A 108,872-nucleotide genomic window follows, 5' to 3' on the forward strand; every position below is an offset into this window, starting at 1 on the left:
GATGAGTCTTAATCCAATTTACATTTTTAAGAAGTTTACTTATAGACCACAGGCTATGAGTTTATTAGGCTTCATTCTCCAGAGGTGTACAGTCTCCAGTGGTACTTTGTTTGTTTCTGATTGGCAGGCAAGAAAGCGATAGAAAAAAGGGACTGATTAAGATGACAAGAATTATAATTAGATAATTGTGGTGCTCTGTGGTTGTTTACCGTTTAATCCCAAAGGTTAAAAATACCAAATACAGCACATCACCGCAGCAAGGATGTGCGGTATATTTTACATTATCGCCATCTAGTGGACAGTTATGTTACTCGGCGGAAGTGACGTCTTTTCATATTTCTACCAATCAGCAGTCGCGACTCTCAATTCGAACAGCGACTCCCGAAGAGCGGATTAGCTTCGAAAATGGGTTGTTTTGCTGCCTAATGTATGTCGTTTATATATGTTTTGAAGTGAAAAGGTAAAACCCACATAACCTCCCGATACACATTTTTCTGGTAGGTTTAAATTTGCGCACCCTTTGTATACAGTGTCATTCTTGAATGATTGAACATATTCTAATGCTTTGATCGAGTGTAACGTTTACTAGCGTGCTAACATAGCTAAAGAGCTAGCAGCACTTTTGCGTCGTAATTTTGTCTTGCGTTGCATGTTTATGCCACGTTGCTGAACACCAAACAATGGAATATTCTTTGAAAATGAACAGATCATAAACCATGGTGAGAGAACGGGCCCAGAAAAAGTCCTTCCAGCAAAGTCTGGAGGACATCAAGGAGAAAATGAAGGAAAAGAGGAATAAACGGCTGGCCAGTGCTGCAGCTCCCAGCATGGGGCGAGGCAGGATGATAAACAAAAGCAGTGGTAAGTGGTTTAACTTTAATTAACTAATATATTTACATTCTGAACTTCAGATGTTAATCTGCTCTGTGTATATTGATGATGCATGGACAGATGCAAATGAGTACATGATAGTGTGTTGTTAAAGTCTCAAAACAAGTCATATCCCTACGATCTTTTTCCCAGGGACTATTTCTACCCACACCATCCTTAAGGGTGTACAGCTAAACAATAAGTCACTGGCTGTGGCCCTGGAGGCTGAGAAGGAGAAAGTAAGGCAGGCTAATGCTGTGATCCTGCAGCTGAAAGGGGAGCAGCAAGTTTTGTTCCTTCACCTGCTTCTGCTCAAGAGGAAGCTGAAAGAGCAGGAGGCTCTGGTAGCTAGAGCTTCAGAGGTACAGTCTGAGATGTGTTCCTGTCTATGTCCAATCCATGTGTATTAAATCAGGGATGCCAAGTTGCCTAGATAAACATGCCTTTTCAGTGTTTTATTTGTTTTTATACTGATCCTTATCTAGACTAAACCTGCAGACATCTTTGCGGAATCCCAGCATAATTTGGATTCAGAAAGGTAAGTTTTTAAAAGAGAAAAAAAATCTGAAAATGGTATTTTATACTTTTTTTTTTTAGAGTTAACTGCCAGGTTGTTGCCTTTCAATTCACAGAAAAAAGTGGAGCAGCCCGGAACATGATGAGCGCATGCTGTGTGAAGCTTCGCCAATTTGTGCAGGTATGAGCGAAATAATCAAATCAGTGTTTTATTGAGTGTATTTATTTTTAATATAATGTTCACCTTGGCCTTTAGCACCAAATGACATGCTGACATTTTGATATGATTTTAGTTTATTTTAATTATTTTATTTAAATATATATGCATATTTTTTATATTTATTTGAATAGTTTTAATGTTACGTGCACATTGTGACACTTTGTACAACTAACTTTATAAAGTTGCAGCTGCAGTATAACTCTGTAGAAAGCTCAGAAAAGTCCAAATAGCCCCTTTAATGTCTGCGTTTGTTATTCGATTAAGTCCTTCAGTAAAATACATTTAAATAAAAAAATATGTAGATTTTTGGGACAAATGTTGTTATGTGATTAAAATGCAATTAATCAAGATTAATTAATTATTAATAATTATTTAGACACATTTTTAATAGAGTCCCACCCTTATATATATTATTTTTATTTATTTAGCCTGTTGATCTGAACTTTTGATTGTTCCTTGACCGTAGTTTTGTAATGTTTGTAGCATAGCCAAAAATTAAGCTATCATATCTTTTTTTTTTTGTTGTTGATTGTTTCCCAACATAGACCTCTCACCCTCTAAAAAGAGTAAACAACTTCATTGTGACAAAGAGGTTACATTGCCATCCACGGTGGGCGTAAGGCGTCGGCACACAGACAGAAGAAGCGGGAGGAGGTCTCAGCGTGTTCGAGAACAGAAGCTGATGAGTGAGGGAGAACCAGTTGCTGAATTTGGGGCTGAAATACCAAGTCCTATTCTCAGTGACAGAACTGAATCAGAGGTGGCTGATCATATTGACACTGAGGAATTGCATCACTCTACTCCTGAATTGGCCCCTCCCAAAAAAAAACAGCAGCAAAGCAAAAAACAAGCTCAGCAGCAGCTCCGCTCCAAACCTGAACCAGTTTCACGGAAACCCGAGAGAGGCCGCAAACCAGAACGTGCCCCATTAAAGAAACCATGGGAGAATCCAAAACCCAGAGCCCGCTCAAAGAGTCGGGACCGTTCAGCCACACGGGCCAAAACAGCACCTCAACCACAAGGCAACAAGCTCAACACGTCACTGGGATTTAATGACACATTTGACTTTGAATGTGAAGAGACGGTCCACATCACGCCTTTCAAGGCCAAGGCGGAAGAAAATCAGCCAGCCACACCCATCAGTGAAGAGACCCAAACTGAAGCAATATCTGCCGGATCCAAACAGACAGAATCCAGCTTGTCATCACCGTCTTCTGAATCAGAGGACAGCCTATACGTCCCTCAGAAGACTCGGCGGAAACAGGCTTCTCCTGACAACATCAAAGTCTTCACGACTCGAAGAGGCCGGGCCTCAAAAGTAGTCGGACAAAAAGAAAACGTCCCTCCAAAACGGCAGCTCTCTGGTGAGCATTTAGATTAGTGTTTCTTGGCTTTAATTTGTATCTACCACCTCTTGTTCTTTTTTATTGAATTATTTTGTATTTGTGTAGTTTTCAGAGATGAGTCGATCCCCAAAGTTGCAAAGACTGAAAAGTGTAAAGTTATTCTTCATAACTCGCCTGATTCGAGCCCTGAATCTGCTAGGCTGGAACAGGAAAATCCACAAGGTCAGTAAATTGTAGATTATGTTTAATAATGAATATGTTCTAATCCTAATGTCATGAGGAAAACTAGTAAAAAAAACAAAAAACAAACATGGAACCTACATACTGTATCTCTCCTTCAAATGAGCATTTAGACAGAGTAACTAACAGGTTCCTTCATAAAAGGAAAAAATTACCCTCATACACAACATGGACCTTTGCATTTACTGTATATATAATTTCCATGATGCATCCAGAGCACAATGGAAATGTACTTATTCTGATTAAATGTAGAAAACCAAAACATATTACTAACCTTTACTGTCAACTTGTGTATGAGGTGTTTAAGTGCTTGTTGACAAACCCATACATTTCTTTTTTAAATTGTACTCATTACTTTCAGATTTTATGTGACCAATAACAAAGACTGTGGATTAATTGTTTTTACATTTGATGATCTGATCTGTTTTTGGGAGGGGGGCCATAACTTGTGGATGCAGCGCAGTTAAAGTTGATTTCATGTTTGTTTCAGAGCCTAACATGGAGGAGGACTACTTGCTTCCTGTCAGCCCTCTGGTTGAGGCTGAGATGAAGAGAATAGACAACATCCTGTCCAGTCTTGGAGATGCTTCCTGTGAAGCCTCATCTCTTTTAACCCCCCAAAAGCCACAGAGGCCCAAAACATACAAACAACGTAAGTCTTTGATTCTGCTCAAAACTGCATTTAAGGATAAACTGTCAAAGCAATAATATCTCTGATAAAAGTCTCTTGACCCCATCATGCATGAGCACGTGTGATGGTCGTGTTACCGTTTCATTGTCACCTCACTAATATCTTTAATGCACTCTGGGCCTTGGCTGTTGGTGTATGTACATATATACACATGATTCTTGTTTCCTCTTTTCCTTTCTTTGCATCACATCTTTCCTCGAATTTCTACAGGTGGGCTTGGTATAAGGACAGCAGGGCGGGGCTTGAGTCTGTGTGATGTGACCAATCTGTCCCCTGCAGCCTATCGCAACTTCTCCTGTGGCGGCTCTCGCCCCTCAGATACCCGATGTTCCACGCCTGTTCCTGCTCGTAAGCGGCGCTGCACCATGGCGGTTGACTATAAGGAGCCCTCCTTACACGCGTAGGTTAAAACGCTAGGGTTGCTGTATATTGTTCTTACTGGAAAAATGCTCAACATTTGTATCCCCTCCTCACCCTCCAACAGGAAACTTCGGCGTGGAGACAAGCACACAGACTTGCAGTTTCTCCGTTCTCCGATTTTCAAGCAGAAATCCGGGAGGAGATCGGTGCAGAAATCAAGGACGTCCATGAGCAACCAGCAGCCATTTGAGAAGTACAATGAGTCTTTTGTTGGATGTCGCTGAAAGCAGCTATTTTGCTTATATGTGTGTGTATGGCAAAATGTTCTCTCGATTTTATTTCTGTAAGATTATGAGCAACTGTGATCAGTTTTAGATCGTTTTTATGTTTGTTTTATGCTCATGCAGCTTCTTTTCTCCATTTCTGTTTTTTTGGTAACTGTAATAATCAGTATTCCACAAATGTAGTCACATTCCTCAGTATTTTCTTTGAGGCGTGTATACACGGTGTGATCTGATGCATTCTGTGTAATTTTAAATGTTTGTGACAATAAACTTTTTATCCCTATCGGGTCTCAAAGAATAATGCAGCTGAGCCAAAAAATAAGACAAATTTAACCTCAGGTTTGTTTTATTCAGTCTACAAAATAAGCTAATTCTATGTCATTAAAACCAATTGTACAAAGAGCATGAAATAAATTTTCCAGATATATTACAAAAGTACCCCCCCCTCCTAACGTTTAGAAAGTATAAACACCTTTTTACAAAACAGCAAAACTACATACTATTGCACAATCTTCATTTATCTCCTAAGTATAAAGTTATCAATCTCCAGGACAAAAATAAAAATAAATTAAGACCTTGTCTTAAGCAGAATTCTTCTAAATTACAGCACATAAATAAGAATAAACTCTAGATAATTAAATTAGTCCTTAGCTGACTGTAATTTATATGTAAAGTTAAAGAAAAGAGCCTCTAATTTATGCTAACCAATACTTGGAAAAATAAAAGTGCATTTGGATAGTCAAACTGCCTTTTGTGGCTTGGAGAGAAAAAAAAATCTTTAGTTCTGAGAGAGAAAATATATGTATACACATTTAAAATATACAACAGGCATAAGTGCTATAAAATCATTAAATTCTGTACAAATTTAAAGTACGTATTCCTCTTTTGGCAGGTTGAACTCATGACAGACTAACTTTGACCTCAGTGGCGTACATGCTCACAAGCACAGATGGGGAAACTTTCCTCACAGCTAACACTTTCTTTTTTTTTTAAAGACTCAGTCCACTGAAGATGTGGTTCCTTCATGTGATGTCTCTCCCTGAGTCAACTGGGAGGAAAAGGCAGATACTTAAGAGGCAGTGTGAAAACAAAGGAGATGAAGTCAAACAGAGAGATACTCATCAGTCTGTGATGCCTTCAGCGGCTAACACAATAACTTTTCTCACTGTTTAATATGTATTACTCACACATTCCACTGTCCTTTCTTTTAGGGGGCTTCTGGGATATGTGATGAAATACAACAATACTTTGCGGTCTCTGTTCTGCTCGGAGGCGCTTCCTTCTGTCCCATCTTTCAGAGTGAACCTAAGGTACTGATCTAATACGGGATCTGGGCCAGTGTCTGTCAAATCAAAGTGCTGATCTGAGACCAGTTTGCATTTTTAACATAAAATATGTCTCTGAAACCCTGCCCACTCCGTCATCAGTAGTCCTACTCTTTGCTTGCCTCTTGCATACCCTAACTTGAGTTTTCCACACAAGGAAAATCTCTATTATCTACTTCTCGATGAGGCCTGCTTCTTTAATCTTGGTGTAGAAGAATTTCTCAAGCAAGTTGGCACACTTGTAGTACTCGCTCTCTGGAGGGTTGTATTCACGACAGTTGGTGAAGATGCGCTGCATGTCGGCCATGAAGAGTTTGCGTGTTGTGTAGTACTTGCTCTTCAGACGCTCACTCATTGTCTTGAGGTCTGTAAGTGAAAACAGCTGTAAATGTGAAACATAATCCACAGAACTTGCATATTTTCTTCAATCAAGTCCCTCTCATGTTTTTTTTTAATACTAAACATAATTTAGTAAAAAATCAAGCTGTCAACAACAAACTTATGCAACCAAACTTGTGGGGTCAGTCAGAGCTGCTCATTAGAAACATGGTTTACTGTTTGATTTAGAATTAAAGTTAAAGAATCAGATGTTTATGTTTCTAGCCCTAGTTTATGTAATTTAAAGGTGATGTGCTTTCACTTGATCCAAGAGTAAAAACACTGAAAATTTTGCTTCACAATTCTAAACACATTCTGGTTATAAAGGATGGGGACACATGTACAGTGCATGGTACTCCAAGTTGAGTTAAGCCTGTTCAAAACTTGTCACTAAACAATGTTACAGCAGCTCCACCCATTTCTTATATATTCTATGGCTAGAAAAGACTTGACAATGAGCAGATGTGGTTAGACAAGCAGTGAAGATAGAAGCTGGGCTAATTTCCATTTATACAGTCTCATGCCTATTTAATGATGCAAATTTATAAAGGTACATCAACAGTATGTCATCTGAAGCATGAATATTTACAATGGAAAAGAACCCATTAAGACCTCTAAACATGGGAAGTGGCATTTAATTCTTATTTTTGTTTGTGTTATTCACAACTACTTGAACTCAGACTGTGGAATGTGCATGCATACCCATGGGGAAGCGAATGACTTGGTAGTAACCAGGCGCCTCCGTTTTCTTCACAGGCTCCATGAAAGGCCAGGCGTTCTGGTGACTCTAAAATAAACAAACCAGTCAGTGAGAATAGGTGTGTGATAGATGGAGGTTGTGTGCACATGTGTCTGTCCCTCACCTTAACATGCTGCAGGATGGTTTTTAGGGTGCTGTACAGTTGGTCTGGGTCCTTCAGTTCCTTCCTAAAGTTTCCAAATAAATCAGAGACACCCAACTTAGAAGACTGATAATGCAACTGAAGTCTGTTTGGTATCCATGACATAAATAAGTAATAAAGACCAAATAAAAAGGTTATATTATATGCTTGTATTACAAAGGAAGAATCAAACTTATGTCACATTCTTAATTCTTGGAAGTGCAGAGAATCCGTTAAAATCCTAACTGAGTGGAGTAATATAATGGGAAACTTTCCACACTCACCCTTTGCCCACAGGCTTCCAGCCAGTTTCACCTGTTAATGCAATCAAACTCAACTTACACTCAAATATCATCAAAACACACATTAAAAAATAATTATGATAACTTGTTCTTTACAGTATGTTGCATAAACGTACGTATGCCAGGAATGCTCTCAATGGGAATCTGTCGGACTCCATCCTTAAAACAGGACAGCCCTGGATAGACTTTTCTGATCTGAGCCTGCTTCCTTTCTATCAGCTTCTTGATGATCTTAAAGGACACAGACAGGATTGGGTTTTAAAAGATAGCGAGTGCACAGAGAGAGAGAGAAAGAGGAAAGATTTCATTTAAAACCCACATACCTCTTTCTGCTTCTTGATGATAACAGAGAACTCTGTGTAGGGGATGCTAGGGTTGAGTTCACAGCCCATGAGTGTGGCTCCCTCATAGTCCTTGATGTAGCCCACATACTTGGACTTTGGAACCTTGATGTCCTTTGAGAAACCCTAAGAGGAAGATTGGAGATGGCTGTTTTCTTCCAGCTATTGCAGTGCCACAAATATCAAATATTTTATCTTAATTTTCATTTACAATTTCACCAACAAATGGAAAGTAAAACTAATTAAAAAAAGAATTTATCTGTAAAAACACACAAAGGGAAGGGATTTTCATTACATGACCAAAGCTACTAGCATGTGCACATCTTCAGCGACAAAGCCTCTTACCTGTTTCTTGAAGTAACCAATGGCGTACTCATCTGCATAAGTAAGGAAGTTGAGGATTTCGTGCTTTATATGATATTCCTTTAAGTGGTTCATCAAATGGGTTCCATAACCCTGAAGCCAAACAGCCAAATATTAGCCTTGACCAGTGTTACTAAATGCACATCAAGTTAAGAAATAAAGCAGGCATTGCTCTCACCTTGACCTGTTCGTTGGATGTGACCGCACAAAAGACAATCTCTGTGAAGCCTTGTGACGGAAACATCCGGAAGCAGATCCCTCCGATGACTCGGCCGTCCTTGATGAGTGACAGCGTTTTATGCTTTCTGCCAGGAAACAGAACCCTTTTTTTTATTGTTCCTCTGCTACATTCCTGAGCACGAGTGCTAATCAAGTGCATATGTACTCACGGATCAAAGACCAGCCGTGTTATGTACTCCTTGGGCATGCGGGGAAGCTGGTGAGAGAACACGTTCTGAAGGCCAACGAGCCACATCAGGATCCTCTTGTTGGGCTTCTGGTTAAGGGAGTTTCCAATGACGTGGAATTCAATCACACCTCTCCTCTCCTCGAGGCGGGCAGCTTCATCACGTGCAGAATGAGCCGACAGCAGGCTGGTCTGATGAAGAAGGGAAGGTTAAAATTATGATGATAACCTAGTTCCCATCAGAAAAAGAACATAGTGAAGGTCTTGTATTGGTTGTCTCATTGCTGTAGACTCGCATGTCATGTCTTATACTTTTTTTTCCAAATATTGGCTAGCTCAGGCCATTTTCCAGGAACATGAACATTATAGAACTTGGTATGAGTTCCAAAAACTACAGAAGGAACAACAAACATATTCAGTAAAGGCTAATTTAAATATAATTGTTAAACTTAATCTTAAATTAATCTTAAGTTTAAGATCTTTTTAAACTGAGGCAACAAAGGTTCGTGGAGGGAAGTTATCTGATTAAATTCTTATACATCTCCGCACTACTGTCTGTGTACAGCTGTGCCCTCTACAAGGAGGTATTTTCAATTTTAGGCATAACAAGCAGCCAATGAGACATAAAAAAGTATTGTTCATAAGAGCATTGTAAGCACTTGGGAAAAGTTTGTGAAAAGCAGCTGTAAACTCATAAATCTCTGAAACCTCAACTCCTTTTTTAGTGACCTAATTTCTGTCACTTTTGTCAAACCTGTTATTGAGAGTGCCTTAACATTTTCTTGTATTGCCTGTTAGGTTTTCTGCCAGTGGGGGACAAACTTTACGAACATTACTGATAAGATCTGTAAAGATCTCAGAAATAATCGGAGTTCTTTTTGTGAAAATTTCCGTTGTTTCCTTCCGAATAAACAGAAAGTGTCAGTGCTTCAGCTACTAACTCTGCCAGTATCCGTTCAGATCTGGGTACTAAACTACAGAAATTATTACATTTATATTGCAACATATTGATAGTACATAATCAGTGTTTTGCCAATTTAAGAAGCCATATTTGTACACAGTCGTGTGTGTATATATATATATATATATATATATATATATATATATATACACACACACATATATATATATATGTATATATATATATATAGACAGAATTACAGGTTACCTCTGGAATGGCAGCAGGGTCAGTGATGGTTGCCATGACTTCATTGATGAGGTCCATGGGGATGTCACCTACCACCTTGGGTCTTTTGTTTTCTTCGTGGTGAAGGGGCTCTGAGGGTTTACGCTTTTCTCCAACTAGAACAAGTTATGGGCAAAGTGAAAGTGCTAATCAAATTCATCTGTTTTAACAGTTATTTAAACAGGCTGACTGTGAGCTAATCTTCACAAGCCACTTCATTATGATAAGACTGTTAGGAGGTTTTCTTTGCTGCAGTTTTGTGTGATGAGACAGCTGTGAAACCATCCTTCGAATGAGTTTCAGGATTTGACTTAGTAACCCATTTCAGGAAATCCATTTAAAGTCTTGTTATGCTTAATCTGTAATCTTGTTATAAAGTTGTGAGATGGAGAGAGAGAGATAAAACTGCTGATGGCTGTGCTTACTCCATCATGGTAACTTTATGAGTAATTACAGATTTGTAGGTAATACCTGGGTTTGACTCCAATACAGAGGCAGGTTTTCTGGCAGGACTGAGATTACCACAGGTGGACGGGTCCACTGACACTGGACTGGTGCTGTAGTACAATGGCCTGGCTACTGGGGGAGCACTGATCACTACAGAGAAAGGTAGGACATTGACACCATTAATACATTGATATACATTTTTTTTTTTTTTTTTATCAAAAGCTTAAAAAATATCAGGAGTCAACCACACAGGGGTGTTTGCAGGGACGTGCTACCTGTGTGGATGGGAATCTGCCCTCCTGTAGCTCCTGCTAAGAAGTCCTGACTCCATATAGGAGAGCTCTGACTGTACACCTCCTCCTCCAGCATAGACAAGAACCTGGACAGAGAAAACACAACCACTACTTTACTATGTTAGTGTCTTTTCTCCATGGACGAGTCTGGTCAGGCCTGATTAGAGATAACCATGAAAGAAGAAGCAGGACCCTTGGCTCATAGCATACCTTCCAGCTTCCTGTTGAAGTATTTTTTTTGCAGACTACCTGTCTAGTTTCTTATTATGTTTCTTTAGATTTTTAGTGATGGCACCAGTTTTTGCTTTGTTTGGCCCAGATGATGTTAGTTTAGGCAAGATGAAGGACACCAGATCCTATGGTCCTTTGTGGGCTGGTCTGAATGGCCTTTCTTCTTTTGGTAAAGTTTGATCTACCCATCGGTGTTCATAGTTTGATTTATTGAATGGAACAGATCTGGTGTGAATGAAATGGCCTTTTAAATTATTCCTGGACCTCCTCTATAGTGAGGGAGGTAGTAGGGGATCTTAACAACTATATTAAAATGGTAATTAAACTATGCAAATCCCATGTTATATCATTTATTAGGGTAAAAAACAACAAAAAAAACAAAACAAGGTAGAATAAACTACTGAGCATGTAAATACTCTGTAGCTGCAGAACCACACTAAAGTACATAATAACACAACAAACCAAGTGCAAATTAAAGAAAAACTAGAGCAATGTTTTCCCTGCTGAAAGGATACTGCATTATTCATTTTTGTCAACTCTTGCAGTGTTTGCTTGCAAAATCATTTCAAGTGTTATTCTTCTGTGTTAACTCTGATGTATTTTTGTGTCTCTTACTTGGGAAAGTGTGTTAGAATGAGTGTGCGTTTCTCAGGGGGAAGCTTGTCCTTTTCCTGTCTGGCTTGCTCCAGCAGCTGCTTCCTCATCACAGTGAACACAGAACGCAACAGTGTCCGGCCGAAGATCTGAGTGGTCTCATACCGGGGTAGACTGTCACAGAACTGAGGCACATTGCAGTAGCAAAGCCATCTGCAAAGAACACAGAAACACTTTTAAAAACTGAACAGATTCCATTAATTGAAGGAAAGTTGAAGGGATATCTGCTTAGTGCTGCTACCTGGTGTAGTTGGCTTTGTATCCAGCTGCGTCATCATTGGGCACCCTTTGGCGTCGCTGAGAGGGTGTTTCCAACTGCCAGTAGTTAATCTGATTGAGAAACATCTTAGCTAGCTCCATGATGGTTTGACGTTCCTTTGATGGTAGGTGGCTGAATTTGTACTGGACAAAATTGTTTACTCCCTTATTGCAAAACAGATGAAAAGAGAAAAATGAGGACATACAACTTGGAGATAAGGGTTATCTTTCTATTAGACATGTAATTTACCTGTTCAATGCTGGGTTTTTCAAATGGAGGACTCTCTTGTGCTTCCAACACTGGTTTACCCATTTGTAGAATGGATTTCCTTAATAGCTGTCGGGGAAAACAGGTCATTAGAAAGTTTACTCAGATGCATTACAAAGAAAAAAATAAATGAAAAGAAGATACTAAATACATAAAATTACTTTGAAGAGGGAAAAGTAGACTTGTTTAGTGTCAGCATCCTCCTCTTTGTGAACACATGTGTACAGATACTCCACATCCAGGACAATTCCAAGAAGTCTGTTCATTTCCTCTTCGGATACATTTTCTAGATGGGTCACATGATCACCTGGGAAAACGTAAACAATTAGCACTTTTCTTTTTCACCCCTCAGTAGCATCTTTCATGAAAAGCTGACATACCTAAAGTATGAGAGCAGCTCCGACAGGGCTCCTGCAGGTTGACTGTGTTGGACTGCTGATCAGTTTGAGGGGGTGTCGGAGGTGGGTTCTGACTCTTCCAGCCGTTACACTTACAAGCTCCCTCAGCCTATAAAAAACATACAGCTGAAATAAGTATGAGCAGGAAAAACACAAGTATAATATATATATATATATATATATATATATATATATATAGTCAACTTGAATAGTATAATGATTTTAAATAAATAAATAAAACAAGTATTTACCCAACTGTTAACATTATTTCCTTAGAAATAGGTTGAATCGGCAAACATACATGGCCACACTTAATAGAAAGTTGTAATAAGTCTTAAGTCTTATAAGACAGAAACCAAGAGTGGAGGGAGTAGGTTGTCACCAGTCAGCTGGCAGTGATGTTCTGCGCATGCGCATTGAAATAACAACAAACTCCGCCCACCCCAGCAGCTGTCACCCTGTCAAAACAAAGACCCCGTCCCTCTCTGCGGATCATAGGCTGCATAAGCCCAGCAAACTCTACTGTATTAACCACCGTGCTCTTACAGATTGCCCGGAGACATTGTGAAATTTCCTGTTAAAAGCTTGAGACCGTGCACGAACACATACTGGGATACAGCCCCTGTGCGCACAGCCAGCTACTCCCAAGAACCAGCGCCAAGCCAGTGTTTACGCTCACCACCCCCCCACCTTGACAGAAAGATAGTAACATGGTAAAAACACTGGGAAGCTTGCAGCTGGAAGGACCTTAGAAGTCCTACAGCTGTGATAACATTCTAATCATCCTGAAAAACTTAGCATAGCCGCTTTAGTAAACTAGCTCGTGCATGCAAAATGAAAAGAAAAAAAGTGCGGCAATGGCTTCCTTTGCTGCGCTTGCATTTAGAAAACTATTGCAACCAAGCGTAGAGAAAACCCGTCAAAAATAATAAGCCTTAAAACTCTAAAATTTCAAGTCTACCATCTACAAATTGCGCATACTTTGCATGATGAATAGACTCCGAGTTTTTCCAGTTTCTTCGGCCGTGGTGACGAGCGGAGTTGCGCCTTCTTCACGGCAATACGTGCGGATCCTCCAGCGGCGCCGGAGCCCTCCGTTCCCCCGGCTCCAGGAGCGGCAGGAACCAGGCCCGCGGCTCCGATGGCCGGCGAACCTTGCTGAATCCCTGCGCTGTCGGCCATGATTCGCACCGAAACCCGAAGGGACCGCAGGCCCCGGGAAATGTTCGCTCCGCCGTCCGCTCTATTCCACAAGCGGAGGATCAGACATGGCGCTCATCCTTATTTTCAATTTTCTCGCTGTAGGCCCATTTTCCTCCGCTAGGGGACTCAGGTTGGATGGGCCGACTCGACAAGAATTCAGAGGAGAGGTCACAAATCGCAACCAATTGGAGCAAAATTTCAAGGTCAAATGTAGAGGGAAAAATTGTTGTGAGAAGCCATATTTTGGCACACTACGCGAATATGTCACTTCATGCATCAAACAGGATTTACAAAAATAAACACAGATAAATTCTATGCAATATTAAATCATCTGAACTTTAGATCCTGTTAAAATAATGAAATACTCATTTCAACAGTTTGAAATACTAAGATTAAAAAGCTTCCACTGTTGTCAAGAGGTGTTAAACATAAAACTGAGTCAAAATCTGCAAAGGACAGAATAAAATCAAAAGATAAATACATAAGGTAGATTTGTGCAAAGTCCTTAAAACTGCTATTCAGTTCATACACACAGCCTGCTTACAATGATAGATGATCAAATTTATTTCAGTATTTATTTGGTCATTACATAACAGTACTGTAAAATGCTTGCATTTAAATGTTTCCTGATGCAAATAAGTGCTGACAAAAAAAAGGGAAAATACAATTTACATCCCTACTAATAGTAATTTCATTTTAAATCACTGCTGTGCCAACTAACAGCTGCTATACTGTTTCTACATGTGAGGTGTTATAGAGAAACGGGTAGGTGGATCCTCTGATAATTTTTTTTATAATGTCTGACTCCTCTGAAACTTTAACAACTAGTGTTTTTGAAGGTTAAAGTTCAGGTTTACTTACACAGAGGAGCACTAGTACAAGGCATCATCGTCTAAATTAAAAAAAAAAAAAAATCTATAACAAGTTTTCTTTTTGAGAAAAGTTACAAGACAGATCTCTAAATAAATGCAATTTAATTTTTTGTTAATTACACTACATACATTTATAAAGACCACCACTGATTATAATTTAACCATATGTGTGAAAAAGGGAACAGCAACAAAATTCCAAACCCAGATTGTAGCCGTTTACCTGCTAACTGTACAGTTTCTTTCCTAAATGATTATCTAGACAGCTCCCTAGCAAGCATTAGTCCTGTCACAAGTAAATCGAAAAAAGGTAGACTACACTGCAACACCATATTTACAGTATATTATTTATATATTTATATTATGTATATATTTATATCACACTGGCTGAAATTATGACAAGATAAATTCATGAGCATCATTAGTGCAAGGCATGAGTTAGACAGACCTGTAAAAAAAAGGTTATTGACCAGGAGGATTCTATGTGAATGTGTGTGTGTGTGTGTGTGTGAATGTATCTAAACGTAACAATATACAGTGAGAATAAGAAAAAACACAAATGTTTGTGCAATGTAGGCGTGGGCGACGAGTAACAGACTGTGTGTGCTGATCTAGAATGATGTTTAAGTCAGAAAGGAGTTCAGGTGTTGTGTGTCGTTGTGCAAACATGTGTTTGCACATGCACGTACTTATTTGAATGTGACTGTGTCAACAGGTTAAATTAATAACCAGCCAGCCCAGGCCCAAATTGAATATACTGACACACAAGTGTATCTAAAGCACTTTCTATTCAAGAGAAGAAGTCAAATATAATCATGTAGAACCCTTACATATTGCAACACCCCACTCACTAATATCACCTTTGCTTTTTACATGGTGCAAACCCAGCAGTGGTCCAGCAACACTGACTGGGTGGTAAAGGTGGTTTTCTAAACTAAATCATCCAATGTAGAAACCCAAGAAACCCCAGTTTGACCTATAGGAGGGGGTCTACACAAGATTTATGAAAGGATGAAACACTACACACATCAGGGATGGACATATGGTCACTGATGTGTACCTCAGAGGCCTCTGCGCCTTACTGTGGAGAAAGCTGGGTGGAGAGGGGGTATTTTGCTGTGCTGCACTGGTCCTTGCAGACACTCAACTCAAAGAGCAAATACTGCAAAACATTGCACAATGCCACTATGGACAGCTACAAGCAGGCATAGCCCCAGAATGGAGCCCACAGGTAGAAAAAGAGAATTTACACTAATGCTAATTTGAGTTTAATGTGGAAGGGAAAGGGCATGATAGTAGAGGGCAGGCAGACAGGGAGTTTAAAAGGACTTTAGTCTATATTTTTTATATTAAACTTTAAGATAAAAGGGTCCCAGTGACAGAGGGATGCAGAGTTTGTGATTCCGCTCTCTCTCTCTCTCTACCTTCCGCCTTTCCTCTTTCTCAGATTTACAAGAGTCCTCATCTTAGACTTTTTGTGCTAATGGAGACATAAGATGAAATGATTTTTGATTCTCTATTCAGGCCCATGTACTGCAAGTATACGGGTATGTGCATCCATATTTCAACAAAATTATAGTAAACAATAATCAATAAAGTTATCAAAACAGGAAAAAAAAGAAGACTGGTATTTAAAAAAAAAAAAAGTAGTAAAGTCTTAAGCTATTCCAGAAAAGGGAAGCAATCACTTCCTCAGAACAGACCTCTATATCAACATCTTGGTGCAAAGATGATAGAAGGGAGGTTGTATTTATGTATCAATAATCTGAACTACCAATAACAACTGATAGATGGATTAAGCTAGATGGCAGAAAGTAAGACAGAGTGGTTAAGAGGCTTCACCAGGTAGCAGCAGAACCACAATGGAGGAAACAAGGCAGAGCCACGAAGAAAATCAGTGTGATGGCACTGACTTTGCTACTGGAAGAAAAAGGATGGATGGGGGCATCTTTTTTGTTTCAAACAATAGGTGACACATTAAATTAGTAGCTGCAGTGGCATCTGGGGCATTGGCCACATTAGTTACTAGTATATAGGTCTGGGAAGAGTGTGTTCTTTATGTTAGTTAGCGCAGCATGGAGCCTTGGCTGGCTGGGCAGCTTCTGTCAGGTCCACGCCCCGATTTCGCCCACTGTTGGCTCCTGGAGCTTGAGGCTCATTTTTTGGCAATCTCTTTGCTGAAAGGAAAAAAGGAAGAATCAAAACAAACAAAAACAAGAGAAACTGCAAGTTTTCATTTTTTTAAGGGAGTGGAAGCTACAATTAAAATAACAATCAAAATCATCTCAATAATTTTAAGTGCTTCATACAAAAACAAACACTACCAATAAAAAGTTGCCTGATTATTAATATGTAAAAAAAAAAAAACACGTCAAAAGTTACTCACCAATAGCCATAAATATCTCATTCACATTCATAGAGGTCTTGGCTGATGTCTCCATGAAAAGTAAGCTGTTGTCATCTGCATAGGACTGGGCGTCCTGTTAGAGCAAACAGCATGAATATTCAATACATCCATGCATATGCATGCAGGTACAGGACAAAGGCAATTAGAGGTTATAAGAAGAATGAATTTCATGGCAGCTGAGACTCAAATATTTCTAAAGTTTGTTCCAGATATAATCGCATTAAACAAAAACAGAGGAATGCAAAAAAAAAAAAAAAAAAAAAAAAAAAACCAACACTGACCTGAAAGTCGACAGCTCTCTTGCTGGCTAGGTCAGCTTTGTTGCCTGACAGAGCGATGACTATATTAGGGCTAGCTTGTCTTTGTAGCTCCTTCACCCAGTTCTTCGCCCGTGCAAAGGATTCCTACACACAAACACAGAAAAGTGCCACTCACATCATACTTCATGCTGTAACTTGTTCATCTATTCTAGTTAAATCCTGCAGGCCTGAATACATGCCAGTATCATCAATCCAACTTGAAGTTAGACATTTGTTTTAAAAACAGCATTAACAACTTAGTGACTGATAAACATGCCTCGTTTGTGATGTCGTAGACCACAATGGCAGCTTGTGCTCCTCTGTAATACATGGGAGCCAAACTGTGGTAACGCTCTTGACCGGCAGTGTCCCAGATTTCAAACTTCACCGTTGTGTCATCTAGACACACTGTCTGGGTGAGAAAAGCCGCTGGGGATAGGATGAAGTGAGGGGGTGAGTCAGCAACACATGATTAGTAGCCACACCAAACCATACTCTTTCCATTGCCATGTAAACAAAACAAGTCAAAAATAAACCAAAAAGGTTTTGTGTCAATATCCTTACTTAAATATTTACATATTTTCTTAATAATAAAGTCAGATCCAAATAGGCTTTTGCAATCAAAACACAAAACCCGCTTTCATCCATGAAAAAGTGACAGCTTTTAGAAACAGACGATAGTGCTTACCTCCTATTGTGCTTTCCTGGAATTCATGGAACTGGCCCTTGACGAAGCGAAGCACTAAGCTGGACTTCCCAACAGCTGACTCTCCTAACAGCACCAGCTTAAACTGACAGATCTTATTCCCTGAGTTGGGTCCATTGGGTCTTGTAGCTCCTCCTCGATTGGCCATGACCTGATCAGATCCTCTGGTATCCTGTATGCCAAACTTCACTATCTGGACTCCTGCTGCAGAAAGGAAGAGGACAAAGATGTTTTTTTTGAAACGTAATAAACACATCATTACTTCTCAAGATTTTTAAAGCTTAGGGAGATCCAAACAAAACATTTCCCCAAACTTTTCAAAGCAGTATACCAAAATACCAGCAACAACCATTTGTTAAAATGAAGAGTTTACCAAGATTTAGTCTTATTTTTACATAAAGAGTGACTCTACACAGATCAAAAAAAGAGCAATGGGTTGTTTTTCTAACATGACACACTTCTCTCACAAGCAGCAAGAAATCTGCTGACAATAATCATTTTGCGTGGGCAGTTACAGATAAAGTCATTTCAAAGATATTTCAAAGGCCATGAAAGATAAAGCATAACAGCTTAACACTGCAGAACATGCTACATTATTCTAGATAAAATCTAATATCTGTATGTGCATTTTAAGAATTTTAAAGAACTGTTACAAAGCTTTGCTCTTCAGATTCTGTTTAAAAATAAGTGCATGGTTTGTCTGCAGATGCAAGTAAAATGTAATTTCAGTCCAATGCCAGGGGAAGCAGAATAAGAAAAATCCTTCCAAAACATAAAAATGTAACTCATTAAAACTGAATTGAGACTGAAAAAATAAACGGCCTTTACAACTGAAAAAAGGAATACAAAATAGTGTCCTCATTCTGTTAGTATTAAATTCTGTCCTTTTTGCTGCTGAAACCAACCTTAACGAGCTGCTAATACCAGCCAAGTGCATTCAAAGCAGGCACAAAATGATCCATCTCACACATGAAAAACAAACCCTGTAGTATAATTGCTCTACATTGTGTATTTGAAAAGGTGACTACAGCCACAGAAATATCTTTCGTTAGTTTGTAAGTGATTTTATTTTTATTCAGCCATTTGCTGTTTGGATATTGTTTTTGGAGCCAGAAACTAACAAAACTGGAGAAGAAGGTGGAGCTCAGGTGACACATGAAACCTGTCTGGATTAAAATACTTCCCTGTCAAAAGTCTGATATGCATCTACTTGTGAACATGTAATGCTCTAATCATAAGAAGTGAATTAAGCTACGACGTGAAGCAGTTGTCAGCGGTGTTGTACTTTGAGGTACTTTTCCCATCAACTTCACCTTTAACAACTTAATCTATCTTTGCAGTCGATGAGCTCCACTTTCTGTGATTGTGTATTAATAAACAAGGTAAAAACAAGCAAACAGAAGTGTCTCTGCACATTAACAGACTTAGGGATTAGATGCACCACACCAGTGTGAAGAACGAACTGTGTCTGTATGTGCTGTCAGTCTTTGGCTTTAAAAAAAAAAAAAAAAAAAAAAAATATATATATATATATATATATATATATATATATATATATATATATATACATACATATATATTATCTTTAACACACCACAAACATTGTCACTGTGTCCATGTCCAACTGAGAGGTAGGATGCACAATCTGCATCTGTGCATGAGAACATAACTCCAGTACTGAGGGTGGTAAATAAAGCAGTGTTTGCTTTGTTATTACTGGTGATGCCATACAGAGCGACTCTGATGGTTATTACGGTCGTCATTCAAACCGAATGTTTTTCACCTCACGAAGACATGCTGTAGTGATAAGTGCTGCTTGTTGTGAAAAGATGATGATAGATCAGAGAAGTGTGTGCGGGAGTTGTTTACTTTATTGGTATGTTCCTTCTTGTACGCTCATTTGCTAAATGCTGGACAGCCACCCAGAACACACACACCTACTGACTCTGCAGTAACTGATATAACATGCTGAAAAAAATCATTGACTAGGTTCAATTGTGCCAGTGATCCAATGATGGATGCCCATCAGTGCTCCAGACAGGGCCCTAACACAAACATGTTTAGGTGTTGGTATGGTGCTGCATTTCTACAAATACTTTGTATAGTACCCCTTTATATTAATGTAAAATTATTTTGTTAGAAGGTATTGATGATTTGTTTTGTATATAATGACAGAGTTTCTTATCTGATGATCTAAATTTTCCATTGCTACAATAAATAACAGCTTGCCAAGGGTTTAGTACAGACCCCCCACCCCCCCCCCCCCCCCCCCCCCCCCCCCACCCCCAATTCATATCCACAGTAACAGAAAGCAAAAGTTGTCTTTTAGTGATCCACAAAGAGAGAAGAAGAAAAGATCCACCCACATTACTCAAGTTTGTTTCTACAGCAAGAGCTGCTGTATGAATGCATACCAGTCATTGCTTACTAACTACTTATTTAGGATTGCATTGTGAACTATAAAACAGATGCCTGTTGTCAGGAAATAACAATAGTCTGTGTGACTTTACAGGGAGAATGTGGTCCGGAGAACAAGTTGTGGAATCCCATCACTGAATACAAGCACAACTTTGATTGTGCACTTCCCTCCGAACTCCTTACCTATGCTAATGCAATCAAGTGTAATAAGTACCTTTGTTAACTACATTCCTGTTTTAATAATATTGTCCTCTGAGAAGTGTTGCTCTATGGAGATTATAATCTCCAAGGTAAATTCTATGGCAGGTTTCTTATATAATGATTACAGCAAAATCCACAATCACAGTAATCTGGGACAATATTTAGAGCACAATTATTTTCAACTGAAAACAGCAACAACACAAAGAAATCTCTGGGGTTTGTTGGTGGAGGTGGTGGTTGAAAATGAGAAGCACTCTGGGGCAAGTGTTTTTGACCATGTTCCAACACCTGGTCCTGTTTGACCACAGCCGCTGCCTGGGGAGGGTCACAGAGGACCCAGGAAGGGGCCGGGAAAGAGTCCTTCACAATCCCGATAAAAGGATGAGGAGAGGGGAAACTTATGAATATATACACATGAAAAGAGTAAGGAAAAGGAGAGCTAGTTGGTGTTATCTTTAAACATGATAAAACCGGTTCAGAATTTATTAACAGAAGGTAAGGAGCCCTGTTTGTTTTTTTCCCAGTGTGTGCGAAAGAAAAACTAAGCGAAATAAAAACAGCATTCCCTGAGTTGACAACAAATCATTATATTACCACAAGTGCAATAAATGCCTCTCCATGAGTGTTAATCCATCTAAAACAATGATGGGTTGAATTCCGTGCAGAACACATTAAAGTCAGACCAAAACATATTTTGTTTTTAACTCACTATACCAAAGCCTGGCGACAGTTGTTTAACACGTAAGAAGCTCCGCTGAAAATACTTTTATTTCAAAGGCAACTTAATTGTCACTGTTCTAAACAAACCACACAGCTTTCATTTTTACAGAAACAACATACAGTTTATAATTTACAGCTCTGTTCAGTATGTTGTACTTGTCTATCTTTTAATCCTCCCCACTTCTTCAAATTCAGGTTCTTGGGAACCAGGAGCCTATCCCAGTGAGAGGCAGGGTACACCCTGGACAGTTTGCCAGTCCACTGAAGGGCTAAATCATTTTATGAAAATTTATACTGTATTACAGCAAAGTTTTTTCTTTTTTTTTTTCCGTTCATATTCTTAGTTGCTATCTCAGGGCTTTATCTATAACCAGAGAACTGTTACCCTGATTTGTACTTTTCAATCTGATAGTTTTGGGGATCATGAGTGGTGAATTAAATGTTAGGTTAGTCTTTATTACATCACACCACTGATTTATCAACTTTTAAAAATCAGAGATCACGCTAATACATTGTGCACAACTTTAGCTATACAAATAAAAACAAACTTAAGTGATAAAATATTACCTTAAGTGTGTAACCTGACGATGTGTGTATAGACTCTTCATTTACGTTATAAACTATTAAAATTATTACCAATAAGCAGTGGTACAGACAGTCACATCACAAGGACGTGTAACAGCTAGTTGTTATGAAAGCTTTTCACTGTTAAGGAAAGAAAAATTTTGCTTTTTTTCTGGCACTTTGGGTATTCATGCTCATCAAATGTTTATATTACAAGAACCAACATAACAGACTGGATCAGCTGCAAAGGACATGAATGATTGTTGGACTGCATTTGTTTCGAGTTACTCACAGACAAACCTGCAAAAAGTTTTATTAAAACACAAATGATATTCATTTTCTCCCAATAGCAGCACAGGAAGGAAACAAAACATGAAACCCAGCTGAGCATGATAACTAACATGGGTCTATGTCTTTTTTGCTAGATAAAGTTAGTTATTCTATAGTTTCTTTCCAGTTTAATTGTATTTTTAGAGATTGTGCTCAGTAACCAGTCGGGCTTTATTTTATCTACTTTAATGAGAGCAAGTCCTTCTGGCATATGTTATTAGTTATTCTATTTTCACAGTTTTGTTGTAACCAGGCAGTTTTATTTTAAGTAATGATAAATTATAAAATGATGGTAAATTCTGCCACTTGTACATCTTTATTCGACACGCAAAGCTCATAAATGCCAGCTTCATTTTGAAGCATCACTAAAAAAATTATTTTACAAAAATGTATAAGGAACAGTAGCGAGTACAGTCGGTGTTGGCAAAGAGTTTTCACACGGACTGTCTATAAACACTGCACGACTGTGATGCTCACGTGTTACTTGGATTTTAATTTCATCAGTTGACGATAAACATAATTGCACGTGTTAGCAGTAGCCATGAGTCTGTTTTAATTTGAGGGAGACGCCATTTCCCAATTTATTTTTATTCAGTAGCTCGTTAGCTGAGATGCTAACAACTAACCTTTGCTTTATAACTCACCAGTAAAATTAGCTCCCAGTCACAACAAGAAAAACACAAGGACAATGACTAGATTAAGTAAATGTAACTGCTTTTAAAACAAATTGGCCAAAAAATAAAGTCTGGTTGCTAGTTCTACTTCGCCTGTTACTTAAAAGGGAGTAGCCAAAGCCTAAATTCACTAACATTAGCTTGTTAGCACTTGCTAGCATTCCACCCACCCATTTAGCTGGCAACCAAACAAGTACGCCTGTCGTTCTACTTGCTAAACCAGATTCATTAGCCGCTTGCTGATGGCACAACATCACCACATAAGAGAAGCAGTTAAACTCGGCAGGATGTGACAAAGGCCTTTATCTATATTCCCCTAGTTATCATCACAGACATTAGCTGGAGTCAGCTAGCGACACCACTGGCTAACGAAGTCACTGATGACATCTGAACAAACGTTAGCGTTAGTCACTCAGGTAGATGAAAACAACTTGCTAAGTACCCTACCTGAAAGCCTGACGATGTGGTGACCTTTCAATACCACAGAGGCGGTATTTTACTACGAAACCCGGGGCACTGTGATGGGGTGGTTGAAGGGTCAAGAAAATAATTTCAACAATCCCGTCACGTCTCCTCCTTTCTTTCTTCTCGCAACTTCCCCTTAGAACCAAAACACAAACAAGCTCTTCCGCTCTCCGTGCCACGTCATTCAGCACGTCGATCCCGCGAGATTAGCTCCGCTCACCACAGTGACACCCATATTTACATTTATAGATACAATCGGTCACCTTTGGACACTCACATTTGTCAAGTTGTTTAATCAAATACGTTTTAGTTAAAATAATCATTTTATTGTAAAATGTTTTTATTTTAAACCCGTTATCCCCCTCATCCTCAAATTCAAGTTTAAAATGAACACATATGTTACATGGATTTATTAAACAACTAAAATAACAAACAAATAACAAAAAGTCACGTTCAGATATTTTTTAGCCTATCTCAAGCTTTTCTATGGCATAACACACACAGATGCTTTGTATTAAAATATTATTTTAATTTTTATCTGTTCTCTTCAGGGGTTGCCACCATCTAAACAAATCCTCTTAAAAAAGAGAGAAAGTAAGAACCAATAAAACAAAAAACTTCACATCCCCTTTCATTACATTCACAAACCTTTTTGGTCTTCTTTTATCCCCGCTGTGTGGTAGTTCAAGCCTCAGGATCCTTCTACCAATATTCACTATCCCTGCTCCTCATTCATTCACTCATTCTTGATCCTATTCATCCTTGTCAAATCCAAAGAAAATCTTAGCATTTTATTCTCTGATATCCCCTGTTCTACTTCCTGTCTTCTCCTGTGGACCACTACCATACATCACTGGTCTAACCACTGTATTGTACATTTTCCTTTTATTGTTGCTGACACCCTTTTGTCACATATCAGACCTGGCACTTTTCTCCACATGGCCTAACCTGCTTGTACGTTGTTTTTACCACTTTTCCACGCTCTCTGTTGCTCTGCACTGTTGACCCTAAGTACTTAAAATCCAGTCCTCCACCCTCTTTATCTCTGCTTCCTGTAACCCCGTAGATCTTGATTCTCACATATTTACACACATACATTCTGTTTGCTGCAGCTAATCTTCACCCCTCTCCTTTCCAGGACATACCCCCACCTCTCTAGATTTTCCTTCGTCTGCTTCATGTTTTTACTATAGATTACAATATCATGTTTGGTATAGAAACTATAAGATAGCATTTTGCTCTGTGTCCATAAATAGACATCAACATGTATTTTGACCTTACAGTGAGGACAAGCTTTTCTTGGCATGGTTGTTGAAAGTAACATTTTTTTTAATTTCTTACAAACACTTTCTTGACTTGAATCTGATTAAACTTAAATCCAGTTTTGATCCCCATTACAGATGTCCACATTAGCTGCCCTTTTAATCATATGGGCTGAGGAAATGTTTATTCAGGTGAAAGTACACTTGTGGGCGTCGTGAGAATTGACATGTAGTACACAAATTCGCCAACAGGGGTCGATGTAGCTTCACATTTGGTTTTCAGCCTGACGAGGAAGAAGTCGTCCACCTCTCGTTTCTTCCGGACGGCCATTGCACCACGTTTTATTCTAAACTTTTGCAATTTACTGGTTGCGATGTTTCATATTTTACAAGAGTGACATCGTGTAACATATATAGTCAGATTAATGTAGCTCATAGAGACTCACTGAGCAAACTAAGCGGCAGCATTCAGTCATGGAGGAGGTGGAGACACCAGAGGAGCTACTGATAAAGCAGCACCGCAAAGAGAAGAAGGACCTGCAGGGTAGCTACTTTTACCTGCTCCCATTTGCGTGTGTCATTGCAGTTTAACCTAAAGCGTCAGCAAACTTGCATTGTCACATTTTATTTGATATTTGGTGGTGCTAGCCAGCTGTAGCTGCGAACAGTCCAGGTAGTGCTATTTCAAAGAGGTCGAGAAATTGTTTCCCATCAAAGATGAAAGTGTGTAGCATCTCTCTCTGGCTTAAAACTGTCAGGGATTTAGTTGTTAATCCCACAGTGTTGTATGTAATAAAATAAGCTACAGCTTGTTTAAAGAGAAACACTTTGTGGCCAATGCCTTTTCCACAAACTATTTGTGCATTCAAATGTTATCTAACACATTAAACAGGTGCATACAATTCATGGGAGGATTAGAGGCCCAGAAACCCAGTGTATCAGAAGGGACATGGTCCAGGCCCTCTCTTTACAATAGTTATTAACATTATTTTTGGTAATTAAACTACTAAAAACAAATGCAAAAAATAAAACTATTACAAAATGACAATAACAGCTGCCAACTAGGTGCCAAGACAATAACAAATAAAATTATACAAAGCTGACTAAAATAGAACCACAAAATGCTCTCAAAGAGATGTAAATTACTAACAAAGTGACGGAATGGTCACAAAATGGTAGTGCAAGCTAAGACTTGAAACAACTGAAAATATAGAAACGCAACACACACACCACCACCAACAACCCTGCCATCAGAATGAGAGGGGCATAGAAAGATAGATTTATTTTTTACACCATTTTACTTAAATATTTACAGTTTTCGATCTGATGCCCAGGGCCATGTGCTGTATACTGTATTGTTTGCTGGTTTTGTTTTGTCACTCAGTCTGCTTCTGTGCTGTACCATCAGCTAAAATCCAGAGTATGAAGAATGCTGTCCCCAAAAATGACAAGAAAAGAAGGAAACAGTTGACAGAAGAGATTACAAAGCTGGAGGCAGACCTCACTCAGAAACACGATGAGGAATTACAGCAGCTCAAATCTACTACTGACACAAAGGTAACAGCTTGTCAAGTGGCCTGAATGTTCAGATATAACTAAGTCATGGCTCCTTCATAAGCTGTGAGTGTGATCATCTGAAACATGATTCAACATGATTGGATTCTGTCTTTGCACAACAGTATCCTGGTTGTATCACACAAAGTATTAGCACTGAGGCAGAGATTTGAATGTGTTGAAAAGGTGATTTGTAATACATTATGACACAGAGCCACCTGTGCTTTCATCTGATATTTTGTGTTATAATGTATGCTTACAGTTCATGACCTCAAGTCACTGTATCATACCAAGTTAACCATTGCTGCTGTTACTCCATCATGCAAGGTGGAGGAGGTGGTAAATGGAGTGGAGACAATGAAGGTGGATGGTAGAGAAGAAGAAGAAGAAGAGGTCAAGCAACCACGAGTAACCAAAGCACAGAAGAGAAGGGTGAGATACAGTTTAAAAATGCATAGTCATTAACATCAGTTCAACTGTCATATAATTCATGTACAATGATGCACAGAACATGTAAAAAATCCAGCAGCCTTATTTTATTATGATATAAAAACTTCACCACTTGAGATAACATTGCAAATTTTCCACTTGTCTGTCAGTTATAATTGTTATTGATATTTTTTATTTGAATGATGTTCTGCAGGACAAGAAAGCTGCTCAGGAGAAGGAGAGAGAGGTCCGGATAGCAGAGGCTGAAGTGTTAAACTTGCAGGGCGTCAGGCACCAGGAGGGTTTGAAGCTGGCTCAGAAACTCGCCCAGCAAAAGCTGCAAATTAAGGAGATCCCATCTGACGGTCACTGCATGTACCGTGCTGTTGAAGATCAGCTGGCACAGAGATCAAAGGTGCATATTTTACTAGAGTATAGTTATAATTTGAATTACTAAACAGTGATGTGATAAGTAAAAGAGAACTTGCAACACTCCTTTGTACTTCCACTATTTGGAATTACTGCAGCTGGTTTTGCAAGAAATGAAACACCTCTGACTCATTTTTAAGCAAATTTATAATATTTATGCACAGAGAATACACAAACTATTCCGTTCTATTTCAGTCTGGGTTAACCATGACTGTGAAGGAACTGAGGTCCCGCATTGCTGAACACATGAGAAGCCATGCCGATGACTTCCTGCCTTTCCTCACCAACTCTACCACTGGTGAAATGTTCACATCAGGTGAAACTCTTTGTTGTTGTCATACCTGCAAATATTCTTAAAAACAGAAAGGTTACCATGCACAGTTTGATGGAGATTGCAGGTGTTTACTGTGGGGTTTTCTTAACTTCCAGATGAGTTTGAGAAATACTGCAGGGATGTGGAGCACACAGCAGCTTGGGGAGGACAGCTGGAAGTGAGTTTATATGAAATAGTTACGGTATGCATTTTCACTTTGATGCATTTGCTAATACGTTTCAACATTTCTTTGTTTTCGTCTCATAGCTTCAAGCTTTGACCCAGGTCCTCCATTTGCCAATAGAAGTGATCCAGGCTGAATCTCCTACTATAAAAATAGGCGTGGAACATGACAGTGAACCTATCACTCTTGTGTAAGAACATTTCTTTAAACTTAAAGTTTCTGTAGCTGTACAGTATCAAAGAACAACTGATAAATTTATATCCAGACAAGGTAATATGACTGATGGTCAGCAAAAGGGTTTATGATATAAGGTGTAGATGTTTCTTTTTTATGTAAATGAAGCCTTTAAAACAGTCTGAACAAGAGACTCTTCTCTTAGAGCATATCTTGCACCAGTTAGGCATCAGGAAACTGATATTCAAACAGTGAACTGTTTTCATTCATATGTGACAGTAAGGATTCGTTTTACATTTAAATACATGCAAATTAATAGAACCTTTATCTGTTAATCAACTGTGTAACCAATTTCTCAGTTCCCTTGGGTAATACAACTTTGTTTTGTTATTGTTGCAGATATATGCGTCATGCCTATGGTCTAGGAGAGCACTACAATAGTGTGGAGCAGCTCAAGGATCCAGTCAGTGTTGACGACAGCTGAGAGAGACTGTGCAGCTTTTATGTGACATAAATAAATGTGTTCTTAGCTCCAACATAAAGCACTATTAAAGATCAGCTCATATGGAGGGAGACATTGTTAAGCCTGGGGGTGCAGTAAATATTTTTAAAACTAAACCACATGTGTAGGAGAGACCTGCAAGTTGGTTAATAATGCTGATTACTTATGTCATCCAGAATTACAGCATGGTTAATTAAAATTTGATGTGTTCTTAGAACCAATCAAGAATTTGTTTGACTTGTAAATCATATCAGTTTTACATAATGCATATATGATGTATAATGGCTTACATATGGGCTTTATTCAGACCTGAAACCTCAGAGATGTGAAGTCCTGTTGTCTGTTAGGATTTTTTGTCTTTTTCTTTTTGTTTTCCTTAAATAAAAAAAGAAACCAAAAGCACAACTTTTTTTTTAGTTTAAAGGTGCTCAAAACTGTTTGTATCCCCAGATGTGTTTGACACGAGTTGCATCCAGAACTACACATAAAACAGCTCTTAAACCATCAGCCCTACAATAAATTAGGTATTTAGATTTACCAAGGAATTTTTATTTAAACTGGAAAATTAACCGGGGTGACTTTATTTTTCAAAGAACCACCCAAAAACCTTCTGAATGTTAAGTTACCAGAATTTTTTTTATCTTTTCGATTCAGTGGTGTTTCTACTGAGAATTTGACGAAGCAGTCTTAAACTGCCAATTGATTTAACTTGAATGTTTATAGACTTTATTCTTAGTGCAATACCATTTTATTTCTATATCACTTTAAAAACGACATGAATCTGATCAAAGTGCTGTACAATAAAAGTAAGGACAAAAGAAGTGAAGACATAAAGGTCATGACTTTCAGGCCATGTAACAGACAGAGATGAGAAACATGAGGAAAAAAAGACAAAAAGATGAATCAAAACAAAAAAATAAAAATAAAGATGTGCAATGAAGCCTTACTTTTCTTGTTTTTAAAAATTTTACATGATAAATAATCACATGGTGAGATTAAAATATAAAAACGGCTTTATATACAAATGGGTCATTAACTACGGCTGAACTTACACAGACTGCAGTTTGGTCCCATGAGCGCTTCAAGATGCGTATCCTGGCTGTGCCGTGGATAAAGGTGGAGATGATACGCTGTAGAATAAAATTGTATTTGCATAACTCCCAATAGAGTTTGTAAAGCAAATTTCCACCTGCTGTGGCATCATATAAAAATACGTTACACCTACAGAGCGAGTGATACATTGGGTGAATTGGCCAGGTGAGTCTGATGTGTTATTAACCAAAATATAACCTTGATTTTTTAAAAAAAATACAAGTAATTATTATATTACAAAAAAAAGAGTAAATTTAGCTGTAGTAAATTTTCATTATTAAAGACCATATTTAGCAGGTTGATCTGGAAATCACAAGTGACTCGGACATTTATTGGAGTGATTCTTGTTGGGAAGACCAGGAATAGAATTAGATGTCTTGACTACGACTTGTTCTTAAATTATTGAAATGGTTGAAAAATGGTTTAATTTTCCCTTGAGGGAAATGATAACATTTAAATCTTTATTAGGTATTTAACTTAAATCACGAAACGCTTTATACTTCACCAAAAGTCATTTAAAAATCTGACAAAAACATTACTGTAGTTTTATTATTGTATCTTAATAAACAGAACAGCAGAAAACAATACATCCTGATTTTTGTTTGGATGTGTTGGCTTTCAGATGTTCGTAAGAGTACTCCTGAGTGTTCAAAGGATTTGTTCTTAGCTAACGACAAATCCAAGATATGAAGATTTTATATTATATTTTTATATATTTTATATGAAAGTAATTCAAAATATTGTTTTATGTATTTGTCTATGTATTTCCTCATTTGTTATCCTTATTCTTTTCCAGATTTTTTTTTTTTTTTTGGCACTCTTATCATTCCATATGAGTGATAACACTCAGTGAAGCCAGGAGCTAATTTAACGCTACTTGCAGCTTTCAGGCAAAAAATGTCAACAGCAAGTCATGCTGCATCCACTGTACCTCAGAAATGGAAACTTATAGTTCTTCAAGCCATGGTAACCAAAAAGGAACCCTGTCTCTCTCTAGCTATATCCATCTCTTTAGATTTGCTTTCTCTTTCTGGCTCTCGCACTTTAAATACCCTAGGCCTGTATGGACAGGTAATCAGCTGATCCCAGTTTTACTGTTAATCAACCAGAGGCAGTGTAGGTCAGGTGTTTGTGAAATTCAGGATGGGGGACTATAGCATTAATTATCAAAGTTATGCTGATGATTCACAACTTTATGTGTCTCTGTCACCAGACGACTGCAGTCCAATAGACTTATTGTGTCAGTGTCTGGAGCAAATAAACACCTGGATGAAGGAGAATTTTCTAAAATTAAATGGAGACAAAACTGAGATTATTCTGTTTGGTAGCAAAGAGAAGAGGGTCAGCATTGGCAAACACCTGGAGACTCGGGCTCTTAAAATCACCGACCAAGTTCGTAACCTTGGAGTGTTGATAGACTCAGACCTGACTTTCAGCAGCCACATCAAAGCTTTTTACCAACTCAGAAACATCAACAGAATTAAAAGTTTAGTTTCCCAGAAAGACCAAGAGAAACTCATCCATGCATTCATCTCCAGTAGGCTGGATTACTGTAATGGTCTTTTAACAGGACTTTCTAAAAAGAGCATTAAACATCTGCAGCTCATCCAAAACACTGCTGCTAGAGTTTTAAGAGCTCTTAGATCCAAAGACTTTGGTCAACTTGTCCAAACCAGAGTCCAGACTAAACATGGAGAAGCAGCATTTAGCTGTTTTGCTGCAAACAAGTGGAACAAACTGCCAGTGGAGATTAAACTTTCACCAAATGTAGACATTTTTAAATCCAGGTTAAAAACGTTTCTTTTCTCATGCACCTATGCATGAAATCTGCATGTTAACCTTTTTTTTTAAAACTTGTCTTTCTTTTAATCATTTTAATGTAATTTATTATTTTATTGTGATTATGTGTTGATGCCTTTTACTATTTCTAAATATCTGTAATGCCTTTGTTTTATGTAAAGCACTTTGAATTTTCCTGTACATGAAATGTGTTATACAAATAAACTGCCTTGCCTTGTATTGCTGCGTTTCTTTAGTTACACTGGCACTGACAGATTTATTGATTATTCGAGACAGTCAAAGTAGTGATATGATAAGTGTTTTTTTTGTTTTGTTTTTTTTTTTGTTACTTTTTTACCAGAATGAGTGGCGGGAGCACAGGATTCTACCAGGTTGAACTTTCTTTTGGGAGTCTGTATCAGACCTTTGAGACACAGCTAAGCTAAGCTTGAACGTTAGCCTGCCCCCGAGCAGGCTAGTTCTGGTACATAAGTAACCATGGTTACTCAGCATTCACATAAGCCACGTTGATGGAACAGAACTCTGGCTTAAATGGGCAAGATTTATCAAGATAAGCCCGGCTTTCTCTTAATCCAGCTTCGTGGAATACCTCCCAGGTCTTTCTGAGAACAGTGATGGTAAATTTTCTTTATGTTCACCAAGATGATCACCTGAGTCAGGTAATCAGGAGGGAACTAAGGTTTAGATGGCTCCCTGGATGGCCTCATTTCATCTTCCAGGATCTTCAGGCAGGTCATCTTGGACCATCAGAACATGCTTCCCCTCAGTTTCTGAAACATTTCTTTCATAATATTCCTTTAACAGAGTGGCAAGTGGGGAAGAGTGAGAGAGAGCCAGAGGAAGACCTTTGAATGTCTGACAACACCCCTTCAGGAGTTTCACCCAAGGAAACCTTAAATCTCTGCGGACAATTTACAAAGCACTCAGACTTCAGACTTGTTGCATCAAAATATGTTTATTGGATGAATTTAAATGTAAAAAAAGAGGATTTAAAATATTAAAAGAAAAGCCAAAACCAAGTTAAAATGCAGCTTAGACTCACCAGTTGTGGGGCAGGCTAATAAAACAACGCGTCTCAAGAATCAGCCCACAACAACGTGCGAATTGGAAGCTAACTTCAGCAATGGTCACCTAAAACCAAGGTCAGAGTGGAAGCTCTACCACTTTTTTCTAGTTTAGATTTACCTTGAGAGGTTCAACACGGTGTAACTTTACCTTACTCTAAATTTGCTTCTGGGGTGTTCCAGATTGTAGGAACTGTGTTCTTGACGACATGAAGAACATGATGGTCTTCACTCAGCTGTGTCTGACCCTGTGCTGGATGCTCTCTGTGGACTCCATGAGGGTGAGTGCAATGATTCATCCTTCATTCCATGTTTGAACCTGTGACTGAGGAAGAGAAAACAGAGATATCGTATGGTTGTTATTATAAAGTTAACATCCAGTAAGTGCACTAGTAAGTGGTCACCTCCATTTGCATCTACATGTGATAACTGGAATATGGCGACACAAAGTGTTTCCACAGACATTTCTTTACAATTTTCATCAATTTTGATTTATTCTTTAATAATGTTTCTAAACAGACGTCAGCAACACCAAACAGCAATAACTGTCTCTCTTCTTTTTTTTAAAATTTTGTTTATAGATCCCTCATAGTCCCGGGCTCCCATTAGACATGGCTGACCAATCACTTGATGACATGTACGATGGCTGCTACAACAAAGCATCAGTGGACAAGATAAAAAGGCAGTACTCTAAAGAGCTGACAAGTGGAGTATATGCACAGGCCTGGAAAAAAGCTAAAAAGTGTGCTGTTCAGAAGTTTAACATAAGGAGCAAGGAGGACATGGCTCTTACCAAAGATCACATGCAAGCAATCTGTGTGTACACAGCTAATGATGTGTATTCAGAGTTTAATACAGCAGTCAGAGAACAAAGGAAAAATTATACTAAGTCATTCCAGTTCCATATTTTACATTTCCTGTTGACAACAGCCATTAGAATCTTGAATCCTAAACGCCGCTGTCACATCACCTACAGACGAACTAAAGCTGCATTTAATGGAAAACTCAACCAAAAAATTCGTTTAGGTTCCTTTGCATCCAGCTCTTACAGAACAGACCTGACCCTCTTTGGTAGAGAAACCTGCTTTAGGATTACCACCTGCTATGGTGGATATTTGAAAAGATATTCAGTCTTAAATGACAACGAGCAAGAAGTGCTCATCCCACCGTATGAGATTTTCACTATTAAAGACATAGTTAGACCACCACGTGTAATTAAAGGGCTGGAAGACTGTAAAACTGTCTATGTGTTGGCGAGTGCAGGACGTAAAAGTAATCTGAACTGCAGCTTATTTCAACAGCATCCAGAAAAAGTTCCGGAAAAAAAATGGTAAAAACATTTTCAGCTGTTGTTTCAAGGGATGAAATTGCTTGTCACCACAGTCAAGATAATATCAAATGCAAGCAATAATAAATAAATAAAAAAAACAGTGGCTATGGTTTCCAGCTTTATGCTTAGTCTTCATTGGATTTCTTGTAATCTCATGTTGTTGATACAGGATAGTTGAAGAATTTAATGGAAAATTGATATATATATATCTTGTCTTTCTTTTCTGTTCCTCCTCATATGCAACTCACTCAACTTCTTTGTGCCTTTTTTTCTACATTCATGTGTAGAAATGACTCCCAGCAGCTGTAATGTTTGTCTTGACGGAGCTGCTGGGCTGCTTTCTGTAATGGACCATTTATTGCAAGAAATAAACGTGTAAAAAGGCATCTTTGCTGTTTCTCTGTTATTCTGGATTTACTGCAGAATGTGATTTTTCTTCAGTCGAACTAAAAAAAGCCAGATGTCAACTTTATGGATTCTTGACAGCTGTGTCACTCCCAATACACAAAGACCCGACCCACAACCCACAGGGCCCAAAGACCTATTACCATGTCATTAATGACAGGTTAGAGTGGTATGAGTAGGATTAAAAAGCTTGCAGGACAGATTGATGAACTAAGCATGTTTTTCAATAGGTTTAAATATCCCACTCTCATAGGAAAACACACACACACAAAAACAATTACAAAACTTTAGTGTATTGATTTGTGTCCTCATTTTTAATGTTTTTTTTTCAGTGAAAACAAAGCCTCATTGCATTTGGTCATACAGCTAAAAAACAACAGTGTTATTACATTTTAAAAAATGAAATATTGACTTTTACAGGCCAGTGGAGCTACAACATGACTGAAAATGAAGAGTTGAGTCTCCATCTAGACCACTTCTGTTTTCAATAACTTTAAAATTTCATTATGTAATAAATCTGCTGTTTTCTTTTTCTTTTTTTTTTGCTTTCACCTGCTGTTTTACACATAAAAAGGTTGGGAATTAAAACATATATTATTTATATTAGTTAAAATATGCTAGATGTGCAAACTAAATATTGTTTATTGTTGGTGGTACAAAAAAACATAAATGTTTTGTTCTCATCAGCACAAATTCCAATTTTTCTGTTTCATGACTATTTTAATGCTGTGTTGTTAAACCAGGCAGGCTCAGTTCAGGATGATACTCAACAGAACCAAACAGGAAGATGTGGAAGAGTTAAATGGTGAAGATGAGAGAATATAGGACCTCCAAGATGAAAGAATTGTAGAGGGAGATCAAACTTTTTCAAGGCCTTTGGTCATGTACAATCATGACTGCAGCAATGACACACCAGACATGATTATATTCAAGTCCATGTACTTGAATTACTGAAATACATATAAGCAGAAAGATCGGTGGTGATGGAAGAAAAGGAAATGTTAAGTTTTTGTTTATAGAAGTGTGATATTGAAGTCAAATCTTAACCTAATTTGGTTGGATCTCTGATCTGTTTGACCAGGAAGTCATTTATCAGATAAGTGAGGCTGACATCCAGAAGAAAGCTGGACGTTTTTCCAAGAAGCCATGACAGCATGTGCTGATGACACTGCTGAAGCAGCATGATGATCAGCTGAATCGGGTTTAGTTGTAGGAACTGCAGAGAGAGCTTCCACACACCTCAGGTTTCATGATATACAGGTCCAGAGCACTGGTTCTGCTCATCATCAATTTTACCATCTTCTGATATTAACTATGTTATTCAGGCCTTGTAGACACACCACTGTCTACAATTAACACACTAATAAAGCACATAAAGTGTGTACTACTGAGACACATGCAGCAAAGCTCAAAACAAAAGGAGGCAGTGATCAGTGATCAGGGGATGGACAGCAGCAGCAGTTTGGCAGCAAGCATGAGGCAAAAAGCAAGAAGTGTGCGACTCAAACAGACTGCCAAGATTACGTATGTTTGATAAGTAGCATGAAATGTTTGAGGCAGATCACATGAAATGTAGCTACAGCAACTCGAGTTGTCTGTTTGAACTAACTCACAGGTCTTGCATCACTAATGAGGAGCTGATCATACTTGCAGCTTTAAAGGTATCTGGTTCAGGTAAAACATGTCAACCTCAGTCATGTTGTGTTTGGAAATAAAATAAAAGTAGAAACTCTTGCTTCTTCACTTTTGCTTTATTATTAACAGCAATTGTCATCAGTAGATGTGTAGTTAATTTGAGAAAGAAATAAGCTAATAATGTTAATCATTTACCTCAGTATATCATATATCTAGTGTGGTATTTGCTTATGAAAGTTTAAAAACTTTATGACTTTCTTTTAACCTCGGTAACTAAATTTGTGATTAAACGTTTACATCTGAAAATCATACTTCAAATCTCATAACCAAACTGCAGAGATAAACACCAGCAGATTGTCATGTAGGAAACACATCATGCTTTCATATGAGCTGAAGAAAAGCAGTTTGATGCTCTTTTGTTGATTCCTAGATTTCGGTGACAAGTTACTGCCTCTACTGTAAATGCTTAACAAGACATTATATCATTTCTCCCTCAGAGTCATTACTGGAGATACTTATGAGATTCACTTTTGTGCTCTTATCTGAGGATTAGTGCACACAAACTGTGAAAAAGGCCCCCTCTAGTGACCATGCTGTGTAACAAAGGCAGCCTAACTTCTCTCTCCCCACTTTCTTTTCACCTAACAGCCAGCCAATCAGAGCACGCAAGCGTTGAACGCCTCTTAATTAGTCCAGACTTTGCCAAGTTGCTCCTTGAACGCTGTAACTTTTGCGAGACAATCTGTTTCATATTGGCTGTCAAAAGAATTTGGGGGGAAAAAAAATGAAGAAATATAAACACAAATACATAAACCAAATTAAAATGTTTTCACTTTTTTCATTTATGAATTTTCACATAATTTCATTCTTTTATTTATTTATTTTTGCAAGATTTTTCATTTTAAAGTGCATTTTACAAACATCAGAGAAAAAGAAAAAGAAAACACCAATACTGTTCACCTCCCTTGTTCACACAGGAGAGAGAGAAAAAAACTTCAGTTACCATGTTTTAGTACAGAGATACCACACATAGTACAGATACACATTATGGGCCAGTTGCTATACAAAGTCCTACCTACATAGGACTTACATAGGGTTGCCAAATTTTGACAAAGATTTTGTATAACTTTCTAAGACTGTATGTTATATTTTAAAGGCACACAACTGTTCATTTCTGTATACCATTTGGTCAGAGACGGGGGAGAATCAGACTTCCATGTAACAGCAATACATTTTTTAGCCACTGCCAGAACTATTTCAAGGATTTTTTTGGTATTTGTCTAAATGTACACAAATTTTCACAAAATTTCCCATTAGACAGAGTTCTGGATCTAGAGGTATTGAAATCTTGGTAATTTTCAACAGAATATCACACAAGTCCAGCCAAGAAGCTCTGTCTCTAACACATGACCAAGTACATACTTGGTCATGTGTTAAAGACAGAGCTTCTATACCACATGGAAAACACACATCAGACACTTCAGGTTTATACTTGTAAATATTTTCTGGTGTCAGATACAGCTGATGAACCGGTTTAGGACAATGTCTCATCAACAAAGAATACGCTTTTGAAATAAATGTATGTGGCTCGCCATCATGCAGCGATTCTTCCAGCTTGGTGAGACTGGGTAACGCTGTATCCGTCCATAATATGATGCTTAGATATGATCACAATTGATGATAACAAAAGAAGGTTTTGTTTGACCGATTATATTTGCCTTTTAGTTGTTCAGAAGTCATCAAGGACCCTTTCTCAAAGCAGTCTTTCAAAATATGTATCCCGCTTTGATAGCAGTTTTCTAGAATCTTCTTGTTTACAGTTCATGGAACGAGCTGGTTTTGTTTCAGAGGTGACTTTGGTGACCAAGTCTTTCTTTTTTATGTGTGTTATGCCATAAGTTAATAAGGTGTAATAGAATTGGGTTGTCTGTTAATTTAGACAAGATTTTTAGGTTATATTTATAAATAAAATCACAAAAACATTATATCTCAATAAATGAAATGCAATGTTCAGCCAAGATGGAGTTGTTTCACCCTCGAACACGGACTACATAAATTGCATTTGAGCTGCAAAATAATATTTCTTAAAATTTGGTAGTTGAAGCCCTCCTGATTTGTAATCCATGTCAGTATTTCTTAAGCTCTTCTGGCCACTTTACCATTCCAAATGAATTGCCTCACAGCTTTGTTAAGAGACTCAAAGAAAACCTGTGGCAGAGATGCAGGAAGTGACTGAAAAAGATCCGGAAATCTCGGTAAGATGTTCATTTTAATGCAATCAATTCTTCTGAGCAAAGTGATGGGTAAGCTAGACCATTTCTGTAGGTCATCTTCAATCTATTTAATAAGTGGGTCATAATTTAATGTAAGAGATGTTGTTAGCAGTTATACCAAGATATTTTACACCCATCGGAGACCATTCAAATGCAGAGATACCTTGACACTCAGAGTGATTGAACGTTGTAAGTGGGTAAATTTAGCTTCTATATTAGTTTGCTTTATAACCTGAGACAGCACCATACAAATCAAGCAGGTTTTGTAGTCGAATAAGGGATTGAGATGGGTCTGTCATATAATGTATACACAACATAATGTCATCAGCTAGTAAGTTAATTTTGTGGACTGTCTGACCAACCTCAAAAACCTTGATGTTAGAAACCTGTCTAGTTGCCTCTGCCCAAGGTTCAGTAGCCAGTACAAACACACCTGGCGATGATAGACACCCCTGATGGGACAATCTAGTCAAAGGAAATCTGGAGGATCTGTCCATTAGTAGTAATCTTTGCTTTAGGTTTATAGTATAGAGTTTTCACCCAATCAATAAAACTTTGTCCAAAGCCAAATTTTGTTAATACTGTAAACAAGTACGACCATTCCAGCTTATCAAAGGCCTTTTCAGCATCTAGCGCCACTGTCACAGTTGGATCAGGTCTTGATTTTGCCAAATGAATTATGTTAAACAGTCTAAACAAATTATTGGCAGATGTGTGCTTCTGAATAAAGCCACTTTGGTCTGGGTTGATTATTTTTGGTAAAATATCACCAAGTCTGTTTGCTAACAATTTTGAAATCAATTTAGAATCAGTTCATTCTTTTATTTTTATTAATTTATTTTCCCCTATGCTTTACATTATAATGCTCCCTATATATTTCAAATTCTTTTCCATGTTTATTTACTTATTCTTTCCTCTATTCTACTCCCAATTTTTTTCCTTATTCTTTTCTCTATTTAGTTAATCTCCAAGCTGTCAATCATCTGCTTTGGGTGTTTCTTGTCCACACAGAGAAGTCAATCACTGCACAAATGATGACAGCTCACTGCGCTCTGAGCCAACAGGATGAGAAGACTGAACCTTTCTTTATCTAACTCTATATCACCTGTTTCTGGAACTATTTTAATCGAAAAGTGAGCTTTTTCACTGTTTAAGAGTAATTGACATTAGACCGATAACGCCTGGTTTAAGATTTTAATAGAATGTTGTAAGATGGCACTCTGTTAAACTTCAGGTTATCGTGACGTTGCTCAGCTGATGATTGCGGTCATGAAAGTCATTTTGATCTCACCTATGCAGCCTGTTCATGTAGGCTGCAGTAAAATGAATATTGTTTTATGTATTTCTCTATATATTTACTTATTTGTTTCCTTATTCTTTTACAGATTTATTCTTTTTTGTGGCACTCCTATCACTCCATATGAGTGGTATCACTCAACTTAAACAATAAGACCATTGGCTAATTTAAAGATACTTACAGCTTTAAATGTTCTGTTTCAGGGGAAAAAATGTTAACAGCAAGTCATGCTGCATCCACTGTACCCCAGATATGAAAACTAAACTCTCGCTTCTGTATTTTGTTTTTTTTTTCATTAGTAGTTGTATATATACAACTACTAATGAAAAAAAAAATAGAAGATTTTATTTTTTAAAAATTGTGTAACATCCTGCTATGCTAGTCTTTGACCACTGGAGGTCGCCCCTGTTCAGAGCAAATCTTTGAGGAGCCAGAAAGTGTTTAGAAACTCAACAGTAGTCTCCTGATTATTCCCTTCACAAAATGGCTAAAGGGTTTTCTCCACTGATAGGGACAGTGGTTACATCTTTATAGAAAAGAGCAATGTCTTTAAATTTAAACTGGAATAAATTCAACAATGTCACCAAGTGTGTGTGCAGATTAACAAACCGATCAGTTCTCTCATTGAGCAACAACTTCATCACTAGCCTCTCTGCTCTCTTTACAACAAGTGAATCTTCTATGTTTATTTGCTCATCTATGTGCACGAAAACTGCCAAAGTAGTGCTTGAAACACACCATGTAGATCATGTAGATATGTTTTAAAAGGCTATTTTAACTTTGTTGCTGATTGATAAACTTGGTGGGTCAGATATGTCATAATCACATTTGTCATTTGGTTTATTGTTTTAGCTTAAGCACCTTCAACATGTCAGTCTGCTGGACAGTAACCTGGAAGAAGGTTCTGAGCCTCCATTTAAATAATTATTTGCATTTATTTATGGGAAGCCAATCAAACTATTACAAGGAAATAACAAAAATGAATGATTATGGGGGGCTACTAAAAATCTAAATGACCAATAATAGGTAACTAATAGCCACTAAGAGAACCAAATGAAAAAGAGAAACAAAATAAACCAAAATAAAACCACAAAATACTAATGAGGTGCAACTTCCTTTCTTGGTCAAACAGTTTCTTGCTCAAGAAGAGGCTGAGGCCAACACAACTGAATCTTAGCTAGGACAAATTTTAGATGCAGTGTAGGAAAACAATGCAATGAGACAGGCCCATTCCTGGATCTGAAATGCTGTATTGTTTGAAAAAGGCATCAAAGTGCACTTGCCACTAACCTTTATGCATGTTGGATCTAAAGTTATGATATTCCTGTCCTGCCGTTACTACTACTCTCTATGAGGAATGTATGCAACTGTTTAAAGTGTTTAGTCGTGTGATTTCTCTTGATGTGACACTATTCTGAGGACATTTTTCCACTCAAAGAACAGTGTGTTTATTTTGGACTTTTTAATTGCTCCTCTTATTGCATTAATATGAAAACATGAATGTAGATTGTATTGAATTTCCGGTATGTGCACATAAGCCTGGATCAGTTCCCTGCAAGTACAATGTTAAAATATATTTGTGACTTTGTGTGGCAAGCAGTGTTGTTTAAACAATTAGTGATTTGTAAGCATTTCCTACTGGGCTGCGCTCCCAAGTAAAACATTATTTTCTTCTTTACATATTTTTTACAGTTTTTTGCTTCAGACAATTGCACTTGTTGCAATGACAAATAAAGTTCTATCCTAATTGTCTGTTTTGGCTCAAGATAAATCTGGAAAACATTTACATTAGATCGTACATTACATTGAACAATTGTGAAAACCCATTTGATAGCTTCTTTACATAAAAAAATGAATGAAATGTTTCAGAGAAATACAAGCTTGTGGAGCCTGTAGATGTTACATGTTTAATATGATACAAGGAGAAATAAACAAACAGGCATTTATGATAAAGTCCCAGTCTAAGACACCTTAGTTTACATTCCAATAATAAAAACAAGTTTTTGCACAGCAATTCTGACAAACTGCAAGGAGAAATGCCTTCATCTTGAAAAATCAATCTATAAGTGAGGTTGTGTGGTGGAAGTTACTGTACGCCACATCAATTGTTCCTCAAATAACCAACCTGTTACAGTTCAGTTGCACTGAAATGACCTTGAAACCGCAAACACTGTGGTCTTAACTCAGTGTCCAAAAAGCAAGTGCTCTCATTTTTGTTCTCAGAAATCTGCCATCAAAATTTAACTGTGCTTAAAGTTAAATGTCCGTAAATAAGACATTAAAATACATGTTTAAGATCCTGATCTACAGCCACTGATAAATGATATCAAGATACTGGAGTGCCACGCCCTTAACTTGTTACTGAAAAAGTCCACAGCGCTATTTGACAGATAACTGTGGACAACCTGGGAACGCACACAATTCTAGGTTTCACAGTTTAAGCCTATGTTACAGTTTGTTCTTCATGTTTGATTGAAAAAGATTAGTCAGAAACATTTATAATGACCACAAGGTAATTTAGCTTTAAAAAGATGATTATGAAATGCATTGTAGTGTGTTTTTAGTCAGATCCACATAAGTTATCTGTTTCAAACTCCAACTACACTTTATTTATACAGCATTTTATAAACAACACAGCTGACCAAAGTGCCTTACACCAAGATTCTACAATATAGATTATATAAAAACACGTGTTCAAGTGGTAAAAGCTAATAAAAGAGTAATAAAACAGTCATAAAGAAAAGGACACAAAAGAAAAGCTACAGTGTGGCTACAAGGGTGTGCAGAGCCTGTTAGGCTATTTTGCTTCGTTTCTTTATGTCTTTCTGGTCTGCATTTCTTTCTCTTGCTCTGCATCAAGTCAACATAACACGCACACACACCTGACATTATGTCCATGTTAACAGAGGAAGTATGTTGTGGTGCTTTAACGGATTAATTACTGGTGTAGACGAAGAGGTTTGCTGTAATTCATGTTGCTGCTTTACCGTAATAGGCTCGTAAAAACAACACTGTTGACCAAAGTGCTGTACACAGCAAAAGTAAAACACACCAGGGATCCTCAAGATATATTTTCATCACATCAGCGTCAAGCCAGATGTTTACTTCTATTAATATTTTTACACCAACATGAAGTTAAGAGACAGAAATTAGGGGATAGGGTTCATGTTTGTGTATAATAGGGACAGAGAGAGAGAGAGACTGAATCGCTTCAGCGAGAACTGAAGATCGCGACCTGATGAAGCCAACAGAACCACATCATCCGCAAAGAGCAGAGACTCAGTCCTGAGGCAATAAAAGTTATTAATAGAATTGGTGGGACAGGGTAACCTTGGCAGAGTCCAACCCTCACTAGAAGTGATTCGGATTTACGCAATGCGAACCAGGCTTTGGCACTGGTCGTACTGGGACCGGACAGCCCGTACAAGGGGTTCACACTCCATACTCCCGGAGCACCCCCCACAGGAGGCCTCGGGGGACATGGTCGAACACCTTCTCCATGTCCACAAAGTCTTGCCTTGCCTAGTGCCAAATTTAGATTTTTAATACGGTATAAATAATAACTTTGTTTCTGGACACCCAAAAATTTAAACTGTAAGGCTCTAAATGTAATCTCCAAGAGGACCGAGCCCATGGGTGCTTTTTAATGGGATGCCTGGCTACAGCAATACCAGCTGCTCACTGAAAAGACTGAAAGATACATGCTCTCATGTCTGCCACTTACAGAATTAATATCTAACTCGGTACTGAACTTTGGTAAAGATTAGTACCTGAGATTTTTTGACAACCCTAGTGTGTGTGCATTATGATAGCTGCTGGTTGTGAAGGTCAGTGCTCATATTCATTGTCTTCATACAGACTCAAGACTGATATTAATGTATAGTTATTAGTTCTGAAACGTATTCCAGTGGTGCCCCGTTGTTAATGTTTTTCATTTACACTTTTACTGAATATTAAAAATAGTCTTTGGAATATTATTAATAATGACTAATACCTAGCTCCTATTTAACACCAACACCTTGTTAGTATTCCAATTTCGGAATTTGAACTGTGCAACAGGTGTGTTTCTCCCTTCTGGTTGTTTTTAAATTACCAATAAGTTAATGAAAAGTTATATAGTAATGTTCAACACCACATATAGTTAGACTTCATAACTTGTCATGAACTAAAAGAGGTGTGAGAAAGTGAGGAAACCAGCTGTTGATAAGATGATATGGATGATAAGATATTTTAGAGAAGTCTTTTATGCAATTCATGTTGTTTAGAAACTAAACACACAGGTTTTAGAGAAGTTGTTTGAGATAACATGCTGATTAGAAATTAAGCAAAAGGAACTGTCAGGGTGAACTGCCACACAAACATGTACAAATAATTGTTTACCTCGTTTCCCGTTGTGTGGTGAAACCAAAAGTTGTTGGGTTCACATTGCCAGCAACTCCCTCAACAAAATATTAGTATGTGAATAAAATCCAAAAGTGATTCGTAAGTTTGAAAACAGAATCATCAGCAAACTTGTGGAAAAGTTCCAAAGCAGGAAGGGAAAGACTGTTTATGCCACAGAGCCTAAAGAGGAATATAATGCAAATTAACAAGAGCCTCAGATTGTTCGTCTGCGGAAGAGAGCTGTTGTATGTCAACTGTGAAATGATAAAAACTCCGAGACTGAATTAGAAAACTGCTGATGTTTCATCTTTGTTTTTTTTTTATTGAACAAAGAATATTTGAACTACATGGTGACCCCAGACATTTGATTTGTTTGCTAGCAAATACATTGTGTTCAAAGAGACAGAGAATTGATATCCATTTTATTTATTATTTAGGAAGGGTGTGTTTAGAGATGTATGGGTGATTTGGTTGTGAGTGGTGTGTGTTTGTGTGTCTTCTGCTGTGGGCACTGTTTTAAAGTTGAAAGAGTATTGCTAGTAAGATGATGGTTGATGGATCTTGTAGTTTAGTGAGTGCGGGTGTTCGTATGATCGATGGTGGGATTTAAATTTGAGTGTGTAGTGACAGTGTAAAGCTGGGCTGAATGATTAAATTAGTTTAAACAAAATAGGTAAATAATCAATCAATCAATCAATCAATAATTTTATTTAGCATTTAACCCAGGTGTCTGTGGTGTAAGAGCATGAAATGAAGTAAGGTTGAGTTCTTGAGATTTAACATTGTAACTGAGATGTATTTTGTGAAGCAAGGCAAGTTAATTTGTTTAGCACATTTAATATACAAGACAATTCAAAGTACTTTACATAGAACATTAAAAGAATTACAGATGATCCAAAGGAAGCATTAAAAGGTAGTAAAAGGTGGCAACAAATAGAATAAAATAATAATAAAATCATAAATTAAATTATTTCCATTTTAATTTTAAAGGGTAGTTATTAGTTAGAATACATGAATGTGAATGTTTGACTTAACAACAGTTAGAAAGAGAATATTAGGAGTCTTGGTAAAGTTGTCTAGCTGGTTGCAGTTATGAGTTAAAATCCCACTGCTGAACTTTGGCAGATTTTCTCAGCAAAACACCCCAAACAATGGCTAACTCAGCATCCATCTAACATCCTACCTCTATTCTGAGCTCTCTAGACAGTGTTTGTCAACCCAGGTCCTGAGGACCCACTGCCCTGCATGTTTTAGATGTGTTCCTACTCCAACACACCTGAATCAGGTTGATGAACTTCTTTATCAACCTGATAACAACCCATTCATTTCATTCAGGTGTGTTAAAGTAGAGTTACATCCAGGGCAGTGGGTCCTGAGGAACAGGATTGCTCTAGACAGCAAAGACAGTCTGATTTAAAATATTTTCTTTTCTTTTGCCCTGTTACATTCTCTCTTTCTTTTCCTCTCTTCCTTCGATAATGTCCTCTTGGATTTCTTGGCTGAATCAGCCACAGTATGCGTTCAAAATGTCTAGTGTGTTGATATCACACATAACATGGTGCTGTAAAGTAAAATGCTGCAGTACAGGTGATGCGTCAGGACAGAAAAAAAGTTGTGATGTGCACTTTTTCAACCTTAGATGCTGCTGTGCAATGTCCAGGAAAGTACATAATAAATGTCTCTGTGCCATCAAAACAAGTCAAAAGCACAGAATAATAAAGTTGTAAAGATATGCAGCACTACTTTAAGATGTGAACATTGCTTGGGTGTTGTGTTTGGTTGTGTTGATGGGGATTTGGGTTATTTTCTGTTATGTGTGCAAAAACAGGGTTTTTAAGTTTTTACCTTTTTACTTATGTCCAAACCTTTTAAATTTTGGACACACTTTCACATTCGATTTAATGGGAAATTGTGGCCTTATAATTTAACAAATTACTTAACAGCTTTTATTCCAGCAAAATGATTAGTGCTTATTAGTGCACTACCCATTCCTATACTTGTTAATAACACTGTTTTGCTAACTATCTTATGATTTTGACACTTTTTTTTATACTTTGTGGCTATTGGTTTACTAAACACCCTAATGAATTTTGAAACATAGTTTCATAGTTGTTTTATTTGCCATACTATAAACCAGGGCTACTTGATCTGGTCCTACGAGGGCTGTAATCCAGCAGGTTTTCCATGTATCCCTGCTCCAACACACCTCACTCAAATCAATGAGTCATTCTATAGAACTTGATAGGTTGTTAGAATAATTTAATTTGATAGGGGTATAATAATAATGTAGAATAAAAACAATAGATCTCAGTTGTGGTCTCTCCCATCTCTGGGGCTGAGGTCGTTGAGGTGATTAAAAAGCTACTCAGTGGCAGGGCCCCGGGGATGGATGAGGTCTGCCTGGAGTTCCTTAAGGCTCTGAATACTGTAGGGCAAGGCTACTCAATTCTGTCCTACGAGGGCCGCAATCCAGCAGGTTTTCCATGTATCCCTGCACCAACACACCTGAGTCAAATTACACAATTCTACACAATCTACACAATAACTCATTAATTTGACTCAGGTGTGTTGGTGCAGGGATACATGGAAAACCTGCTGGATTGCGGCCCTCATAGGACCAAATTGCGTAGCCCTGCTGTAGGGTTTTCTTCGTTGACACACCTCTGCAGCATTGCATGGACAGTTACCCTGGACTGGCAGACAGGGGTGGAGGGACTGGAGGGTGTGCTCCAACTACAGGGGGAATCACACTGCTCAGCCTCCCTGGTAAGGTCTATTCAGGGGTCCTGGAGAGGAGGGTCCGTCAGCTAGTCAAACCTCAGATTGAGGTAGAGCAGTATGCTTTTCGTCCTCATCAGGGAACAGTGGACCAGCTTTAAACCCTCTTCAGTGTCTTGGAGGGGGCATGGGAGTTTGCTCAAGCAGTCTACATGTGCTTTGTGGACTTGGAGAAGGCCCTGGTGAGGTGTTCCAGGTATGTCCCACCGGGAGGAGCCACTTTATTCTCCTTATTTATGAAGATTCTAACAGTGTTTTCTGGCCTTACATTTAGAGGATGCTGCAAGATAACCCATTTGAAAGATCACACAAGTGACAAGTCTTTGGGTGGGAGTTGGTATCGCCAACACCAACATATGTTATCTTGGGGGTCGTGGCTCAAAAAGTTTAAGAACCACTGATTTAGGTTCTTAATTATACAATTCCAGTAGCTCCTCTTTGTCCTTTACCTGTTGTGGAAGAACACTTTTGCCAAAGACCAAACAGGGAATGAATACTTCCTTACCATCACGGATAACTTTACTAGGCTTCCTGAAGCTGTACCATTACGGTCAACTAAGACCAAGGTCAGAGTGGAAGCTTTACCACTTTCTTTTCTAGGATAGGTTTACCTTGAGAAGTTCAACACGGTGTAATATTCTATTCTATTCTGTTCTATTCTATTCTATTCTAAAAAAAGCCTTGAGTTACAAAGAAGAATGAACTTCTCATAAACTAAGAGAGACATGACAAAAATGAAAAAACTATCTCAGACTTTGGCTGAGCAAAAGTAAATTTTTGAGAAGTCTTCATGCAGTTCATGTTTGTAAGAAACTAGCACAAGAGTTTTAGAGAAGTCGTGAGTGGAAAAACATCTTTAGAGTTTAGAAATTAAGCATAAGGTTTATAGGGAAGTCTAAGGGAAGAACAAGTTGAACTGTTTTTTTATTTAAACAACGGAGAGCCAGGATATATACAAAGAAAAATAGAAATGGCTAATTAAAGCAAATTACAGTACAGGAATCACAGAAATGAAATAGTAAAAGGTGCAATACACAGACCTCACTGGGTAACAGAAGGTTTGTATTTGTGACGATTACATGTTTCTTTGAGGTTTGTTTTCATTTTGTTTAAACAAAGAATATTTTATGCAATACTATGTTCACCACACTAGTCCTTTACTGATGGCATTAAACTAGGTTATGTGCTGGTTATACAAATAGCCAAAATACTTGGGTATTTCTTTTAAATTTATTATGGAAAACCCCTTGAGATGTAACATCTTGTTTGCAAGGGGGGACCAAAAGAAACATAAAGACATTGACATAACAATAGACAAAACAGTATTACTATATACCATACTGTGTATATATAAATAAAGGACAATACACGATACGACGACTAGCACTTGCTTGCTTACACAACCCAACTTCTACCAAAACTATATAGAAATGACATTAACACAGAGTTTGTGTCAGTGTCAAATTAACAGATCAACACATAAACACATAAGGAGCGCAATGAAACAGCATTGCAAACACTGACACTAACTGTTTGGAGGTGAGTATTGAGTAGAATTCTGAAATGACAATGGGATGTTATTGACCTTAAAGATGGGGGTAAATGGTTCCAGTCACAGGGGCCTTATAAAAGAAGGACTTCCGACCTGCCTCCTTCCTCACGAATGGAACAATAAAATAGATATTTTCAGAGTTTCTTAAATAGTAGGAGGATGACAAAGGAATTAAGAAACATTTTAGATATGGAGGTGAGTCAAAATAGGCACATTTAAAAATAAATTGAAACCAATGGCACCGTCTTCTCCCGTTTTTCATATAGGGTATAGATACTTTTCTACCCAAGTATCCCCCCAAGAATAAAAAAAGGGGGTCTCACACAGAAATATGCAAAATGTAGAACAAACAACACACAGCAAAACAGACAGAAAACAGGACACAGTGATGTATGGACAGTTGGACATTTCTTTTGAAATATTTGGTATTTCAAAAGAAATGGGAGGAGATAAAATGTGTACTTATTACCATATTTCATGACTCATTTGAAGTATATAAAATCCACGTTTTGGATGACAGCTTTGCTCATACCTTGAGAAGCTCTTCAGATTGTAGGAACTGTGTTCTTGACAACATGAAGAACATGATGATCTTCACTCCGCTGTGTCTGACCCTGTGCTGGATGCTCTCTGTGGACTCCATGAGGGTGAGTTCAACTTCAGTCATTCCAAAACTTCACCAATAAAGTTATGTTTGAGCAACTTTATGTTTTCTTGGTAGAGTCCAGGAGTGGCTGTAAATGGCAAATTAAAACAAACTGAAGCCAAATTTTTCTTGGCTGGATTTTAGAATAGACGTGTTTTATATTATATTGTTGTATACAGCATACTGAATTCTTGCTTTTGCACTTGTTATAGTTAACTGGTCCAAGATTTATAAATTTTTTTCTACATTTCTCTGCACTGCATTAAGCTGCAGTCAGACTTTGTGTCAGTAATAAAGTAATATCTGTAATATCTGATCTCTCAACAGCAGCCGTTCCTTAAAGTTCACAAAGTCGCCAATGACATCGCCAAAAAAGTCCTAAAGTTTTCCATGTATGTCTGTTGTTTTTGGCATGAAAATTAGGTCTTCAAATGTGATGAGAAACATAGTTCATAGCATTATTTCCTCTTATAATGGAAAACATCATCACCAAGCTCTCATTCAGGAGATTGTGTCTTCTAATTGTCCACAGAAAAAATCGTGTTGATGTACAATTATCAAGAGAGCAAATAAGACATGAACGATTCCTCCTTGATTCTCTGTTTGAGTCAATGACTGAGGAAGAGAAAACAGAGATATCATATGGTTGTTATTATAAAGTTAACATCCAGTAAGTGCACTAGTAAGTGGTCACCTCCATTTGCATCTACATGTGATAACTGGAATATTGTAACACAAAGTGTTTCCACAGACATTTCTTTACATGAAAAAAAAAAAACATCTGAATCTGATATCAATTTAAATTTATTCTTCAATCATGTTTTTAAATAGATTAAATAAATGCCAGCAACACCAAACAGCAATAACTGTCTCTCTTCTTTTCTATTTTATTTTGTTTAAAGTACCGGGTTCCCATTAGACATGGCTGACCAGTCGGTTGATGACATGTACGATGGCTGCAACGACAAAGCATCAATGGACAAGATCAAAAGCCAGTTTTCTAAAGAGCTGACAAGTGGAGTATATGCACAGGCCTGGAAAAATGCTCAAACGTGTGCTGTTCAGAAGTTTAACATAAGGAGTAGTCAGGACATGGCTCTGACCAAAGATCACATGCAAGCAATCTGTGTGTACACAGCTAATGATGTGTATTCAAAGTTAAATACAGCTGTCAGAGAACAAAGAAAAAATTATCTTAAGTCATTCCCGTTCCATATTTTACATTCCCTGTTGACAACAGCCATTAGAATCTTGAATCCTAATCACCACTGTCACACCACCTACAGACGAACTCAAGTTGCATTTACTGGAACACTCAACCAAAAAATTCGTTTGAGTTCCTTTGCATCCAGCTCTTACAGAACAGACATGACCCACTTTGGTAGAGAAACCTGCTTTAAGATTAACACCTGCTATGGTGGATATTTGAAAAGTTATTCAGTCTTCAATGACAGCGAGCAAGAAGTGCTCATCCCACCGTATGAGATGTTCGCTATTAAAGACATAGTTAGACCACCACATGTAATCAAAGGGCTGGAAGACTGTAAAATTGTCTATGTGTTGGCAAGTGCAGGACGTCAAAGTAATCTGAACTGCAAATTATCTCAACAGCACCCAGACAAACAGCTTCCACTGGTTTGTTCTGGGCAGAAGGTTAAAAAGTTATTCAAGTCTTGCTTGAACTGTTGAAATTACATGCCACCAAAGCCAAAGTAATATCTAGTGCAAAACAATAAAAAAACAAATAAAAAAAATGTAAATAGTGGCTATTGTTTCCAACTTTATGCTTACTCTTCATTGGATTCCTTGTAATCTCATGTTGTTCATACAGGATAGTTGAAGAGTTTAATGGAAACTTCATATATCTACATCTTGTCTTTCTGTTCTGTTCCTCCTCATATGCAACTCAATCAACTTCTTTGTGCCTTTTTTTTCTACATCCATGTGTAGAAATGACTCCCAGCAGCTGTAATGTTTGTCTTGACGGAGCTGCTGGGCTGCTTTCTGTAATGGACCATTTATTGCAAGAAATAAACGTATAAAAAGGCATCTTTGTTGTTTCTCTGTTATTCTGGATTTACTGCAGAATGTGATTTTTTTCAGTTGAACTAAAAAAAAGTAGCCAGATGTCAACTTTATGTAATCTTGACAGCTGTGTCACTCCCAATCCACAAAGACCCGACCCACAACCCACAGGGCCTAAAGGCCTATTACCATGTCATTAATGACAGGTTAGAGTGGTATGAGTAGGATTAAAAAGCTTGCAGGATTTAATACAAAGAAGGATCAGGTGAATGGAGGCCTGGACAGATTGATGAACTAAACATGTTTTTCAATAAGCTCAAATATCCCAGTGTCATAGCTGAAAAGAAACACATACAAAACACAAAAAACAATTACAAAACTTTAGTCTATTGATTTGTGACCTCATTTTTATTGTTTCTTTTTAAAAGAAAACAAAGTCTTGTTGAACTTTCAAATAGCCAAGAAACAACAGCGTAGTCACATTTTACAAAGTAGTTTACTTTTACAGGCCAGAGCTACAACATGACTGAAAATAAGGAGTTGAGTCTCCATCCAGACCACTTTTGTTTTCATTTAACTTTAAAATTTCATTATGCAATAATTTGTCGTTTTTTTTTTTTTTTTTTTTTATTTGTTTATTTATTTATTTTGCATTCACCTGCTGTTTTACACAAGAAAGGTCAAGAATTAAAAGTACATTATTTATATCAGGTAAAATATGCTAGATGCTTAAACTAGATACTGTTTGATGCTGGTGGTATAAAAACATCCAAGTTGTGTTCTCATCAGTCTCAGTCCTCTCTCTTCTAACATCACCCCCTCTGCCAGAAACCTAGGTGTCATATTTGATTCCAATCTTAATTTTCCTTTTTACATCAAAAAAGTCACCCAGTCCTGTTTCCTTCAGCTCCGCACCATCAGTAAAATCAAACCTGTCCTCCCCCGGCCTGATTTAGAAAAAGTTATCAATGCACTCATTTTCTCCAGACTCGACTACTGCAACTCCCTCCTCTCCGGTCTTGACAATAAATCCCTCTCTTGCCTCCAACTTGTTCAAAACGCAGCAGCCAGGCTTCTCACTGGTTTTAGCAGAAGACAACATATTACACCTGTTTTAGCCTCGCTGCACTGGCTCCCTGTACGTTTTAGAATTGATTTTAAAGTTTTACTGATTACTTTTAAAGCTCGTTTAGGTCTGGCACCTGGCTACATTACAGATTTACTGACACCCTACAAGCCTCCCTGCAGCCTTAGATCCTCAGGCAGGTCCCTTTTAGCTGTGCCAGGGTCGAAACTCAAGACCAGAGGTGACCAAGCTCTTTCAGTCCAAGCCCCTCGACTCTGGAACGATCTGCCTGAGGAGATAAGGCTGGCACCATCAGTATCATCTTTTAAGCCACTTCTTAAAACACACTTTTATCAACTAGCTTTTTAATAACATTTTTATTTACTTTATTTATTTTCAAAATGTACTCGTGCATATAACTTTTCATTGTTGATTTTATTACCTTACTTTGCTGTGTGCTGTTCAGCACTTTGTAAACCTGTTTTTTTAAAAGTGCTATACAAATAAAGATTTATTATTATTATTATCAGCACAAATTCAAATTTTTCTGTTTCATGACTATTTCATGCTGTTACGAATGGACTCCTTGGAGACAAAGGAATGATTAACACAGTTTCTTGTACAGCAGGAACAGGAGAAATGATTGTACGATTGGCTGACAAGGAGGAGATAACAGATAATCCTGCATAATAAGCAGATACTTATGATACTCACTTTTGTGCTCTTTTTTGAGGATTGATGCACACAAACTGTGAAAAAGGCCCCCTCTAGCGACCATACTGTGTATCAAAAGCAGCCTAACTTTCTCTCTGCTTACTTGCGCTTCACCCAACAACCAGTCAATCAGAGCACGCCAGCCTCTTAAGAGTGGAATATTCATTTATACATATCTTGTCTTTCTGCTCTGCTCCTCCTCATATGCAATTCAGTCAACTAAACTTCTTTGTGCCTTTTTTTTAAAATGCATGTGTATAAATGACTCCCAGCAACTGTAATGTTTGTCATAAAACTGCAGCTGGTATCAGGGGTGGACTGGGACAAAAATGTCGCCCTGGTATTTTGGTGCACACCAGTCCCACATAAAGCACAGCACCCAAGATTGCCCTCCCTCAAATGTGTATGAACTGTGCAGCTCTTTAAAATCTCTTAAGTCATGCAGTGAGGTCATACAAAAACAAAAAAAGAGAATAAATCTGGAAAAGAATAAGGGTAAAAATGAGGAAATATAAAGACAATTACATAAACCAAATTAAAATGTTTTTACATTAATTTATTTTCACATTTCATTCTTTTATTATTATTATAATTTTTTTTGCAATATTTTATGTTTAATTTTAAAGTGCATTTTACAAACATCAGAGAAAAAAAACACACGCCACCATCACTATTCCCCTCCCTTGCGCACCCAGGAGAGACAGAAAAGAAAGCTCCCGTTACTATGTGTCTAAGATACCAAACATAGTACAGATACACATTAGGGCCAGTTGCTTTACAAAGTATGTATGCCTTTCCAAGACTTTGTTATTTTTTTAAAGGCACACAACTGTTCATTTCTGTATACCATTTGGTCAGAGACAGGGGATAATCAGACTTCCATGTAACAGCAATACATTTTTTAGCCACTGCCAGAGCTATTTCAAGGATTGTTTTTGGTATTTGTCTAAATGTACACCAATGTTCATAAAATTTCCCATTAGACAGAGTTCTGGATCTAGAGGTATTGAAATCTTGGTATTGTTTGACAGAATATCATACAAGTCCAGCCAAGAAGCTCTGACTTTGACACATGACCAAGTACAAACTTCTATCCCACATGGGAAACACACGTCAGATAGTTGAGGTTGAGATAATCAAGCCTATCTCTTGAGTTAATGGTGGCTGTCAACTGATCACCACTTGGTGGTGAGCTGGCTCAGATGGTGGGGGAGGATCCCGGTCAGGACTGGCAGACCCAAGCGTGTTGTGAGGATCTGCTGGGAACGTCTGACAGAGTCCCCTGTTAGAAAGAGTTTCAACTTCCATCTCCGGCAGAGCTTCAACCATGTCCCGGGTGAGGCGGGTGACACTGAGTCTGATTGGGCTGTATTCTATGCCTCTATTGTTGAGGCAGCTGTGGCTGAGAGGTCGTTGGTGCCTGTAGTGGTTGGTGGACACCAGCAGTAAGGGATGCCGTCAAGCTGAAGAAGGAGTCCTATCAGGATTTTCTGGCCTGTGGGACTCCAGAGGCAGCTGATGGGTATCGGTGGGCTAAGCGGAGCACAGCTTCTGTGGTCACTAAGACAAAAACTCAGGGAAGGGAGGAGTTTGGAGAGGCCATGGAGCATGACTTCTGGAAGGCTTCGAGGAGATTCTGGTCCACCATCCGGTGTCTCAGGAGGGAAAGAAGTGCTCCATCAACACTGTGTACAGTGGGGATGGGGGGCTGCTGACCTTGACTCGGGATGTTGTGAGGTGGTGGAGGGAATACTTCGATGACCTCCTCAATCCCACCAACACGTCTTCTGATGAGGAAGCAGAGTCTGGGGACCCTGGTGTTGGCTCTCCCATCTCTGGGGCTGAGGTCACGGAGGTGGTTAAAAAGCTCTTCGGTGGCAGGGCCCTGGGGGTGGATGAGGTCTGCCCAGAGTTCCTTAAGGCTCTGGATGCTGTAGGGCTGTCTTGGCTGACACGCCTCTGCAAGCCTCAGCCTCCCTGGTAAGGTCTATTCAGGGGTGCTGGAGAGGAGGGTCCATCAGATTCGTCAGATAGTCGAACCTCGGATTGAGGAGAAGCAGTGTGGTTTTCGTCACGGTCGTGGGACAGTGGACCAGCTCTACACCCTCTTCGGGGTCTTTGAGGGGGCATGGGAGTTTGCTCAACCAGTCTACATGTGCTTTGTGGTCTTGATACAATTTAAAAAAACTGTATCAGGAGGAAACATGAACAGCCATCGACAAATCAAATACAACAGCCCAAAAGATAGCAGCCTTAAGTAAAACAATGTGTGCAATGCTGCTTCTGAGATAGTGTGCTAGGTAAAAATCAGCATAACCAACATACTAAAGACACACATCAACATAACATGAATCCACTAAAGAGACAGTTCACAGTCCCTGGCAGCCAGGAGTCTAAAAGAGCTCAATCTAACTAATCATGAACAACCTCAGTCAACAACCCAACAAACTCTAGATGAAACAATTCATAATTAACTACATAAAGAATTGTGCTAGAGTTGCAGCAACTTTAGTACAAATCACTGCAGCTGATTAACAGTACAGAACCTCACGTTATACTGGATATGATAAAGCAGTGAATATTTTAGAAAATGAAAGAGCATGTGTCTGGTAGAACACAGAGCCAGCAGCTGGTTAAGATACTGATCTATCTCAGCTGGATGCTGATGTGCTTTTCTTTTCTTTTCAGAATTAAAAGTTTAGTCCCCCGGAAAGACCAGGAGAAAATCATCCATGAATCCATCTCCAGTAGGCTGGATTACTGTAATGGTCTTTTAGCAGGACTTCCTAAAAATAGCATTAAACATCTACAGCTCATCCAAAATGCTGCTGCTGGAGTTTTAACAAGGACTAACTCAAAGGGGTACGCTGGGGTTTTCCTCTTTCGATTGCAGTTCTGATTTGAAACACTAGGTGTCAATGCTACCTTTTTTGCCTTTAACTTTCATCCCTTTAAAATCCCTGGGGGCAGCTCGACACGCATACCTGAGGCCTTGTTGGTTTGGTCATATGACTTTTGCCATGCTTAATCAACCTACTGGAACAATGCTTGCAACACTTCCATGTCACATGCTTGACACATGTTCGAGCAGATGGGCTTCAGCAACATCACTAGCTACAGCCTGGTAACTTCTGCTTTATTTCTTTGGCTTTCACAGTTTTTGAACTTTAGACTGTTATACCGGATCGAATTTGGATTCTGGACCAAACTTATTTCCTGGTTGGATGGATGGAAGGAAACACTGGACCTCTTGGAGATCCCTGTCTGGATCTGAGTAACCGAGCCCCGTTAACCCTCTAGTTCTCATTCAAGTAATCACCTGTTCACCTGCTGCTCGCAGCTCTCTGGAGAAGATACCAGATAAGGTTTCCATCACTTCTGTTGGTGTGTTCTTTCACAGAGTCTTTCTACTAACAGTCGTTCAATTTCTCACCTCAGTTCTCTTACCAAGGACCAGATATAACTTTCTAGAGAGACCTACCTGAGCACAATACATTTTTTTAATCCAATCCTAAGGTCACATTCTACTGTCATGATGCTGGACAGGACAGGCTTCCAGCAGTTTGGACCAACATGTCAGAGGTGATTGTGGTTAATTGTGTGATTTCACATGGTTCATCCTGAGGTCATCCTCTATATGTAAGGCTTGAACACTGTCATGATCTTCATAGATAAGGAGGATAAAGTGATTTTTGGTTGCTTTGGTTCACTGCTGTGACAAGGCACCTACATGCCCAAAATTAGCATCTCCCACACACCAAGGTACCATCTTGGGGCCTCTTCTGTTTAACATCTACATGCTCCCACTGGCACAGGTCATAAAGAATAACTGTCACGGATTGGGTGTATGGATCCAAGGAGAGGAGCGCTCGGAGAATGATCAAAGACACTTTATTTGAATTGTGCAGTGCAGTATGCAGGGTTTGCTGGAAGGACGGGCTGGAGCGGGCAGACAGGATTCTCCGTGGTGTGGACGAGGTTCAGGTACGGTTCTTGGAAGAGAGAGGGTACAAGTTAGGTTGGTTCAGATACAATACGATTTAGATCATGTGCACGACTGGTTACCACGATGAGTAGTATAGTCCAGCAATGACTGGAGGTCCGGGTGAGGTTTATATGGCGATGAGAATGATGACTTGATGTTCTCCAGCTGTGCCGTCCAAACAGCGGTGATGATTGGCAAGCCAAATATGGTCAGCAGGAAGCAGGGAGTGGTAATGAGCATGGACCATGACAGTGCCCCCCCCTCAAGGGGAGCCCCCGGGCGACCCAGCAGCCTGACGGCGACGAAAATCCCGGATGAGGTCAGCGTCCAGGATGAAGGAGCGAGGGACCCAAGACCGTTCCTCTGGGCCATAGCCCTCCCAGTCCACAAGGTACTGCAGACCACGACCCCGGTGGCGGACATCCAGGAGGCGACGGACGGAAAAGGCCGGATCACCGTCAATGACCCGGGCGGGTGGAGGGGGCCTGGAAGGAGGGACCAATGGACTGAAGGAGACCGGCTTGAGCTGGGAGACATGGAAAACAGGGTGGATGCGCATGGAGCGCGGCAGCCGCAGCTTCACGACCACAGGGCTCCGTATCTCCAGGACTTCAAAGGGGCCGAGGAACCGGGGAGACAGCTTGCGTGAGTCCGTGTGTAGGGGCACGTACCTGGAGGACAGCCAGACCTGCTGCCCAACACGGTACGGAGGTGCGGGGATCCTGCGCCTATCCGCACCCCGGCGGTTCCTGACCGAGGTCCGCACCAGGGCTGCCCTGGTAGCCCGCCACAGCCGGCGACATCGACCCAGGTGATGCTGGACGGAGGGAACAGCGAGCTCAGCCTCCTGGTCCGGGAAGAGAGGTGGTTGATACCCCAGGGAGGCCTCGAAAGGGGAGAGACCTGTGGCGGAGGAGACATGTGAATTGTGGGCATACTCCACCCAGCACAGGTGGCTGCTCCAGGCGGAGGGGTCGTCGGCAGCCACGCAGCGCAGGGCGGACTCCAACTCTTGGTTAAGGCGTTCTGCTTGACCGTTGGTCTGAGGGTGGAACCCCGAACTCAGGCTGACAGTCGCCCCAAGCTCGGAGCAGAATGCCTTCCAGACCCGTGACACGAACTGGGGCCCTCGGTCAGAAACGATGTCCACAGGGATGCCATGGAGACGGAAGACATGAACAGACATGATGTCTGCGGTTTCCAAAGCAGTGGGCAATTTGGGCAGCGCCACGAAATGAGCTGCTTTGGAAAAGCGGTCAGTGATGGTCAAGATGGTAGTGTTACCTCGGGACGGAGGGAGGCCAGTAACGAAATCCAGTGCTATGTGGGACCAGGGTCGTCGGGGAATGGGGAGAGGCCGAAGAAGACCCGCTGGAGCCTGGGAGGACATCTTTCCCCGGGCACAGACAGGACAAGCGGCCACGAACTCCCGGACGTCTTTTTCCAGGGTTGGCCACCAGAACCGCCGTCTGATGAGGACCGCTGTGCGTGCGCGGCCAGAGTGGCAGGCAACCCGGGATGAATGTCCCCATTGAAGAACCTGAGAGCGGACTTGGTCAGGAACAAAGAGTCTGTTAGGCGGACCGGTACCTGGGTCTGGATGCGCTCGCTGGGCTTCCCGGACGTTTTGTTCCACCTCCCATGTTACGGCAGCCACAACACAGGACGCAGGCAGGATGGTGTCTGGATCTGAGGACGGGCCACCGGAGCTGAACTGGCGTGACAGGGCGTCGGGTTTGACGTTCTTGGATCCCGGCCTGTAGGTCAAAGAGAAGTTAAATCGGCCGAAGAATAAAGCCCACCTGGCCTGACGGGAATTCAGCCGCTTGGCCGACTGGATGTACTCAAGGTTGCGGTGATCCGTCCACACGATGAAGGGTTGAGCTGCACCCTCCAGCCAGTGGCGCCACTCCTCCAACGCAAACTTAACAGCCAGAAGCTCGCGTTCCCCCACGTCATAGTTGCGTTCGGCTGGGGTGAGGCGCCGGGAAAAAAAGGCACATGGGTGTAATTCGCCCGTCTGTTCCGAGCGCTGGGATAGTACCGCCCCCACCCCGGAATCAGAGGCGTCCACCTCGACCACGAACTGTCGTGAAGGGTCTGGCTGAGTGAGGACCGGAGCTGAGGCGAAACGCGCCTTAAGGTCCTGAAAAGCGGACTTCGCACTGTCTGACCAATGGAACGGAGTCTTGGGAGAAGTCAGTTTCGTAAGGGGGGCTGCCACCAGGCTGAAGTTTTTAATGAAGCGGCGGTAGAAATTTGCAAAACCCAAGAAGCGCTGCAGAGATTTAACAGAGTCCGGTGTGGGCCAGTCCAATACCGCCTGAACCTTTGCCTGGTCTGCCTTCATCTGCCCGCTCGCGAAGACGTAGCCCAAGAAGCCGACGGTGTCTGAGTGAAACTGACACTTCTCCGCCTTCACATACAGTTTATTTTCGAGGAGTCTCTGGAGAACCAAACGGACGTGCTTCTTGTGTTCGGACTGGGTCTGTGAGTAGATCAGAATGTCATCGAGATAGACGAAAACAAAACGGTTGAGAAAGTCCCGGAGCACGTCATTGACTAGGGCTTGGAATACTGCCGGGGCGTTGGTTAGGCCAAAGGGCATGACTAGATATTCGAAATGACCCAGAGGGGTCTTGAAGGCGGTCTTCCACTCATCACCTTCCCTTACGCGGACCAGATAATAGGCGTTACGGAGGTCGAGTTTGGTGAAGATCGTGGAACCTAGTAACGCCTCAAAGGCGGAGTCAATTAGGGGGAGAGGATACTTGTTACGTACGGTGATTTTGTTCAGGGCCCGGTAATCGATGCAGGGACGCAGGGTTTTATCCTTTTTTGTGACAAAGAAAAACCCAGCGGCCAACGGGGAGGAGGAATGTCGGATTATGCCGGCATCGAGAGACTCCTGGATGTACGTCTCCATGGTTTCCCGCTCTGGCCTGGAGATGTTATACAGCCTACTGTTTGGAAGCGGGGAACCGGGCAGGAGCTCTATGGCGCAGTCATAGGGTCTGTGGGGAGGCAGAGAGGACGCTTTGAGTTTACTGAATACCTCGGCCAGGTCATGGTACTCGGTCGGGACTGAGGTCAGATCCGGGGCTTCTGCTTTGCTGGAGTCTATGGCGGCTGGGAGTATGGCTGATCGAAGGCAGGACTGGTGACATTCCTCACTCCAACCCATGATGGTTCGGGAGGCCCAGTTGATGTGAGGGTTGTGGAGAGACAACCAGGGATGACCGAGCACCAGCGGGGATTCGGGGGCTGAAATCAACTTGAACTCGATTACTTCAGTGTGGTTTCCAGAGAGTTTTAATTTTATGGGTGCAGTGGTGTGCGTTACCTGGGCAAGGGTGCGACCATCCAAGGCCTTGGCTGTTATGGGTTGAACTAGCGGTACCTGAGGGATCTTGGCTTCCTCAGCCAGGCGGATGTCCAGAAAACTGTCCTCTGCTCCTGAGTCGATTAAGGCCTGCACTGTGAGGGACTGATCAGAAAAGGTTAGTGTTGCCGGGATCTGGGTCTTTGTCTGGGTCTGGCCCGTCAGAATCCCGACCTGAACTGACGGGCCTGGTCTTTTGGCCGAACAGGACAGGTAGCCCGGAAATGCCCTTCTTCACCACAATACAGACACGCTCCTGCCTGTAGCCGTCTCTGCCTCTCCGTCGGGGTCAGGTGTGTGCGACCCACCTGCATGGGTTCGGTGGCCGAAACAGGGAGGAAGTCCGGAGATGGTTCAGGTGAAGAAGATGGAAACCACCTATGAGACAGACCCGGGCGAGGACTACGGCGTTCTCGGGTCCTTTCCCGGAGGCGATTATCCAGACGGGTGGCTAGGTCTATCAGGGAATCCAGAGTAGCTGGAAGGTCCAGAGTTGCCAGTTCATCCTTCAGGGTATCTGTTAAACAATGTAAAAAATGGTCCATTAATGCAGCAGAGTTCCACCCAGAGTCGGCAGCCAACGTCCTGAACTCCACCGAAAATTCAGCCACACTCTGGTTCCCTTGATGAATTGACATCAGGCGCTTGGCCGTCTCACGGCCCCGAACTGGACCATCAAAAACTTTTAATAAGTCGGCTGTGAAAGCCCGCAGTGAAAGAGTGTGGAGGGGCGTGGTCTCAAGGTATGCCTCTGCCCATGTAAGTGCCCGGGAAGTAAGCAGACCAATTATATATGATACCTTCGAGCGGTCCGAGGAGTAAGTGAGTGGTTTCTGGTCGAAGATAAGAGTACACTGGAGAAGGAATCCTCTGCATTTCCCCAACTCGCCGGAAAACGGTCTGGGATCCGGAATGTGTACGTCCCGCACCGGAGTGGGCGGAGTCGGCACGGGGACAGGCTGAGGAGCTGCGGGGATTGAAAGCTGAGCAGGTTGATTAAACAGGGCTGACAAAGATCTGGAGATATCGTCTAATTGTTTTTGCAAAGCGTGTTGTCCTTCTCCTAGAGACCGGAGTACCTGCGAGTGTTGACCAAGGAGATTTCCATGTGCAGACACGGCCTGATGCAGATCGCTTCCGGGTTCGGCTTTCCTGGCGGCTTGCTCCGTAGGATCCATATTGTTTGGCTGGATTATTCTGTCACGGATTGGGTGTATGGATCCAAGGAGAGGAGCGCTCGGAGAATGATCAAAGACACTTTATTTGAATTGTGCAGTGCAGTATGCAGGGTTTGCTGGAAGGACGGGCTGGAGCGGGCAGACAGGATTCTCCGTGGTGTGGACGAGGTTCAGGTACGGTTCTTGGAAGAGAGAGGGTACAAGTTAGGTTGGTTCAGATACAATACGATTTAGATCATGTGCACGACTGGTTACCACGATGAGTAGTATAATCCAGCGATGACTGGAGGTCCGGGTGAGGTTTATATGGCGATGAGAATGATGACTTGATGTTCTCCAGCTGTGCCGTCCAAACAGCGGTGATGATTGGCAAGCCAAATATGGTCAGCAGGAAGCAGGGAGTGGTAATGAGCATGGACCATGACAATAACAGAATGAGTCACCATAGCTATGCAGATGACACACAGATATATATTACATTCTCATCAGGAGACCATGACCCCATATAGGCTCTTGGTAAATGCATTGAGGAGATTAATGACTGGATGTACCTGAACTTTCTTCAGTTAAACAAAAACAAAGCTGAGGTGATCTTTGGAGTCAAAGAGAAATGATTAAAGGTCACCACAGAGCTTCAGTCTACACACCTAAAAACCACCAACCAGGCCAGAAATCTGGGTGTATTGATGGACTCAAACTTAAAACTTGAAAAACACATTAAGGGAATTAAAAAGTCAGCCTGCTATCACCTTAAGAATATATCAAGGGTAAAAAATATGATGTCACAGCAGGACCTGAAAAAACTAGTCCATGCTTTTATCTTTAGTCGGCTTGATTATTGTAACAGTGTTTTTACAGGTTCTACCTAAAAAATCAATTAGACACCTGCAGCTTATTCAGAACTCAGCTGCTCGAGTCCTTACTAAGACCAAGAAAGTGGACCACATCAGTCCAGCTCTGAGGTCTTTACACAGGCTGCCTGTTTGTCAGAGAATAGACTTTAAAGTTCTGATGCTCATCTATAAAGCTCTGAATGGTTTAGGACTAAAATACATCAATGACCTCTTGACCCAGTATGAACCTGCCAGAACCCTCAGGTCATCTGGATCCAGTTTCTTATCAGTTCCCAGAGTCAGAACCAGACATGGAGAAGCTGCATTCAGCTTCTATGCACCACATGTCTGGAACAAACTCCCAGAAAGCCTCAGACCATCCTAAAACACTCAGATTATTTAAATCCAGTTTTAAGACCCTCCTGTTCTCTGCTGCATTTAAATATTTTTTTTTAAAGTCCAGATCTGCTCTGTTTCTTTTAAGCTTGAATTTTTCAACTTGATCATATTATAATACTGTTTTTATCTAATGTTCCCTCTTTTTCCTTTCTCTTTTATTTTTAATTTTAAATTAAACTTCTTCTTTTCTGGTGTTTCAATGTTTCTGTTAAACACTCTAAATTACCATGTCACTGAATTGTGATATACAAATCAATTTGCCTTACATTGCCTAGTGCCAAGTTTAGATTTTTAATATGGTATAATTAATAACTTTGCTTCTGGATCCCCTATAATATAAATTCTAAATGTTAGGATCAGAATCTCCATGAGGACTGAGCCTATGAGTGTGTTTCTCCCTTCTGGTTGTTTGTAAATGATTAATAAGTAAATTTAAAAAAGGTATATGGTGATGTCCAACACTACATCTAACTGTAAAAATTCAAGAACTTATCATGAACTAAGACATGTAAGATGTGAGGAAATGGTGAAACCAGTTCAGACGGAGAGTGATTTAGAGAAGTCTTTTATGCAATTTATGTTCGTTGGAAACTAAGCAACAAGGAAGTCCTTTGACATGTTGATTAGAAATTAAGAAAAAGCAAATGTATGGCTGAACTGACACACAAGTCTTTACAAATAATTGTTTGACTAGTTTCCCACCAACATTGTGGTTGGACAGTTGTGTGTTGCAACCAAACTTTGTCGGGTTGACATTGTCAGCAACTCCGTCAACAAAACGAAAAGTCCAAAAGTGAATCGGAAGTTTGAAAACAGAATCATCAGCAAACTTACTGAAAACTCCCAGGGCAGGAAGGGAACGACTGTTTATGTCACAGAGTCGATAAAGGAGTAAAACGCAAATTAACAAGAGCCTCAGATTGTTTGTCCGTGGAAGAGAGCTGTTGTCTGCCGGCTGTGAAATAATAAAAAAAAGAAACTCCACGACTGAATTAGAAAACTGCTGATGTTCCATCTTCTCTTTTTGATTGAACAAAGAATATTTTATACTACCTTTGGTGACCCCAGACGTTTGACTCGTTTGCTAACAAATAAATTTTGTTCAAAGATTGATTGATATCCACTTTATTTATTATTTAGGAAGTGTGTATTTAGAGATGTATGGGTGGTTTGGTTGTGAGTGGTGTGTATTTGTGTATTTTCTGAGGTGGGCAATTTTTTAGTTGTAAGAGGATTGCTAGTAAGGGGGGTTGATGGATGTTGTAGTTTAGGGAGTGCGGGTGTTCGTGTGATTGATGGTGGGATTTAAATTTGAGTGTGTGGTAACAGTGTAAAGCTAGGATGAATGAAATTCAAGAAAAAAAAAAGTAATTTTATTTAGCATTTAACCCAGGTGTCTGTGGTTTAAATGAGGTGAGGGCGAGCGCTTGAGATTTAATATTGCAACTGGTATGTGTTTTGCAAGGCTGGGCGAGTTTATTTTTTAGCACATTTTATATACAAGACAATTCTCCGAATAAGCAGCAGATAATGGATGAATGGTATTTAAATGTGCAGATCATCATCAGGATTGGTACATGGGTAATTGACAAGTTTGTTTCATAAATGATCTAATACTTTATTGACCATTCCTACTTCTTGTTTAATGTTTTATAACATATGTCCATCCATCCATTTTCTTCTGCTTATCTGGATTCGGGTTGCGGGGGCAGCTGCCTAAGCAGAGAAACCCAGACTTCCCTCTCCCCGGCCACATTCACCAGCTCATCCGGAGGGATCCCGAGGTGTTCCCAGGCCAGCCGAGAGATGTAGTCCGTCTAGCGTGTCCTAGGTCTTCCCCGGGGCCTCTTTCCAGTGGGACGTGCCCGGAACACCTCACCAGGGAGGCGTCCAGGAGGCATCCTAACCAGATGCCCGAGCCATCTCATCTGGCTCCTCTCGATGTGGAGGAGCAGCGGCTCGACTCCACATCGAGAGCCCCTCCCGGATCACCAAGCTTTTCACCCTATCTCTAAGGGAGAGCCCGGCCACCCTGCGGAGAAAACTCATTTTGGCCGCTTGTATTTGCGATCTTGTTCTTTCGGTCACTACCCACAGCTCATGACCATAGGTGAGGGTAGGAACGTAGATTGACTGTTAAATAGAGAGCTTTGCCTTTTGGCTCAGCTTCTTCTTCACCACAACAGACCGATGCAGAGTCCGCATCACTGCAGACGCTGCACCGATCCGCCTGTCGATCTCCCGCTCCATCTCTCCCTCACTCATGAACAAGACCCCGAGATACTCCACCCTTTTCCGGCTGAGGACCATGGTCTCGGACTTGGAGGTGCCGATTCTCATCCCAGCTGCTTTACACTCGGCTGCGAATCCCTCTAGTGAGAGCTGAAGATCATGGCCCGACGAAGCCGACAGAACCACATCATCCACAAAGAGCAGAGACCCAATCCTGAGGCCACCAAACTGGATTCCCTCATCACCTCGGCTGCGCCTAGAAATTCTGTCTATAAAAGTTATGAACAGAATCAGTGACAAAGGGCAGCCTTGGCGGAGTCCAACCCGTTATAACATTTGTGTTTTATTTTATTGTGTTTGAAGAGTTGGTCAATGTTTAATTACAATGTGCATCAATTTATTGTTTAAACAGTGACATCATTAAAGACCTTAACATCTTATAATGTACAGAGATATTCACAAATGTTTATCTGATACTTTTATAAGAAATTAGAAAGGTAACACTAAACTAGCTCATGTAGATTATCTGATCTACAGCCAAGCCTCATTGGCTGTAGAGCCTGCTCATTGGTGGAGATAGTAAGCCCCACTTTCTTGTGGGCCTGGACTGCCTCAATCTTAAAACAAAGAAACCAGAACTTAGAGAGTTCTGCAGATGCTTCAGAATTTCTTCTGTGTGATGCTTCTGGGGTTGAGTCTAGAGAGCTCTCTTCAGTCTTCTTTCTTTTACTTTTCCCTCCGGCCACACCTTTCAGAGAGGTGGAGGAACTGGAAAAAAAATGGAGTTTCCAGAAGAATTAAGTTTTGTCATGATACATAAAGATGCATCTAAAGCTTGAGCCTGCATTATAATGTGCACGAAGGATGTAGAGAGAGGAAATTCACCATGTTCGGTTTTAAGTCTACATTTCTTTGTTTTTTTAACTAGTTAAACTAGTTTATGTTTTTCCCTTTTAACTTTTGTAACTGCTTAAATCAAGCTTGTGTGCTTCAGCGCCAGTTTACACAAGTTTTTTCCTATTTTGGCTCATCAAAGCTGGACTTTTGACCTTTTTGCCAGAACACGGCAGACAATTTCAATATCTACCATCTGTTGACACCACCAATCCAGAAGCATATTGAGACGAGACTGAAGGAGCAGACAGAATTCTTCAGACCCAAACCTGCGGACCACCACGAGTAAAAGATCATTTGGGCCTTCACAGCAGCTTAGCCGGGATCCAAACCACCCAGCCAAGTTTCTCTTCTGTGTCGTAAGTGGGTCGACTTGATCCAAAAGAACTGGATGAGTCCTACCCTCTATCTTCTCTATTTGCCTGCAAAGAAGAATTGATTGGTTGTCTGAGAGAATTGGTTATAGTGAAATAATTTGTCTTTGAGTAAAACTTCCGGCTTAAACAGATAAAACTCTTTTCAGCTTTATAGGATTTTTTTTCTTTTTTTTTTTTTTTTGCTCAACACCTTACATGACCTTTCAATAAGATTCTGGTTTGAACCTCACACTTGCATTTACAATTGTTTGGTTTATGTTTATCCTGTTTTTTTTTTTTTTCTTTTGTAAATATTCCTCAGACATTATGCATATTTACTGTAGTTTAATAAATCTTAAATTTTATTTTAACTAGTTGTGATTTGTAATTTCGTTTTATGAATCATGTTTTGGTCCCTTCCAATGGGAACTTGCATCATTAGCATCTTGAGACTGATTTGATTTGACTAGCTTAAATTTATTAGTTTATTCAATTAATTAATCTAAGACTTTAATGCTTTCCATGCTGCTATTAGAACTAGTGTGGTGGTTCCCAGAGTTTATAAATATTATTATTATTATTATTATTATTATTATTATTATTATTATTATTAATAATAATAATAATAATAATAAATCAGCATTGTAATGCGTCATTAATATGTGCTCAATGTTCAGCATACAAATGCGGTTGACCAAGAAATTTTGTCTTTCACTCTCATCTGATTCTTTCTCTCTACTAATCGGACCGTTGACAACCCAACAAAGTGATGTCTTCACAGCACTTGGTCTGTTGTTCTGGCTACTGATAATCTCCCATGGTTCCATAGCTTTGTATGCGTTGGCACCGATGAGAAGGCCACTATCTGCATCGAATTTTGGGAGATGGACTAGGCTCAGATAAGACCACTTCACCAAATCTTCTTCTGTGGAATGTTGGCTTTCTTTGCAGGTATGTCTGGTTAAGTGTAAACATTTGGCAACTGTACGTATTGTTGTTCCTCTAAGCCATACACTTCCAAATCGGTAAGTACACTACCATTCAAAAGTTTAGGGTCACTTTGCCATGGGATTCAATAGGGAAGTCATTGTGCTAAGAATGAACTCTGTCTTTCTGCCTCTGATGTTCAACTTGTTTGGTTTTTTGGTTTTCATACGGGGTGCCAAATCTTTTATATTGCTTCAAATTTTAATTCAGATTTTAATAATTTCTTAAGAAAAAATATCCAATAGCTTCTAAACCAAATGATCCAGTCATCTCAATCCAGAGCTGAATTGAGGCAGATGAACATCCAAAAACAACACAACTATTCCTGACTTTCTTCATATTTTGTCATATTTTATATTAATATTATTAGTAAAATAATCAATAATCTCTTTTGGAAACCTATTTTCTTCAATAGCTTCTAAACAAGTGACCCAGTCACTTCAGCCAAAGCTGACTTGAAGCAGATGACCATCCAAACAAGACACAAGTCTTCCTGATTTTTTAAAGTTGAGTCACAGTCAATTCAATACACTCATAGAAAAAATGGCTACAACATCCGGAGAAGAGTTCACAGAAACGGTCCAGGGCCTTGTCTTTGCCGAGCTATCCACTGTTGTTGTGAACTAGCAGATTGCGTGTTCTGCAAATACATCTGTAAGCTGCTTTCGAAAGAGGTGGTGTTGTAAGCTGGAGGTTGACCGAAAAAATTTTACAATGCTCATGACAGTGTTCATAGTATTTTTAAGATCTCCACTGGGCTTTGCACATAATATGGACTGATGGAAGATGCAATGTAAAAACTGCATATGCAGGGCAATGGCTGAAAGCCTGGCTACCAGACCTTGCAGTCTACCCATCGTAGCCGGAGTGCCATCAGTAACCAAAAGGCAAACTTTATGTAAATCTAGATTTTGTGCCTTAAAAAATGACACAATACTTCCAAAAATCTCCTCAGCTGTGGTGTGTCCCTCAAGTGGAATAAGTCCCAAAAGTTCCTTCCAAAAGCAAAGGAACCAAACCTCACATCAAAGGACATCAAAGGATGGGTGTAGCAATGGGTAGGGACGATATGGACTTGTCCCTATGAATATCCAGAGGCTCCTTGTTTGCCCCTACCATTTTCTATGGCACAGGTCAGCTGTGAGTTACTCCGCTCTCTCAGAGTCATACTGCTTTATGTCCCACCTTTTAAAGAAGTTAGACTGTTCTGACTGGCTGATTGGAAATCAGGGGTTATTTAAAAGTTAATGTAAAAGTTTAAGTCACAAATAAATTATTTTCCAACTGCCACTGTGTCATGAATAATGGTGATAATAGCAGCCATTAAAGCCTGGTACACACATAATAATTTTTTTGGCTGTAATTGTGACTCTTCCCGAACTCGGACAGTAAACACCTGATCATCGTGAGATTTCCCTGTCCAATCATTATTTGATTTGTGGTGTGTTACGAGCAGATTTTTCCTGATAATCTGCTCCGAAAACGAGTTGTAGCCGACAATTGGAAATATTTAACATGTTCAGTATTTTCATGCTGTGTGTTATGTTTTCCGGTTGTAACTATGTTTCTTCTTCTTCGTTTTTTGCTGGTTGTTGCTATGACAGCATCATCATGCGTGTGTTGTTCTGTCATTACATTTTCGGAGCTCACCACACACAATATGATCAAAACTGATTTTTTTTTATCTTCACATGTTAGGTCTCGACCAGATAAAAAATCTCATAAGATTAAAAAAGTCATTATGTGTGTACCAGGCTTAAGCCAGAAACTTGATGGATGAAATGAAACTTAACTTTTTCATCAATGACCACTTCATCGATGACAGCAGGCATACAATGTCTCACAGTCTCTGCCTCAACAAAAGGCATCTTCTATCTGGTTAACATTCAAGCTACTCCATGTTGTCATGGATCAGTTCCATGTTCAGTGCAAATGCGACTGATGCCAACTTGACTCCTTTGAAAAGATGAAAACAGCGCCTGTACTTTTCTTCTTTGTTCCTCAGATCCCCTCTGGAAATCTTTGAAAAAACAAAGCATGTTTTTCACAGCAGTGCGTTCCTTGCAGAGAAGGCACACAGGTTTTGTTCTTGTGGTTGTGTGTCATGGGTGTGTGTGTGTGTGTGTGTGTGAGTGTGTGTATACATGCTTGTGTGTGTGGACCTGAGCCATGCCCCTCCTGCCATGTGATAATCAACAGGTGAGAATCACCTTTGTGGAAAGACATAAGAGGGACTGGCTTGTGTGTTCGGTGCCTTTTTCTTTGGAGGTGGATTCAGGTGGAGGGCCCGGGTGGTAGATGACAGGCAGAGGGACAAAGATGGGGAGAGACCAGAATAGAAGACTGTCGAGGCGCAGCCGCACTGAAGCAACGAGTGGACGCTACAGAGTTGCAGGCGATGCACCAGCCCTCATCGAGCTGAAGCACGGCGAACATCCAGCTGTGGGACCGGAGGGAGCGTGGTGAAGGGACGCAACTGGTGAACACAAGAGGGAGCAGTAGGTAAGGAGGGAACTGTGGCAAGAAAAATACGAGAGAGGATGCCCAACTAGATACGTGAGGAGGTGAAGTACACTTTGTCTCTCTGTACAGCTAAATAACCTCTCTCCTGCTCATATTATCCGGTCCATGATTTACTGATTTATCAGCTGCCCTAGCTGGATTTTATTTGTTTTTTCTCTTTTAGCTTGGTTTGTTGATAGCTTTTCTTTTTTTATTGTTTGTAGTGGATTTTAGCCGAGGCAGCAGAAACCATTGGTCGGGACGATGGAGACTGGCTGGCAACAATACCGCCAGCAGTGATATTCTTCTTCTTACTGGTCCCGAGGACGCATCTGGGAAGACTGCACCCTCTCTGGTCGGCGCTGAGGATTATAAAAGACTTGTTTTGGTTTTAGCTTGGATTTTTATTTAAGTGGGAATACACTGTACATATTTTACTTTAACCTGGCCTGTTGACTGACTGCTGCTCCTCGGTAAAAGTAATTATCCAGCACCAACGAGGGCTGACAATAGTTCAACCCTTGTCACAATGTGGGCAATGTAAATAAATAATTTTCATTCCATTTACTCTGAAATTGGCAATTTTCACAATCTGGGCATACTGTTGCAGCCACTGGATCACTATAATTACACATCTTTATAGGCAACTCTAGGTATGAGATAAGTTCAAGCAAACTGTCATTACAGACAATGCACCCACTTTCCCAACCAAGTCTTCTTCACACCAAACTTTTTGTGTTTTGCCATTTCTTGTACGTCCTTATCTGCTGCAGTTGCAAATTTAGCACAGTTTCATCTACACTGATGTCGTGTAGTTGGGCAATGGCCTCTTTTAATTTTGCAAGGATAGGTCTGCAAGAAGACAAAACAAGGATTTTTTGACCTTTTATATATTTAGAGCATATTGTTGTAACAACAAATACAAAATATTTTAAATTCAACAAATGAGATGCACACTGTTGACAAAGATGAGAAATAAAAAAATCCTTATCTGAACTGTCCCCATCATCTGCTGAACTGTCGCAACCTGGATCTTAACAGCATCCATCAATCTCATTATTGATGAACATAAATGTCAAAGACTAAACCAACATTTCAATGGGGGGGGGGGGGGGGGGGGGGGTAACAGAACAAAACAAAAAAGTTCACTTACATACAGAAAAAAACGGTAAAAATCAAAATGATATACAATAGCTAAAAAGTGAATGATAGTCTGAAGTGAGAGGACTTTTTTTCAGGATAGGAAACTTGCTTTACTCACATATAGTTATAGCTGCTAACCGACATAAACAGATTTAGTCAAATAATTACAGTAAGATAAAAGAATAAAAAGCTGAACTAGAATATAAGAGGTCTTTGTATGATATAGGCACAAATAAGTATCCAGCATGCAACATATTAACAAAGCATTTAATCATGAAAAACATACCCAGACCCTTCTGTTACATTTGGTGAAGTTGTTGGTGATGCTAGTTTTACACCTCTCTTGTTGGGAGTAAAGGCCACTTGATGGGTTTGATAGCTGAAAAATAAATCTCAGCTTTTGATGGATTAGTTTTAACTAACATTGTAAACAGCCTAAATATTATTGAAGCTAGCGGGGTGAGCTAGTAAAGAAAAAAAGTAGTTTTCATCTATTTTCTACTCCTGTTTATTCCAATATGGGATTACAGGATTACAGAGCCAATCCCAGCAGTTGGCAATATGTAGCCTACACTCTAGAAACACTTAGTCAAAGGCAGAGCTAACGCAGACACAAACATTCAGGCTCACATTGTTACACATAGACTCCAGGGAGACAAGGGCAAGTTAACAAGGCTTATTCACAGACTGGTATTCTGAAGATAAACATACTGTTACCGATACAGGGTTGAGGAATCTGGGAACGGAGAGGGAGTGAGTCCATTAGGTGTGAGGTTTAAGGTCCAACAAGGAGTAACTGAGAAGGTGAAGTATATAAGGGCTGGAGAGTCAATGGGGAACAGGTGTGACAGGTTGGGTTAATGCTGATGAGTGGATCAGGAACTGGTGTGAAGGATCAAGGAAGTGAGGAGTGAATGGAGTGACTGTCTAGGAGTGTCATGACTGATGAGTGGCTGTAACACACATGCATTCCTAGGGAGAATTTAGAGTGAACAGTTCACCTAACATAAATATGGATGGTGGTGGGAAGTCAGAGTAGAAAGAGCCAACACATGCATGGGGAAAACATGCATAAAGCTAAACAAACAAGCTAGCTATCAAAACAAGCTAGCTAATCGTCTTTTACTTACATTTCCAATAGCAACAGGCCTAATTTGGCATCCGTCTTGCATTCCGTCCTCTCTCTGAGATCTCTCCAGCGAGTAAAGACCAGACCAATGTTAACTCTTGTTTTGTCTCTGGCTCTTTTGCTTTATCATTTTCTTTTCCTTGCTTGTTCTGATAATGTTATCTTGTTTTTTTTTTTTTTTGCTGGATTGGCCATGGTGCGCATCGTTGCGTTGCCGCTGGTGTGCTTATACAATTGCTAGCATGTTTCATAATGCTGTAAAGTGAAATTCAGCTCCAACGCTATGCGGCATCCCGGATGAGAAAGCTGTATAGTATAGCTTTTCAGCTGCTGGATGCTGCTTGCCAGTGACAGCTCCGGAAATGTGCTTAATGAATGTTGGTGTGACATCAAAACGAGTCATAAACACATATTTTAAAAGTAAAAAAGTTATGGAGTGGGTCTTTAAACGTGTCCTTACTTTATTGCCTTCAGCTTGTAAAATTTCAATTTCCAGAACAGGCCAGGAGAATTTCAAGAAGTATTTGAAATACCCTTGCTTTAGGCCCATGGCCCAAAGAGCGCTACTGGGCTTTTGGCTTCCTGGGCCATGCGCTCTGATTGCCCTGGATGGCTGGTGCCCAGCGGGGTCAGCGGCTGCTGATCTTGGACTGCCGGGGCCTGTTCCCAGTGTCCGTGGGTGGCTCTGCATGGGGCCTTCTTCTGACACCCTCTCTGTTGGTCCGGGGTTGTGTTCATGGTGGGGTGACTTGGGTTCGTGTTCTGAGATTGCTACTTATCGCCATGGTTTCTGAGCTGCCCTAGTCTGCCGCTAACATCCATAGAGATGTGGTCACATTTGCACAATCACACTCATCTCTGATCACTCCCCATTCTTCATACTCTGCATGCTGATGTAGTCACTGAGTTGTCCATTGGGTTTATACACTACTTTTATTTAGGGTTTTTTGTGTGTGTGTTTCTGGTACTATGTTGTGCGATGCATGTTTTAGTTATATTTATTTATAGGGCAAAGGGCCCGTGCCAGGGAACCAGGCCCACTCAAATGACCACCTGGAACGTGCCAGTACCAACCCCAGTGTTCCAGTTACACACCACGGTACCAAGTCACCTTCAACCACTCCCCCCTTCCTCCCTTCACCCACCCCCTACACCCTCCCTTTTTTGAAAAATCTCAACTGCCTCTTGTGAATATCAATACTTTAAGAACAGAGAGGAAAGCTAAGAGAATCCTGGCAGATGACGATCACCCTCTGTCCTGTCAGTTTGAGCTTCTGAAGTCAAGAAGACGATTTAGAGTTTCTCTGGCTAAAGGTCCCTTCACAAAGTCTTTTATACCAAATGCCATCGGCATTCTTAATTCAACAAAGTGACCAATTCACAAAGGTTAATTTAAGTGGCTGCATTTTTTACGGTTTTAGTGTTTTATGTATTTTTGTTGCATTTGTATTTGAGTTGTTTTTATTGTACCTATGCAGTACTATATGTTAGAGGTGTGTGGGGGTTGTGATGGTGAGTCAATTTTCCACTTTGTTGGACAAGATATGTTCTATTCTATTCTAATAAAAAGCCTTAAGTTCATTTAAAAAAAAAAAAAAAAAAAAAAAAAGAGGATTTAACTTCTCATGAACTAAGAGAGACGCCATAAAATGAGGAAACTACCTCAGATTGTGGCTGAGAGAAAAACAAAAGCGTTTTCAAGAAGTCTTTTGTGGTTCATGTTGGTAAGAAACACAAGAGTTTTAGAGAAGTTGTGTGTGGAAACATAAGCATAAGGTTTTTAGGGACATCTAAGGAAGAACATGTTGAACTTTTATTTAAACAGCAGAGGGTCAGGATATATACAAAGGAACATACACATTGCTAATTAAAGCAAATTAAAGTACAGGAATCACATAAATGAAATAGTAATAGGTGGAATACACAGACCTCACTGGATAACAGATGTTTTTCTGATACACAGAAGGTTTGTATTTGTGACGATCACATGTTTAAATTAAATGAAAAACTGTTGAAGTTTCATCTTCTTTTCTTTGAGGTTTGTTTTCATTTTGATTAAACAAAGAATATTTTATACAATATTATATTCACCACACTCGTCCTTTACTGATGGAATTAAACTAGGTTTTGTGCTGGTTATGCAAATAGCTAAAATATTTGGGTATTTCTTTTCTACCCAAGTATCCCCCCAAGAAAAGAAAAAGGGGGTCTCCAACAGAAATAAGCAAAATGTGGAACAAACAACACAACAACACAGACAGAAAAGAGGACACAATGATGTATGGACAGTAGAACATTTCTTTTGAAATATGTGGTTATTTCAAAAGAAAGGGGAGGAGATAAAATGTGTACTTATTAACATATTTCATGACTCATATTTGAAGTATATAAAACCCACGTTTTGGATGACAGCTTTGCTCATACCTTGAGAAGCTCTTCAGATTGTAGGAACTGTGTTGTTGACGACATGAAGAACATGATGATCTTCACTCCGCTGTGTCTGACCCTGTGCTGGATGCTCTCTGTGGACTCCATGAGGGTGAGTCCAACTTCAGTCCTTCCAAAACTTCACCAATAAAATCATGTTTTGAGCAACTTTGTGTTTTGTTGGTAGAGTCCAGGAGTGGCTGTAAATGGCAAATTAAAATGAACCGAAACCAAATTTTTCTTGGCTGGATAGTTGAATAACCGTCATTTTAGCACAGACGTGTTTTATATTATATTGTTGTATACAGCATACTGAATTCTTGCTTTTGCACTTGTTATACAGTAGTTAACTGGTCCAAGAATTATAAATTTTTTTCTACATTTCCCTGCACTGCATTAAGCTGCAGTCAGACTTTGGGTCAGTAATAAAGTAATTTCTGTAATATCTGATCTCTCAACAGCAGCCGTTCCTTAAAGTTCACAAAGTCGCCAATGACATCACCAAAAAAGTCCTAAAGTTTTTCATGTGTGTCTGTTGTTCTTGGCATGAAAATCAAATTAGGTCTTCAAATGTGATGAGGAACATCATTCATAGCATTATTTCCACTTATAATGGAAAACATCATCACCAAGCTCTCATTCAGGAGACTGTGTCTTCTAATTGTCCACAGAAAAATTGTGTTGATGTACAAATATCAAGAGAGCAAATAAGACATGAATGATTCCTCCTTGATTCTGTTTGAGTCAATGACTGAGGAAAAGAAAACAGAGATATCAAATGGTTGTTATTATAAAGTTAACATCCAGTAAGTGCACTAGTAAGTGGTCACCTCCATTTGCATCTACATATGATAACTGGAATATTGTAACACAAAGTGTTTCCACAGACTTTCTTTACATGAAGAAAAAACATCTTAATCTGATGTCAATTTTTGTTTTTCTTCGATCAGGTTTCTAAATAGACCAAATAGACGCCAGCAACACCAAACAGCAATAACTGTCTCTCTTCTTTTTGTTTTTATTTTGTTTATAGATCCCTCTCATTCCTGTGTTCCCATTAGACATGGCTGAGGATTCGGTTGATGACATGTACGATGGCTGCAACGACAAAGCATCAATGGACAAGATAAAAAGCCAGTACTCTAAAGAGCTGACAAGTGGAGTATATGCACAGGCCTGGAAAGTAGCTCAAATGTGTGCTGATCAGAAGTTTAACATAAGCAGTAGGAAGGAAATGGCTCTGACGATGGATCACATACAAGCAATCTGTGTGTACACAGATATTTATGTGCATTCACAGTTTAATACAGCAGTCAGGGAACAAAGAAAAAATTATATTAAGTCATTCCAGTACCATACTTTACATTTCCTGTTGACAACAGCCATTACAATCTTGAATCCTAAACACCGTTGTCACATAACCTACAGACGAACTACAGTTGCATTTACTGGAACACTCAACCAAAAAATTCGTTTTGGCTCCTTTGCATCCAGCTCTTACAAAATGGACCTGATCCAATTTGGTAAAGAGACCTGCTTTAAGATTAACACCTGCTTTGGTGGATATTTGAAAAGATATTCAGTTTTAAATGACAGCGAGCAAGAAGTGCTCATCCCACCGTATGAGATGTTTGCTATTAAAGACATAGTTAAACCACCACGTGTAATCAAAGGGCTGGAAGACTGTAACATTGTCTATGTGTTGGAGAGTGCAGGACGTAAAAGTAATCTGAACTGCGATTTATTAAGTTTTGGGTAAAAGGTTAAAAACTTTTTCAGCTCTTGTTTCAAATGTTGAAATGTTGAATTAATTTAATGTTGTTCATACAGGAGAGTTGAAGAGTTTAATGGAAAATTCAAATTTATATCTTTCGTCTGTGTTCCTGCTCATATGCAACACACTCAACTTCTTTGTGCCTTTTTTTTAAAAATCAGGTGTATGAATGACTCGCAACAGCTGTAATGTTTGTCCTTCTCTTAACGGAGCTGCAGTGCTTTTTTCTGTAATGGGCCATTAATCGCAAGAAATAAATGTATAAAAATGCATCTTTGTCGTTTGTCTGCTATTTGGGACTCACTAAAGAAAATTCTACAGCAACAGTCTGAATTGTTTAGAAACCTAGGTAGAAATCAACCTGATGGAATCTAACAGCTGTGTCATACAAGCCCAATCCACAAAAACCCACCCACAAGGTACAAAGGGACTGATCAACATCAATCAATCAATCAATCTAGCAATCAATCAATCAATCAATCAATCAATCAATCAATCAATCAATCAATCAATCAATCAATCAATCAATCAGTCTTTATTTATAAAGCACTTTTCATACAATAATGCTTTCCATGGTTTAAACAATGAATGTCTTGAATGAATAAATAGAATAAAAGCATAGAATAAATAAAAATGGGTTAACATAGAAAAATAAATAGGCTAGGGGAATAGAATAAATAAGAATAAAATAAATAAATATTAAGTAAAAGCTAAATTAAAAAGGTGGGTCTTGAGCCTGCTCTTAAAAACATTAACGTTCTCTGCAGCCCTGAGCTCCTCTGGCAGGCTATTCCACAGATGAGGAACATACCACTGGTCAGCACACGAGCAGCTGAGTTCTGTAGAAGTTGTAGAGGTGCAATACTCTTTTTGGAAAGACCAGAGAGCAGGGCATTACAGTAGTCAATACGACTGGTGATAAAAGCATGCATCAGCATCTCCGTATTGGCCCGAGAGAGAATGGGACGGACTCTGGCTATGTTTTTTAGGTGATAAAATCCTATTTCAGTAACATGTTTAATATGTGGAATAAAACCAAGCTCAGAGTCAAAAATAATGCCCAGGTTTTTTACTTGTGATGATGGATTTAATGCAAATACCTGTAATTTAGCTAAGAGTTTCTCTCTCTGAGCCGCAGGACCAATGATTAAAACTTCAGTCTTGTCCTGGTTAAGCTGTAAAAAAGTTTTCTGCCATCCAGGATTTGATATCTAAACTACAGTTGAAAAGGGCATCCATTGGTCTTGTGTCATCAGGAGACATGGAGTTGTACAGCTGAGTATCATCAGCATAACTGTGGAAGTTTACTCCATGCCTCCTGATGACGCTGCCAAGAGGGAGCATATACAAATTAAAAAGAGCAGGGCCTAAAACTGACCCTTGGGGCACACCACATGTCATTTTATGGATCTTAGAGGAGCATGTATCCAAACTTACCATATAAGTTCTGTCTGTGAGACAGGAAGTGAACCAGTTGTGAACAGCACCAGAGAGGCCCACCAGGTGTTTCAGTCTGTTTAAAAGAATAGTGTGGTCTACTGTGTCAAAGGCTGCGCTAAGATCCAGTAGCACCAAGACTGAGAGGTTCTGTGAGTCACAGATAATCCTAAAATCATTTAAAATCTTCAGGAGAGCAGTCTCTGTGCTGTGGTTCACCCTAAATCCAGACTGATATATCTCAAGGATATTTCTACTATTTAAAAAATCATTAAGCTGAATAAAAACCAGTTTTTCTAAAATTACTTAAAAATGGTGAGTTGGATACAGGTCTAAAGTTATTAAGATCATTACAATCCAAATTGCTCTTCTTCAGAAAGGGCCTCACCACCGCCGTTTTAAAGGCCGCAGGGAAAACGCCCATCTGAAGAGAGCAATTTATCATGCATAAAAGCTCGTCTTTAAAAAATCCATAAAATGTTTTAAAAAGTGAAGTGGGAATTGGGTCTAAAAGACATGTGGTGGGTTTTACTGTGGAGAAAACTTTATCAAGGACCTCAGCATTAACCAGGACAAAACTGTCCAGTGTTTCGTCAGGTAAAACCAAGGACTCAGATGTGTTTGTGTTCTGGTTGGATAAAATACCACATCTGATGGTACTGATTTTACCTCTGAAGTAGTCTGCAAACTGCTCGCAGAGAGAGTCTGTTGGGGTTCCCTGGGAGCTGTTAAAGTCAGGGTTACATAAGTGGTCGATGGTGGAAAAAAGAACCTTGGGATTATTTTTATTGTTACTGATTATTTTTGCAAAGTATATGTTTCTTGAGTTTCTTAGTGTGTTATTGTAAATTTTAAGTTGCTCACAAAATATCTGATGATTTATTGTCATTTTATTTTTCCTCTATCTCTTTCCGCCGCCCTGCAATTTCTTTTGAGTTTTTTGACCTTCTCATTCCTCCAGGGAGATATAAGTTTTGGGTAAATCTTTTTTGTAGTGAGCGGAGCAAAAAAGTTGAGGCTTGTCTTCACTTTACTGTTAAAGTGTTCAACAATAAAATCACAGGGTGCAGGTAAAATCACAGGAGGACATTTATCTAAAACCTTGATAAAATTTGCAGCCACTTCAGAGGTTAGATGGCATTTTGCTGTTTATGGTCCTTGATAACATTCTTTAGTTTTGTAAGCCATCATCTGGTTGACAACTTCTCCTTTCTTCTCGGTACCGCACTGTTGTTTCTTCTCGGTGTCCTTCATGTCTTCATAGCAGTTTCTGTGATATGATGAGATCATCATATGAAGATCTTCTTCTCTGGATCATACTATTTTGTAGTAAATTACTTTAAGCTTATGATGTGACAAAAATACTTTCAGGTAAAAGAAGAGCTCCGGACATCAGTTTTATGTATAAATGATGATAGTTTATTACAAAAAGTAACATCGTAAACAGATGTGCATCTCTGTGAGGTCTCTGAAGCCAATCGTAGAAAAACCCCCAGACCAGATGTGTGAGACTCTCTTATATAGTTGTCAAACAAAGAACATTGCTCAGTCCTGAATCGGCCAATCATAGATCAGATACAAGTTTACATATAGGATGTTCGTGTGTGCTTAACCGAATTGCATGTTTACATCCTGTGCTGGGAACTTCTCTAAGTGCAGAGTACAGTCCTTTAAGACAGACCCTTATAAGGAAACAATCCACTATAAGTGTGGCTTACACAATGCTATGTTTAGATACTCCTAGAAGCCAATAAGCCTGCCCATGCTTGGATCCTAATGCAAAGAGCCGTCTGCTTACAGCTGCAATGAAGTATAGTCCTAATCTATGTATTTTTAAGTAATTTTAATTATGAAATGTTGAGAATAAGATACTTCACATAACCTCTAATAAAATTGGTAAAACAAATTTCCACCTACCGTGGCATCATTTAAAAATGTGTTACACCTACTGAGCGAGTGGTGCATCGGGTGAATTCTCCAGGTGAGTCTGTTGTGTGTTTTTAACCAGGATATAACCTTTTTTCTTTTTTAATACAAGTGATTTGTTCTTAAATTAATTAAATGGCTGAAAAATTGTTTAATTTAATATTTAATTATTTAGTTATAACGTTTGGATCTAAAATAGGCGATCGGTATTTATCTTTAATAATTAAATGCTTTATACTTCACCAAAAGTTAATTAAAAATCTGACGAAAACACTATTGTAGATTTATTATTGTATTGTAATGAACAGAACTGCAGAAAACAACTCGTCCTGATTTTTGTTTGAACGTGTTGGCTTTCAGATGATGTAAGAGTACTCCTGAGTTTTTGTAGGACATGTTCTTAGGTAAGAACAAATCCAAGATACAAAGATTTTGAAGAACACTACAGTTTTCATACAATTTTCCTAAGTATGGAATGAAAGGAGTGCCACAAAAAAGGATAAATCTGAAAAAAAAACAAGGTAACAATATAAACAAATACGTAAATTAAAATATTTTCATTCATTTATTTTGACATATTTTCATTCTTTTATTTTTATTAATTTATTTCCCTCCATTCTGTAAATGATTATTTTCCCTATTTATTTACTTTTCTCTATTTATTTTCTCATGTCCAAGCTGTCAATCATCTGCTTTGGGGCGGAGTTTCTTGTCCACACAGAGACGTCGATCAGCACAAATGATGACAGCTCACTGTGCTCTGAGCCAGCAGGATTCAGCATGAGAAGACTGAACCTTTATTTATCTAACTCTATATCATGAAAGAGTTAGATATATTCTGTAACTATTTTAGTAGAAAAGTGAATTATTTTACTGCTAAAGAGTCATTCACATTAAACCTGTAACCCCTGGTTTAAGATTTTCTTCTGAATGTTGTAAGATGGCGCTCTGTTTATCTTCTGGTTATCATAACGTTGCTCAGCTGATTGCATGCGGCCATTCTGATCTGATCTGTGCAGCCTGTTTATGTAGGCTGCAGTAAAATTAATATTGTTTTATGTATTTGTCTATTGTTTCTCTATACTTTTCCAGATCTATTATGTTTTGTGGCACTCCTATCACTCCATTACGAGTGGTGTCACTCAACTTAAACAATGAGACCAGGGGCTAATTTAAAGCTACTTCCACTTTAAAGTTTCTGCAGTATTTTCTTGGCAGAATATTGAAAATAAGTAAATATAGAAATAGAATATATTTCCATAGAAAATCACTGAATATTTATTTATTTGACCACTGGAGGTCGCCCCTGCTCCGAGCAAATCTTTGAGGAGCCAGAAAGTGTTTAGAAACTCAACAGTAGTCTCCTGATTATTACCTTCACAAAATGGCTAAAGGGTTTTCTTCACTGATAGGGACAGTGGTTACATCTTTATAGAAAAGAGCAATGTCTTTAAATTTAAACTTGAATAAGTTTAACAATGTCACCAAGTGTGTGTACAGATTAACAAACCAATCAGTTCTCTCATTGAGCAACAACTTCATTACTAGCCTCTCTACTCTCTTTACAACAAGTGAATCTTCTATGTTTATTTGCTCATGTATGTGCAGGACAACTGGCAAAGTAGCACTTGAAACACACCATGTAGATCATGTAGATATGTTTTGAAAAGCTATTTCAACTTTGTTGTTGATTGATAAACTTGGTGGGTCAGATATGTCATAACTACATTTGTCAATCATCAACCTCAGTTTGCTGGACAGTAATCTGGAAGAAGGTTTTGAGCCTCCATTTAAAAAATTATTTACATTTATTTATGGGAAGCCAATCAAACTATTACAAGGAAATAACAAAAATAAATGATTAAAGGGGGCTACCAAAAAAATTAAGAACCAAATGACCAATAATAGGTACCAACTAGCCACTACGAGAGCCGAAGAAAGGTAAACAGAATTACCAAAATAAAACCACAAAATACTAATAAAGTGGTGCAAATTAAATCAAATAAAAATTTTAAGGGAAAAATTATGAGAAAAACTGTTGAATGTGAACCAGAGTTTATGACAGTAAATTTGCTCATCTAATTTAATATTGTGGCATCACAGGTTGGTAGCCATATTAACTATGACACACACACACCAAACTTATTTCCTGGTTGGTTGGATGGAAGGAAACACTGGACCTCTTGGAGATCCCTGTCTGGATCTGAGTAACTGAGTCCTGTTAACCCTCTAGTTTTCATTCAAGTAATCACCTGTTTACCTGTTGCTGGCAGCTCTCTGGAGAAGATACCAGATTAGGTTCCCATCACTTCTGTTGGTGTGTTCTTTCACTGCCAGAGTCTTTCTACTAACAGTTGTTCAATTTCTCACCTCAGTTATCTTACCAAGGACCATATATAACTTTCTAGAGACACCTACCTGAGCACAATACATTTTAAATCCAATCCTAAGGTCTCTGATCTTTTGTGGGTCCTATCTGTTGAACTGTTACACATTCTGCTGTCATGATGCTGGACAGGACAGGCTTCCAGCAGTTTGGACCAACATGTCAGAGGTGATTGTGGTTAATTGTGTGATTTTATATGGTTCATCCTGAGGTCATCCTATATATGTAAGGCTTGAAAACTGTCATAATCTTCGTAGATAAGGAGGATAAAGTGATTTTTGGTTGATTTGGTTCACTGCTGTGACAAAATTAGCCCTACATGCCCAAAATTAGCATCTCCCACACACCAAGGTTCCATCCTGGGGCCTCTTCTGTTTAACATCTACATGCTCCCACTGGCACAGGTCATAAAGAACAAGAGAATGAGTAACCATAGCTACGCAGATGACACACAGATATATATTACAATGTCACCAGGAGACCGAGACCCCATTTAGGCTCTTGGTAAATGCATTGAGGAGATTAATGACTGGATGTACCTGAACTTTCGTCAGTTAAACAAAAACAAAGCTGAGGTGATCTTTGGACACAAAGAGAAATGATTAAAGGTCACCACAGAGCTTCAGTCTACACACCTAAAAACCACCAACCAGGCCAGAAATATGGGTGTATTGATGGACTCAAACTTAAAACTTGAAAAACACATAAAGAGAATTAAAAAGTCAGCCTGCTATCACCTTAAGAATATATCAAGGGTAAAAGATATGGTGTCATAGCAGGACCTGGAAAAACTAGTCCATGCTTTTATCTTTAGTCGGCTTGATTATTGTAACAGTGTTTTTACAGGTTCTACCTAAAAAAATAATTAGACACCTGCAGCTTATTCAGAACTCAGCTGCTCGAGTCCTCACTAAGACCAAGAAAGTGGACCACATCAGTCCAGACTGAGGTCTTTACACAGGCTGCCTGTTTGTCAGAGAATAGACTTTAAAGTTCTGATGCTCATCTATAAAGCTCTGAATGGTTTAGGACTAAAATACATCAGGGACCTCTTGACCCAGTATGAACCTACCAGAACCCTCAGGTCATCTGGATCCAGTTTCTTATCAGTTCAAAGAGTCAGAACCAGACAAGGAGAAGCTGCATTCAGCTTCTATGCTCCACATGTCTGGAACAAACTCCCAGAAAGCCTCAGATCAGCTGAAACACTCCAAACCTTGTTTAAAGTCCATGTTATAATACTGTTTTTAATTAATTTTCTCTCTTTTTCCTTTCTCTTTTGTTTTTAATTTTAAATTAAACTTCTTCTTTTCTGGTGTTTCAATGTTTCTGTTAAACACTTTGAATCACCATGTCACTGAATTGTGATATACAAAAACTAAACTTGTCTTACATTGCTTAGTGCCAAGTTTAGATTTTTAATATGGTATAAATAATAACTTTGTTTCCAGACACCCAGTAATATAAATTCTAAATGTAAGGATCAGAATCTCCATGAGGACTGAGCCAAGAGTGTGTTTCTCCCTTCTGGTTGTTTTTAAATTACCAATGAGTTAATTTAAGAAGTTATATAGTAATGTACAACACTACATCTAGTTAAAATTCATAACTTGTCATTAACTAAGAGAGGTATAAGACGTGAAGAAAATGAGGAAACCAGCTGAGGAGGGTGATAATATATTTTAGAGAAGTATTTTATGCAACTTGTGTTGGTTAGAAACTAAGCAGACAGGTTTTAGAGAAGTTGTTTGTGATAACATGTTGATTTGAAATTAAGAAAAAGGAAATCTCTGGTTGAACTGACACACAAGTCTGTACATATAAGTATTTACATAATTTCCCACCAACATTGTGGTTGGACAGTTGTGTGTTGCAACCAAAAGCTGTCGGGTTGACATTGTCAGCAACTCCATCAACAAAATATCAGCATATGAATAAAGTCCAATAGTGAATTGGAAGTTTGAAAACAGAATCATCAGCAAACTTACAAAAAAATCCCCGGGCAGGAAGGGAACGACTGTTTAATGCCATAGAGCCGATAAAGGAGTAAAATGCAAATTAACCTCAGATTGTTTGTCCGTGCAAGAGAGCTGTTGTATGCCGGCTGTGAAATTAAAATAAAACTCCAAGACTGAATTAGAAAACTGCTGATGTTCTATCTTTTCTTTCAAAGAATATTTTATACTACCTTTGGTGGCCCCATTCACATACACAGTGAGTGCGGGTGTTCGCGTGATCGATGGTGGGATTTAAATTTGAGTGTGTGGTAACAGTGTAAAGCTGGGATGAATGATTAAATTAGTTTACAATAAGTAAATAAATAAATAAATAATTTTATTTAGCATTTAACCCAGATGTCTGTGGTTTAAGAGCATGAAATGAGGTAAGGTGTGTTTTGCGAAGCAAGGAAAGTTTATTTGTTTAGCACATTTAATATACAAGACAATTCAAAGTGCTTTACATAGAACATTAAAAGAATTACAGATGGTGCAAAGAAAGCATTAAAAAGTAGCAAAAAGCAAAAAAAAAAACACTTCTGAACTTTGCAAGACAACATCCTACCTCTATTTTGAACTCTTTCTAGACAGTGTTTCTCAACCCAGGTCCTGAGGACCCACTGCCCTGCATGTTTTAGATGTGTTCCTACTCCAACACACCTGAATCAGGTTGATGAACTTCCTCATCAACCTGATAACAACCCATTCATTTCATTCAGGTGTGTTAAAGTAGAGTTACATCCAAAGCAAGCAGGGCAGTGGGTCCTGAGGAACAGGATTGTTCTAGACAGCAAAGTCAATCTGATTTAAAATATTTTCTTTTCTTTTGCCCTGTTACATTCTCTCTTTCTTTTCCTCTCTTCCTTCGATAATGTCCTCTTGGATTTCTTTGCTGAATCAGCCACAGAATGCATTCAAAATGTCTAGTGTGTTGATATCACACATAACATGGTGCTGTAAAGCAAAATGCTGCAGTACAGGTGATGCATCAGGACAGAAAAAAAGTTGTAATGTGCACTTTTTCAACCTTGGATGCTGCTGTGCAATGTCCAGGAAAGTACATAATAAATGTCTCTGTGCCATCAAAACAAGTCAAAAGCACAGAATAATAAAGTTGTAAAGTTATGTAGCACTACTTTTAGATTTGTGTGCATGAAGTGGTCTCTCTCTTTGATCAATGCCTGGGTGCTGTGTGGGCTTGTGTTGATGGGGATTTAGGTTATTTTCTTTTATTTGCATAAAAACAGGGTTTTAAACTTTTTACTTATGTCCAAACTCTTTTTCATTTTGGACACACTTCACATTGGATTTAATGGGAAAGTGTGGCCAAACTTATAATTTAATAAATCATTTAACAGCTTTAATTCCAGCAAAATGATGAGTGCTTATTAGTGCGCTAGCCATTCCTATACATGTTAACCATGGCCTCGGCTGAAACTGTACAATTGCCAGTGAAGTCTACAATAGAGGCGATGAGTAGCCTTAAACTTTGCTGGAAAAACACTTTTTTGCTTATTATGATTTTGATGTTTTTATACTTGAAACTTAGTTTTATAGTCGTTTCATTTGCCATACTATAAACCAGCAAGTTTTCCATGTATCCCTGCTCCAACACACCTGACATAAATTAATGAGTCACTACACAGAACTTGATAGGCTGTTAGATTCATTTAAATTGATAGGGGTCAACAGACCTTTATGATGAATAAAAACAACGGATCCAGGTTTCCCTCGCCCCAGATGTAGGTCACCAGGGCCTCCCTCTGGAGCCAGGCATGGAGGAGGAGGTGCCTGGTGGCCCCCCTCCTGTGGGCTCACCACCTGGAGAAGAAGCTGTAGGGGTCAAGTGCACTGTGAGTTAGACGGCGGGCGAAGGCAGGGACCCTGGCTGTCTGATCCTTGTCTGCAGAAGCTAGCCTCCCTCTGCCTTCAGGTGGGGGGACAGGTTCCGATTACTGTTATCAGTTAACGCCATTGGGGTCGGGCTGATCTGATGCCGGGCAAGTACCCTTGGGATTATGATGTGTCCGTAGGGACGAAGTGAGGGGTAGGGGGAAGGGGGGCGGCGGGGATCCTGGTGGGCAGTGGGGGGGATTAGGGCTCATGGGGGGTGGAGTCTCCTCTCTTTCCCGCTCTCTCCCCTCCCGCCGGGGGCTCCTTCGGGGTGGATGGGGGCGCTGTGCCTTGAGTCCAACCAGTCTATGTGCAACCTGGGGCTCTCTGGTCCCCTGATGTGGTGGTGTGGGCTGTCGGGGGTGGGTCGGCTGGGGTGCTGATGCCTGGCCAGGCCTTTGCCCTTCTGGAGTCAGGGGCGCTTTTAGCGGCCAGCTGAGGAGTTGGTTGCCTGGGGACATGTTCTTGTCCCTTGGGTGCCTAGCCATTGTGGCCTGCAGTGGTGGTGGTGGTGGGGTTCCGGGGGTTCCATGGGGTTCCGGTATGGTGGCCCCTCTGCTCTGGTCTGAGTGGGCCACACCAAGCCCAGGACTGCTTTGGCTTGGTGCTCTGTGGACCTGCTGGGCCTTTGGGGCCTTGGGCTCCCCCCATCCCCCGCTGATGCTTCTGGGTGCGGCGTGATCACGGCTCCCTTGCAAGCACACATTTCCTCCTTGTTACATGCTGCTCCTGGTCCATCTGCTTCTGACTAGATGTTGCTGATGTTTGTGTGTTGGCACGTTTCTCTGAGGGTTTAGGCAGCCTAGACAACTGTTATTTCCACATTTAAATCCTGTCCTTTTCTCCCTTTTTTCCCCTCTTCCTCAATCTCCCTGTCAGGTTCAGCACTGACAAATAAAGACTAAAGAAAATAAGATAACAATAAAAACAATAAAAATATCAAAGGCAGCCATATATATAACATGTCTCCCTTGGTAGAGCAAATCAGTCAAGCAAAATATGGCACACAGACCACCATTCTGTATGTTGGGATGCTGGATAGGACAGGATAAAACAAAAAAACAAGTAACCAACAGGCAAACTTTATGTAAATCTAGATTTGTGACCTAAAAAACAACAAAATACTTTAAAAAATCACCTCACCTGTGGCGTGTCCCTCAAGTGGAGTAAGCCCCAAAAGTTTCTCCCAAAAGGATCCAAACCTCACATCAAAGGACATCAAAGAAACGTCACGTAGATGCCAGCGATTCCACTCTGCAAAGAGTCGTGTCAGATAATGGATCTTTCTTGATGAATGAAATGATGCTCTCCTTAACCTTTTCATCAATGACCCCTTCACAACAGGCATACAATGTCTCAGCCTCTGCCTCAGTAAAAGATATCTTCTGTCTGGTTAATGTCCAAGCTACTCACAGCAATGCTGTCATGGATCTCTTCTGTTTGGTGCAAACGCTACTGCGAATCATATGCATGGAATGACAAGAGGAGAGGGACTGGTTTGTGGTTTCTTTGGTGGTGAACTCAGGTGGAGGGCCTGGGTGGCAGACTACAGGCAGAGGGACCGCAAGCAGGACAAAATGGGGCGAGACAAGAATAGAAGACTGGAGGCACAACAGCACTGACGTAATGAGTGGATGCCATGGAGTTGTCACATGGCAGGTGATGCACCAGCCCCCATTGAGCTGAAGCACAGCGTGGTGACCGGACGCAACTGGTGAACGCAGAATGGAGCAGCAGGCAAAGAGGAAACTGAGCCAATAAGGATTCGAGAGAGGACGCCTGACTGGATACGAGGAGAGGTAATGTACATTTGCCTCTGCATACAGCTAAGTAACCTCTCTCCTACCCATATTATCCGGTCTATCATTTTATTTGGTTTTTCTCTTTAAGCTTGGTTTGTTGATAGCTTTTCCTTTTTTATTGTTTGTAGTGGATTTTTGCAGAGAGAAACCATCGGTCAAGACGATGAAGACTCGCTAGTAACAGTATCGCCAGCAGTGATATTCTTCTTCACACTGGTCCGGAGGATGCATCTGGGAAGACTGCACCCTCTCTGGTCTTCACTGAGGGTTATAAAAGACTTGTTTTGGTTTTAGCTTGGACTTTTATTTAAGCGGGAATAAACTGTACATATTTTACTTTAACCTGGCCTGTTGACTGACTGCTGCTCCTTGGTAAAAGTAGTTATCCAGCACCAACGAGGGCTGACAATAGTTCAACCCTTGTCACATGTGGATAATGTAAATAAATAATTTTCATTCCATTTGCTCTGAAATTGGCGATTTTCACAATCTATTTTATCCCTTTTTGGCCTAGAAAGACATTATACTTGTCCTCATTTATTCTCTTCCTGAGATTTTCCGCTGTGGTCTTCAGCCCGCAAAACAATTTTACTGCTGTTTCTGTGCACAGGTCAAGTTACTGGATCAGCCAGTAAGTGTTGACGTGCATGCGGGGTTACCAACTCCCTTCTGGCTTGCCCTAGTTACCCAAAGATCGTCTACAATAGAAGCACTACTGGCTAAATATGAAATTCAGTTTCTCAAACTTGTTCTGATATGCATTTGATACTTTGATAAGCCAGTCTGAGTTTCTGGCAGTTTTTAGAGGACCACAAAAATGTTAAAAGGGGTCAGATCTATGGAACAGGGTCGTATGTTTAGTGATTTGTATCTCCATATTTGTAACTTGTACCTAGTGGCGTGCACAGAAATTGAGGGGCTTAAAAAAATGGGGAAATTTGCAGAGCGCTTGAAACTGTCACCTATGTTTAATTATAGTATGAAAAAAAAACAACAAAACAAAAAAACATTACAGGTTTCTGCAGAGGCGTAGTCACATTTACACGATCACACTCATCTCTGATCATTCTCCATTCCTCATACTCTGCATGCTGATGCAGTCACTGAGTTGTCCAGTGGGTTTATACACTACTTTTATTTAGGTTTTGTGTGTGTGTTCGTGTGTGTTTCTGGTACTTTGTTGTCTCAGTGCATGTTTTGGTTATTTATATATTTATTTATAAGGCAGAGGGCCCGTGCCACTCTAAGGAGGTCCAGGCCCACTCAGATGACCACCTAGAGCGTGCCAGTGCCAACCCCAATGTTCCAGGTACACACCCCGGGAATCAGGTCACCTTCAACACACCTGAATCCAATAACTGGCTCTTTACCAGGCCTCTGCAGAGCTGAATGACATGCAGATGACATCTGATTCAAGTGTGTTGGAGAAGAGTTGCATCTAAAAGTTGCAGGATGGTAGATCTCGAGGACCGAACTTGGGCACCCAACCCCTACACCCTCTCTCTTTTAAAAAATCCAAACTGCCTCTTATGAATATCAATACTGAAAAGAGGAAAGCTAAGAGAATCCTGGCAGATGACGATCACCCTCTGTCCTGTTAGTTTGAGCTTCTGAAGTCAAGAAGACGATTTAGAGTTTCTCTGGCTAAAGGTCCCTTCACAAAGTCTTTTATACCAAATGCCATCAGCATTCTTAATGCAACAAAGTGACCAATTCACAGAGGTTAATTTGAACTGCTGCATTTTTACTTCTTAATGTTTACGTTTTTAGTGTTTTAGATGTATTTTTGTTGCATTTGTATTTTTATTGCGCCTATGCAGTACTATATGTTAGAGGTGTGTGTGGGTTGTGATAGTGAGTCAATTTTCCACTTTGTTGGACAATAAAGATCTATTCTATTCTATTCTAGTCTAATAAAAAGCCTTAAGTTAATAAAAAAAGATTTAACTTCCCATAAGCTCAGAAAGACGTGACTAAAATGAAGAAACTACCTCAGACTGTGGCTGAGAAACAGTACATTTTTGAGAAGTCTTCTATGCAGATCATGTTTGTAATAAACTAACACAAGAGTTTTAGAGAAGTGGTGTGTGGAAACATCTTCATTAGAAATTAAGCTTAAGGTTTACAGGGAAGTCTAAGGGAAGAACAAGTTGATTGGAAATTTTTTTTAAATTTAAACAGCGGAGGGTCAGGATATATACAAAGGAACATACGCATTGCTAATTAAAGCAAATTACAGTACAGGAATCACAGAAGTAAAATAGTAATAGGTGGAATACACAGACCTCACTGGGTAACAGATGTTTTTCTGATACACAGAAAGTTTGTATTTGTGACGATCACATGTTTCTTTGAGGTTTGTTTTCATTTTGATTAAACAAAGAATATTTTATACAATATTATGTTCACCACACTAGTCCTTTACTCATGGCATTAAACTAGGTTTTGTGCTGGTTATACAAATAGCCAAAATATTTGGGTATTTCTTTTCTACCCAAGTATCCCCACCCCCCCCCCCCCGAAAAAAGGGGGTCTCTAACAGAAATATACAAGATGTGGAACAAACAACACAGAACAACACAGACAGAAAACAGGACACAATGATGTATGAACAGTAGGACATTTCTTTTGAAATATTTGGTATTTCAAAAGAAATGGGAGGAGATAAAATGTGTACTTATTACCATATTTCATGACTCATATTTGAAGCATATAAAACCCACGTTTTGGATAACAGCTTTGCTCATACCTTGAGAAGCTCTTCAGATTGTAGGAACTGTGTTCTTGACGACATGAAGAACATGATGATCTTCACTCCGCTGTGTCTGACCCTGTGCTGGATGCTCTCTGTGGACTCCATGAGGGTGAGTTCAACTTCAGTCATTCCAAAACTTCACCAATAAAATCATGTTTGAGCAACTTTATGTTTTGTTGGTAGAGTCCAGGAGTGGCTGTAAATGGCAAATTAAAATGAACTGAAGCCAAATTTTTTTTCGGTGGATTGTTGAACAACCGACACTTTGGCACAGATGAGTTTTTATAGCACATTTTTGTATACAGCATATGTTAATTTTTTGCTTTTGAACTTGTTTAGGCTGCATGAATTAGCATATGTGTTCCCCTTTTATAGATCTGATTGTAGATCTGTTTGATATGTATTTATTTTGTTTGGGAAAAACAACAACAAAGAACATTTTTGTATTACAGTAAACTGGTGCAAAATATTAATAATTTTTAACATTTCTCTGCACTGCATTAAGCTGCAGTCAGACTTTGTGTCAGTAATAAAGTAATATCTGTAGTATCTGATCTCTCAACAGCAGCCGTTCCTTAAAGTTCACAAAGTCGCCAATGACATCACCAAAAATGTCCTTTTCATGTGTGTCTGTTGTTCTTGGCATAAAAATTAGGTCTTCAAATGTGATGAGGAACATAGTTCATAGCATTATTTCCACTTATAATGGAAAACATCATCACCAAGCTCTCATTCAGGAGATTGTGTCTTCTAATTGTCCACAGAAAAATTGTGTTGATGTACAATTATCAAGAGAGCAAATAAGACATGAATGATTCCTCCTTGATTCTCTGTTTGAGTCAATGACTGAGGAAGAGAAAACAGAGATATCATATGGTTGTTATTTTAAAGTTAACATCCAGTAAGTGCACTAGTAAGTGGTCACCTCCATTTGCATCTACATGTGATAACTGGAATATTGTAACAAAAAGTTCTTCCACTTACATTTCTTTACTAGAAGACAAAACATCTTAATCTGATATCAATTTTCATTTATTCTTTAATCACGTTTCTAAATACACAAAATAGACGTCAGCAACACCAAACAGCAATAACTGTCTCTCTTCTTTTTCTATTTTATTTTGTTTATAGATCCCTCGCAGTACCGGGTTCCCTTTAAACATGGCTGACCAATCGGTTGATGACATGTACGATGGCTGCAACGACAAAGCGTCAATGGACAAGATCAAAAAGCGGTTTTCTAAAGAGCTGACATGTGGAGTATATGCACAGGCCTGGAAAAAAGCTCAAACGTGTGCTGTTCAGAAGTTTAACATAAGGAGCAAGGAGGACATGGCTCTGACCATGGATCACATGCAAGCAATCTGTGTGTACACAGCTAATGATGTGTATTCACAGTTTAATACAGCAGTCAGAGAACAAAGGAAAAATTATATTAAGTCATTCCAGTTCCATATTTTACATTCCCTGTTGACGACAGCCATTAGAATCTTGAATCCTCAACGCCGCTGTCACACCACCTACAGACGAACTGGAGTTGCATTTACTGGAACACTCAACCAAAAAATTCGTTTAGGTTCCTTTGCATCCAGCTCTTACAGAACAGACCTGACCCACTTTGGTAGAGAAACCTGCTTTAGGATTACCACCTGCTATGGTGGATATTTGAAAAGATATTCAGTCTTCAATGACAGCGAGCAAGAAGTGCTCATCACACCGTATGAGATGTTCGCTATTAAAGACATAGTTAGACCACCACGTGTAATCAAAGGGCTGGAAGACTGTAAAACTGTCTATGTGTTGGCGAGTGCAGGACGTCAAAGTAATCTGAACTGTAACTTATTTAAATAGCATCCACTGGTTCATTCTGGGCAGAAGGTTAAAATGTTATTCAGCTCTCGCTTGTCATGAAAACCCAGATAAAATATAATGCAAACAATAAAATTAAAAATGTTAACAGGGGCTATTGTTTCCAACTTTATGCTTAGTCTTCATTGGATTCCTTGTAATCTCATGTTGTTCATACAGGATAGTTGAAAAGTTTAATGGAAACTTCATATATCTACATCTTGTCTTTCTGTTCTGTTCCTCCTCATATGCAACTCACTCAACTTCTTTGTGCCTTTTTTTTCTACATTCATGTGTAGAAATGACTCCCAGCAGCTGTAATGTTTGTCTTGACGGAGCTGCTGGGCTGCTTTCTGTAATGGACCATTTATTGCAAGAAATAAACGTGTAAAAAGGCATCTTTGTTGTTTCTCTGTTATTCTGGATTTACTGCAGAATGTGATTTTTTTCAGTTGAACTAAAAAGTAGCCAGATGTCAACTTTATGGAATCTTGACAGCTGTGTCACTCCCAATACACAAAGACCCGACCCACAACCCACAGGGCCCAAAGACCTATTACCATGTCATTAATGACAGGTTAGAGTGGTATGAGTAGGATTAAAAAGCTGGCAGGATTTAATACAAAGGTGGATCAGATGAATGGAGGCCTGGACAGATTGATGAACTAAACACGTTTTTCTATAGGCTCAACTATTCCAGTGTCATAGGAAAAATAATAATAATAATAATAATAAAAAAAAAAAAAAAAAACACGCACAAACACACACACACACACAAAAATGAAAACACACACACTCATGCACACAAAAACCCCCCCAAAACAATTACAAAACTTTAGCGTATTGATTTGTGACCTCATCTTTACTGTTTCTTTATCAGTAAAAAAGTCTAAATGAACTTTGTAAAATGGTCATGCAGCAACAGTGTTTTTACATTTTAAAAAGTGAAATATTTTTTTTTTTACAGGCCAGTGGAGCTACACATATGAAAGTACATGGTTTATATTAGGTAAAATATGCTAAATGCTTAAACTAGATATGGTTGATTGCTGGTGGTATAAAATCCATAACAGTTGTGTTCTCATCAGCACAAATTCCAGTTTCTCTGTTTCATGTCATGCTGTGTTGTTAAAGCAGGCAGGTTCAGTTCAGGATGATACTCAACGAATCTTCCCCTTCCCTCAGCCACACAGACTTCACACCCACTCTGCAACCACAGCTTTTACAATACTTTTTATTCTGGGTCAGGACAAGTTTTCAGATTTTTGGAAGACATCTTCATTTTAATACCTAGAAAACAAAGTTTCATGTTTTATTCCCTCAATGACTGTAGACCATTTATACTACATCCCACATAATGAACATCCTATAAATATATAAGTAGGGTATTCCATATCCTATAACTATATATATATATATATATATATATATATATACTATACTTTGGAAGTAAAAGTAGAAACTCTTGCTTCTGCATTTTTGCTTTGTTATTATCAGCAATTTTCATCAGTGGATGTGCAGTTCATTTGAGAAAGAAATAAGCTAATAATGTTAATCATTTACCTCAGTATATCGTATATCTAGTGTGGTAATTGCTTAGGAAAGTTTAAAAACTTTATGACTTTCTTTTAACCTCGGTAACTAAATTTGTGATTAAACGTTTACATCTGAAAATCATATTTCAAATCTCATAACCAAACTGCAGAGATAAACACCAGCAGATTGTCATGTAGGAAACACATCATGCTTTCATATGAGCTGAAGTAAAGCAGTTTGATGCTCTTTTGTTGAGTCCTAGATTGTGGTGACAAGTTACTGCCTCTACTGTAAATGCTTAACAAGACATTATATCATTTCTCCCTCAGAGTCATTACTGGAGATACTTATGAGATTTACTTTTGTGCTCTTATCTGAGGATTAAAACACACAAACTGTGAAAAGGCCCCCTCTAGCGACCATACTGTGTAACAAAGGCAGCTTAACTTCTCTCTCCCCACTTGCTTTTCACCTAACAGCCAGCCAATCAGAGCACGCCAGCGTTAATTAGTCCAGACCAGAGCCCTTGATATACTCAAGTTATTAAACGTGTCAGCTCTTTATTTAAAGGTTGAAATCGCTTGTCACCAAAGCCAAAATAATACCCCCCCCCACCCCCTCAAAAAAAAAAAAAAAAAAAAAAAAAAATGGCTATTGTTTCCACCTTCATGCTTACTCTTCATTGGGTTCCTTGTAAATTCATGTTGTTCATACATCTATATACATAATTTTTATATATATCTATATACATAATATATATATATATATATATATATATATATATATATATGCGGCTGGTATATATATCTTGCCTTTCTGTTCTGCTCCTCCTCATATACAACTCTTTTTGCCTTTTCATGTGTGTAAATGACTCCCAAAGCTGTAATGTTTGTTCTTCCCCTGATGGAGCTGCTGGGCTGCTTTCTGTAATGGGCCATTTATTGCAAGAAATAAATGTATAAAAATGCATCTTTGTCATTTGTCTGCTATTTGGGACTCACTGCAGATAATTCTACAGCAAAAGTCTGAATTGTTTAGAAAACAAGCCAGAAATCAACCTGATGGAATCTAACAGCTGTGTCAAACAAGCCCAATCCAGAAAACCCACCGAGAAGGTACAAAGGGACTGATCAACATCCCATTTATGTCATCCTGATAGATCAGAACACATCTGATGGTGAGAGTTAGATCTTTTCAATATTAGGTGATCATAAAACTGCATCTGGTAGCAGAGGTGGACTGGGACAAAATGAATGGGTAAGGGTTGGGGTAAAAAGGTTTTTTTTTTTTTTTTTTTGACCTGCAGACATGTTCTGGTCCCTGGGGTGCCTAGCCTTAGTGTTGGGTCGGCGTGGCCCACAGTGGTTTTGCCATGGGCGGTCGGGCCCCGTCGGGTTCCTGGGTGGGGTTCTGCTGGGGGGAATGGGTGGCCCTTGGGCCTGTGGGGCGCCTGCCCTCCGTGCGGCCCGCACCTCAGTGGCTGGCGTCCGCTGGGCCTGCTCGCCATCGCCCTGGGCTGCCCGGTGCCCCTGCCCCGTCGCGCCGGGGGTTCCAGTCTGGGGGCCCCTCTGCTCTGGTCCGGGTGGGCCGCTGCTGTGTCTGCTTTGGCTGTCCTGGGCTTGGTGCTCTGTGGACCTGCTTGGCCTTTGGGACCTCGGGCTCCCCCCGTCCCCAGCTGATGCTTCGGGGTGCGGCGTGATCGTGGCCCCCTTGCAGGTACACATTTCCTCCTTGTTGCATGGCCACACATGCATGTTAACAAGTGCATGCTCACAAACGTGCTCGTCTCTCCATCCGCTTCTTACTAAATGTAGCTGATGTTTGTGTGTTGGTACGTTTGTCTGCAGGTTTGATGACTATTGTAATTTTTTATATCATCATCATCCTATTTTTCTTTTGGTATCATTTAGTACTGTGGTAGTTTATGTTGTTGTTTTTTTTTTTGTGATATGTTCTGGGCAGCATAGACAACTGTTATTTCCACATTTTAATCCTGTCCTTTTCTCCCTTTTTTTTCTCTCTCTCTTCCTCTATCTCCCTGTCAGGTTCGGCACTGACATATAAGACTAAAGAAAATAAGATTACAAAAAAAAAATAATAATAATATCAAGGGCAGCCATGTATATAACATGCCTCCCTTGGTAGAGCAAATCTGTCAAGCAAAATATGACACACAGACCACCGTTCTGTATGTTAGGATGCTGGACAGGACAGGGTAAAAGAGAGAGAAAAAAAAAAAATCGGATTCATTAGATATCAAATGTAACAGGACAGAACATTGAATTTATGAATAACAAAGTCAGTCTAGTCATTTCAACCTGTTGAACTCCAGGTTATTGTAACATTGCTCAGCTGATGATTGCATGCAACCATTAAGTCATTCTGATCTGATCTGTGCAGCGTGTTCATGTAGGCTGCAGTAAAATGAATATTGTTTTATGTATTGTTTATATATTTCCTCATTTGTTTTCTTATTCTTTTCCAGATTTATTCTGTTTTGTGGCACTCCTATTATTCCATACAAGTGATGTCACTCAACTTAAAAATGAGACCAGGAGCTAATTTAAAGATACTTACAGCTTTAAATGTTCTGTTTCAGAAAAAAAAACAAAAAACAAAACAACAAACAAAAAAACAAAAACACAATGTTAACAGCAAGTCATGCTGCATCCTCAGAAATATAAACTTCAGTCTCTTGCTTCTGTGTTTTTATTTCAGTACAAACAGCAACCATGTTTTTTCATTAGTAGTCATGTAAATAAATTGAGAATGACATGAGCTAATACTAACCCTACATGCACCATGTAAAACATTTTTATATCTCTTTTGCGAAAAATGTTACATATATATGTTATGTTTTATATATATATATATATATAAACATCCTGTTATGCTAATCTTTGACCACTGGAGGTCACCCCTGCTGCAAGAAAAAAATTTGAGGAGTCAGAAAACATCAGTTCTCTTAATGAGCAACAACTTCATCACTAGCCTCTCTGCTTTCTTTACAACAAGTGAATCTTCTATGTTTATTTGCTCATCTATGTGCAAGAAAACTGCCAAAGAAGCACTTGAAACACACCATGTAGATCATGTAGATATGTTTTAAAAGGTTATTTCAACAAGAATGAAAGATAATAGTGGGGGTTACTAAAAGAGAACTAAATGACCAATAATAGGTACCAACTAGCCACTAAGAGATCCAAAGAAACAGATTTAACTAAATAAAAACCACATAATACTGACACAGAGGTGCACTTTTAATCACTAAAGAGATTAAAACAACTACACAACAACTGCTACAGATTCAGAAGTTACCCCAAGATCTGCCCCTGAGCCAGACCCTCATTTTCCACAGTTAAGAACTTCCTTTCTTGGTCAAACAGTTTGTTGCTCAAAAAGAGGCCGAGACCAACACAACTGAATCTTAGGACAAGTTTTAGATGCTGAGTAGGAAAACAGCACAATGAGACAGGCTCGTTCCTGGATCTGAAATGCTGTATTGTTTGAAAGAAGCATCAAAGCGTACTTTCCACTAACTTTTATGCATGTTAGATCTAAAGTTATGATATTCCTGGCCTTTCTGAGTTAAAGTTAGGTTTAGTAAATGGCAGGGGATGAGAATCAAAACAGGAAATACAGCTCAAGCAGAGTTGGGTTTTTCTTAGTTTAGTTTTAAACTGAATATTTCATTTTTATTTATTTTTTTTTTACTTTTGCTGTTCTTGTCTGTGCACCCTCTGTGGCCATGGATGGTTTGGCTCCTAATGTGGACGGATCCAATGCAACTTTATTTGTAGAGCACTTTAAAAACAATACTGTTGACCAAAGTTCTGCACACAGAAAAGTAAAACACAGCAGGAATCCTCAAGATATATTTTTCTCACATCAGCATCAAGCCAGATGTTTTTTTCTATTAAGATTTATTAAGTTAAGAGATTAAAAAATTTGGGGTTCGAGTTCATGTTTGTGTAGAATAGGAAGAGAGATTGTACATACATGTGTGATTGTGTGTGAAAGAGACTAGAATTCAGATGTGTGTTTTATCTCTTTGTAACATTCGGGGCATCAGTGGCTCTGGTAGTGGAGCGGGTCATCCAATAATTGAAGGCTGGCGATTCACACTTCAACTGTTGCTACACATGTAGCTCACCATCAAGTATGAATGAGGAGTAAATAATTAATGGATACAATAAAGCTCTTTGCGTGCCTTGCAATGCTCTATATAAATCTAATCCATTAATATAGATAAATTTTATTTATTATGTAAAGCACTTTGTGTTACTTTGTGATTGTAAAGTGCTTGAAAGATAAAGTTTGATTTGATTTGAAGTTCTTTGATCACGCACGTCTTGATGGTTCAGTTACATCTCCAGCATCGCTTGTGCTTCTTCAGTGGTTTCATTATTTACTCTGGTATTTTGTAAGGTTTCAGATTAAGAATTTGTGTCTTTCAAAATAATTTGATCTATTGCATCAGTGTGACCAGATCTTTCTGAAAACAGTGATGGTAAATTTTCTTTATGCTCACCCAGATGATGCTACTGATCCTGAGTCAAGTAATCTGGAGGGAACTCAGGTTTTCATGGCTCCCTGGATGGCTTCATTTCTGCTTCATCTTCCAAAGTGCCAGGATCTTCAGGCAGGTTCATCTTGGACCATCAGAACATGCTTCCCCTTAGTTTCTGAAACATTTCTTTCATAATATTCCTTTAACAAAGTGGCGAGTTGGGAAGAGTGAGAGAGAGCCAGAGGATGACCTTTGAGTAGTTGTCTGACAACACCCCTTCAGGAGTTTCACCCAAGGAAATCTAAAATTTCTGCAGACAATTTACAAAGCACTCAGGCCAGTTAAACAAATTTAGGAGACTTGTTCCATTAAAATATATTTATTAGATGAATTTAAATGTAAAAAATAGGATTTAAAATAATAAAAGAATTAAAGTTAAAATGCATCTTAGACTCACCAGTTATGGGGCAGGCTAATAAAACAAAGGTGTCTCAATCAGCCCACAACAACATGCCAATCGGAAGCTAACTTCAGCTTCTTTCCTGACCTTCACAAATTATGAAGCCTGTCTGAAATTTCTAAAGTTATAATAAAATTAATTCTGAGACAAATGCTTGTTCAATATGGTGAAGTATTTTATTTTTTTAAAAAAGTGTTATGCTTCAGTCTGCTCCTCTTCTGGCACACTACCTATCCAGCTTTGAAGAGGTTGCACCTGAAAGAACTTTAAAGTTCTGCTGCTGGTCTATAAAGCTCTGAATGGTTTAGAACCAAAATACATCAATGACCTCTTGTCATTGAATTGTGAGAACTACCAGAATCTCCATGAGGACTAAGCCTGCGAGTGCTTTTGAATGGGATGCCTACAGCAGAACCCACAGCTCACTGAAAAGAGTAAGTGATACATGCTCTCATGTCTGCCTCTTACAGAATTGATAGCTAACTCAGTACTAAATTTTAGCAAAGATTAGTATCTGATATTTTTTGACAACCCTAGTGTGTGTGCACTGTGAGTGCTGCTGGTTGTGAGAGTCAGTGCTCATATTCACTGCCTTCATACAAACTCTCAAGACTGATACTAAATATTAATTCAGGAACTTATTCCAGTGGTGCCCTGTTGTTAGTGTTTTTCATGAAGACTTTTACTGAATATTAATAATTGTCCTTGGACACTTATTAATAATGACTAATAACTAGACTAGCTCCTGCTCAACACCAACACCTAGTTAGTATTCCAATGTCTGAATTTGAACTGTGCAGCAGGTGTGTTTCTCCCTTTTGGTTGTTTTTAAATTACCAATAAATTAATAATAATAAAAAAAGTTTTATAATAATGTGCAACACTACATCTAACAGTAAAATGAAAGAACTTGTCATGAACTAAGAGAAATGTAATATGTGAAGAAAATGAGGAAACTAGTTTAGGCGGAGGCTAATAATATATTTTGGGAGAGGTCTTTTATGCAATTCATGTTGGTTAGAAACTAAGCACAAATGTTTTAAAGAAGTCGTTTAAGATAACATGTTGATTAGAAATTAAAGTGTTACTACACACCCTACTTTTTGCGTAACTCCACTCACTGCCGAATTTGAAAAATACCTGAAACTGTAAGGGTGGGTGGGAGGTTTGATCAGGGAGCAGAGTGGGCGGATCGGGATAGATGGGCAGAAATGATTGACAGACAGCAGCTCAGCTCGCTAGCAAGATGCAAACCGAGATTAACAAAGCACCTTCGCCACAGAGCGTCTTTGAGGTGGAAGATTTCCTCCTCCTGAATATCCTCAGCTACACATGAACAAGGAGGCCCTGAACCGTATCAGTCTGAGTTGTTAGCGTTGTTGTGTTGTGTTGTTGTAGAGAGCGTTGTGAGCCATTTTTTACCCACAAAATCACATTTTTAAAATAAACTAAAGAAATACTAATTTTATCAACAGTATGTGTGATTTTTATCACAATTCATTAATTCTGTGTTGTTTCCCGATCAAAAAACACATTTTTGGGTACAGTACCCCTTTAAACAAAAGGAAATGTCTGGTTGAACTGACACACAAGTCTGTACAAATAATTGTTTACCTAGTTTCCCACCAACATTGTGGTTGGGCAGTTGTGTGTTGGAAACAAAAATTGTTGGGCTGACATTGTCAGCAACTCTATCCAAAATGTGAGCTTGTGAAAAAAGTCCAAAAGTGAATTGGAAGTATAAAAACAAAATCATAAACTTGTGGAAAAATCCCAGGACAGGCAGGAAAAGACTGTTTATGTCATAGAGCCGATAAAGGAGTATAATTAAAGAATTAAATAAAGAACATTTTATACTACATGGTGACCCCAGACCCCCAGTTTTTGCAAGCCTGTTAATGAGCCATTCATTTTTAATTCAGGTTTATTATAGTAGTGTTACCTTTAAAACATGCAGGGCAGTGGATCCTGAGGAACAGGACTGAGAAACACTGCTCCAGACAGCAAAGTCAGTCTGATTTAAAATATTTTCTTTTCTTTTGCTCTGCTACATTCTCTTTCTATTTCTGTCTTCCTCCATTTATATCCTCTTGGATTTCTTTGCTGAATTAGCCACAGTGTGCATTCAAAGGGCTAGTGTGTTGATATGCAATTGCTAGCTCAACATGGTGCTGTAAAGCAAAATGCTGCAATACAGTGATGCATCAAGACAGAAAAAAAAGTTGTGAAGTGTGCTTTATTAACCATAGATGCTGCTGTGCAACATTCAGGTTGGTGGAGGAAAGTGGTACTTCAGCAAATATGGAAGTAAAAAAAAAAGTTATAGTGAGCACTAGGTTATTTACACCCTCCGGGAAGGATACACTGAAGCCCTATGAGCTCATGAAGCTTCTATCGAAGGTTTTAACACATCAACGCATAAACAACAAAGTTAGTTAACATACCATTTTAAAATTTTAAATTTGATATTATCTCCATGAGAAAAGCTGAATTTGGGCATGTAGGTGCCTTGTCACAGCAGTGAACCACCAGAAACCACAATATACTCCTTATTTATGAAGATTCTGACAGTTTTTTCCAGCCTTACATTTAGAGGATGCTGCAAGATGACCCATTTGGTACATCACACAACTGATCACTAAGGCTATGTCCACATGGCACCGAAGCCGGTTCAGGTGTCAAAACGGTGGCGTCACCTAGAGAAAGGCTTCAACATCCACACGAAACCGCTGTAGTACATATTACAAGGCTGTAGGGGGCGCAACGATGATCAAAGCGTAATACTCCAGAACTACAGCAAGATGTAGACCATGCACCGATAATGACATATCTGATTGCTCCCGCTGTTGATGGTACAGTAGCGCAATACTATGTTGTAAAAGCCGTGCATTTTGGTGCTAAAGCTGAACACAAGCCAAGACTGTCTGGAGCAGCACCACAACACAGTTGGTCATTTACGCCATTATTGTTGTGTTTGGCATGTGTTTGTAACATTGACGTCACATCCTCTAGTGGTGTAGTTACGCTGTCCGCACAATACCACAGATGGTGGAGGTTTCAAACCTATCCACCTTGGTACCTGGTTTCAGACATGATCGGTTTCATGGAAGCTAATCCCTGGCTTCGTGGGGATGAAAGGGTGGTTTGCTAAAATATTTTTCATTAGTTTCATTGCAATTTGGCTTCGTGGGAATGGCCCCTAAATAAACTCTAAGTCGTCGGTTGGGTGGGGGTGGGGGGTGGGGGTTGTGAACACCAGCATCTTGCGGGTCGTGACTCATAAAGTTTGAGAGCCACTGATTTCGGGCAACCAAAAAAAAAAGACAATCATGGGCCATTTTTACTGGCCCCAGATGCACAAAAATGTGTCTTTTTCTTTTGTTGTTGCTGTTGTGTTGTTTTTTTTTTTTTTTTTTTTTTTTTTACTTTTGTAGTTTTGTTTCTTGTCAGGTGATTTGAATGCCAAATTATACAGTTCCAGCTCCTCTTTGTCCTTTACTTGTTGTGGAAGAACACTTTTACCAAAGACCAAACAGGGAATGAATACTTCCTTGCTATCATGGATACCTTTACTAGGCTTCCTGGTCAACTTAGACCAAGGTCAGAGTGGAAGCTTCACCACTTTCTTTTCTCGGATAGGTTTACCTTGATAAGTTGAACACTGTGTAACTTTAACCTTACTTTAACTTTGCTTCTGTTCCAGCCAGTGATGCACGAGTTGGGATTAGGCAACACTGGGAGAGGCAACATTAATAAGGAGCTTGGTGGTGGTTTATTACCTTCCAGAGTAGTCTTTGTTAAACTGTGGAAATTTTGGGACAGTTCTTGACAACCTGCTGAGATTTCCTGAGAACACAAAGCATGTTTTCAAGAAATGTTCATAGAGACTCAGTCTTAGATGCTTAAGCTGTCTTTTAGAACTTGTGTATCTCTCACATATCCAGAGTGTTTTAACCTTTCATCTCCCTGCTTGGTGCAAAAACAAAATTAAAGGATTGGGGTGATGGCAGGCAAAGTTTTAGGAAAATCCCAACTGCATCTTGTGAATATCTTGAAAGGACAAAGAGGAAAGCTAAGAGAATCCTGGCAGATGACGATCACCCTCTGTCTTGTTAGTTTGAGCTTCTGACGTCAAGAAGGCGATTTAGAGTTTCTCTGGCTAAAGGTCCCTTCACAATGTCTTTTATACCAAATGCCATCAGCATTCATAATTCAACAAAGTGACCAATCCACAAAGGTTAATTTGAACTGCTGCATTTTTACTTCTTAATGCTTACGTTTTAACTGTTTTAAATGTATTTTTGTTGCATTTGTATTTCTGTTTCTATTGCACCTATGCAGTACTATATGTTAGAGATGTGTGCAGGTTGTGATGGTGAGCTGACAAAAATTTTCCACTTCAGTGAAGAATTAAGATATTTTCTATTCTATTCTATTCTATTCTATTCTATTCTATTCGAAAAAGCATTGACCTAATAAAAAATAAGAAATTAACCTCTAATGAACGTGAGAGAGATTTGACTAAAATGAGGAAACTACCTCAGACTGTGGCTGAGAAAAAGTACATTTTTGAGAAGTTTTTCATGGAGATCATGTTTGTAAGAAACTAACACAAGAGTTTTAGAGAAGTCGTGTGTGGAAACATCTTCATTAGAAATTAAGCTTAAGGTTTATAGGGAAGTCTAAGGGAAGAACAAGTTGATTGGAAACTTTTTTAAATTTAAACAGCGGAGGGTCAGGATAAACACAAAGGAAAATAAACATTGCTAATAAAAGCAAATTACAGTACAGGAATCACAGGAATAAAATAGTAATAGGTGGAATACACAGACCTCACTGGGTAACAGATGTTTTTCTGATACACAGAAGGTTTGTATTTGTGACGATCACATGTTTCTTTGAGGTTTGTTTTTATTTTGATTAAACAAAGAATATTAAACATTATAAACATTAAACTAAGTTTTGTGCTGGTTATGCAAATAGCCAAAATATTTGAGTATTTCTTTTCTACCCAAGTATCCCCCCCCAAAAAAGGGGGTCTCTAACAGAAATATACAAAATGTGGAACAAACAGCACAGAACAAAACAGACAGAAAACAGGACACAATGATGTATGAACAGTCGGACATTTCTTTTGAAATATTTGGGTAGTTCAAAAGAAATGGGAGGAGATAAAATGTGTACTTATTACCATATTTCATGACTCATATTTGAAGTATATAAAACCCACGTTTTGGATGACAGCTTTGCTCATACCTTGAGAAGCTCTTCAGATTGTAGGAACTGTGTTGTTGACGACATGAAGAACATGATGATCTTCACTCCGCTGTGTCTGACCCTGTGCTGGATGCTCTCTGTGGACTCCGTGATGGTGAGTGCAACTTCAGTCATTCCAAAACTTCACCAATAAAATCATGTTTGAGCAACTTTATGTTTTGTTGTAAGAGTCCAGGAGTGGCTGTAAATGGCAAATTAAAATGAACCAAAGCCAAATTTTTCTTGGCTGGATTGTTGAACAACCAACACCTTTTGCACAGATGTGTTTTTAAAGCACTTTGTTGTACACAGCATACTGAATTTTTGCTTTTGCACTTGTTTAGGCTGCATGAATTAGCATATGTGTTCCCTTTTTATACAGCTGATTGTAGATCTGTTTGGTATTTATTTATGTTGTCTGGGAAAAACAACAACAAAGAACATTTTTGTATTACAGTAAAATGGTGCAAAATTTTAATATTTTTTAACATTTCTCTGCACTGTATTAAGCTGCAGTTAGACTTTGTGTCAGACTTTGTGTCAGTAATAAAGTAATATCTGATCTCTCAACAGCAGCCGTTCCTTTAAGTTCACAAAGTCGCCAAAACGTTTTTCATGTGTGTCTGTTGTTCTTGGCATGAAAATCAAATTAAGGTCTTCAAATGTGATGAGGAATATAGTTCATAGCATTATTTCCACTTATAATGGAAAACATCATCACCAAGCTCTCATTCAGGAGATTGTGTCTTCTAAAACAGAGATATCATATGGTTGTTATTATAAAGTTAACATCCAGTAAGTGCACTAGTAAGTGGTCACCTCCATTTGCATCTACATGTGATAACTGGAATATTGTAACACAAAGTGTTATTACAGACATTTCTTCACAAGAAAAAATATCTTAATCTGATATCAATTTACATTTATTCTTCAATCACGTTTCTAAATAGACTAAACAGACGCCAGCAACACTAAACAGCAATAACTGTCTCTTTTCTTTTTCTGTGTTGTTTATAGATCCCTTGCAGTCACCGGTTAAACATGGGTGGGCAATCGGTTGATGACATGTACGATGGCTGCAACAACAAAGCGTCAATGGACAAGATCAAAAAGCGGTTTTCTGAAGAGCTGACAAGTGGAGAAGAATATGCATGGGCCTGGAAAAATGCTGAAATGTGTGCTAATGAGAAGTTTAAGATAAGGAGTAATGAGGACATGGCTCTGACAAAAGATCACATGCAAGCAATCTGTGTGTACACAAATGAAGGTGTGTATCCACAGTTTAATACAGCAGTCAGAGAACAAGGGGAAAATTATACTAAGTCATTCCAGTACCATATTTTACATTCCCTGTTGACAACAGCCATTAGAATATTGAATCCTAAACGCCGCTGTCACATCACCTACAGACGAACTGGAGTTACATTTACTGGAAAACTCAACCAAAAAATTCGTTTTGGTTCTTTTGCATCCAGCTCTTACAGAACAGACCTGACCCTCTTTGGTAATGAAACCTGCTTTAAGATTAAGACCTGCTATGGTGGATATTTAAAAAACTATTCATTCTTCAATGACACCGAGCAGGAACTCCTTATCCCACCTTATGAGATGTTCACTATTAAAGACATAGTTAAAGACAAAGAGCTGGTCGACTGTAACATTGTCTATGTGTTGGAGAGTGCAGGACGTAAAAGTAATCTGAACTGCAAGTTATTTAGTTTTATTCAAAAGGTTAAAAACCATGTCATATCTTTCTTGTCACCAAAGCCAAGATAATAACAAGATGATACCCCCCCCCCCCCAAAAAAAAAAAAAATGGCTATGGTTTCCAGCTTTATGCTTACTCTTCATTGGGTTCCTTGTAAACTCATGTTGTTCATACAGGCTAGTTGAAGAGTTTAATGGAAAATTCATATATATAATTTATATATATATATATATATATATATATATATATATATATATATATATATATATATATATATATATATATATATATATATATATATATATATATATTATACATATCTTGTCTCCTCTTGTCTGATATACAACTCAGTCAATGGAATTTGTTTTTAACTTTTTATGTGTGTAAATGACTCCCAAAGCTGTCATGTTTGTTCTTCACCTGATGGAGCTGCTGGGCTGCTTTCTGTAATGGACCATTTATTGCAAGAAAAAAATGTGTAAAAAGGCATCCTTGTAGTTTGTCTGCTATTTGGGACTCACTGCGGATAATTCTACAGCAAAAGTCTGAATTGTTTAGAAAACAAGCCATAAATCAACCAGATGGAATCTAACAGCTGTGTCAAATAAGCCCGTTCCACAAAAACCCACCCACAAGGTACAAAGGGACTGATCAACATCCCATTTACCTCATCCTGACAGATCAGAACACGTTTGATGGCGAGAGTTATCAATCAAATTCATTTATCAAATGAATTTTGATAAATGACAAATTCCAGTTTAATATTTCAATATCTGATCCATGACAAAGCTGATTAGGGATAGAAAACAAACAAAAAAGAAATAAAATATAATAAAAACGTTTTTCCCCTCTATTGGAATAAAACAAAAAACACACACACAAAAAACTTTTGCTGACACTTAAAATCAGATCCAGTAGATATAAAACGTAACAGGACAGAAAACTGAATTTATGAATAACAAAGTCAGTCTAGTCATTTCAACCTGTTGAACTTCAGGTTATTGTAACTTTGCTCAGCTGATGATTGCATGCAGCCATAAAGTCATTCTGATCTGATCTGTGCAGCCTGTTCATGCAGGCTGCAGTGAAATGAATATTGTTTTATGTATTGTTTATATATTTCCTCGTTTGTTTCCTTATTCTTTTCCAGGTTTATTCTGTTTTGTGGCACTCCTATTATTCCATACAAGTGATGTCACTCAACTTAAAAATGAGACCAGGAGCTAATTTAAAGATACTTACAGCTTTAAATGTTCTGTTTCAGGAAAAAAAAACAAAAAACAAACAAACAAACAAAAAAAAAAAAAAAAATCAAACAAAAAAAACAAAACAAAAAGAAAAAAAAAACAGTAAGTTATGCTGTACCTCAGAAATGAAAACTTCAATCTCTTGCTTCTGTGTTTTTATTTTGGTACAAACAGCAACCATGTTTTTTTCATTAGTGGTCATGTAATTTAATTGAGAAATAAATTAGCTAATACTAACACTACATGCACCATGTAAAAAATTTTTATATCTATTTTACGAAAAATGATTAAGTAATATAAGTTTACTTGTACAGTACAATTCAAAAACACTTTTTTAAAAATCGTGTAACATAAAACATCCTGTTATGCTAATCTTTGACCACTGGTGGTCGCCCCTGCTCCAAGCAAATCTTTGAGGAGCCAGAAAGCATCAGTTCTCTTATTGATGCTTAGTGATGATCAACTTCATTGAAGTATCTTATTCTCAACATTTCATAATTAGAGTTACTTAAAATACATAGATTAGGACTATACTTCATTGCAGCTGTAAGCAGACGGCTCTTTGCTTTAGGATCCAAGCATGGACAGGCTTATAGGCCTCTAGGAGTATCTAAACATAGCATTGTGTAAGACACACTTAGAGGTAGATTGTTTCCTTATAAGGGTCTGTCTTAAAGGACTGTACTCTGCACTTAGAAACGTTCCCAGCACAGGATATATACATGAAATTCGGAGAAGAACACACGAACATCCTATATGTAAACTTGTGTCTGATCTATGATTGGCCGATTCAGGACTGAGGAATGTTCTTTGTTTGAAAACTATAAAAGAGAGACTTACACATCTAGTCAGGGGTTTTTCTACGATTGGCTTCAGAGACCTCACAGAGATGCATATCTGTTTACGATGTCACTTTTTGTAATAAACCATCATTTTTACATAAAACTGATGTCCGGAGCTCTTCTTTTACCTGAATGTATTTTTGTCACAGCATAAGCCTAAAGTAATTTACTACAAAATAGTATGATCCAGAGAAGAAGATCTTCATATGATGAAGTCATCATATCACAGAAACGGCTATGAAGACACCAAGGACACTAAAGGGGAAACCACCGTACAGCACCGAGAGAGGAGAAGTTATCAACCAGATGATGGCTTCACAAAACTATAGAATGTTATTAAGGACAGTAAACTACAAAACGTCACCACAGACTATTTCTCCACAACACCTGCTTCCACAAAATAAACCCCACTATGGCATCAAGAGTCAGAAAGTACTCCACAACATCATCACTAGCCTCTCTGTGCTCTTTACAACAAGTGAATCTTCCATGTTTTTTTGCTCATCTATGTGCAGGACAACAGCCGAAGAAGCACTTGAAACACACCATGTAGATCATGTAGATATGTTTTAAAAGGCTATTTTAACTTTGTTGTTGATTGATAAACTTGGTGGGTCAGATATGTTATAATTACATTTGTCATTTTGTTTGTTGTTTTAGCTTAAGCACCTTCAACATGTCAGTCTGCTGGACAGTAACCTGGAAGAAAGTTCTGAGCCTCCATTTAAATAATTATTTCCATTTATGGGAAGCCAATCAAACTATTACAAGTAAATACCAAAAATTAAAGATAATAGGGGGGGCTACTAAAAGAGAACTAAATGACAAATAATAGGTACCAACTAGCCACTAAGAGATCCAAAGAAACAGAATCAACTAAATAAAAACCATAAAATACTGACACAGAGGTACAATTTAAATCACTAAAGAGTTTAAAACAACTACACAACAACTGCTACAGATTCAGAAGTTACCCCAAGATCTGCCCCTGAGCCAGACCCTCATTTTCCACAGTTAAGAACTTCCTTTCTTGGTCAAACAGTTTGTTGCTCAAAAAGAGGCCGAGACCAACACAACTGAATCTTAGGACAAGTTTTAGATGTTGAGTAGGAAAACAGCACAATGAGACAGGCTCGTTCCTGGATCTAAAATGCTGTATTGTTTGAAAAAGGCATCAAAGCGCACTTTCCACTAACCTTTATGCATGTTAGATCTAAAGTTATGATATTCCTGGCCTTTCTGAGTTAGGGTTAGGTTTAATAAATGGCAGGGGATGAGAATCAAAACAGGAAATACACCTTGATTTTCTTCTGTCTGAGCAGAGTTGGGTTTTTCTTAGTTTAGTTTTAAACTGAAATTTTCTTTTTTTCTTTTTTTTACTTTTACTGTTCTGGTCTGTTCTTATTTTTTGTAACGTGTGGCGGCGAAGGTGAGGACCAAATTGCAGGCAGTCATGGCAGAATTGGTGCAGGTAAAAAGACCAAAACAAAACAGGCCCCAAGACAAAGCTCAGGGGGTGCCGAGCAGACAACGGGGTCAGGTCAGGAGGGCGCAGAATCTCCAGTGGTTGACCTGGAGGTCGATAAGACTTGGGCCGGGCCTCTGGCGGATGACCCGGAGGACGAGCAGACTTGGGCCGGGCCTCTGGAGGATGACCCGGAGGACGAGCAGACTTGGGCCGGGCATCTGGAGGAGGACACGACATGAACTCGAGCTGGGTGAAGAGCGTCTTGGCCTGAGACCCCCTCTGGAACATGGACTCGAGCTGGGTGAGGAGCGTCTTGGCCTGAGACCCCCTCTGGAACATGGACTCGAGCTGGGTGAGGAGCGTCTCGACCCGAGACCTCTTCTGGAACATGGACTCGAGCTGTGGACAACACTGGTGATGTGGACTGTGGATCTAGTGACGGCACTGGGGAGAAGACCTGCCCACTGGCGTGGGACGCTGAAGAGCTGGGCAGGACCTGGGGGCCGGCGTGGGGTGCTGAGACACTGGAGCAGACCTCGAAGCCGGCGTGTGGGGCTGA

At 39.3% G+C, this 108,872-nt stretch overlaps 9 protein-coding genes across 11 annotated transcripts; 7 read left to right on the top strand and 2 right to left on the bottom strand.

Annotated features, from left to right (window-relative positions):
* The first annotated feature begins 361 nt into the window (after nucleotides 1–361).
* Nucleotides 362–4,810, top strand: sgo1 (shugoshin 1). Its single transcript, XM_042011586.1, has 10 exons — nucleotides 362–497; nucleotides 707–861; nucleotides 1,024–1,232; nucleotides 1,356–1,408; nucleotides 1,503–1,567; nucleotides 2,152–2,970; nucleotides 3,058–3,174; nucleotides 3,683–3,844; nucleotides 4,094–4,283; nucleotides 4,368–4,810. Exons 2-10 carry the CDS (start codon nucleotides 717–719, stop codon nucleotides 4,525–4,527), a joined length of 1,920 nt encoding a protein of 639 aa, XP_041867520.1. The 5' UTR covers nucleotides 362–497; nucleotides 707–716; the 3' UTR covers nucleotides 4,528–4,810.
* Nucleotides 4,811–4,858: 48 nt separating this feature from the next.
* kat2b (K(lysine) acetyltransferase 2B) lies at nucleotides 4,859–13,870 on the bottom strand. The gene is made up of 18 exons (XM_042011584.1): nucleotides 13,240–13,870; nucleotides 12,241–12,367; nucleotides 12,022–12,167; nucleotides 11,843–11,929; nucleotides 11,576–11,757; nucleotides 11,296–11,487; nucleotides 10,432–10,535; nucleotides 10,181–10,306; nucleotides 9,692–9,825; nucleotides 8,507–8,715; nucleotides 8,296–8,422; nucleotides 8,100–8,210; nucleotides 7,737–7,880; nucleotides 7,530–7,644; nucleotides 7,396–7,426; nucleotides 7,094–7,157; nucleotides 6,933–7,017; nucleotides 4,859–6,218 (listed from the first exon to the last, which is right to left on the bottom strand). The coding sequence occupies exons 1-18, from the start codon at nucleotides 13,438–13,440 to the stop codon at nucleotides 6,025–6,027; spliced, it is 2,379 nt and encodes a 792-aa protein (XP_041867518.1). The 5' UTR covers nucleotides 13,441–13,870; the 3' UTR covers nucleotides 4,859–6,024.
* A 139-nt stretch (nucleotides 13,871–14,009) lies between these two features.
* Nucleotides 14,010–23,272, bottom strand: rab5aa (RAB5A, member RAS oncogene family, a). 2 transcript variants are annotated; one of them, XM_042011588.1, is made up of 6 exons: nucleotides 23,097–23,272; nucleotides 17,725–17,943; nucleotides 17,314–17,465; nucleotides 17,019–17,141; nucleotides 16,717–16,810; nucleotides 14,010–16,507 (listed from the first exon to the last, which is right to left on the bottom strand). In XM_042011588.1, exons 2-6 carry the CDS (start codon nucleotides 17,888–17,890, stop codon nucleotides 16,392–16,394), a joined length of 651 nt encoding a protein of 216 aa, XP_041867522.1. In that variant the 5' UTR covers nucleotides 17,891–17,943; nucleotides 23,097–23,272; the 3' UTR covers nucleotides 14,010–16,391. The 2 variants fall into 2 exon arrangements, with proteins under 2 accessions (XP_041867522.1, XP_041867521.1); XM_042011587.1 differs by having other exon boundaries at nucleotides 17,725–17,946; nucleotides 23,097–23,271.
* A 1,391-nt stretch (nucleotides 23,273–24,663) lies between these two features.
* On the top strand, nucleotides 24,664–28,890 carry otud6b (OTU deubiquitinase 6B). Its single transcript, XM_041967334.1, has 8 exons — nucleotides 24,664–24,920; nucleotides 25,785–25,933; nucleotides 26,258–26,362; nucleotides 26,574–26,774; nucleotides 26,984–27,104; nucleotides 27,218–27,279; nucleotides 27,369–27,475; nucleotides 27,859–28,890. The coding sequence occupies exons 1-8, from the start codon at nucleotides 24,851–24,853 to the stop codon at nucleotides 27,941–27,943; spliced, it is 900 nt and encodes a 299-aa protein (XP_041823268.1). The 5' UTR covers nucleotides 24,664–24,850; the 3' UTR covers nucleotides 27,944–28,890.
* Nucleotides 28,891–31,487: 2,597 nt separating this feature from the next.
* On the top strand, nucleotides 31,488–75,498 carry LOC121628111 (NAD(P)(+)--arginine ADP-ribosyltransferase 2-like). 2 transcript variants are annotated; one of them, XM_041967021.1, is made up of 3 exons: nucleotides 31,488–31,995; nucleotides 73,483–73,580; nucleotides 74,502–75,498. In XM_041967021.1, the coding sequence occupies exons 2-3, from the start codon at nucleotides 73,509–73,511 to the stop codon at nucleotides 75,225–75,227; spliced, it is 798 nt and encodes a 265-aa protein (XP_041822955.1). In that variant the 5' UTR covers nucleotides 31,488–31,995; nucleotides 73,483–73,508; the 3' UTR covers nucleotides 75,228–75,498. The 2 variants fall into 2 exon arrangements, with proteins under 2 accessions (XP_041822955.1, XP_041822954.1); XM_041967020.1 differs by lacking the exon at nucleotides 31,488–31,995 and having other exon boundaries at nucleotides 73,447–73,580.
* Nucleotides 32,044–33,627, top strand: LOC121628110 (GPI-linked NAD(P)(+)--arginine ADP-ribosyltransferase 1-like). The gene is made up of 2 exons (XM_041967019.1): nucleotides 32,044–32,198; nucleotides 32,499–33,627. The coding sequence occupies exons 1-2, from the start codon at nucleotides 32,127–32,129 to the stop codon at nucleotides 33,249–33,251; spliced, it is 825 nt and encodes a 274-aa protein (XP_041822953.1). The 5' UTR covers nucleotides 32,044–32,126; the 3' UTR covers nucleotides 33,252–33,627.
* Nucleotides 48,146–50,247, top strand: LOC121628072 (NAD(P)(+)--arginine ADP-ribosyltransferase 2-like). The gene is made up of 3 exons (XM_041966973.1): nucleotides 48,146–48,217; nucleotides 48,544–48,608; nucleotides 49,119–50,247. The coding sequence occupies exons 1-3, from the start codon at nucleotides 48,146–48,148 to the stop codon at nucleotides 49,903–49,905; spliced, it is 924 nt and encodes a 307-aa protein (XP_041822907.1). The 3' UTR covers nucleotides 49,906–50,247.
* A 13,925-nt stretch (nucleotides 75,499–89,423) lies between the features above and the next one.
* LOC121628113 (ecto-ADP-ribosyltransferase 4-like) lies at nucleotides 89,424–91,675 on the top strand. The gene is made up of 2 exons (XM_041967024.1): nucleotides 89,424–89,547; nucleotides 90,570–91,675. Exons 1-2 carry the CDS (start codon nucleotides 89,476–89,478, stop codon nucleotides 91,287–91,289), a joined length of 792 nt encoding a protein of 263 aa, XP_041822958.1. The 5' UTR covers nucleotides 89,424–89,475; the 3' UTR covers nucleotides 91,290–91,675.
* Nucleotides 91,676–103,091: 11,416 nt separating this feature from the next.
* On the top strand, nucleotides 103,092–104,941 carry LOC121628074 (NAD(P)(+)--arginine ADP-ribosyltransferase 1-like). The gene is made up of 3 exons (XM_041966975.1): nucleotides 103,092–103,163; nucleotides 104,066–104,779; nucleotides 104,933–104,941. Exons 1-3 carry the CDS (start codon nucleotides 103,092–103,094, stop codon nucleotides 104,939–104,941), a joined length of 795 nt encoding a protein of 264 aa, XP_041822909.1.
* The last annotated feature ends 3,931 nt before the right edge of the window (nucleotides 104,942–108,872 follow it).

The sequence above is a fragment of the Melanotaenia boesemani genome, chromosome 17, assembly GCF_017639745.1.
Source record: "Melanotaenia boesemani isolate fMelBoe1 chromosome 17, fMelBoe1.pri, whole genome shotgun sequence".
Taxonomy (NCBI): Eukaryota; Metazoa; Chordata; class Actinopteri; order Atheriniformes; family Melanotaeniidae; genus Melanotaenia; species Melanotaenia boesemani.

Coding starts and splice junctions, on each gene's coding strand:
- sgo1 (XM_042011586.1), top strand. CDS start 717: ATGGTGAGAGAACGGGCCCAGAAAAAGTCCTTCCAGCAAAGTCTGGAG. Junction 1,409..1,502: donor CATAATTTGGATTCAGAAAG/GTAAGTTTTTAA, acceptor TTCAATTCACAG/AAAAAAGTGGAGCAGCCCGG. Junction 3,175..3,682: donor GGAACAGGAAAATCCACAAG/GTCAGTAAATTG, acceptor TGTTTGTTTCAG/AGCCTAACATGGAGGAGGAC.
- kat2b (XM_042011584.1), bottom strand. CDS start 13,440: ATGGCCGACAGCGCAGGGATTCAGCAAGGTTCGCCGGCCATCGGAGCC. Junction 8,211..8,295: donor CATCCAACGAACAGGTCAAG/GTGAGAGCAATG, acceptor GTTTGGCTTCAG/GGTTATGGAACCCATTTGAT. Junction 7,645..7,736: donor TCATCAAGAAGCAGAAAGAG/GTATGTGGGTTT, acceptor GTGTCCTTTAAG/ATCATCAAGAAGCTGATAGA.
- rab5aa (XM_042011588.1), bottom strand. CDS start 17,890: ATGGCCAATCGAGGAGGAGCTACAAGACCCAATGGACCCAACTCAGGG. Junction 17,142..17,313: donor TCTACGACATCACAAACGAG/GCATGTTTATCA, acceptor GTTTGTGTGTAG/GAATCCTTTGCACGGGCGAA. Junction 16,811..17,018: donor AGAGAGCTGTCGACTTTCAG/GTCAGTGTTGGT, acceptor TTGCTCTAACAG/GACGCCCAGTCCTATGCAGA.
- otud6b (XM_041967334.1), top strand. CDS start 24,851: ATGGAGGAGGTGGAGACACCAGAGGAGCTACTGATAAAGCAGCACCGC. Junction 24,921..25,784: donor AGAGAAGAAGGACCTGCAGG/GTAGCTACTTTT, acceptor CTGTACCATCAG/CTAAAATCCAGAGTATGAAG. Junction 26,363..26,573: donor CCAAAGCACAGAAGAGAAGG/GTGAGATACAGT, acceptor GATGTTCTGCAG/GACAAGAAAGCTGCTCAGGA.
- LOC121628110 (XM_041967019.1), top strand. CDS start 32,127: ATGAAGAACATGATGGTCTTCACTCAGCTGTGTCTGACCCTGTGCTGG. Junction 32,199..32,498: donor TCTCTGTGGACTCCATGAGG/GTGAGTGCAATG, acceptor TTTTGTTTATAG/ATCCCTCATAGTCCCGGGCT.
- LOC121628072 (XM_041966973.1), top strand. CDS start 48,146: ATGAAGAACATGATGATCTTCACTCCGCTGTGTCTGACCCTGTGCTGG. Junction 48,218..48,543: donor TCTCTGTGGACTCCATGAGG/GTGAGTTCAACT, acceptor ATCTCTCAACAG/CAGCCGTTCCTTAAAGTTCA. Junction 48,609..49,118: donor AAAGTCCTAAAGTTTTCCAT/GTATGTCTGTTG, acceptor TTTTGTTTAAAG/TACCGGGTTCCCATTAGACA.
- LOC121628111 (XM_041967021.1), top strand. CDS start 73,509: ATGAAGAACATGATGATCTTCACTCCGCTGTGTCTGACCCTGTGCTGG. Junction 73,581..74,501: donor TCTCTGTGGACTCCATGAGG/GTGAGTCCAACT, acceptor TTTTGTTTATAG/ATCCCTCTCATTCCTGTGTT.
- LOC121628113 (XM_041967024.1), top strand. CDS start 89,476: ATGAAGAACATGATGATCTTCACTCCGCTGTGTCTGACCCTGTGCTGG. Junction 89,548..90,569: donor TCTCTGTGGACTCCATGAGG/GTGAGTTCAACT, acceptor TTTTGTTTATAG/ATCCCTCGCAGTACCGGGTT.
- LOC121628074 (XM_041966975.1), top strand. CDS start 103,092: ATGAAGAACATGATGATCTTCACTCCGCTGTGTCTGACCCTGTGCTGG. Junction 103,164..104,065: donor TCTCTGTGGACTCCGTGATG/GTGAGTGCAACT, acceptor TGTTGTTTATAG/ATCCCTTGCAGTCACCGGTT.